Below are 137,751 nucleotides of genomic sequence, written 5' to 3'. Positions count from 1 at the left end.
GAAACACGTTGCGGTGGCAGCTGGGCAGCTGAAGGATCACCTGCAAGGAAATGGTTGGGAAGCTCTCCCAGCTCCCACTGCTGCAGCCTGGGCACGTGTGGCACTCCAGGCTCCGCAGCAACTCACCCACAGCTGCAGCCCAGTGCTGCTGGCACTTGTGGGCCATGGCTCCTGGTGACACTGCTTCAAGGAAAGCTGTGTCACCAGGAAAAAGCCCCCACTGCCCTGGGGCTGCTTCCTGCTTGTTTCCAGTTGGATCCTAGCTCTCGCTGCCCCAAAACTTCCCCCTCTGCTCAGAGACATGCCTGGCCTGGCCTGCTGCCCCACCAGCTGCTAAGAGCCACGCACAGCCCTCTATGGAAGGACAGGAATTGCAGCTCTGAGCAGGAGCTCAAGCCCTCAGGACCAGGGGCAGCTCAGCCCCTCCCTGTTCCCCATGTGAGACAGGGCTCACTCAGGGTCTCTCTGGAAGAGCTGCCCACTCTCCCAGAGCCACTGCCAGCCCTCAGGTAGGGAGCAGGGCCCAGGCAGGCCCAGGGCCATGGCAGAGCCCATGGCGGCAGGAGCTGCCCTGAGCTGGCAGCAGCCCCACACAGGCCCAGGGCCATGGCAGAGCCCACGGTGGCAGGAGCTGCCCTGAGCTGGCAGCAGCCCCACACATCAGCACAGCCCCGCACCTGTCGGCACAGGCGGCTGCTGTGGGACCCCTCCAGGCAGCGCTGGTACAGCTCATAGCAGATCACAGGCTCTGGCAGAGCCTCCAGGAAGATGAGGAGAGCTTCAGCCACGGAGTGATTACTGCCCGCTGGACCGCTGGGAATCAAGGGCCATGCTGAGCACAGAGATCTCCTCCCTCCCCAGATGCTCATCTTGCTGGAGGTCAAGCTAAGCTCTCCTCCTCCACTGTCCCCCATCCATGAAAAAACTCTGCCCACATTTCCCACCCTCTGGCTCACACGAGCTCCCTGCTCCATCAGCCTCTTCTCCAGACCATGCTCCTCATATCCCAGCTTTGGTGCTTGGCACAGCCCTGCAGAAGCTTCCACAGCCCCCTGCTGCTTTGGCCAGCATAGATTCAACTTTCAGAGAGGTTCTGGGGAGACCAAGGGGAGCCCATCCCTGCCAGGTAAAAGTGACAGACAAGCTCTTCCGAGAACTGAGATCCATCACAAAGGATACGGATTGTTTCAGGAATGCTGGTGTCCAAGCAGTCAATGATCTGCTCCAACTCCTCCTGCATGCCTGGAGTCTGGAACAGGTCCTCCTGTCAGAAACAGCACAGGGATGGAGCAAGTCACCTTCCCCACAAAGGCAGAGGCACGTGGTGACTCGCAATGAGTGGTGAATCCCAGGACACCCAGCCAGTGCCTCAGCACAGGAAAAAGCCTTGCCTGGTAAACACCAAACTGGAGCTGACCTCCAGGTGCTTGTGAGGAACCAGGTCACCAGGACAGCTCCAGCAAGGCAAAGGCCCCCTCCCTCACCCTGCCTCTCACCTGGTGGAGGGCATGCTTGAATAGGTGATCCACCAAGAGCCAGATCTCCTTTGGCACCTGCAGTGGCACCTCACTTGCCTCCTCCCTGTCCAGGGAGCCCATCTGCAGGATGGATTTATCCTGGGGAGAAAGCACACAAGGGCTCAGGGAAACCTCAGTCCCTTCTGCCTCAGGCCCTTAATGCCTGGAAGGGGAAGCAGCAGGACCTGGGGTGCTCTAGCCGTGACTCACTTTCACAGCACCAGCCATTGCTCCACAGCTCCTGGCTCCTGTCCCTCCTGCTGCCCCATGGAACAACCTGCCCAGTCTCTCCAGCAGCCCCAGCCCTCTCAGCCGCCAGGAGGGGGCTCTGGCTGCCCACGGTGCCCCAGCCCCAGCCCACAGCCAGCAAAACCTGGGAGCCAGCGAGTGCTTGTGCTGCAGGAGCTGCCACGCTGGGGAGCCCAGCCCTGTGATCCCACTGATCCCCCTGGCCCCAATGATCCCCCCTGGCTCCACTGGTCCCTGGAGCCTTCCCTGGCTCTGGGCTGCTCCAGCCACAGCTGTTCTCAGGGCTCTGGAGTTGTCCTGGCTCCTGAAGTTTCTCCCCTGATCTTCCCAAGGAGAGCTCTCACTGAATACAGTCACCACTGTCACAGTTCCTCTTACTCCTGTGGAGCAGCTGAGGCTCAAACGTCTCCGTCACACCAAGCTTTAACTGGATCCACGTTCTTGGCTTGATTTTACTCTCACTTCATGACCATTCACATTCCTGTGACCTCCAAGGAAAAAGCCATGTCCAGCACTCCCAAAGCACCCAGCAACCAGCAGAAGGAGGAACACAACCCTGCCACCAGCACAGTCCACGAGCCACACAGACAGCACCTCACTGCAGCTGAGGCAGCAGCTGCCACAGCTGTCCCTGCAGCACACAGCCACTGACAGCCAGGGCAGCTTCCCTGCTATGCCCAGGGACACCCTGGGTTGACACGAGCCCTGGTGGCACGGGCAGTAGCCCCACTTGCCACAGCACAGCACCTGACAGCTGGTCTGACCCTGCCAGTTGATGGAGCCATGGCTGCCTCGCTCAGCAGGCACTGGGAAGGTCTTCGGGAAGTAGTGCGTCAGAGAAGAGCATTGCAGAATTCCCCCAAGAGGGAAATGGGGAGAGCTGCAGAGCCTCTCCCAGGGCTGTGGACACCCTTCCCACGCTGAGGCTTTTCTACAGAAACCCCTTGTGCCAGGGCATCACTGGAGCAGCCCTTGGCACGACTGGGAGAGCTGCGGAGACACCCATGCGGGAAATCCCAGGCAGTCAGGGCAGAGAGACGAAAGGGAAGGAGGAGCAGGAGGGGAGGAGAGGGTGGGTGCCTCGGCCGGGCTCCGAGCGCCCTCTCCTGCCGCCTGCCAGGAACAGAGGCACGGCCGCAGTGGAGGAGATGCTCCCAGAAGGAAGCATCGAAATCCCTCTCTGCTCCTCTGCCAGGAGGGAGTTTGTGAACTTCATGCGGTTAAACACCCAAGCTCGATGCCCTCCTGGAGAGGGAACATTCCTTCCCTCTCCTGTTTTTACTCTACCACTGCGCTGATAGCCCAGAGAGGAACAGCTCACTCAGACTGGGTAGCCAGTGCAGAACCAGCTCAAACCAGTTACAAGTGTCAGAGCCAGCGCAGGGACAGCATGAACACCCCCAGCATCTCCCACTGGCTCTCCCAAGGACGTTCTCCTTGCTTGGCTGCAGCACCGAGCAGGGTGCCAAGGGAAGCAGTGATCCCGCTTGGGCACTGTGGCCATCAGAGCCAGCAACCCCAGCTCCACTGCTTGAGGAGGCACAGGAACATTCTCCTCCTGCACAAGGCTCCACAGGGACACAACCAGATGGAAGGAACAAAACACCTGAGTTTCCTACTCCAGCCCTCCTCCCACAGGTCTGAGAGGATGCTGTGGTGAACCCTTCCTTATGGTCAGAGGGCTGCCAATCTTTTTGGGGAACATCCAGCATTGTTGTCAGGATCAGGAGAGTAATTTTTTCCCCTGAATCAAATTTGGTGAGCTTTAACATCTCAGTTGCGCTTGGCCCTGGGGTCACTGTGTGCTTCTCCATGCTCTCATCCAGCCCACAGCTGTACTAAGAAGCTTTGCTGGCAGCCGTGTCCCCTCCATGCTCCCCTCCCCTTCCCTCTGCCACAGAAAACAAGGAAGAAGCTCTCATTCTCTACAAACACACCACTGCAAAGCAGACTGCCACACAGCAATTGCTTGTGTTACCTTTTCTAAGAAGCTGTCTTCTTCCTGAGAGCAGCAGGAAAGAGAGGAGAGGAAAAAGTGTGGTTAAGAGACAGAAAGCACTCTCGGATTAACTCTTGTGATTAGGCAGAAGCCTAATTTGCATTACAAGAACCCACTGAACACCAGGTCCTTCACACATTTTGCTGACATGGCCAAAGTTAAACCTGTGGGAGAGATTTGCCCACCAATTAGCAACAATCCCTCTCACATGATGCACAGCCTGGTCAGGATTTCTGGAAACCCCTCCAAAGGGCTTGGACAGCACTGTTCACTGGCCAGCAGCTGGCCCCTGGGCAGGTGAGACTTGTCTGCCAGAAAGGAGCTCCCTGGTCAGAATCACTGTACCTATGTTATTTCAGCCACCTTCCCTTGTGACCAGGCCAGAGATAAAACATTCCCTGGGCTAAATCTGTGTTTCTGAGAGTGTGGCAGCTGTGGAGCTCACAGGGCCCCTAAGCAGCTTTGGGTACAGTCAGGGAAATGAGGGTCTGTGCTCAAACTCGGCTGCTGCTGCTGCAGCCTAAGAGCATTAGCACAGCACAAAGAGGAGTGTGCCAAGCCCTCAGACAGCACAGCCAAGCCCTCAGCATCCCCAAACAGCCATCCTTGTGCAGGCAGGGCCGGCTGGACACCACCCATGGGGTCTGCAGGAGGGAATGGAAGCAGGCTGTCCATGCTGAGTCCTGGCAGATCAACCTCTCAGGATGGGAACAGCCCCAGCACACCGCCAGGCTGAGCTGGCAGCTCCCATGGCACAGGGACACCAGGAGGGAGCAGCATCTCAGGGTCCCCTGTGGCCTCTGCAGTGCCTGCTTCCCCTGGAGGCTCCCTGAGCTGACAGAGTCACAACAGACCGGCCTCTTCCCAGGAACAGCTTGCTCTGAACACGAGCTGGCACAGTTTCTTCCCCTGGGGCACAGGGGGAGGGACACAGGCACAGGTTTGGGAGGGCACACAGCCACCTGCACGTTTTGTAATGGGTGAATCATCTGCACCTCACCCCCAACCTAAGACTGGCTGCTCACCACTCCCCAGAATCACGAGTGGTTTAGGATGGGAGGGACCTTAAAGCTCATCCTCATTCCACCCTCCTGTCACAGGCAAGGACATCTTCCACCATCCCAGACTGCTCCAAGCCCCTTCCAACCTGGCCTTGCACACCTCCAGGGATAGGGGAGCTCTGAGCAAACTGTGCCAGAGCCTCCCCACCCTCACAGGGAAAAAATTCTCCCTAATTTTGGTTGAGCCTTCAGCACGATCTGCTCCACAAGACTCACGTGGTCCTGACAGGTTTTTCAAGAGGCTTTTTAAAACGCAAAGCAGGATCCCAAGAAAAAACAGGATGAGACACTAATACTGAAATCCCAAAGGAGAGGTGCTCAAGGGATAAGAAAATGTGGAAGCAATAGGAGTGGAAGATGGCAAATCTACAGAGGTGGAAAAGGAGCAGCTTACTGGACAAAAACCCTTCATGTAAGGGTGAGAGTGTGAGGTAGGAGAGGAGAGGAAAGGTATTACATGGCAGAGAGACTCAAACAATGGGGCTGTACTTTCATGTGGACAGAAACAAAGGATTCTCCTGGCTGAACAGGAATGGGGACATGAACTGGCACTCAGGAGCTGCTGCACCTCACTGGAACATGGCCAGGTAAGGTAGTAAAGAGAGATGAATGAAACCAGCCTGGAAATCAGAATTACGCTCCCAAAATGGGACAAGCCCAGAAGCAGCTGAGAGTACCCAAAGGACAAGAGGTGCCTAGGGCACCACTGCACCACCCTCTCTCAGGCACACAAGGAGCTGTGGGAGGAGGAATATTGATGCTGGGGGCTGCCAAAGGCTGGGGGGAGGAACAGTCCCTGCACATAGACAGATTATCTCTCCCTGATGAGCTATCTCTCACCCCAGGCATTATCTCTCACTGTGGTTGGTGTGGGAGGAAATGGCCAGAGAGGCTGTGACATTGCTCATCTGCTGAGCTGTGTCCTTCAGCACCCCACACCCACACCACCACTTTCCTTCAGTCCTCCTGCTCGCTCCTTCCCCTGAGCAGTGGGAATGCATGCAGAAGGAAAAGGTCCTGGGGCACTCATCACACCTTGGATGAGAGGACCTCAATCACTTATCACAATCTCTTGTGACACCAGTGCCACCCAGCTGAGTCTGCCAGCACCAGTAACACCAACAAGAAATGCTGGGATCGCTTCTTTGTCCCATCAAACAATATTTAGAGCCTACTCAGAAAAAAGGGAAGTACAGGCTGTCAAAAGCCATCAGCTGTGGTAGATGGGAAGAATAAAAGAGCACCTCGAGCTCTGTGAAGTCACTCAGCTCAGAGCCAGCACAGAGAAGCTGAGCTGCAGGCATTGCTCCTGCTTTTGGGAGCAATCAGAAGGGAATCAGGCCTCTCTGGGTAAGAAGAGCTGCTCCAGAACTCACCAGGTCTATGAGTTTGGTGACTGGAACTTCTCGGATGGGTCGCTTCATCCGGCACAAGGCCTCGAGCGAGGTGCCAAAGCAGCTGGGCAGGTAGGTGCCACTGATGGTCAGGAAATAGTCCTTGCCTCGGTCCAGGTGCAGGACAAGGATATCCTCAATTTTATCCTCGCCAGAGTTGAGGAGGGTGACCGAGTCCTTGCTGACATACACATCCAGGGAGATCTCTGTGGTCTCATCTGCAACACAGCAGAGCTCTCAAGGACACACAGACACTCTCCAAAAGGGATGACAAGGACAAACACACAAGGCAGGGACAAAGGCCACAACAGAAAAGACAAGACTGATGGCAAGGAAGGTGGGACACAGGAAAGACAGGAAGGACTGAATGGAGATGGGCTGGGGTGTTACAGCAGTACCCTCACCTGGCTCCAGGTAACCTTCACAAGGCTCGGCCCGAAGCCATGGCTTGCAGTAGTGGCTGTCATTGAGCTTTGGGATGAAGGAGAAGTGACAGGTGACCTGCCCATTATTGGTAATCTGAAACTTCTGTTTCTGCAGCTGACGGAACTTCACATTCTCAAACTCGAACTGCAGAGCAAAGAGAAATCAAGAGATATTAGTGGACAGCATACGGCCCATGGCAAGTCCCCCACTGTCTCTGCAGTGGCCCCCCACGGCTGAGAGGAGCCCACCCAATGGAGAATTCCTCACAGAAGTCCTGCCAAGGAGCCAAGACAACACATCCTCACTAACCTTGGTCATAAGATCACTAACTCACATCCTTGGTCATAAGATCAAGGCTAGAGTTCAATTTCCTATAATCCAGTTTATTGAAACAAGTCTTTGAAAGAAGTTCTGGTACTTTGAAGGCTGCTGTGTTTGGGCAGTGACAGTGATCCCAGTTTCATCTCACCTCTCTCCTGCTCAGCTCCAGTGAAGGAAGAAAGTCATTCTCCATCCTGTCCATTATACGAACAATGTCTTCAAACAGCTTCCGATACTTCTGCTCATCCACAACCTTCACCTGTGGGAGACAACAAACACTCAGCAAAGCTCCTGACTGGCTTTCACAGGAACTTCCTTGATCATGAGCAAACTGCAGAAGTGAATTATTTCTCTAAGCACTTGCTTCTGTAGCTGCAAGGCTGAGACAGTACACACACGTGTGCAGTCCCAAGTTGTGTCTGACACTTTACACAGATTTCACCCCTGCAGATGTTACCAGAGTCTGTCTGGCCACTGGTCACACAGCTAGGAGATCACTGGAGACAACCTCTGTGAGACAGCATTGGCACACTGCAGCATTCCTCACAATTTTCCAGAGGGAAAGGAGAAAGGCTTTTCTTTAAATAGACTCAGCCTACTTTACTCAGCCCAGGTGAGGCACACAATGAAGTGCTGTGTCCAGTTCTGGGCTCCCCAGTACAGGAGAGACATGGAGCTCTCATGTAAATGGGACCAAACAACCCACTGTGGTCCTTTCCAACCTGACCCATGCAGTGACCTGAGCCACCCAGGGAGCACGAGGTAGCAAAAGCAGACGTGGAGTGTCCCCATCTGCTGCACTGGAACACCCAAATTGGCTGCCACTCTCCACTGAAGACATTCAGGTGTGACCCAGATGACACAGCACATGTACAGCAGCACTCACCCACTCCAGTGCTGCCAGATGAGCACCCCACAGCAGGCACACCTCAGCTGGGTTCTGTGCTCTTGTAATGCCTTAGCAGAGGTGCCCTGGCTCCACCAGAGCACTGCCTGGAATGCCTGGCAGAGCTGGGATCCTGCCCAGCACACACACAGACCTACCCCAATGCGGAACAGGGCACTGACAGGTTTGTGGTCACTGGTCTTGAGCTCCATGTGACTGCAGTACCGGAGCTGGTTGACATTCCCTCCCCTCCAAAGGATCCGGTCACACCACGCTGGCACACGACACTTCCCACTACAAGGAAGAGCAGGTTACCGGGGAAATCCAGCAATCCTAGCAGGCCATCCAAGCTGTTCCTCTTCCCAACAAGGCAGTTCCCTCCACCCACATCATCACAGCAGTGACGGGGTAAACTCCTATCACTTACCCCAACCTGAATTGTTATTTCTTCTGTTCTCTCTTTCTCTCACAATACAGTAGATAAAATTCCCATCCCTTCCAGCACCAGGAAACAAAACAATCCTCAATCAAGCCCATTTCCACAGCCTGAACCTATGTGTACTGTGACTCAAGCTGCATAACTTTGTTGTGCTGCCAGACCTTTCTGCCCACAGTCCAACCCATCATTTATTGTTTCCACTACAGAAAGTCTGCTCAGTGATTACTATTATGTTGTGAAGCCTGAACCCTGGGTTATCCTTCAGATTAACTACTGTGCTGATTCATAAACATGGCAAGTCAAACTTAATCACTACATGGTTTGAAAGTCCTTCATGAGAGTTTCTCCCTTCGGAGCAGCCCCTGCAGCAGACACAGCCATGTCTGTGGGAGGCACCAAGCAGGAACCACAGCTGCTATCACAGTGCAGCCACCCTGTGGGTATGCAAGTCAGGGCACAGGGTGACTCAGAGAACCTGTTTCCTTAGCTCTTCAATTCCTTTTTTATCCTGCTTGCCTGACCCTGGTAATAGAAAAAGCCCCCACTGCAGAGTCACCTGAGCTCACATTTCACCTGCCTTCATCCAGTGGGATCAGCAGCAAGAGGTTTTTAAGGGATGTGTCTGGTCAATGTATACAGGGGCTGCTTATTGTAGAAAGAGGGAAAGAACAGAAGGCCAAACAGAACACTGACAGGTATTCACAGCTCTAGGAAGCAGGAAATCAAGTTTTGTGAGAAAATGCATTTTATGTCATAGGTAAATATGCCCAGTGGCAGCCAATGTACCTGGAGTCCCAGCGATCTGTTTTAGAGTCATATTTATAGGTGGGGATGAACTTAATATCTCCCTCCATGAAATCTGCAAATGCTTTCTTCTGAGTACGCTGAATATTCAGCTAAAGCAGAAAAAGAAAGCTTTAAAAAGAAAAAAAACCAAACCAAACCCAAGTAACCCTCCCTTGCCACAGCAGTGTCCGAGAGCAGATCTACCGGCAGAGCAACCATGGCCTGCAGCCATTCTGTGGGATTCACAGACACCCCCAAACTGTGTCTCAGACCTCACACCTTCAACACACAAGAGGAATGTTTTCCAAACAGACTGAGTGTAAATGGGCATGGTACTGCTCACCAGAGCACGCAGGCAACATCGAGCAAGAGTTAAGGGAAATCATAATTACTAAATGCTTTCATCAGTTTTCAGGCTTAAGATTGCCATCATTAATCCTTCCCCACCAATCATTCTAGCAAGAGCCTCCAGGATTGCACTTGCCTGACAACTTGACACCACTCTCCTTTGCTCCTTTCCTCTTCTGAAAAATCTCCTGGATGTTTTCCTCACTAAGACTAAGCTACAGCTGTTTCCTGCATGAAGCTCTGCAGTACGGCAAAAATGAGCTAGAGGACAATCAGCCAAATTTACTGTTAACTGTGTCAGAGGTGATATTGCACCACTGCTGTTCATGTTTCCTGGGTGCAACCCTTCACCTAAAAGGCACATGCCACCACCATGTGCTGCAGAGAAGGTGACAGCACACGATTCAGGTCAAACTGGCTAAGCAGATTTGGGCCCCAAATCAATACCTCTTCCACAACACTGAGCACAGCAGCTTTTGTTGCAGTTACAAATGCCTGTGTTCAGCTTGGAGTTTGTATTTAAGAGAGAGCCCCTGCACTGAGACAGAGACAAACACAGTGACTGCCTGAGTCACCCAGTTACCCCAGTACAGACAATTTGGTTTTGTTTAGGGAGATGTGCAAGCAGCACACCTAGAGCTCTGCCAGGGTCCAGGGTCTATGTTTGTGTCCAGACCCTTATTGCAATGTGCCATGGAATTATGTAGGTTGGAAACACCCTCCAAAACCACTGAGTCCAACTGTGCTCAGATTTGTGCTCCAGCCCCTTCCCCAGCTCCACGTCTGCCCGCTCCTCCCCAGCAGAGGCACAGCCTAAACCAAGATGCCCTTGCAGGGATGGGGTGAATGTGAGTGAGCTCACTGACCTGGTCATATGTCAGCAGCTTCTGAAGCTCGTTCTTGCTGATGAGATTCTTCACTTCACTGGCATCCAGCAGACACAGCCTGTAGTTCAGGTCTCCCAGCCAGATAACAACACTGCAAACAAAGATACACATGGAATCATGGAATGGTCTGGTTTGGAAATGAGCTTAAAGCTCATCTTGTTCCACCCCCTGCCATGGGCAGGAACAACTTCCACTATCCCAGGTTGCTCCAAGCCCCGTCGAACCTGGCCTTGAACAATTTCAGGGATGAGGCAGCCACAGCTCTTCTGGGTACCCTGTGCCAGGACCTCACCATCCTCACAGGGAAGAATTTTGGGAGCAGATCAACAGTTAACAGCCCCCCTTTTAACACCATGTTAAAGCTGAGACATGTGGAAGACAAAGAAGAGGCACTAAAGATTGAGTCCCAGAGCAGAAATTTCTAGTGACAGCAGATCCTACAGGACTAAGTCCATCTCCTTGGGATTTCCCCAAAGATTGAAGACTTGGTTTAGTAGGTGATAATGTGTTTGTCCCAGCCTGAAAAAAGCCAGAGAACAGCACTGACTCTCATGAAGCAAAACCACTGTTCACAAAAAATCCAGCTGATATTGAGGCTCCTCTCAGGTTAAGGAGAGGGCAGTGATGCAGCTCATTAAGCAAAGCCAGCCCATCAGCCAGCAGGACAGATGAGGTATCTGGATCTGCAGGGCTATCCCTCATTGACACCCTGCTTTTACCTTTGGTTTTTCACTGCCTTCCCTTCAACCAGAGCAGGCCATTGCTGCATCACTACCAAGTCAATACTGCCTGACACAGAATTAGCAGCAGAATTATGCTCCTGGAGTTTACAACCACCTGGACATTGTTTCCCATCCCAGCCATCAGCCACACCTCAGCAACATCCACTCCCACCCTGCTCCTCTCCAGGCCCACAGCCTTCTTCTATCAGCAGCTAAAGAAACATTCATGGGACTCACTCTTTACTCCATAAAGGTTTAATTTAAAGATTAAAATTTAAACCCCTTGCTAGTACCAAAGCTCTTCCTGTTTCTAGTCAAACCTCAACATTTCCATTAGTGGATTATCAAGGATAATCTAATATCGAAGGTTTTTTCTGTACTAATCCACTCTACATTTTTGGTTCTTAAATGGTTTAAGTATTAATTACAGAAGTACCAACCATTTGTATTCTGTTTAGGCCTGCTGAAAAGGAGGTTATACACAAATGCAAGGAGAGGGACACTGGGGACAGGGTGTACAAGGCACTGCAGCAAGGAGGTGGCTGGTTTGTCTGCAGGAAATGCAGCACACCACAGCCCCTGGGATTTCACATTATTTCATCAAGCCAGAAAACTTATCTGCATGAAACCTCCTGCTGCTGCAGCTCTGCCTTGACTTGGGTTACTCAGCACCACTTCCAAAAGCTCCAACTCACTCATGCTTCATGATGTTGAGCTCAGCCAGGCTGTCTGAGCTGGGGATCAGGAAGCACATCCTGGCACAGATGTCCTTGTAGTCCTGGTTTCGGCGCTCAAAGTCCTCCACGTGGGCAGCCAGGTGGGAGTTGACGACACAGAAGGTGGTGTTGTAGAACATGAACCTGATGGCCACACCACCCTTGTTGCCCTGTAACAGGAAGGACCAGTGGGATTGGAGTAGGTGGCACGCGAGGCACCGGGAGAGGACTGGGATGGCACACGTGAACCAAACCAGGCTGTGCCACTTCTTGAATGGACACAGGGAAGCAACAAGCTGGCCTTGGTGACTCACCATCTTTCCCATGACTCCTGTACCCACAGACTCTGTCACAATCTCCCTGATATTGCTCAGATGATCCTTCTTAGCAAATATGAGCAACATCATCCCAACCAGGCGGATCATTTGCACCTGCAAAAATAAACAGGACCCTGAATTCCCAGGGAGGCAGGGGCAATGCAGAGATGATCTCATCTGCTCTGCTGCTCTGGCTCTCCCTGTTCCTCATGTTCTCTACTCAATCCTTAATTGCAACAACAGATCCCAAAGAGTCTCCTGTCCACAGTAAGGTTCTTGGGTTCCATCTGCACCCCCCAGGTGCTGTCAGTGATGGTGAGCTCACTGCATTTCCTACTCTGGTCACTTCCTAGAGCAGGGTGGGCAGAGAGAAACTCAAGAAATGCCCAGAAAGTTTGTGACTCACGTCTCGGCCCTTGCTGTGCTCTAAGTAGCACAGAGAAGCCCCTGAGTGCTCCAGCCAGGCCCAGAGTTGGGGCTGTGCTGAGGCTGCAGGTGCAGTGGGAGTCAGAGCTCACCTCACCTTACTGTGGGCTCCAGCACGGAGGGGAACACACAGCGATGTTCTCCTGAGGCAGACATACCTGATGCATGGGGGAGTAAAAGGCATCTCTGAGCTACCGACTGACCCATTCTCAGGGAATACTCACTACCTAAAGCCAAGAGCCTCTCTGGATCTGAGGAGGTATCTGCTCCTGCAGTCCACCTAACCTCAGCCCACAGAGGTTAACAATGTGCTCATGTGCCCTGTCCCAGTGGGGACCCCAGTTCTGATCTTTTACATGTACTAAGCCAACACTGCCCAGTCTGACCTTCCTGCACCTCCAAAAGTGTGGTATCACCACTCTGAAACAGTGATAAGGCCTCACCTGCTTGGGGACAGTCTGCATGCTCCCCTCTATGCACAGAAACATGCACGTGTGTTGGGATTAAGGAGTGGAGTGAGGAAAGCTGAGAGCAGAGAATTTGGCTGCAAGGGCCCAGGACTCTGCAGGAGCAGAATTTGCAAGTGACCACAAGCCTTATCTACAGCTTTGACCACATCCCTCTCCTGCAGCCATATCCTGTGCTCTCCCTTTCACTAAGGCGGGAGAAGTTCACCCAAAACTCAAGCGACGCAAAGGGAGGGGAGAGAGCAGGAGCCTTTCTGCAGTTCAGCCCATGACTCCTGGCTCCCCTGGTCTCAGCTCAGCAAGAATCCTATTCCCTGCTCCATTCCCTGTAACACCTGCTCAGAGCAAGCAGGATGGAGTGTGACAGCAAACACAAGGGCTAAGGAAGAAAGGGAAACCCATTCAGGACTGGTCCCTGCAGCAGAAAGGTTTGTCACAGCAGAGATAAAATCAATGTCTTGCTCTAAACCAGCCAGAACAAAGTCCTGCTGCCATAACTGAAGTAATTCTGACTCAAGGCAGCAGCATCTGGAAGGTTTCATAAATCATCCTATTCCTACAGGGAAAAGCTATTAATTTAATTTACCAGCTCAGGACACACCTGGCTTCCATACTGCAGGATGAGAAGATAATATGGGTAGAGAATTTGAGCCTGCTGCTTCCCTGACACCTACTTATTTAATAAAGGTATTGTGGTCTCCACCTTTATAACTTTCTGCTTCAAAGCACACTATTTCCCTACAACTGTGGTGCAGAAACAGACTCTTCAGATTTAACTTGACACATTTGACACACGTGCAGGTACGTACGTGCCCAGTATCACCCTTGGTATCTCCAAGCCTTGCTCCTTGTACAGGGAGGAAAGGGAGAACGATTTTCCTTTTTCCTTCCCATCATGCCAGGTCCATGCCAAGCCCCCATGCCACTGAGCAGAACTCACTTTCTTGTATTTGGCCTTAGGGTGCAGGGACCTCTCCACAGCAGCCAGCCACTCCTGCTCCTTCGTGGAGTCAAGGTAGAAAAAAGCCTCCGTGCTGAGATCCAGCTCTTGGAACCTGGAAAGCCAAGAGCTTAGCACCTCCAGCCCTCCTGCACATCCCCTTTTCCTCCACAACAGCCCTTGGAGGAACAGCTCCTTATGGCCACTTGCTAAATAAAGCAGTAGAATTTCCCCACAATGCCTGTGAGATCCTACCCCAAACCCCCAGCAGTCCTCTCCTGAGAAAGCACTTCAGGCAGAGGACAATGAGTGAGCTCTGCAGATGCCTCCAGGAAAATCTATGATATCATGCTAGCTTTGTTCACCCTGATCTGCTGCCTCATTCAATGGCTTTTTGCCCTCAGATGGCCCCTGTACGACACAGCTCAGCTCTGTGCTGAGCTAAACCCAGTCTAAACCCAGCCCAGCCCTCCTGGATCCCCCCAGCTGCTCACCCAATGCAGTAGAAGTCTGGAGGCTCCGTGTCATACACCAGCCATGGACTCAAGAAGCTGTCAGGAGACTGCCCGTTCACATTCCACGTTCCCACAAAGAACCTACAACACAAAGCTGAGCTGGTAGAAAACACAATGCAAACCACAGCAGCACAACAATGCTCCAGCTGCTCCCTGCATGCGGCAATGACAGCCATGGGGGATCTGAAAGTCACAGAATCACTGAGGCTGGAAAAGCCCTCCAGGGTCATCGAGTCCAAGATGTGCCCAATCCCCACCTTGTCCCCAGCCCAGAGCTCTGAGTGCCACGTGCAGGCATTCCTAGCACACCTCCAAAGATTGGGGGGGAATCCAAAACTCCCTGGGCAGCCCTTCCAATGTCTGACCACCCTTTCCATGGGGAAATTCCTCCCAGTGTCCAACCTGAACCTTTCCTGGTATGGTTTGAGGCCATTTCCTCCTGTACTCTCCCTTGCTCCCTGGGAGCAGAGCCCAACCCACCCCTTCCCACCCTCAGCTGCCCCCTCCTGTCAGGGAATGGTGCAGAGCCAGAAAGTCTCCCCTGAGCCCCCTTTTCTCCAGGCTGAGGCTCCCCTGCTGCCTCAGTTGCTCCTGGAAAATTCTCTGGGGCTTGGCTCTCTCCCAGTGACACTCCTCTTGCAGTAAGACATTCCACCAGCAAATATCTGGCTCTTTTAACACCACGGCACAAGGGCCAACACCATGACACTATGGTGGGATATCTGGCTTCACTCTTCCTACCCACCTGCGCCAGCCTTACCAAGGCTCAAGAGATCTGACACACACACACACACAGAGAAGATGAAAGGAGCAGCTGCCCCATGGACACTCGGTGACTTTTGGGCTGTACCATCCTCACTGGCTACCTGAGCTGCAACCCATCAGCAGCTGCCAGGGTCCAATCCTGGGGGAGAGCCAAGCTCATGGAGAGATCCTGCAGCTCTGTTCTTCCCTCCCAGGTCTCACCTGAAGTTGTGCAGATTGATGTAGGCTTTTTCCCTCTTGGCCAGTACATGTTTGATGAGCCCCTCTCTCTGCCCCGACTGTGTGCTGGGCAGAAACATCTTGCGCATCGTGTTGGTCACCTTGGGCTGGTCTCTGGATGTGCCTTCTCTCTCTCGGTGAAATCTAGGAAGTGCAAGAGCAGCACTAGAAACAGTTCTGCTGTCTAGGAAGAAAAGTGAAAAAGGGAACAGATCTCCTGCTTTACTTACTGCTTACTCTGAGGGATGGGAGGAGGCGGGGGCTCCCGTCGAGATCCTGTTTGGTGGTTTTGCATGTTTCTTTTCTCTTCTAGGCTCATAGTGTTGAAGTCATCCTCAAATCCCAGAGCTCCTGCAATGAAAAATCCAAGAAAAACAACCTGAGAAACAATCTGAAACTCAGATCAAGAAGGAAAAAATGTAATTCCACAGAAAGCAAAAACCAAGATAGCAGGAATACATCACCAGTGCCTAGAAATGGGAGAAAGGGGCACTAACCACAAGTCAAGGCAGGAAGGAGCTTAACATGCACAAACCAAGGGTGAAAATAGCACTCAGGAAGGAATGAACAGACAAGGAAGCAGGGTCAGACCCAGCTCCTACCCTGGGCACCCCAGCACTGCACAGGCCCCAGAGCAAAGCCAACTGTACCTGGAGCCAGACCCGTGAGGCTCTTCTGCACCTGATGCCAGACCGCTGAGTCCTTAGCTTCAGGAAGAGACGCTTTCAGGTGGGCTGGGAAAAAACCCATCCCCATCAGAAACTGCTGCAGAGGATTTCAAAGGCACAGGGGCAGCTCTGCTCACCTTCCTGTATGCTCTGCACCTCTGACAGGAACCCCAGGCAGCGCTCCTCGTCAGGGATCTCGAAGAGCCGCTCCGGCGCCGCGTCGCCCTGGATCCGCACCTTGCAGCCTGCTTCAAACACACTCACTGAGTCAGCCAGGCTGCCTCACAGGCCCTAGGCTACCCAGCCAGCTTCAGCTGCTGTTTGTGATGGAAACCTGCTCCTAAGTTACTCTCTCTGCGCTTCTGAGGTCCCCCCACCCTGCTTGGGGTATCTCCAGCATGTTCTCCTGGCTTTAGAAATCCTCCCTACTTGCAATCTCACAGAGAAGAGCTCTAAAAGCAGAAAGAAAAATTGCAAACATTTCAATCATTTGCATTTTAAACCTTGCCTGTCATGACAACTGAGTGTCTGACAGAGCCAGATGACAACGTCAGAGGGAAAACAATCCCTGTTTGAGCAGAGGACAAACACAGAGCCTGGGGAAGACTGGAAGGCAAAACAAGCACCAGCGGCTGCTCCCTGACAGGACCTTTAGTTACACCACTGTCCTTATGAAACTTACTGTTTGTAGCTATATCAATCAGCAGAGTTTCTTCTGCCTCTAGAAAAGAGAAAAACAGCATCAGTAGAGCTGCAGTAATTGAGGACTCATATAATTACACTGTCTGCTACCAGCCATGAGAGTCCTGACAGGAACAAAGAGCTCTAATTTACATCTGTACATTCCTAACGGCTCTGGCAGAGAGAACTTGGACAGTCACTTCCCAACAATGTCCCAGGGAGATTCCTAGCACACAGTTCTCATACACCTGGATGGTTTTTCTCCATTAGCACAGCTACTTTAGGAAAGACCAACTTGACAAGAACATCAGAGCTTCTCTACAGAGCAAGACCAGGGGCAGAACATCACTGAACTGCATACAAGGGAATGAGCAAATTCAGGGAAAAGGACTTTTACTCCTTACAAGGATTCACCCCGGGGCCACTTGCTGCTATTTAAGTTCTTCCAAGACAAAGCCTGAAGCCTCATCCAACAGGTGGGATGCTGAGAGCATTATGGAAATTTAGATGTTAACATTCAGAAAAAGGCAACAGCTCCCAACTCTTGGAACGGCAGAGAAGCCTGGGAGACAGATACCAGCTGACACCAAATTCCAGGCCCTGAAACCAGGCTCTGCATGTGTTGGCTCTGTGTGATGCCAAGCCCACCACGCACTGGAGCCAGCCAAGCTCCTCACAACTGCATGCTGACATGGAATGACAACCTGCTTGGATGAGGAACAAGGGGATTCCATAAAATGTCAGTTGCTGTTTCACAGCGAAAGGATTCAACCCACTTCGGCTCGGGAGGCAGGTCAGGAAACACCACTAAATTTGGGGTTTGTGTATGAACAGCAAGGGATTCTCAACCTTCCCCCCAGCAGTCGGTACCTTGCACACATTTAAAGCGGCTGTTGATGGGAATATAATCCGGATCAGAGTTTTCTTTCTCCTGGGAGCGAATAACGACCCTGTAGACAGAAGGAAGATTCGTAAAGACTCGGCAGAAACGCCCTGCTCACACATGCACGAACGGGAGCTGTGTGTACAGAGCCACAATGTTTGATTTTTATCGCTAAGGAAGGAAGGGAAAAGGAGGAAAACGGCAGAGAAGCTGAGACCGTGCAGGACGCGGATATCCCGGGGGAGAAGTAAGAGCTGCTGAACTCTCCCTGCCACGGGGCAGGTCCCGCTCCCGCTGCCGGAGGTGCACCGGGAGCCGGGAAGGCACCTCCGGAGCGCCGGTCCCGCGGCTGAGCGGAGCCCGCCGGGGGGCACAGAGGGATCCCAAGAGCCACGACGGCTGCGGCAGGAGAACCGAGCCAGGCCCCGCCAGGCTCGCACTCACCCGTAGCGCCCGGCCCGCCGCTCCAGGCCGAGCACGCACGGCTCCCGCCGCCCGGCCCGCACCTCCGCGCCGGCAACGCTCTGCGCCGCAGTTAAGAAAAGCTCCGGTCAGCCGCCTGCCCGCCCCACCGCTGCCCCCCGCCCGCCCGGCCCCTCGCGCCCGGTGGATACGAGCAGGCCGCAGCCCGCGGCGCGCGCCTCCATGGCAGCGCTCGGTCTCCCGGCGACTCCGCGCGGGGCAAGCGCGGAGCGGCGCCCGCCGCCGCGCCCCCTGCTGGCGGGAGGCCTCCACCGCCCTTGCCCGTGACGCGCACCGCTGTCGCGGCAGCAAACGGCAGAGCACCGGGGATGGGGGGCACTTGCGGATCTGCCGGGTTTCCCCTGGGTGTCCCGCACCTCGCTTCCCACCACGCGGCGGGAAAGACACCGGGCAGGACCGGGACTGATCCCGGTGTCCCCGCAATCCGGGAGGAGGGGCGGACAGCGCTCGATCCCGCCCCTTCGTTCCCGCCTCCGCCTTTGATTGGCTGCGGGGACTACTGATTTACATGTGGCGCGGTGCAGGACGGGAAGGAGCAGGTTCGAAGTGCAGGGCGGCAGCACCGGCACCATGGCCACCCCTGGGCCGGGAGAGGCGGCGGCGGACGAGGAGCGCTACCGGGGGTGAGCGGGGATGGGGCTGAGCGGTACCGGGGGGCTGCGGGCGGGCTGGAGCCGGGGTGCGGTGGCGGGCCGGCACTGCCGGGTGTGCCCGGGCTGGCCGCACGGTGCTCACGGTGATTCCCCCAGGCTCGTGAGCGGCGGAAAGGCGGCGGCGGCCGACGGGGATCTGGAGGAGGCGCTGCGGCTGTTCCGGCTGGCGGCCGCTATCCGCCCCAGCGAGAAGCTGCAGGGCCGCATGCAGCGGGTGCAGGAAGCGCTGGCGGCGGCCGAAGAGCAGCAGCAGCAGGAGGAGGATGAGGGCTTCGTGGACGTGTGCGGCAGCGGCCTGCTGATCTACGGCGAGATGCACGGGAAGCTGTTCCAGCACCAGCGGGAAGGTGTTGCGTTCCTGTACCGCCTGCACCGGGACGGCAAGCCTGGTGGCATCCTGGCAGATGACATGGGCCTGGGCAAGACCATCCAGGTGATTGCCTTCCTCTCGGGTATGTTCGATGCCGAGCTCGTGCAGCACGTCCTGCTCATCATGCCCACCACCCTGGTCAGCAGCTGGCTGGCTGAGTTTGCCCGCTGGACCCCCGGCCTGCGCGTCAAGGAGTTCCATGGCACCAGCAAGACAGAGCGCACCAGGAATCTGGAGAGGGTGCAGAGGAAGAACGGCATCATCATCACGAGCTACCAGATGCTCATTAACAACTGGAAGCAGCTGGCCAGCCGCCACGAGCAGGAGTTTGTCTGGGACTACGTCATTCTCGACGAGGCACACAAGATCAAGTGCCCATCAAACAAGACAACCAAGTGCGTGTACGCAATCCCGGCCCAGCACCGCGTGCTGCTCACGGGCACCCCTGTGCAGAACAACCTGCATGAAATGTGGTCCTTGTTTGACTTTGCCTGCCAAGGCTCCCTCCTGGGAACTGCCAAAACCTTTAAAATGGAATATGAGAATCCTATTACCAGGGCAAGGGAGAAGGATGCGACTCCAGGTGAGAAAGCATTGGGGCTAAAGATATCAGAGAATCTCATGGCAATTATAAAGCCCTATTTCCTCAGAAGGACCAAGGAAGACATCAAAAGCAATCATGCTGATAAAGCGGATACTCCTATTCCTGAGGATCCGAGTGAGAACAGGGCTCCTGTCATGCCATCTCTCACTAGGAAAAATGACTTTGTTGTGTGGGTGTACCTGGCACCAGTGCAGGAAGAAATCTATAGAAACTTTCTCTGCCTGGATCATGTGAAGGAAGTGCTGATGACAACCCGATCGCCTTTGGCCGAGCTGACGGTCCTGAAGAAACTCTGTGACCACCCCAGGCTTCTGTCTGCGAGAGCCTGTATCCAGCTGGGCTTGGAAGAGCAGGAGTGCTCTGAGCAGGATTACAGGATGGAAGCAGGCCTGTTTTCAGGTGTGACCAAAATAGATCATCTCTCTGATGAGACTGTGATCCAGGAGTCTGGGAAGATGCAGTTCCTTGTGGGACTGCTGGAACGGCTGCGAGAAGAGGGACACCGAACGCTGGTGTTCTCCCAGTCGAGGAAGATGCTGGATATCATAGAGCTCGTGCTGTCTCGCCGGCAATTCCAGATCCTGCGCATCGACGGCACGGTGACGCACCTGACGGAGCGAGAGAGGCGCATCAACGCCTTCCAGAGCAACCCTAACTACTCCGTCTTCCTGCTCACCACGCAGGTCGGGGGCGTCGGGATAACCCTGACAGCAGCCAGCCGAGTGGTGATCTTTGATCCCAGCTGGAATCCAGCAACCGATGCTCAGGCTGTGGACAGAGCTTACAGAATTGGGCAGAAAGAGAATGTGGTGATTTACAGGCTGATCACCTGTGGCACTGTGGAAGAGAAGATTTACAGGAGGCAGGTATTCAAGGACTCGCTCATCAGACAGAGCACTGGGGACAAAAAGAACCCATTCCGTTATTTCTCCAAACAGGATCTAAGGGAGCTCTTCACGCTGGAAAATACTCGGACGTCTGCGACTCAGATCCAGCTGCAGTCCCTGCATGCCATGCAAAGGAAGACTGACCTGCAGCTGGATGAGCACCTTGCTTACCTGCATTCCCTGGCAATGTTCGGCATTTCTGACCATGACTTAATCTACACAAGGGAGATGGCTCATGAGGAGCAGGTGGAGAGTGAGGAAGCCCATCAGTACATCCAGAGGAGGGTACAGAAAGCCCACGAGCTGGTCCAGCTGGAGTCCCAGCTCAGAGATCAGAGGATAGAGGGGATCAGAAATTCTTGTGAAGAGAACTGGCAAAGACCATCGGGATCAGTTTCTGGGCCAAAGAAGTTGCCTCCAGGGTTGAATGACAAAAATCACTTTGTTTCACCACCAGTAGCTGATGCACATAAAAAGGACAAAGTTATTGATCTTACAGAGGATGAGGAGGCCCAGGTGCTCGACGTCAGCTCCAAAATGACAACTCTGACTGTTGCTGACTTGGATGAAGAGCAAATGGCACAAGACGTGTCCGGTATGGAGACAGAAGTGCTCAATACCAGCAGGACAGCAGAACAATCTGATATACAAGAATCTGAGCAAAATACTGAATCTAGCATTACACCATCATCCCCTGCACTTGAGAAAGACAGTCAGAGCCTCCAAGAGAAACAGCCTTTGCATGTGCATTCAGACAGCTTGGCCAAGGCAAGGAATGACCTGGCTGGGCATTGTCACAATTCCTCAGAGGCTGGCATAGCTGGACTAGAAGATCCTAGAAGTGATGCAGAATTGTCAGTTCAGGTACTTGACCCTCACCCTGCCCTGGGCACAGAGCAGAACAATGTTCCTGAGCCAGCTTCTGCAGTGCTGAGTTTATCAAATGTTACACCAGAGATCAATGTTGAGCTCTACAAGTCTCATGTGTTGGAAGACAGCTTGGAGGGTACATCTGCTCCTTCTTTCCAGGATCAAGTTGACTTCAATCTGGTTTTGGAAGAGTCTGATGAGGGATGGCGGGATGCCTCAAATAGAGAAGGATCAGTGGAACACCCTGAGAAGGAGAGCTTACAACTCCAGGCAGAAAGCTTGTGTAAATCTCCAGACAAAGAATCTCCGAACAAAACCTTGCCAAGTGAGCCCAGTAGCCATTGCACAGCTGAGGAAGAGCCAAATGCCTCCCTGCAAGGGAGTGAAACAGTGGAGGAAAGCAGTGGTCTCTCTACTTTCACAAGGAAGAAACACTTGAACAGAATTGCTTCACCCAGTGACAGTGAAGGGCAGCCTGAGCAAGTGCCCTCCTCTCCCTTGGACAGCAGTCAGCACAGGCTTCCAGAAGGAGTTAGTGCTTCCACCCCTAAATATGGCACCAGAAGAGCTAAAGCCATCTTTTCTCCCCAGCTAAATAGCAGTGGAAACAGGTCTAGTGCTTCCAGGCGCTCGATCATCAACAGGCTGGTAGATGAGGTGGAGGATATTGTGGAAATCATGGGGACCACTGATAAAGAAGACGATGATGATGGTGATGAGGAGCAAGACGGGCTTGTGGAAGATGAAGCTGAGGAGTGCACTGAGGAATCTGCTGAGCCTGAAGAAGAACCTACTGGGGAAACACTTGAAACAAGTGAGGAGTCCTCCTCTACAGACAGCATGGAGTCTGAGCAGTCCAAGGCAGAGGAGACAGAGTCATCTCAGGAAAGCAGCTCTGAAAAGGGCACTGGGCAGAGCTCGTCTCCTGCTACAGATTATGACACCTTGGTACACAATGGGAAGAAACTTCAGAATGATGGAAAACTCCAGGAGGCCTTGGACTGCTTCCTGCAAGCTCTTGACATCAAAAGTGGAGATCCTGAAGTTATGCTTCTGACTCTGAACTTGTATAGGCAGCTGACCCAGAAGTGACAGGGATGTGGCTCTGTGAAGACAGTCTGGCTGTTCCTCCTTACTGTGTGTTTTCACCACGGCCTGGGATCCCTGAGCCAGCTCAAGGCTGGTACCTGCCATGTGCTCGTGTGACTGAGCAAAGTCAGCACCTCCTGCTTGAGGGAACAGTCCAAACATCCAAGTGTTGGATGCTGGGGAGGGAGCTTCACAGTAGAGTCTGCTTACAAAGGTGAAAATGGTTCACATTCCTGTCTGATTATTCAATTAAAAAAATGGTGTTGTTTGATGTCTAAACCCCTCTCCATGCTGGCAGCCCTGGCTTCACATTTTACCCTCCAGGTTCTGCCACTCCTCCCCTGAGAAGATGGGGACAGTGCAGTCCCATGGCCACTGTACAGCCCAGCCCAGGGGTGCTGTGCTTCCTCCCTCCTGGGTTTCAAATAAGCCAATTTGGGTGTCTGAAAGCCACCCACCATTTGGTGGTGAACATAGGGGGTTTCTGAGCTGGGAGCTCTCACTGCTAGCTCATGGTGAGTTTTTCCTTAACCATCACTCCCAAGCCCTTTTCCTAGGGCTGCTCTCAGTCCTTTCTCTGCCCAATCTGCAGCTGGGAACGCCCTGACACAGGTGTGGAACCTGGTACTTCTCATGTAGTCCCACTTCTCCATGTCCCTCTGGATCCATCCTTGCTTTACCACACAGCTCAGTGTTGTCAGCAAACTGGCTGAGTGCCTCAATCCCACAAACCAGAGCTCAAAAGCTTTGAGTGACTGCCCCTCACCAACACAGCCTGAGTCTGGTGTGCTCCTCACTGGCACTGACTTCTGCCAGTCTTACCTGGTGACAGCACAGCAGCAGGTATGGATGTTTCCTTGTGCCATGTGCCTTCTGCAATAGCACACCTGGCTGAGCTGTGCAGTTTGGGAGAGGAGCTCTTTGTGCTCAGAACCGCAGCTAACACAGATGTAATTCTGCTGGTGCAGTTGTGTCAATGTGCTTTTGCCAAAAGAGAGAACAGAGCTCTGGTAGCCTGGAAACAAGTGGTTTATTAGCCACATTACATGGGACAGTGTCTGCTGTGGGCAGCCTGTCTGCCCTCCATAGCAAGCCATTCATTGGCTTCTCTGAGCGTTCCAACTCAGCAAAACCAACACCCTGAGAAAGACCTCTTGTTCTTTGATGTTTCCTCCTCATCTCTGAGCTCTGTGCATGGTGCTCACCTGTAAATGAAGCTGGTGCCTGTTGCTGGAGCTGTGGCTGGTTTGGGGGCTCTGTGGGCAGGAAGGGGATCATGGCTCTGGGCTGGATTCCTGAGATGGCAGGAACCTTGCTGGGCTGCTTCCCTCGTGCACCCCATGGCACAGGGGAGCACAGGAAGTGGCACACAAACCTTTAGTGTTTTTTTTTCTTATTCAAACCTGAGTTATCTAGTTTATTCCCCCAGCTCTGAGTGGGCAAGGTGGAGCTGTAGGAAGCGATGAGTCAGTGCTCAGGAGAGCTCCTCCTCCCCTCCTGCCCCCAGCTCCCTTCCCTGCCTGGCCTGACCCAGCTCCAGTGTTACCCACCCTGCACTGAAGGGTCTGTCCTCCAGCTCTGGAGCACAACCTGCACCATGGGAGCTGTCTGCACCCTCCTGGGCAGGATGGAGATAGATACTAAGCCCCCTCTAGGGCCCCTTCTATCCCTTACTGCACCATTTCTGTTTGCAGATAAGAACCTCATTCTGCTGACAGACCATTTATCTCCACAGCAGGAGAAGCAAGAGGCTAGCTTGCCAGGCAGCAGAGACTTCAACATCAGTAACAGGCTCTTGTTTCACCCTTCCCAAGGACACTTTACCTCTCTAGGCAGAGCCCTGCTCTGCCAGCACAGTGGCAGGGACAGCCAACCAGCCAGCTGTCTCCAGGCATGTTGCTCCAAGGCCAAGGTGTCTGGGACTTGGGATTCAAGCAGTCAACAAGGTCATCATAGTCATTCACATTTTATTTTCTGCCTTCCACCATGATAATGTGGTATCCAAACTTGGTCTTGACGGGAGGGTCGGTGTACACGGGCTTGTCCATGCTGCTCACAGGCAGGGCAAACGCTGCCTCCTGGAATGGTCCCACCATGGAGCCTCTGGTCATCCAGCCCAGGTCTCCCTGCAGGAAGGCACCGTCACAGTTAAGCTTTGAGACTCAGAGGAGGGGAGGGAGGGTGGGGGATGTGGCTGTGGGACAGGTCCTGCTGGTGAGAGCAGGACCCAGGCTCCTGGCCCTGCTGCCCTGTCCCGGGTGCAGCACGAACTCACTGAAATCACTGATTTCACTCACCCCTTGCCTGGCCTTGTCCTCGCTGTACTGTGCCGCCACCTCGCTAAAGCGCTGCCCGGACTTCAGCTTCTCCATGGCCTCCATGGCCCGGCCGTGCTTCTCGCACAGGATGTGCCGAACCTGCAGGAAGGGCAGCGGGGCTGTGGCGAGCGGGACGGGCCTCCTGGTGCTGGGGCGGAGAGCCCGCGCCCCGCCGCCCTCCGCCGCCCCCCGCGCTCACCTTGACGGCGTTGCCGCCTCCTTTCGGGCCCTGTGCTTTGCCCTCGCTGCTGCCGCTGTCGCCGCCTGTGAACAGAGCATCCTGACACCGGCCCAGTCCCTGACACCGACCGGCTCGGCCCCCACCGTCCCCGGGCCTCCTCCCGGCCGGTCCCGGTGCCGCCCCCGAGCCCCCGTCCGGCCGGTCCCGGTGCCGCCCCCGAGGCCCCGTCCGGCCGGTCCCGGTGCTGCCCCCGAGGCCCCGTCCGGCCGATCCCGGTGCCGCCCAGACCCGCTCACCCTTCCCAGCTTTGCCGCCGCCTTTCCCTTTTGGCGCCATCTTGCCGGCGTCAGGCCCCGCCCCTGCCCCGCCCCGAGGACCCCGGCTGCCCGCGGCGTGCCGGTACGGAGCCACAGGCGGGGTCGAGAGGGGCGGGGTTGCGGCGCGCGGGGCTGTGCGTGCCTGGAGGGAGCTGCAGCCACCCGGCCCACAGGGCTGCGGCATGCACGGCCCTACCCTGAGCCCGCCCAGGGCTGTCCCCAGTCCTCAGAGCTGTCGCCCTCACCATCCCATCTGCCCCAGCATGCCAAGTCCAGGCCCAGTCCACGCCTTCCCTCTTCCAGTCCTCCCCGCGGCCTGTACCCAGCGCCCAGCGTTGTCCCCAGCTCCCCTCAGCCTGGGCTGAGCCCAGCTGTCCCCCCGGGCTCTCCCTGTCATCCACCCCGCCTGTCCCCGGCCCCTCACACCATCCCCGACCCCACCTCCGGCCTGTCCCCAGAGCCCAGCCTGGGCTGTCCCCGACACCTCGCAGTGTCCCTGCGTCCCCCCCCCCGCCCCAGCCAGAGCCATGGGGGCACACGAGCACTGTGAAAGGCTCCAGCTGATGGGGCGGGTTCCCCTGGAGCCACCCAGGGCTGTCAGGGGCTGCCCACCTCTCCAGCTCTGAGTGCATGTGTGAGAGAGTGCATGAGTGTGAGAGAGTATGCATGAATGTGTGTGAGAGTGTGTGCAAGAGTGTGAGTGTGTGTGAGAGTGTATGAGAGTGTGTGTGAGAGTGTGCCCGAGAGTGTGAGAGTGTGCCCGAGTGTGTGAGTGTGTGTGAGAGTGTGTGAGTGTGTGAGTGTGTGCGAGAGTGTGCCTGAGTGTGTGAGAGTGTGTGAGTGTGTGTGAGAGTGTGTGAGTGTGTGTGAGAGTGTGCCTGAGTGTGTGAGTGTGCCCGAGTGTGAGTGTGCCTGAGTGTGCCCGAGTGTGTGAGAGTGTGTGAGAGTGTGCCTGAGTGTGTGAGTGTGCCCGAGTGTGTGAGAGTGTGTGTGTGCCTGAGTTTGTGAGAGTGTGTGAGTGTGTGTGAGAGTGTGCCTGAGTGTCCCTGAGTGTGTGAGAGTGTGTGTGTGCCTGAGTTTGTGAGAGTGTGTGAGTGTGTGTGAGAGTGTGCCTGAGTGTGCCCGAGTGTGAGTGTGCCTGAGTGTGCCCGAGTGTGTGAGAGTGTGTGTGTGCCTGAGTTTGTGAGAGTGTGAGAGTGTGCCTGAGTGTGCCCGAGTGTGTGAGTGTGTGTGAGAGTGTGCCTGAGTGTGTGAGTGTGCCCGAGTGTGAGAGTGTGTGTGTGCCTGAGTTTGTGAGAGTGTGTGAGTGTGTGTGAGAGTGTGCCTGAGTGTGCCTGAGTGTGTGAGAGTGTGCCCGAGTGTGTGAGTGTGCCTGAGTGTGCCCGAGTGTGTGAGAGTGAGTGTGTGAGTGTGCCTGAGTTTGTGAGAGTGTGTGAGTGTGTGTGAGAGTGTGCCTGAGTGTGAGAGTGTGTGTGAGTGTGTCCCTCGGCACCCCAAAGAAGCACAGGCACAGGCGGGCAGCAGGGAGCACTTTACCAAGCTGGCAAGATAAAAAGTACAACATTCCATAGTTGGCACCTTGGCGGCCCCCAGCCCATGTCAGGGCTATTCCCGGGACCCCACTGCCTTCCCGGTAGAACAGCCACAGCCAGAGGGAGCCCAGCGGGGAGCGAGCAGCCAGGGACCGGCACTCAGCCAGGAAGAGCCTCAGGAAGAGCCCCAGGAAGAACATGTTCCTCCAGCCAGGGAAATTAGGATCTCCATCCCATGGCCAATCTCCATCGCACACCTGATCTCCATTCCATGGCCAATCTCTGTCCCACAGTTGGCCTCTGGCCCACTTGGCCATTTTCCCCCCGGCAGCTCCAGGTGCCAGTGGTGCTGGGGGTGTTGCAGGGGGGTCCCTGCCCCATGCTTGCCCCCAGCCCCCTTTGCTGGCTCTGTCCCTGGTTTCCTGAGCAGTCATGTGCAAAATGTACCTGTCCCCAGAGCTTCCCAAGCTGTGCCCTGGCCCCATCCCACACCAGCACCCTGCCACCAGCTGGGGCCAGGGGATGGGGGTGAAATGTGGGCATTCGTTAGAGCTTTTTTTTGTGGGGTTTTTTTTCCTGAGTTTCTCAGCCTGGCTCTTAATTACAGGCTTAAATCTGCAGCCCTGGGAGAGGAAAGGGAGAGATGGGTGAGTACCAGGAGGAAGGAGAGGGGAACCAGCTGGAGCCTCAGTGGGATCAGATCTAGGGTGGGGGGCAAGGATGGGGAAGTGTTTCCTTGGGCTGTGCTCCCCAGGAATGCAGAGCTCCTTGTGGGTCAGAGACCCCCAGAGCAGCCCAGACCCCTTGGAGGAGCAGCTGAAGTGCTTCCATGGTGCCCTGCTGCTGCCAGGACCCACTGCACTACACCCCACCAGCATAGAAGGGCTGGAGTGTGTGGAAATACATCAAGAAATCCAGCAGAAGTTTCCTTAAACACCCTGTTTTCCTTGTCAGCTGCAGCTGGCCCTTCCTGTTTCTCTGGGTGCGTGGCCATGCTGGTGCTTGTAGCTCGTATTCCCTCCCCACAGCACAGCCTCTGTCCCTGGGCCCCCATCTGGAGCCAGGCCAGGAAGAGGCAGCTGGAGCTGAGGGGGACAAATTCTACCCTGAACATGCCAACTCTCCTCCATGGCCCCATGCACATGCCCTGATGGCACATGTGCCACTCAGCCTTGCTCAGCTTCCTGGTGGCCAGTGGGCATGGGTGAGTGGTAGGTAACCCTGGAGGGACCCAGGAGTCAGCAGGGAGGTGGCTCAGGTGATGTCCATCTGGATTCCAGCCACCATCTCAGGAGCATCCCAGGACCTCTGGTGGCCAGGGCAGCAGGAGAAGTCACAGAGTCTGTCGGGGAGATGCAGGAGGCAGAGCTGGGGCCAAGCTTCCTTCCCATGGCACAGCACGCCCAGTTGGCAGCTGGGTGCAGGACCCCTAGCATGGGGGCTGGAGGGGAGTGGGGTGGCTGCCAGACCACTGTGCAGTGAGGCCAGAGGGCTGGCAGTGGAGAAGACCCTGGGGTTTGTTTTTGGACTGAGAGCTGAGGAGCTCCAGAATGCAGCATTTTGGGGGCTTTCAAGGGGTGAGGGTTTGGCTTGAGGTGGTGGTGCTGGCTGCGGACACTGGGTGCCAGTTCCCTGTGTGACAGGGAGGATGCTCAGGGCAATGACAGGGAACCTCCTGTGGGTTTTCGAAAGCAACCGCAGACCCAGCCGAACCCCTGGCGTCTTCCCAAAGTGCATCTGTGTGTCCAGCTGAATTCAACCGGGGACCTCTGCATGGGAAACTCAAGGTACAGTGTCAAAGGGAAGAGAATCAAACATCACCACCACTGTGCATTAGAAAAGCTGTTCAAAGTACCACATGCCAAAGGAACCAGAGAGTCTGAAGCTGTTTGCTGTGGGCATGGGGTGACACTGGCGCTGTGATCCTGTTCTGCTTCCTGGGCAGGTGCCTTCAATCCCAGGAGCTGGCTCAGACAGGGCCAGTTCCAGCCACTTCCCTCGTGGGAAGGGTCCAGAGTCATGAGGGCTTGGGCTCCAGCCACTGCCTTTCTGCCAGCAGCTCTCCAAGTAAGGAACAAAAGCAGAAGAACCCCCCAGCAGGACACAGGGGCTCCCCAGCAGCCAGGACAGCCCTTTGCAGCAGCGCTCCCTCTGCAGCCATCGTCACCCCTCCGCCTGGAGGGGCCCCTGTGTTGTCAGGGCTGGCTTTTGGGGCTGTTTGCACCATCCAGCTCAGGGGCAAACTCTGTGATGACCCTCCGGGCCAGAGGGTTATTGGTCTTGAGCAGTTCAGCAGCAGATGGCCGAGTACCGGGACTGGTTTTGCTGCTCTTCTTCTGGAGCAGGGCTTTAAAATCCTCATTCCTGCTGGAAGACTTCCCACTGCTGCCCACTGCTGCCAGGGACTCGCCAGCTGAGGAGCCTGAAGTCTTTACAGGTGAGTGGGAGGTGGGTCGGCTGCTGAAGGTGTCACCAGGTTCTTTCCATCCTAGGACCTTCCTCTTCGACCTAGGCACCAAAGGGACACAGGTGGGAGCAGTCTGGGGCTGTGGTGAGGTCCCAGAGCAAGGGGCGTGGTAGTGCCCAGCCTGCTCTTCTGGGTAAGGTGACAACATGAGCATGGCAGGTGGTGCTCCTGGCAGGCAGGACTAATCTGGACCCACCCTCCTGGTTGCACTCCGGGCTGCCCAAGGATGAACACTGGCCCCAGTATGGACAATGGACGTGTTGCGGTGGGGGGACACTACACCCAGAGCTGTGACAGTGGTGGCACGCAGTGGGGACAGGTTCTGTCCCCTCCAGTGCATGCCCCAGCCTTACCTGTGGATCACTGTGAAGAGATCCTCTGTGGTGCGGGACATTGTGAACACCTCATCATCCTCCTCCACGATGGACTCGGCTGTCTTGTCACTGGCAAAGCTCTTCTCCTCTGTGCCAGCTTCTGCTGAGCTGCCTGTGGACAGGGAGAAGACAGCAGTGAATCCCTGTGCAGCATGGGGAGCCCCTATCCCTGGGGTGATCCCCTATCCCTGGGGTTATCCCTCCCTAGGAATGAGGAGAGCCTCACCTTGCTCTGAGGTGGGCTCGCTGACAGGCTCACTGGCAGGCGTAGTGCCCACAGCCTCAGGGGATGGCAGATCCTCAGCGTCAGGGTCGCAACAGGTGGGGTCAGTGTCCAGTGTGATGATGGGGCTGGGGGTGGGTGGCAGGTCCCCCACAGGAGCTCCCAGCTGTGCTGGGGCTGGGATGAGCGGCAGGTACAGCACGCTGGGTTTTTTGGGCACTGGTGGCGGCACCTTGGCCTTCCTGCGCTCCCCCTTGGCGCCGCCCCACTCTGGCCGCAGCTCATCCAGGCTGCCCTGCGAGAGCCGCCGGGGCCCCACTGGGATCAGGGACAAGTGGGGGTCCCCCAGATCCCTCCTGAGCTCCCCTCTCCGCAGCACCACGAAGGCATCCTGTGCCAGCCCCTTCTCCTTGGCGGCAGTGCCTGGTGGGGATTTGGGGGACTGGAGACCCTCCTCCCGCAGAACTGGGGGCTTGGGCAGGATGCATGGGGGGCGCCTGGCCAGTGGTGGCTTCTCTGCCACGGGCGGCTTCACTTTCCTCTCTGGGCCTGTGCAGGGGACGTGTGCTGGCTCTTCCGTGTGCTCTGGGCCATCGGCGCTGTCCTCTGGCTCTGAGCGGCTGATGGAGCGGAGGCGGACGGAGCGCAGGTCAGACTGTGTCACCACGGGCATGATGGGTGTGATGGAACTGCTCTTCTGTGCCAGCTTGGTGCCAAAGGTGGAGTCAGAGTGGTGCCGGCTGACCTTCGTCTTCCCCTTCAGGGAGATCTTCAGCCCTGAGAGGTCGAGGTGGGCAGGTGGAGTCAGTGGGAGGTCGAAGGACAGCCTGCCCTTGGGGCTCCTCTCCATGGGGGACGAGGGGGGCAGAGAGGATTTCCTCTCAGGGACCAGCGGCCTCACCCGCACCTGGTGTGGGGAGTGCCCGAGGATGCTGGAGGTGGGCACGGTGGGCGTTGGGGTCTCTGACTGACTGGAATACCCGCTGGATGGGGACATCAGCCCTGTGGGCTTGCCTGGCGAGGAGGTCTTGAGGTCTGCCTCAGCAGAGAGCTGTGAGGGCGTCGTGGCCCTGGAGACTGAAGGGGACACGAGGGACTCAGAGCTGCCCTGTGTCTTGGCACACTCAATGGCCGTGGTCCCTGTGGTGGTGCTTGAGCCAGAGAGGGACTGGTAGAGATCACTGCTGGCCCTCCAGTCCGTGAGGTGCCACTGGTGAGGGGCAGCTGTGCTGTTGGGCTCCCTGCCTGTGCTCCCCTGTGGGTCGGAGTGCACCAGCCGGTGACCCTGCAGCTCCGAGGGGATGCACAGGCTCTTGGGCCGCTGGTCCTTGGGCAGTGCTGCACTGAGCCCCACGTCACCATCCTGCCCCTCTTTGATCAGTGAGACACTGCGAGTGGGTGGTGAGGGCTTCTTCTTGGCTTTCTTCAGGGAGATGCTCTTGGAGCGCTGCCGCCGCTGCCCCTCGGGCACCAGCCCCAGTGAGATGTTGTCGGTGCTGGTGCTGCCCTCGGAGCTGGCGCTGGGGTAGCCCAGGGCATAGTTGGCGCTGCCCCGCCGGGTCTCGGCGTATGCAATGTCCACAGAGCAGAGGGACCCCGAGTCAGTGGGCACCGACAGCGACCGCTCACGGAACCGGCACCCTGCCCGCTCCACCTCCAGCTGTGCCGGCCCTGCTGCTGCCTCTGGCTCCTCTTGGCTTCCCGGCAAGAAATTCCCCTTGGCTCCCTGGGTGCACCCAGAGCTGGGAGGGGAGGCAGGCACTGGGCCAGCGAAGAAGCTGGGCCCGTTGCTGCCCATGTGTTCCTCTGTGGCGATGAAGAAGGAGGTGGAGGCAGCAGGTGAACCTGGGCTGGGTGACGGGATGGAGCCGCCCGGCGAGGTGCAGGTGGATCCCTTGCCCAGGGCAGTGGTGAGGCTAGGGGGGCTCCCATAACCCAGGGGGCTCCATGGCGGGGAAAAAGGGGTGCCCTGTGTCCCATTGCAGGCACTGGCACAAGGGTTGGCTGCCCCATCCATGGCAGCAGGTGGCTGGCAGCAGCGGGCCCCGAGGTCACTGAAGGTCTTCCTCAGTGGGGCCGAGAGAGGTGGACGAGGGCTGATCTCCTGTAGCATCCCCCCGCTTGTGGTCTCAGGCACGAAGCTGCAGGACAGGGACTCAGCGATGGGCGTGTGTGTGCTGGATGTGGGGCCGTTGGCACTGCCTGCAGGAGAGACACAGCCCAGTGAGCACCCTCCTGCCTCACTCGCAGGGACATGGCGCTGCCCCCACGCTGTCCCGTCTTGAGGCTGCACCTCTGCCCAGGCATAAAATGTGGATCTGTTGGCTGGAATGTGCCATGGATAAACCAGCTGCCACGGCAGGAGGCTCTACCCATGGGGAAATGAGTCCCATGGCAACCAAAGTGTTGCCCTGGTGCTGCTCCATGGTGGGGACACAGATGGACTTCAGGAGGAGCCAGGTCAGGTACTGCCAGCTGAGACAGGGAGGGACATGGTGGCTCACAGTGCCACAATGACACCCTCACAGCACAGCCAGGATAGGGAAGGAGCCAGCAGCCCTGCTCTGAACACCCCCAGCAGGCAGGACAGAGCCCCTGAGCCACAGTTGGCTGCTGCTGCCAAGGGTCCAATGCCAGTCTGGAAGCACTCCAGGCACTCTCACATGCACCCTTGGCACTGGCGTGACCGGCTTGCTAGCCCCAGCAAAGGCCTGGTCAGGTGTGTGCCCCACAGCCATGGCACCCTGCCACAGGGTCTGCCCATGGGAAAGATGGGCATGGGGAGCTGTTGGAGCCGAGGCTGGGCAACTCCTGCCTCAGAATCCTGACAAAGGGGCTATCCCTGATGCCATGCCAGCCACAGGCCAGCCCAGTGTCACCTGTGTGCCCAGCACCTCGGGAGGGCACAGAGTCAGTGTGGTGCCTGCATGTCCCCATGGTCAGGGTGTCTCTGGGAGCCCGTCTGTGCCTGGGCTGGCTGCCAGCCCCGGGATGGCTGTGCCACCACCAGGGCAGCTCTGGGGGTGCCAGCCCTGCCCAGACACTGCCTGCGCGGTTCTTGCCGTCACCTTGGTCTCGCAGGGACAGGTTAGGGAATCCAATAATGGTCCGTCTACGCCGCAGGGTGGACTTTGGGTTCATCGCGGTCTCTGTGTTAAACAGGGAGTGACGAGCACTCGCGTGCCTAGCAAAGTGCTGCCCTGTAGCCAAAACAAACAGCCAGGCTGGCAGCTCAGACCCCTCCATCACCCGTGTTCTCTATGTGTCCCCAGCCTAGGATGGTGGCACAGGTGGGAGTGTGGGATGCAGGACGATGGTGTGAGCTGTGTGCGGTGAGCACAGGGGAGATGGAGGCACAGTGGGAGTGCTGCAGATGGAGGTGGGATGGATGGAAGAGACCAGCCCTGCACTGCATGACAGGCACTGGTCTGTGCTGGTGAGGACCCCACAGCACTGTGCTGAGCCAGACTGGGCATGGGTACATGGGGCATGGAGAGGGACCAGTGTGGCCCTGGCACAGATCTCCATGATGGAGGAAAAGGGCAGACAGACACCTCTGCCCTCAGATGGGGGCACCTCACCCAGTCACCAGCCCCAGACTCCGACCTGGGCCAGAGCGTGGCACCTGCGCATGCAAGGACTGGGCAGGACGTGCTGCTGGGAGATGCAGCCCTGAGATGACGAGCAGATGGACAGACAGGGGACACAGGCAAGACAGGCCATATACATAGCATGTGATGAGAGCCCAGGTGACGACAGACCTGGCTGGCTGGGCATTACATCAGGGATGTGAGACCTGCCAGCAGCACGGCCAGCAGAGCAGACGCACAAAGCTGCAGATGACACGAGAGGCAGCTGGGAGTGATGGACACCAGCATGGCCTTGCTGTCCCCGCTCTGCCCCGGTGCCCACCTAACCCACAGGAACACAGCTCACAGCCACAGCCCCCTCCCACCACCCCCCTGCCCCAGATGGCTGCTGGGGCACATCTCTGCCTACACCCCGTGTTCCCCCACTGCGCCATGGGGTGCTGCCCTACCCGAGACATTGATAGGGACAATGTTGGTCTGGATGGAGCTGGGATGATGCCACTGCTTCTCCTCCACGGGGGGCAAGGGGAAGGCCCTGGGCCAGGGGAGCTGCTTGTCTGGGCTGGTGGGGAGGCTCAGGGAGGTGTCAGGAGGCCGAGCACCAAGCACAGTGCTGCTGGTGCTCTCCTCTTCGGCCGCTCGCTGGCTCGAGGGCTGTGGGGAGAAAGGCACGTCAGCCACCAAAGGGACGAGGGTGGAACACAAACAGGGACTTGCTGCCCGCCCTGCCACCCCAGAACTCACCATAAGCACGAACTCAAGGCGCTTGGCAGGTGGGGGTCGAGGTGATGGTTCAGGGGAGGTGTCAGGGGGCAGGTGCCCAGCAGCACGGAAGGTCTGCCCAGTGACCCTGCTCTCAGTGTACTGCTCCTCATACTCCTCTGCAAGAAAAACAGCACCTGGAACCCTGCTCCTGCTGCCAGATCCCAGAGCAGGGGCATGTGGAGGGATGGTGACTGTCCTCTCTGGCTGTCCCCAGCCTAGCTGGCTATCCCTGCTCAGGACAGGCAGCTCAGAACAGGAGGAAGGGAGACCCCAAGGAGGGTCTGGGGGAGCTGGAGAAGTGCAAGGATCCCAGCAGCTGACCCTGTTCTTCCTGGGGCGCACTCAGGGGATGCAGTGGGTCTCGCTGGGAAACAGCCCCACTGGGGAGAGTCAGGAACTCAGTGTGTCCCCATCCTGTAATTGTTGAGCTAATTAATGCTGGTGGCTGTGGACTGGCGGAAAGCAGGGCTGCTCAGGCTTACTTAATGAGATTACAAGCTGGGGGATGGCTGGGCTGCTGATCTCATCTGATGCCTGAGGAACATCTGAGCCAGGGCCGCATGACAGCCTGGGCCAGAGATTGGACAGAAACAAAACCACTGGCCACGTTGATCCAGTTAGGGAGATCAGTGGCAGGTCCCCGGGGCCCTCGTGAGATCTGAGCTGTGGTGGGGCTTGTGGGTGCCCTGGTGGCCTCAGTAGCCCCAGCACGCAATCCTAGTCCCAGCTGCTTTGGCACCTGCAGCAGTGAATTGGGAGCAGAGATCAGTGAGGGGCTGCTGGAGGCTGGGAGCCCCAGGACCCAACTCCTGCAGCCTGGTGAGGTCTAAGGAGTGGCTCAGACCAGTGTGCGAGATGAGCTCACAGATGGCTCACGGTGGTCACCTAGCCTGGGCAGCACCAACCCACCTCCCTCACCCAGCCCACCCCAGCCCCTGTCCTTGCTACCTTGCAGCAAGCTCTGCAGGTTGAGCTGGGCCTCCTGGTGCAGCTGCTCCATGCCCGGTGGGCGCCCAGCAGCCAGGAAGACGTTCACGGGCTGCTGCCATGGCAGCTTGGTGGGGGCAGCTTTCTTGTTCTCGAGGTCCAGGTTAGAGGTGGCTGCAGGAGGGAGAGAGAGGGGTCAGAGGAGGTGGGGGTTGCATTCCCTGCGGGTGCTGCTGTGGAATAACACGGTGCCAGCACAGTGCCCATCCCACCCCAGCTCTCTGGGAATGCCAGGATGTGGCTGTGTCCCACCCTGGCAGACTGCTGCCTGCTGGGACCAGCCCTCATCACTGCCACCACTTTGGGGGCTGGACGCTGTCCCTGAGGGCTGCCAAGAAGGGAGCTGGCTGAAATTAGGGAAGGAAGCCAGCCCTACCACCCGTGCCTAACCGCGCCCGGGTGCAGGAAATGCTGTGGGCTCTGGTGAAGCAATATCCTGGCTGTGGAGGAGCAGAAGTTGCAACTGAAAGGCAGGAGCCAGGGACCTGTCGCTTCCATTCACTGCAGCTTGGGGCTCACATGCCCTGGCATGGACACCCCCGCAATTCTCCAGGGAAGGAAACCTCTGTGAGGGCTGCTCAGACCCTCTGAAACACCCCAGCGGGTGGAAGAGTCCCTGGGAGCAGGATATGGGCTCAGCAGTGAACTGGCCCTGTGGGGAGCTGAGCTCTGCTCCCCCACGAACAAGCTTTGCCATGGGAACCCTGCAGTGCTCTGAGTGGATGTGGGTTTGTACCCAGCATGGATTCCAGGGAGTGCCACCGGTGGCACGCTGCCTCCAAGGGCATCATCCACGCCCTGGCAGGCACAGAGCGGGTCTCTGTGAGCTTTACACAGGGATATGGATAACAGGGCTCATCCTCCTGTGCATGGTCCTTGTCCCCATCCCCACCAGCTGAGACCCTCCGATCACCAGTGTGTGACAAATTCTTCCCCTCTGCCACCTGCAGTGCAGTGCAGTGCAGTGCCTGGCCCCAGGAGCACACCACTGCCCTGCTGCCAGAGCCTGCTCTGTGCCAGGCCCCAGCTGAGGCAGCAGAAGCAATCCCATATCCTGGGACAGGGAATGGTCCCCAAACAGACGTGGCATCCCCAGCACACGCCACATTTCCCTCTGCCCCCAGTGGTCAGGCAGCTGTGGCCCAACTCATCTGCACTGCACCATGAGCATCCCCCTGCTGCTCACGGTGCCCTCCTGCCTCCAGGTGCCCTCCTGCCTACAACACTCGTGTGCCCTCGTGCCCACCCTTCCCCCAGCTGATGGAGCCTGCACAACGCCCAGCAACCCAAAGCAAGGTGCCATGTCCCCAGCCTAGTTACTTTTATAATTTGTTTCCATAACGACGGGCCTTAACACCGGGTTTTTTCCTTTTTTTTTTTCCTCCCTTCTTCCTCCTCTAAATAATTTGACTTGTTTCCATACCAACCAAGTAGTGTTGGGGCGCATGTGTGCATCTGTGTGCCATGCACAGGGCAAGGCTAGGCATCTTCCCAAAAACCTGACCCACAGTGCTAGGGGCAGCGACCCCATCTTCACCTCTGCAGACCCCAGACTTGCTGTTTTTGGCAAGGTGGGGGACCCAGTGCTGCCCTGTCATTTCTGAGAGCACCCCAAGGGTGCACCCCTAATCCTGGCTTGCTGCACCCCCTGCCTGGCTCCCACAGCACCAGCCTTTGGCCTCAGCACAGCTGATGCTCCTCACTTTCTGCCCATACATCCCCCTGCAGCCACCCCCAGCAAGGGCTCAGGCCCATCCTGAGCAGCCCCTGCAGCCCCTGCCACCCTCCCCGAACACAGGACTCACCTCTGCACCTTGGCCCTGCTGCCAAGTCACCCCAGCACCCACCCTGGCACGTGGGCAAACCGCAGCACCACAGCCGGGGCCGCCCTGGGCGTGGCGGAAACACGGCAGCACCCACGCCCAGCACCCTGCCCCGCTGCGGGGACACAAGGGGAACACGCACTGCCGGGGTTCTCCCCCGTGGAGCTCCCCACTTTGCTGCCACGTGCTCCTTTGGGGCTGTGAGTGACACAGTGCAGTCCTCAGCTGCTCTGGGCTGTGGGCAGGCACTGCTGAGCTTCTGGCATTGCCAAGGTGCTGGCATCACCACGGCATGGGCATTGTGGGTTCCATGTCCCCAGTTGGGGACAAGGGCTGGGGGCAAGAATGGATGAGCTGAGCACTCTCCTGGCACCCAGAAGCCCCAAACTTGCACTGCAAGGCCAGCACTGAGCCAGAGTGAGCTTTGTGTCCCTGGGAGCAGCCACGCCAAGGCTGTTGAGGGAGCAGTGGCTGTGAGGGTGTTTTGGGAGCAGCACTCCCAGCCCAGCATGGCATGCAGCTCGTTGATGGGGTGTGAGGAGCCAGCAGTCCGGACTCAGTGCCACTGCCACACTGCTCCCAGGGGACAGGCAGTACCTGGGAGCAGCCTGATGCAGGCCCCGTACAAGGGCAGGTGGTGAGTGCCCAAGGAAGCCCAGCTGCTACCCCCATCTGTGGACACGGGGTGCCCCAGGCAGGTGGAAGTGTCCAGCAGGAGAACACAGCGGCTGGCCGGGATAGCTGAGCTGAGCAATGCCCTTGGCAGTGACCTCCTGCCACGCTTATCAGAGACAGGCTCTGAGCACAAAATACCTCTGAGGGGCTCCCAGGCTCTGGTGAATGCCTGGGGGACATGAAGGGCAGCCTGGGACAGCAGAGCCTGAGACAGCTCCACACTACCAACCCTAACCTTGACCTGAGCCTGGCCAGCCCTGCTGCTGAGGGAAACTGAGGCACAGCTGGAAGGGGGGTGGCTCATCATGCTCTCTGCTGGCACCAGGCCCCCTCCTGGCCCCAGGGATGCAGAGAGGAGCAGGCAGCATCCCCTACTCTGCCTGCCGATGGACATCTGCTCGGGATGTTCCCAGAGTCAGCACCATCAGCTGGATGCAGCGGATGCTGCAGCCTCGGAGTCCTGCTGAGCATGAGCCGGTGCCCAGGCTCAGGGTGTTGTGGCCCTGGCAGGTACACAAGGACTGAGGCTGAATCCCAGGGAAGTTCTCTTGAAGGGGAGCTGAGCTCCCGTCTCTCCTGCAGGAACAGCATCCCTGCAGGATCTGCAGCCCCTCGGTATCTCCTGAGTCACCCCTGGTCCGTGCCAGCATCCCTACTCACCCACAGCCCAGGCACCCCGAATCCACAGCGAGATATTTGACAGAGCCATCGGAGTTGTTTCAATCCAAGCTGAAGCTCCTGTGAGACGATGCCTCTCGCTTGAATTCACCGCCAAACTTTTCCCTCTCAGGCTCACTCCCCACGCGCAGGAGATGCCGCTCGGAGCCTCGGTGCCAGCGTGGAGCAGTGGCAGCAGTGATGTAACGGCGGCAGCAGCAGGCGATGCGCCACCAGCACAGCAGCCATGGCAACGGGGACAGCACGGCGGCTGCCGGAGCACGGGCACGCCGGAGAGCGAGGGCAGCGAACCGAGGCCGGGACCGATCCCAGCAGCACCCCGAGCCCGCGGGCCCGAGCCGTGTGCCGCAGTGCCCGGACCGTGTGCCACCGGCTTCAAGCCACTGTCGCGGCCTGCCCGCGGTGCCGGGCTGCTCGCCGCCGGCTCGGGGACATTGCCGTGCTCTGAGCCGGGCACAGGCTGCTCCACGGCGAGCGGAGAGGAAGTGAGAAGAGCGCACACAGGGAGCTGGCAGCGGCCGCAGAAACACCTCCTGTCCCAAGCTCACCCTCTGCCGAACCGGACCTGCCGGACCAGCTCCCTGCGGGACGCTGAGCCGCTTGCACGGCAGCCCCGGGACCGGATGCCCGCCCAGGTCTGAATGGAATCCTGAAGGGATACCCTACTGACACCGCCAGGCCCGGTGCCACAGGGCAGGGGTGCTCACTGAGCAGACTGCCCCGTGTGCCAGGGATGAGCCCTTGCTGGGAAAGCCAAGAGACTATGCTCTGTCCAAATCTGACCCTCTCCAGGACACCTCCCACTGTCATATGTCTCGTGACACAGCTCCAATCCCCACCTACACAGGTGTCTGACCTGCTGGCGGTTGAGGCCAGAGGGACTGGAAGCCTTTCAGGGGTGCCACACCCAGACCCCAGCCTGGCCAAGCTAGGACCCTGGCACAAGACATCCCCGAGCTCCCCACAGGTGCCCAGCAGGACCACAGGCACTGAGCAACAACAGCCTGAACACACCAGATCTGCCAGGGGTTTTTGGCTCTTCCAAGCTCCCTGTTTAACACGGAATCAGCTGATTTTTGTGCTGATAGGAGATAAGGGTACTGCAGGAGTTGCTGGCGGCAGGGCAGATTTGGCAGCTGTGGGGTCCCTCAGCTCATGGGGAGAAGGCTGGATTATGTGAGGTTTCTAGGAAAACCATGAGCAGCAAACCAGTCAGTGAGGTCCCTGTCCATAGGCAGGACTCAGAGCTGCAGTGTGTGAGGACATTTGATCCCAGCAGCCAGGGAGGGCCCTGGTCAGGGAGTTCTGGCAGGAGGGGACATGTGTGTGCTGCAGGATTTGGCCAGCGAGCCTGGACCAGGAGGAGCCCAGAGTGCCATTCGCCTGTGCTGTGGGGATAGGAACTGCCCATGCCCGTGCTGGCACCAGAGCTTGGCCCAGGACTGCACCAGCCAAGGTGGACTCAGGCTGCTTCCCAACAAGGGGCTCAGATCTACTGCTCCTGGGGCCAGAGCAGCAGCACAGGAGCAGGCACTGGAGCCCCAGAGCCTGGCTGGGCCCAGATTCCTGCACCAAGTCCTCCACCATGAGCAGCAGGACCAGCACCCAGAGCCGTCTCCAGCCCTGCTGTGGCTCCCTGCTAGCCTCCTCATTCTGCAATCCTCGCTCTCCCGTGCTTCCCAGCAAAACTCCAGCCACAAGTCTTTCCTGAAAGCCTCAGCAAGCCTGGCACGGCAACCTGTCAGATCCAGCTGGTCCTGGCAGCCCAACATCGCTCTGTCATGGCCAAGGAACCGCTGGGCACAGAGTGGCCATGGCCAGCTGCCGTGATGTGCCCAGCCTGGCTGGGACTGCTTGGTGGCACATGTAAGCCCAGGCAGTGCTCACCACTCTGCCCAGCGTGGGTTGCCTGTGTCAGAGGCTGCTTCCAGAGGGGTCCTTCCAGGAAAGCACAGCTTCCCCTGTGCCCGGCTGCTTTTACACTCCGGGGCCGGGACAATGTGAGGAAGTCGCCTGAGAGGGGAATGCGGCCAGAGGCCCTGGGACAAAGGGGCCTGAGACCTGAAATCAGCTACAGCAGGAGCGAGAGCAGTGACAACAGTGAGGGTCCTGGGTGTCTGTGATGTTTGTGTCCACCCACTGTCCCACAGTCCCACATTCCTCCCTCCTGCTGCCCACCAGCACGTGGAAGCTGCCAGGACAGCACAGTACCACCAGGACAGGCAGGATCTGTCCCTGCAGGACTGATGAGTGCTCAGTTGCACACGTGGGCTGGGAGCCTCTGTCCTTCTCTTGCTTTGTCAGAGCAAGGACACCCCACTAGGCTGTGGAATGGCAGAAGGATTTAAAAGGGACAGGGACACTCCACAGCTCAGGTCAGCCTGGGAAAGGTGGCACAAGACTGGTACTGCTGGGCAGCACTGACCCCAGGGACTATTGCATGGCATCCAGAGGCTCTGTGCCCAGGAGGTGCCCCCAGCCTGGGGTCTTGCCCTGTAGAGTGAGCAGTGCCTGCAGATCCCACCGCCCCCACTGCCCGCCTCAGCCCTGCCCTGCCTCCTGCCTTACCTGCCCGCTGCCAGGGTGCCAGGAGCCACTCCACCTTGGCCATGGCTCTGAGTGCGGGGGGAGGCCGGTTGCTCCAGCCACCCAGGAGCTCCTGCCTCAAACCAGGCTGAGAGCACTGAGCTTCCCCCGTCCTCGCTGCCTCTAGCTCCAGCGGGGAGAGGAAGCGACCAGGAACTGAGTGTTTGAGTCAGCGCCACAGCCCATTGTCCTGGCCCCGGCCCCTCTTCCTTCCCCGGGGATGGACGGTGCAGGGACTGTGGCTCTGCACAGCCCATCCCACATCCACCCGCCCTCAGAGTCACCCAGGAATGCTCATCTCTCTGCGTGCATCCCTGCTGCAGCACCTGGAGAGGGATGCTACAACTGGGACAGGCAGGAGTCCCTGAGCTAGACAAGATCATGGAACCAAAATATCCTCCAGCTGTGGCTGGAACACCTTCTGAGAGTGAGACACAGCACGTGGGGGCTTGTCATCCCAGCAGAGCATGGCCCTTCCTACATGGGGCAACCACAAGACTCCTCGTGGGGACACCAGCACCTGGAGCCTGTGGCTGTCCCCAGCCCATCTGAGCCACTGCCCACCAGCTCCCCCAGTCCTTACAGGTGACAAAACCAGAGCCCTTCTGAACCCCCTGGCTCTGATCTGGGAGCTGCCAGAGCTCCCAGAGCTTCCTCTCACTCCAGCTCCTTCCAAATCCTGAAGCAAAGGCTCCTCGGGGACTACTTTCCCAGTGCCCCAGCGCTTTGTAAAGTTGAGCTGGCTTCTCCCAGAGGATGGAGGCTCCTGGGAGCCAGAGCTGCAGCACAGCCAGGAATGCTGCCTCAAGCGCAGGCATTATTCAGGAACATCCCACACCAGCAACGACCCACACCCACCACAGGGCTGCTCCTTATGGAGCCTCAGCTCCCTCCCCTTCACAGATAAGCTCCAGCCAGGACCTGCTGCCACCTCTCTGCATGGAAACCTTGTGCAACTGCTCAGGAATGCCCCAGGCACTGAGGTCCCGGCAGCCCTGGGAGTGTCCAAGCATTTACACCCAAGACAGGTTTTGAGTCATGCAGTGTCAAGTCCCACTCCTCCCTGCCCCCAGCAGCCAGGGAGACCAGGACCTGAGGGAGATCTGCTGTACATCTCCAGGCTGGCGGGGAACTGCGACCTGAGGACAGAGATGAACCAGCTCTGGCCAGGGCCTGGCCCCACAACCCCCCTTGGGCCCTTTCCGCAGCTCCAAGACTTCCTTTGACAATCCAGAAGTGTGATCAGTTCTCCCTCTGAGTGGCACCAGCTGGGAGAGGCAGGCAGGGAGCAGAGCAGCATCCGATGCTCTGGGCACTGCTCATCTTCCCTGCCTGCAAATGGGAGCCCAGGGCTCTGTGCTAGGTAGCAGCTGGCACAACACCCCTCATCTCCTACCCTGTGGACACTGCCTCCGGGTGGGGAACGGGCCAGCACCCCATGGTCCCTCTGAGCCCCACAGCCCAACCACTGCCCACTTCCCATGCCACCAGAGAGAGCCAAGGGTGATGTGATGGATACCAAGCATCTCTTACCCCTCTGACCCACAGCTGAGCCTCCCTCCTGGCCCCCTCCTGTGCAACCCAAAGCTCTTGTGCCCCATTTCAGTGCTTTTCACCCACTGCTTCAACAGCGTTTGCAAAATTAGGCAGCATCAGGTTGTGCTGCCACCCTCTCTGCCCACTGATTATTAAGCTGTGACAGTCATTTGGGCTGTGACAAGAAGTCCCCATTCTCCTGCAGTTTCCAAGCAATCTTCCTGAGGTCTCTCCCAGGGCTGGTGGTTCCCTGCTGCTGCCCACAGTGCTGTGTCCCACTCCCAAGACAGCAGGCAGGGAAAGAGCAGCAGGAACCGGGGCCAGCAGAGCCCAGCATGTTGCATCCAGAACTCCAGGGCTCTGGTGGGCCTGGTGCCAGGAGCTGTGCCAGACCCCAGCTCCCAGCTCCTCTGGCGTTCCCAGGAGCTGGGCTGGAAGAGCTGGAGCACTGGGGAGTGTGGCTGAGCTGCCTGGGCCAGCTACATGGGGACAAAAGAGAGACCAGACAGGTCCTGCTTGTCTGACCCTGCTTCATCAGAGGGCACCTGCCCTCAGTGCCCGCTGCCAGCCTCAAGTGAGTCCTCTGTTCCTTCTGCTCCCCCTCAAAGAGCTGCCTGCAGAGCTGCAGGGCTCTCCGCCCCCCCGAGATGGTTTGTGGTACAGGAGCCCCCAGACACCCACCACACTGCGATGTGTGGGAGCAGGAGCTGGGGTGCGGGGGCTGCACAGCAGTGGGCTCCCTTCCCGGGGGGGCCAGATCCGGGATATCAGCTGCAGGGGCTCCCCACTGCCGGGGCTGGCTCCCACACCTTGGGGTGCATCCCTGTCCCCAGGCTGGCTCCCCACTGCCAGGGCAGCAGTTCCATGCCCAGGACTGCCTTCCCTCACCTTGGGGCTGGATTCCCATGCCCAGGGCTGCTTCCCCACTGCATGGGGCTAGCTCCCGGTAATCCGGGGCTGGCTACCTGCAGCTCGGACAGCCAGCACCTGTCCCACATGCTGGGGGACCGCGGTGGCCCCATCGCCAGCCCCATCCCGCGCCATCCCCGTCAGGAGGCCAAGCCTCGGCCGGGGTGACCTCTGCCCGTGTCCTCCAAGCGACCCACCGGGAGCGGGGGAGCGAGGAGCGCCGAGCCACAGCCCGAGCACGCCCGAGCCGCCCCTGCCCGCCGCCGCACCGGGGGTCGCAGGGGTCGCGGGGGCGGCGGCGCTGCGGGGGCGCGGGTTCGGTGCCGCCCCGCCCTCGCCGGTACCTGTTGCCGAGCGCATCCTGCCCCGCCGCTGGCTGCGCGGCCCCTTCCGCTGCGCGTTGCCCATCCTCCGCCGCCGACCGGCCCGGGCTCCGCGCGCCACCGCCCCCGGGCCGCCCCCCGGCCGCCCCCCGCCGGGCCCGCCGCGCCGCGCGGGGAGGAGCCGCGGGGCCGGGCCGGGCCGGGCCGGGCCGCATCGCTCCGCTCCGAGCCCACCCGAGACGCGCCGAGCCGAGCCGAGCCGGGCGGCACCGGCCCCCGCCCCGCCGCCCCCTCGGAGCCGAACGGGCGCCCAATGGCGGCGGCTGCGGGGGCCGGGCGGGCGCGGCGCGGGGCTCGGGAATACCGGGGTGATGGGGATGGGCTGCGGGGTTTGGGGCTCGGAAATACCGGGGTGATGGGGTTGGGCTGCGGGGTTTGGGGCTCGGGAATACCGGGGTGATGGGGGTGGCGGTAGCAGGGCTAGACACCCCCCGAAGAGATGGGGATGTGGGGTGTCAGGGTGATCGTGGGGCGGGGCCGGGGCCAGGCACCCTCACACCGCTGGTGTGGGGATCCCAGGGCTGCACAGCCCCCAGGGGGAGGGATGATGGGATTGGCTTGGGGGCCCTCGGGCTGGGCAGCCCCTGGGGAGTTGTTTGATTTAGGGATAAGTGGAGGGGGTCCTGGCGCTGCACAGCCCCTGGGGTGGTGGGGATGAGGTGGTGCCAGGGATGGGCACCCCTGAGGCAATGGGGCTGCACCTGAGGTCCTGGGGCTGGGCACACCGGGGGTGTCGGGGCTGGATGGGGAGTCAAGGGCTTGGGGACCTCTGACAGAGCAGCTGGAGGCATGCACAGAGGGAAACAGAAGGCATGGGAAGAGCTTTGGGGCTGGGTTCAGCCAGGAACCCCGTGTGAGAGCTGCAGGACATTGCAAGAGCCAGGCCTGGGGGTGATGTCATCTCAGGTAGGAGAAACAGGGTCGTCTCTGTGTGCCAGTGCCTCCAAGGTCCCCATTCCTGTCACTGAGTGTCCCGGGCAGTGCCATGACTGCACAAAGCTCAGCTGCATGCAGGGGCCTCCAGGAGTCCAAGGATCAGCTACTGCCCTTGGGTTCCTTCCCCTGGCCCAAACCTCATCATATCCCTCTCACGGGGAAAAAACCCCATCCCAGAGTGGAGAAGCCTGTCCAGCATGCCAAGACCTCCCACGTGCACAGCACTTCACCTCTGGGAGCCAAGAGGGGTTGGGATGGCTCAGCCCAGTCGCTGTGTCCCAGGATGGAGCATCCCTGACACATCGGATCTCGGCATCCATTGTAGCAACAGAAAGGACCAGAAAGCGCTGGGAGGTTGTTATGGAAACAGCCACAAATTGGATCAGTACTTGGTGCAGGGAGCAGTTTGTGTGACTGATGTGGGAGCAGGTGGGTGTGACAGGCACAGCGGTGTGGGGGGCCCGTGGTGGCACCCCGCTGCCCAGGCTGTGTCCCTGTTCTGGGCTGGACTGTGGCAGTACCTCAGCTCACAGGGACCCAGGCATGGGGTCCCACCCCCCTCACGCAGCCTCTGCACTCCCCAGGGAGGTGAAGGATGGGCGAGTTGGGGGTGGTTGGCAGAAATTCCACCCAGAAAATACTTTCAGCTGCTTCCCCAAACCCCGGCTGAGCCCAGCACATGGTGTCGGGGGGGCAGCGGCCCCTGCGCAAACAGCCCCACTGTTGGTCGTGGGGCTGCGATCCGACAGCGTGGGCACTGCTCTGCTCCCTGGCCTGGAGAGCCACGCACGGTTCCCATCACTGCGAGCCACTCATCACCCTTGTGCGGGGCAGCCCCGGACCCCGCATCCTCCTCGAGCCCCGTGGGCACTCATGGCTGCCGGCGCTGTCCTGGCCACACGGCTCCTGGGAGCCCAGACAGCCCCGCGTGGCTCGTCCGGGACACCGGCACACTATGCTGGGCCAAGGGGCAGGAGGGTGCCTGTGGCCGAGCGGGGACGTGCCGGTGCCACGGCCCCGTCCGGCCCGAGCGCGGGAGCGGCTCCGCTCCGCGTTCCTCTTCTGGCACAGAACCCAGCTATGAAGAAGACATAAACATTTGCTAAGTGGCCGAGCTGGTTCTTTTCGGGCCAAGAGGCCATATTAGAGCTCACATCATCAAGGCAGATGAGCTCACTGGAGAACAACGACTTGGGGCCGGGCCAGGGCTGGGGAGCGGGGCCAGGGCTCCCAGCCCCGAGCTGGCACCATGACCAGTCGCTCCTGGGGCAGTCCCGGATCCCGAGAGGGGCCATGTCCCGGCAGAGCCACCGGCAAGGCAGAGCTGCGACACCGAGCCCCACAACACTTTCTGGTGCCCCGCTGAAGGTGACCCCCAAGCTGCCCCCCGAGGCCTGGCAGGGATCTGCGTGCAGGGCTGGAGCTGACATGACACCTTCGTGCCACCCCCAGTTCCCTCCAGGCTCCACATTCCTGGGATTCCTTCCGAGCACCGAACATCTTTCCTTGCTCTGTGCGCTGGTAACTGCGCCGGGGCCTGATCGTCCTGCGCAAAGAGGGCACCCCGCTGCCGGGGTGCCAGGGTTGCAGGATGCGGCCACCTGGTCTGTTCCAGCCCGGCAGTGTGAGAATTCTCAGAGAGTGTGTGTGGGGTCAGGCAGAGGGGACAGGAGTGCCCCAGCCCTGATCACCCCACAACCTGCGCCCACATCCCCGGAGGTTCCTGTGAATGCCCCCCAAACAGCAGTGCCAGACAGCAGCGCGGAGCCGGGCTCCCACCATGTGCCGCGCCACCACCACTATACCTGTCATTTACCAGCCACACGTGGGGTGCGAGGGGTGGCACTGGCACCTCCCCCAGGTGACACCGGATCCCCCAGCCCCTCTCAGGGCACCTTCCTCCCGCTGGGGTCTCTGGGGAGGCTCCCTGTCCCAGCCTGGGAGGGTGAGGAGGAAGAAGAGGGACACATCTAGTCCCTGGGCTGGGCACGGGCACTTCCGGGGAGCAGAGGGCACCGCGCCCGTCCCGGGGCTCTCCCACCGCCGCTGTGTCCTGCGAGCCCTGTCGGTGCCTTGGCGCGCACAGGAGCCGAGCCGAGCCGTGCCAGCCCTGGAGCTGCTGCTGCCGGCACCCAGCTGCGGTGACAGCCACATGTCGCGCACCCACCCCTCCCTGCCCTCGTCCTGCCAGGCCCTCCCGGGGCGGGGCAGGAGTCCCACCGGCAGTAAAGGACAAAACTCTCACTTACCCAGCTCTGCCTCCTCCTCTCTTCCCCGCGGCCCCAAGGCCAGGGGGCAGCTGCCCCACAGCTCAGTGGGTGCCCCGAGCCCCCGTGGCCAAGGAGGGACTGGCGGCTGCCCTGGCCGGGAGCGGGAGGCGGCCACAGCGCCAGCTCTGGCAGCCGCTTGGTCGCACTAACTCGAACCAGGTTTCTGGAGAAAGGCTGGATGGAAACGCTTCTCCCACTCCAGCCCAGGCCCTTCTTAAAGACATAGCTACACATCCCTGCTGCGGGTGCTGAAATCGTAGCGTCTGAGCGGGAACAGAGCATCCTGCCAGCTGGCGACTTTCGGCGGGTCTGCGAGCCACAGCAAGGGATGCAATGGGTGGCTCCCCTGGAGAGATGGTGGCATCCAGCACCTCTGCTCAACTGTGCCAGCCTGCGTGGGTGCTGTGGGCAGCTGCCAGCTGACCCTCCTGCAATTCACAGGGATCAGGCAGCCAGGTGAAGGTTTCCTGGGGCTTGCAGGGAGGTGGCTGTCCCCACCCCCCTGCCCTTGGCTGGGGTCCCAGTGCGGCAGGAAGGAGCTGGTCCCACACAGGCAGCCCCTTGCAGGTGGCCTCGGCAGCCCATGCTCAGCCAGGACCACCCGGGAGCCGCTGGCTGCAGCTGTGGGGATGGGAACACCCTGGGAATGGCCAGAACCTTCTCCTGCTCAGGACCAGAGGGCACCCCGTGCTGGGCATGCAGTGGGGGATCTGCTCTCTCTGCTCACGGGACACAGCTCCGTGAGAGGCTCTGGGGATGGCAGTGACTGGATGGTGATGGCCGAGCCCTGTCCAGTGAAGACGTGCTGGCATTGGGCAGCCATGGCCACAGCAGCCAGCTGGGAGGGATGGAAAAGCACAGGAGTGAAATCCTGACACAGGGGAGGTGATCTCAGGGCTGACCCCACAGTAATGGAGACTTCCTCCCATTTCCACAGAGCACAGACCAAGCACAAGACGAGTCAGGAGTGTCCTTCCAGGAGCACTGACAGCACAGATCCTGCATCCTCAGCATGCCGGGACAGCCCATGTCTGCAACAGACACACGTGTGCGCACCCAGACATATGCAGAATCATACACGTTGTCACACTCACACATGTACAGAGTCACACACACGTGCCAGGGGGGGTTTGGCCTGCTGTCTCTGTCCTCCTGCCTGGCTCTGAGGACACTGAGTCAGGGTCCCAGCACTCAGCGGGGCCATGCTGCTCCACATGGGTGCAGCTGCCCATTCAGGATGCCAGGAAGGGAGGAAATGGTTGCTCACAGCCACTGTCTGGGGATTCCCTTGTTCTCTGGTCTTCTTTGATCTGCTGCCATTTATTAACTTCTACAGTAATGATCCTCTCCTGATCCCTGCACTGCCCACCACACTCAGCCTCCGCATGCCACGCAGCTCCATGCTGGCTCCTGAGGCTGTGCCCGGCTGCCAGGCACTGTGCTGTGCCAGGCTGGCAGCAGGGTCAGGCTCCAGCAGACACACAGGGGATGGTCACCCTGTGCTCCCCCAGAGCCATATGCCTGCCACTGCCCGAGGTACCAGCCTGATTCCCTGCCAAACATCCCAGTGCCAAGGTGGGTGGGCAGGGGAGAGCAGGAGGAGGATGGCAGAGCCTGCTGGCACGGCTGAGGAGCAGATTCTCCTTGCCAGGATTCTTGGCCTGTTGGGTACTGTGCCAGCTCTGGATCAATGCAGGCTCTGTGCTGTCAGCTGGTGGCTCCCGTGCATGCACAGGGACTGGCGTGTGGCCGGCCCTGTGCCAGCACCTGCAGGGCAATGGGCACGGCCAGCGGGCACGGCACTGGGCATCCGGGCAGCACAGACCAGCCTGGGAGCTGGATACACGTCCCCAAGGGACTGCTGGGCTCCAAAGCAGCCAGGTGGGTCCGTAGTGAGTTGCTGTGTCCCTCCCCAAGGGTCCCCTGCTCTCCAGAGCAGGGTGCCTTGCTGCATGGCTATCCTGCACAGGAGCCACCCTGCCCTCCCAGCTCTGCCTCCCTGGGGCACCACAGAGCTCTTGCAGCTGGAGAAGCGGCTGCCAAGGAACGGTCCATGCTTGCTTCCTCACGGAGGTGAGTGCATCCCACACACTGCTCTAGGATGATGCAAACTCCAAGGAAACACATAATTGAAGCCCATCCATGTTCCTGGCCCATATTCCCAGCCAAAGGGGGCTGTCAGTGCTGCCTAAGAGGAACCAGGAACACTGGTACTCATGGAGTTCCTTCCAAGGCTCTGCAGGGATGGGCCTAGGCAGGAGGATCCAGGAACACCAGGGTGTGTGAGGCTGTGAGGGGACAGCGGTAGCTGCACATCCTTGTGCTTGCATGCACTTCTTACAGGTCGTGGGGGTCCCAAGGACCTGCTCTCCCCAGGGACTTACTGCACCTGAGGGTCACAGCCCAGCTTCTGAGCAAGGGCTACCAGCTCAGCTCTCATGTGAATCCTTCCAAAACACCACCCAGGGGTGAAAACACCTTTTTTGGAACGAGCGTTTGGAATCATCCAAGCAGGAATCTCAGCCCTGACAGAACCCCAGCAGGGTGGGAGGGAGGTTGCAGCAGTGAGCTGGAGATGCCATCCCCAACATCAGCTCTCAGGATGTCCCACATGGCCCCCCAGCATGGCCAATCTGTGCAGGAACCCCACACCCACAGGCAGGGGACCCGTGACCACGGAGGCTGGGAAAGCCCAGACGGGGCTGTCCTTGCCTTGCAGGAATGTCAGCAGTGTGGGGAGCAGCGTTGGGGTGTCCTGGCCCTCAGGCTGCCTGCAGCACGCATTTCCAGGGAGGGAGTGGCCATCAGTGCGGAGGATCGCTTCCAGCCAGAGTGGGGCCGCTGGGAGCCGGGTGTTATCCATCCATCCCTGCTCCTCTGGCTGAGCCGTCAGACGGTTCCTGTTAAGGGGGGGGGTGTGGTTCCTCTCCCCCTTGTCCGGCAGCCAAGCCAGGATCCAGCCTTGGTCACCATCCCAACTCTCACCCACACCTGCAGCCGGGGAGATGTGCTCACCCCTCCGACATTGCCATCACCACCACGGCTCGGGGAAATCAGGCACAGAAAATGTTTGGAGGTCTGGGAAGGCTTTGGGAGCTGCTCTGCCCTCAGAGGAGGCTGCAGTGGGTTTTGGCTAGGATGAGCAGTGCTGGGCTCCTGAGGGGGCCCCCACAAGCCCCTTTGGCACTGCTGTGAGGCTTGGGCACTTCTGTGGGGCAAGTAGCCCTCACCTCACACTGGCCACAGCCTGTCCTGGTGGCTAAGAAGTCTCCATTTCACAGTGCCATTTCACAGTGGTGGTTGTGGCCATGGGAAGAGAGCACCAGGCTGAGCTGAGACCATGTCCCACTCCAAATTAACCCTTCTTGTGCCCTGAATTTGGGACATCTCCTTCCCATGGCACTGCAGTGAGAGCCCTGCACAATTCCTCGCACTTTGTTCCAGCTTGAAGGGCGCTGACCCCATGGACAGGGCTCTGTGACAATGACAGCTGTGGGGTCAGAGCAGTGGGGCTCAGGAAGGTTCACATGGGTGAGCCTTTGTGTGCTGCTGCCAGCACAGCCTGGGGTTCCTTCCAGAGAAATGTCCTGCAGCTCTTCAGGGACCTTGTACAGCCCCATCCTCTGCTCCACTGAGATTTATTTCTGGAGCTGAAGGGTCCTGAGGAGCAGACTGAGCCACACTGGCATGTGCAGGGGTGCCGGTGGGGCAGGGGCCTGGTCCGTGCTCTGCTCTGGCTGCAGTGGTACCCCGTGCCCAGCCCTGGAGTCCTTGGCTGGCTGCACCAAGGGATGAAGGATGAGGGATGCTCCCAGCTCCCTTGTTCCCTGTTCCCAGCTCCCAGCTCCCAGCTCCAGTGACAGCTGTGCACCCCGCCACTCCCATCTCTGCTGGTGAATAAGCCCTTGGCTGCCGTCCCCTGCTGGAAGCAGCCATGCTGCCTCGTCCAACAAGTGTTTCCCCAGCCTTTGCTGTATGATTTCCTCATCTGGAAGGAGCACTGCTCCACTGGCATCTCCCCTTCCTGAGGAGGCTGAGGCAGCTCCCTCAGCTCACAGTCTCTGCAAACACCCATGGACACATCCTGCTGCTCAGTGCTGACCTGAACTCCCCAGCCACGGGAGGAGGAGAACCACAGCTGTCAAATCTTTCTAAACCTGTCTGGTAGGAACCAAAACCAGGCAAAGGCTTGTGACGCAGCTGAGGGTGCCCAAATCCGGGAGCTGGCACAAGGACCATGCTTGGGAAGGGCAAACCCCCACAGGCCATGGGAGCTGGAGTCAGGTCACCTGTGAGGGCTGAACAGACACCCCCATGCCCTACCTGCACTGCAGCTGGCCTTTGGTCACACCTGGAACATTTCTGCTTCCTGAGAACTGTCTGGTCCCCGTCTTGTGGCCTCAGAGGAGCTGGAGGATGGAACTAATCCCACCCAGGGTGGCGCTGGGTCTACAACAAGGATGTGCTGTGGCTGGTGCTGAGCAGGTGTTGTCTCCAGCCCTGCCCAGGAGGCACCTGCTGGATCTCTAGCCTGACCCATCCCTGGCTGGACCATGCCAAGCTGGCCAGACAGGCTGTGACATGTCACCTGGACTCATGCTGGCTGAGCAGAGGCTGTGCCAGGGCACGACTGCTCCTGCATAAGCTCCCCCTGGAGCACCTTCCATGGGCTTCCATTCGATTTTAAGTGGGGAAATGGGATTTTTGCCATTGGATCCTCTTCAAGAAATGAAAACGGAGGAGAAAACAAACCCCAACCCCAGTGTGGGACATTGTTTATTGTTTGCTCCTCACTCCTGGGTCCCTGCTGTGCTGCAGCTCAGTAGGAAGTGTCCTCTCAACCGTGGGCAGCCACCACTGTCCCACAGCTCCAGGGGCTCACAAGGAGCTCCCATCTCACCAAGACATGATCTGGTCCCCCACCACGGGCTGATGCTGGAGCTCTCAGCAGAGCAGACTGCTGCTGAAGGATCAGAATTTTGTGCTTTACCCAGGTAAATTCAGTCACTGGGAGCTCTGGCATTCCACGAGTTTCTGGGAGATGGATGTGGAGCAGCTGGGTGGGTGAATGGGCTGTGCTCCCTTAGGATGCAGGGGGAAATGAACCTCGGAAGCCCCTGTGCCACTGAGCAGCAAGGAAGGTAAGCTTGGCTCTGTTCACACTGCCCCAGCCCTTCCCACGAGATAAATCACAGCATTTTCATCACCACACACCTCTAACCCTATCTCCGAGCCATCCCAGCACATCCACATCCGTGCATATTCACTGCTCTAATGAGGAACTGTACACTGGAGGACAATTTGCTGCTGTCTCACACACACCTGCAGCTACCTGTGCATGGAATCAGCTGAAAACACAGCGGGGGCTACACGGAGGCACGCTCCACCGGCCCATAGCAGCTGCAGGGGTCGCCCGAAAACCCCCGAAAATCCCACAAAAAATCCCACAAAAAATCCCCCACAGCATCACTCTGCCGATCTCTGCCCCCTACGCCATCTCTTCCACGGCGTCCTGCACTGTCCCCCCACAATAACCCCCTGCCACCTCGGTGGCACACAGACAGTGCTCCTGTGGCCACCTGGAGCAGTCCCAGGCGCTGGCCAGACACGGGCACTGAGGCACCATCTGGTACCGGCACGGGTAGCTCCTCCTCCAGCAGAGGCTCCAGCACGTTCAGCACTGCTGCTGCCAGCTTCGGCATACGCTGGTGCCGTGCCCGGGTCAGCTTGGGTGACGATGGAACCTCGTTGTCCCCTCATTGTCCCTGCTCGATGCGCGGGACAGGGGGAGCCGCTTCTCAGTCTGGTGTCGGGTCCGCAGCGCTGTCAGGAACGGAGCAGCCCCAGGCTCAGGCTGGGTGCTCCGCTCGCTCCCGGCATTCAGGACACAGGCTGGGAGGATCTGGCGGTCATTTCCCATGGCTCCAGGCAGATGGAGCAGCAAGGGAGCTCTTGCGAGGGGATTTGCCGAGAGCAGAGGCACACGCTCTGCCGAGGGCCTGGGAAACGCGCGGCGATCGCGGGGAACGCGCTGGAGCAGCCCTGCCCTCCCCGCCCTGCAAAGCTTCTAAAATAAACTTCTATAAACAACTCCAAAAAGAGCTCATTTTAAGATCCCCCGAAACGACGCTGCCTGTTCCTGACCGAGCACAGCAGCCTGTGCCAGACCGAAATATTTGGAATGGGAAGTGGAAGAAGTCCAAGGGAACCCAAACCCCGCTGGCTGCCAGGACGAGCTGACAGGATGCCCCAGATACCCAACACCCGAGTGAAAACTGCCCCACGCGGGACAGCACAGCCCCCTCGGTCCCCTGCCCCAGGGTGAGGCGAACGAAGCACCTGAGGCAGGGACAGAGTGTGAGTGGCCAGGAGCAGCCCTGACAGCCCGGTGTCCCCACAGCCCCTCGTAACTGCATACACAGTGTGAGGGGTGCTTGGCTGGCAGCCTGGAAAATGCCCACTGTGAGCAGGGAAAGGAAGCACGGGCGGAGGGAAAGGGTGCAGGGCTGTCCTGGCCTCGCCCCAGCGCCCTGGCCACCACCAGCATCACCCGGTGCGGCGCCCTGGCCACTGCCACTACGGGCCTTGGTGAGGCATTGCCCCCCATGCCCCGCTCAACCTTCGTTGCTAACGGAGCGGGGGTGATGAGCCCCGAAAGTCGGAGCCGGTGCGGGCCACCCGCCCGGGGAGGGGACAGAGGGTGACAACGTCGGAGGAGCAGCAGCGCAGCGCCCCGGCACTGGGGCAGGGAGTGGAGCCCTAGGGAGCGGGAGGCGGCCCCGGCAGTGGCTCTGGGGCCCGCAGGTGTCCCCGTCCCCCCGTGGCTGTCTGTCTGTCTATCCCCCCGTGTCTGTCTGTCTGTCCCCCTGTGTCTGTCTGTCCCCCCGTGACTGGCTGTCCCCCCGTGTCTGTCTGTCCCCTTACCTGCGGCGGCGCGGAGCGGGCGGCCCCGCAGCAACGACTGCAGGCGGGCGGCGCGGCGGTGCAGGCGGGCGGCGCGGCGGGCCAGAGCCCGCAGGTGGCCCTCGATGTCCCCCAGGAGAGCCACCGAGTGGCCGCAGAGCTCCGCCAGCTGCCGCAGCAGGGCGAAGGCCGCCAGGCTGCAAGTGTCCCGCAGGTCGGTGAGCGGCCCCGCCGGCCGGACGCGCACCGCCACGCTCCGCCGGTAGAACGGCATGGGGCGGCTCGGCTCGGCGCTGATAGGCTCGGCGCGGATAGGCTCTGGTTGCCCCGCTCCTGTTGCCCCCCGGCCCGGTTCGGTTCAGCCCAGGCAGGCTCTGTTACCCCCGTCGAGCCCCGCGGCTGCGAGGGCTGTGGTCCGGCCGCAGTGCCGGGGCTCGGAGCCGGGCTGTGGGAGGAGGAGGAGGAGGAGGAAGGGGAGGGAGGGGCGGCCCCGCTCGGGGATGCTCGGGCCGGCGGCGGGGCACGGAGGCAGGAGCTGCGGGGACGCTGCGGGCTGGCTGCCGGCGCTGCTCGGGCCGGGGCACGGGGAACCCTGCCGGTGCCGGCTGTGTCCTCCCGGTGCCGTGCCCAGGGACACGGGCACCGCAGCCGGTGCCGGCTGTTCCCTCCCGGTGCCGTGCTCGGGGGCACGGGCACCCTCCGGTACCGGCAATTCCCCGCTGCGTTCCCGTTCCCGAGGGCACGGGCCCCTCCAGCTCTGTCTCCAGTTGCAGCCGTCCCTGCTGTGCTGGCACCAGGGCCCGTGGGGCCTCCCCGGGCTCCAGGATTTCGGTGGCCCCCGAGCAGGGCATCCCCAGCAGCCCCCGCAGCCCAGGCCGTTAATCCCTCATTTCTCCCCCATTTCCCGTGCTGTTCCTGCTCCAGCAGCTGCTGCCTCCCCGTCTTCCCCGCTCCAGCTCCCGCTAAAGCCGATATTTGGGTGGCCCCGGGCTGGCATTAGGGAGCAGTGGGGATGTCCTGGCTGCCCAGCCCCGGGAGATCCAGGATCCTGGCAGCAGCGAGGGCAGCAGCAAAAGCTGAGAGAAGAGTGGGACAGAGCAGAACTAGAATTACTACTGGGAATATCCTGTGATACCGTTTCTCCCTGCATGGCAAACCTTGCTGGACTCCTGAGCTATTCCTGCTCTGCTTGGGTTTGTGTAAATGTTTGTGCATCCAAACCCAGCTCCATGGGGCTGCTACCACTGAGAACTATCTCTTTCCCTTTCCCCTTCCCCCTTTCAGCTTTGTGGGGTGCCCTGCTCTCTGTGCAGGGAGCTGGACCACGTCTCCCGCAGGAGTTTTGGAGCTCTCCCAGGCGGTCACTCCCTGGGCTGTAGTGGTCGGAGGTGGAACTGAGGCAGAAGGAGCTGGGGAGTGCTGGTCCCTTGGCTCTGTGCCCAGCACAGATGGGGAAACTGAGGCACAGTGACACACCCCGCTAGGACGTGGGGAGGGTGAAGTCAGCCCGCTTCTCTCGGCTTGTGCAGCCACAGTCATGAATCATAGTCGGGGTGACGGAAGCATCTGGAGCCCATCAGGGCTCTGCTCACGCCCCGTTCCCAGCCCTGAGCTCTCCTCCTGACAGCCCAGAAGGAGCACACGGACAGCGCTCCTGTTTCTCTGGTTTCTTCAACACAGATCTGTGTGTCCTGAAATTCAAATATGAAGTCTAAACTGTCCTCCCCAGCAGCCACAGCACCCACTTGGGCACCGTCCTGCTGGTCAGGGCAAGGGCAAGCAACCCTGCTGAAGTGGAAATTTATTCATTTTTTTGTCCATTCTTCAGGTGGTTTTCCCTTGCTCTGCCTCATGATGCAGGTCTGTAGTGGCAGCAGTGCCCAGGTCTCGAGGCTGGCTTAGCGAGGAGGATTTTAAGCCAGGTAAGAGCCAAGGGCTTTTCCTTTTGCTTTCTGTGTGGCTTTGCCTCGTTTCCAAACCTTTTTCTGTAGCTGGAGAGGTGTGAACACCTTGCCATTGAGTGTGAGCCGAGATCCGGACTCAGGAGCCAAGGGATTCATAAAACCATCACGCAGTGCCACAACCAATAAATGACAAAAATCTGGTCGCTTAGCAACTTAAACTGGCTTTTTTTTTTTTTTTTTCCCCTAAATGGATTGTGTTTTCTCGGGGTCTTCTGTCAAATATTTAACGTGAGAAAATTACAAGGGCCCTTTCCATGTGGAGTGAAGCGCACCATGAGGTCACCGCATCGTTCTGGGGATCAACACTGGGGCTGGCCAGTCTGCGAGGGCTGGGCACGAGGAGCCACGGCCGGGATGGCCCCAGGGAGAAATCCCCGGAGGAGCAGTGCCACAGCATTGTTTTTTCTCTCGGCGGGGTCGGAGCCCTGGGCGTGGGCAGGGCCGGGGGCTGCTCGGGGATGCATTTGCGGTGCCGGGTGTGTGGAGCCCGGGCGGGGAGCGGCGGGCTCGGCATCCCGTGGGAAGCAGCCGGGGCAGGAGCCAGGCCAGCTCTGCAAACACTGATCACAACCAGATGTCCCCGGCACTGCCTTCCCTGCTCTGCTCCGCCCCGAACCGGGGGACACAGCGTGCCCGGAGGGGACACTTCGGGGGACTCTGGGGGCTCTGGCTCAGTCGCACTGGGAAGAGGGGTCAGGGGATGGTGGTGCCCAGACCCTGCAGGGGTCAGCAGGTCCTGACCTGCTCCCCAGTTTGTCCGGGGGACTCCCCCGCCTATGCCTTGTGTTTTCTCTCTCAACATCTGGTGATGGAGTGCGAATCATCGGCTCTCCAACAACTCCTGTCCCGTGTTGCATCCCTGGGTGCTGCTAAATCCAGAGCAGCGTCACTGGTTGGACCAGCCCCAAGGAGCTCGGTGTCCAACAGCCAAATAAATTCTCTGGTTTGCAGAACTGCTTCTCGCTGCTCCAGGAGCTCCGGCGCCAGGGCAGCGCGCAGCCGGAGCCCCGAGCCGTGCAGGTAGCCAAGCGTGGCTCCTCATGGCCAACTTTGCTGGGAGCTACTCCTGCTGCCTCTCACCGCCCAGCGGGTGCTGCTGGGCTGCTGGAGCTGCCCGTGCCCAGCGCCGGGACCCAGCCGCCTCCCGGTACCCACTGGAGGGTGCTCTCTGCCAAGGTTTGCGCCGTGGATGCTTCTCAGCAGCTCGAGGTGAGGAAAAAAACAAGGGAGCGGCTGGAGCTGGATCTGTGAGAGACAGCAGCGGCCCCTCCTGGGCACCAGGCAGGACCCCCACAAGCCCCAGGACCAGCTCCAGCCCTCCAGCCCTCACCCCCACGTGTTGGTTTTCCCAGCCAGGCTCTGCCGTGGGACAGTGGCTGCTCCTGTGCCCCAGCCCTGGGCAAACCCCTCCAGCCCCCTGCTACGGCCGTGCCCCTTCCGTGGCCTCAGAGCTCTGCCTTGGAACCCGGAGCCTCCTGGGCCACCCTTGGTGTGACTCTGGCGAGTTCCTTTCCTGCTCCAAAGCCTGTCAGCTGCTGCAGTCCCCCTGCTCTACCCCAGCCTTCCCAGTGGTGCCAGGCAGATCCAGCACGGACATCCAGGGCTCTGCTCACACACGATCTCCTGGCCCAGGACACTGGGACAGGACAGGGAACAGCCCCTGGATCAAGATTTTCTCCCCCACAATTCACTTTATTTCCCAAGCTACACACAGATTTTTCAGAAATATCCCCAGGCAGGCACATGGATCCAGCTCCCACCACCTCCCAGTCCCTGATAAAGATTAATTGGCACAGCCAATACCCCGAGGGTGTCTCTGCAGCCAGGTCTGGTCACTGATGCCATTTGCTACCAAAACGTGCTGCAGCATCCCCTGTGCTTGGCTCACACATAGTGCTAATCATTACAGCAGCTCCTTTTCCCTCCCAGTTCACCCCCTCCCACCCTGGCAGTCCCCCAGTGTAGTCCAGGGGCTGGGCTTTGTGCTCCTGAAATGCAGGTGCTGAATAACTTGTTCATTTGAGGGAATGTTCAGCTACAAACTCGTCCTCCAGCTCCCTTGGCTGTTTGGAGATGCAATGGGAATTTGGGTTCAATTAACTTCCCTCTGTGTCATCTGTGGGCTGGGCTGCACTGTCCAGCCCTTCATCCTTTCCAGATTGCTGTGGAAAATATTAGTGTGCACAGTGGTGAGATCCACGGTGAAAGTGTTCATGAAAAAATGAATATCAAGCCTCTCAGTTTTCTGTTCATGTAATTTTTTCCATACAGACACCGCTCCCCTGGCTCTTACCTGCCTGCAGTCCTGCAGTCCCCTGGCCACCCCAACCATCCACAGCTCCTGCTGGGAGCAGGAGCAGGACCTGGGATGTTTTGGAGACACTGACAATTTTCCATCACGGAATCCATGTCATCCCATCTGTGCTCCATTAGCCTATTTTTAATCACAATTTGAAGGCATTTTCCAGGAACAAACACAGACTCGCTGGCCTGTGACTCCTTCAAACCCTGGTGATGTTTTGGTTCCAGGTGTGTGGGTTGCTGCCAGGTAGAGCAGAGGCTGCAGCAGCAGGATGAATGTTCATGGAATCATGGGTTTGGGTTGGAAGGAGCATTAAAGGCCATCTCAATTCCATAGGGCCCTGGGGGGGATGGTCAGTACATTAAAATAAATAGTGTTGCTTTTTGGTATCACAACAGATATTTCTAGAACAGAAATTGGTATCCAGCACCAACACAGAACATGGAAGGAAGGGTTTGCGTCCATGCTCAGCCCTGGGTGGCTCTGGTGAGCTCCTGTGTGAGGATGTTCCTGTCACCTCCCCTGGTGTCCCTGCACGGTGCCTGGCAGTGCTGGGCACAGCTCTGGGCCCTCTCCTCTGGGTGTCACTGTGCCATCGCTGCCGAGCTGCCGAGCAGCGCTGCCTGCCAGCGGATTTGGCTCAGCAGAGGGAAGGAAAATATTCCTCATGGCCTGACACACTGCCAGCACTGCTGACAACCAGGAGTCTGCATTTGGGTGCTGCTGCCCCTTGGCCTGTTCTTTTCCAGTTTGCTAAAACCCGGGACCTCGCTCTGGTTCTTTTCTCTGCCTCTGCTCAGGCTCCTCCTGGGCGGCTGCTGGGGCTCCGAGGGGCTGTGGGAACTCCCGGAAGTGCAGAGCTGGTGGAAGCAGGCACGGAGGAGAGGACCTGCCACGGGTACATGTTTATTTATGATGCCCTTTCATCCCTGCTCTGACGCATTCAGCTGTTCTGAGCCTCCCACACCTCCAAAAGTCACTTGTTCCAGTTTCTCTTCAGGTGAAACTCCACTTTTGGGCTAAAAAGCTCTTTTTGGAGGAAGAACTCATCCAGCAAACCCACCTCAAACTTCTCACTGCTCAGGGCCCTTCTTCCTGCCTCAAGACACAACCACCCAACCCCAAAATGCTGGGGGTGCAGGCAGCCTGTGCCCACTCATTTGAGCCCAAAGCCTGTCCCAGGCTGGGTGGGAAGGGCAGGAGCTGTTCCCACCGAGCCCAGGGCAGAGCAGCAGCTCCGGTGGGGATGGAGAGGGAGCAGGGCCATGGCAGGGAATGGGCGGAGCTGTGATTTTTTTCTGTCGGGAAATCAATAAATCAGCGAGTCTGGCACTTTTCTGGCATCTCACCCCACTCAGACATCCAGGCAGTGAAGGGAGCTGGGGGATCTGTGGTGCAACTGGAGTCAGAATCCAGAAAATACCTAAAAATAGCAAGCAGATGATCCCTGACCTCATTAGTCATCTCCTCCCCAGAAGTACAGACGAGAGCAGCCTGGACTGCAGCTGAGCCTTGCTCGTTCCCCGAGGGAGCTCTGCCGAGCAGTCGGATGTGCCGGCAGCAGCCCAGCAGTGCCATTCCATCCCTGGTGGCGAACGTGGGGTGGGATGTGGGGTGGAAACGCCTCTGTTTCCTTTTACAAACAAATCCACCCGAGACAAAAGTTGAATTTTTAATTTCTCCTTTTATCTCGCAGCAGTTCTGACGTTTATGTCCCAGCATTTCCGGCCATTTCAAACTCAGCGCTCCAGCTGCAAACAACCAGAAGAGGCATTCGATGCTGTAACTTGTGACGCTTTCATTCCCCGTCCCCTGTTAGCATGAGCTGGGCACCGTTTCAGAATTAGCAATGGTAATTGGTACCTGAGCCCAGGATAACTGCTCCTGGGCTGGCTCCTGTCAGCGCCGGTGACAGCTCTGTCACTCACCGGGTGATTTATGCAGGCTCGGGGCTCTCAGGGATGCTTTTTGGTGCTCCCGTTGCAAACTGCTTTCATTGTTTCCTCGCTGCCTCTCATGCTCGTTCACGAGTTGCTGCTCATGGTTATCACGGTTTATTTGTCAGAGCATGGCAAGGTGAGCGCTGCGCTTGTCACACAGACACGGCGGTGGGACACCCCGGACCTGTGCATGGATTCAGCGCGGGGACCGTGCCCCATCGCCCGCAGGGAGCGGAGCTGTGCCCTGGGGCTCACCTGGCATCGCTGCAGGACCCGCAGCCAGCCCGGGGTGTGCGCTGTGCCAGCAGAACTGCCCCGGCCCTGCGGGGCTGGAACCAGGAGCTGCTGCAGGGGAGGGTGGGGAGCTGCGGAGCTTTGCCCGAGGGATGGCTGCTCCCCACGGAGAAGGCTCCTGTTCCAAGCACAGCCCGGTGCTGGGGTCGCCTCGCAGGCACCTGTGGCCACGGTGCGTCCCAGCTCCATCGGGACATGGGGAGGAGCCCGAGATGGCTCTGCAAGCAGCAGGAGGCACAGGGAGAGCATTCACCAGTGTTTGCATACAGCCAAAATCGAAATAAAAGGCCCTTTGTCCTCCTTCTCATTAGTGTGTGTCTCCCCACGCGGGGGAGGTAATTACCCATCTCTGCCCGCTGTTGTGTGCTCTCCACGCTGCCTCGGGTGCGTGCCCCAACGCCTTGTGTGCAGAGTCAATTGATGCTTCTCACTCCTCATCCCTGAAAGGGCTCTGTGTTCCCTGGGCTCCATGCGCTTGGGCTTTGTCTGCCTTTGTTTTGCTTTTTGTTTCCCTACTTGGTGCCCAGTTAATAAATCAAATAGGCTCAATTTTGCCTTTAGGGCGGGAATATTTCCCACATGGGAGAAGCAGCTCGGGCTCTCCAGGCTGTGCCTGTGCTCCCGTGCAGGGATGCTCACAGTGCAGAGCCAGTGCGGGAGCTCTGCACTCCCAGCTCCAGGATGCCACCCATGGCATGTGGCCACCTCTTCAGGAAAAGTAGATTCGAGGCTGTGAAAGTGAAATCTCTGTTGTCTCCCACCAGATGTTTCCTAAGGGAGTCCAAATTCCCGTGGCCCAAAGAGAAGGAGGTGATGTTCTGAAGCAGCATCTCATGGTGGCTGAGGAAGGAATGACCATGTCCGTGCCAGGTTTTAGTTCAGGGGGCAAATTGTGTGCTCAGCTCCTGGGCAGGGTCTGAACTGTGTGTCCCACCCCACAGGGTGTCCCTGGGTGGGATGGGATGGGATGTCCCTGAGTGGGAAGGGATGTCCCCGGATGGGATGGGATGTCCCCAGATAGGATGGGACGTCCCTGGATGGGATGGGATGTCCCTGGGTGGGATGAGATGTCTCTGGGTGGGATGGGATGTCCCTGTGTGGGATGAGATGTCCCTGGATGGGATGGGATGTCTCTGGGTGGGATGGGATGTCCCTGGATGGGATGGGATGTCCCTGGATAGGATGGGATGTCTCTGGGTGGGATGGGATGTCCCTGGATGGGATGGGATGTCTCTGGGTGGAATGGGATGTCCCTGAGGGAGAAGGGATGCCCTGAGAGAGATGGCATTCCTGCATGTTGTTTTGACAGCCCTGGTGGTTTCCCATTTACCCTTGAGCACTTAAAACCCATCTCCTGCCTCCTGGAAATGATTCATTGGGAAGATGTTGTTGAATTAAGACTATTCATGTCCCTCCTGAAAATCGGGCTGGCAATAAAGTTATATAATAGTGTTTATGCTGATACTAAATTAATTACCTGCCGTTTTCATGCCTGTTAATGATTTTTTTTGTGAGGCTCTTCGTTGTTGTAATGGGGGACCAGTGGGTGATGGACCTCCCTTCTTTATGAGTGCAATTAAAAAGGCAGCAATCAGGGCATTTATGCAGAAACAACAGCCAGGATCCAAACCTTAGGTGGGGTGTGTGATCCACACTGTTTGTTAAATGTCACAGTCACAGTTCTGGGCTCCTGCCTGGGTTTACATCAGATTGTTGGAGTGAAATGTGATCTTTGATAGATCCTTGAGGGTTTTCCTCATAATGTCTTGGTTTCTCCTGTCTAAAGGGACTGATTTTAGGCTGGTATTTCACAGCTGAGATGTGAGGTGAGGTTTATTGTAAATAGGGGCTGTTCCCACTGGAGCTGGGGACATGCAGGACATTGTGTAGGATCTCTAAAGCCAGGTGAGGAGCAGCTGCACCCTGAGGAGGGGATGAGAGTCCCTGAGCTGAGCTCAGCCCCGCTCCAGGTGGGGCAGGAAGCACGGAAGTTGGTGTGGCATGGAGGGGTACATTCCACAGAATCAGGGAAAATCAGGGAAAATCAGGGAAAATCAGGGAAAACCGCTCCTCCCTCAGAGCTCATCAAGTGCAGCTGTTCGCCAAGGCCACCATAACCCACGTCCCTAAGTGTCACATCCACACACCCTAAGTGTGTTGAGGGCTGTCCCTTGGCTCTGTGCCTTCTGGGCCAGCTCTCAGTAGGGTGTGTGGGGCTGCTCTGAACCTCCTGTTCTCCTGGAGCCTCTGCAGAGCTCCCTGCGCTCACACACAGCTCTGTCCAGCTTCAAACAAAAGATCAGAACAGGCTTCAGAAGAACTTGGCACATTGGCTCTGAAAAAGGAAATGGGTCCTCACAGAACTAAAGTTTCTGACTCTGTTATAACCACTTCTTAATATTCTAAAAATATTTTAAGGCATTTTCTGAACTTACACTGGGGAGTTGCTTTGGGAGGGGCTCTGTCATTGAGACCAACAGAGATCTGTGACTTCTTCTGGGGACAGGCTTGTGTTTGTGAGTTACAGCCTTTGGGAAGTGTCACCTGTCTCTAGTTCCAGCAGAAGATGTAACCCTTCCCCTCACAGCCCTACTGTGAGGAGCAAAGCCAGGGAGCATCAGCACTTGTCACACAGCCCAGGATTGTCACTCCTGTCACTTCACCTGCCTTTCTGCCATCGCCAACCACAGTTGTCCCTGATTTGTGTCCAGTGGTGTTTCAGCACTGCAGCAGGGCCAGGGCAGGGATGGAGCAGGGACAATGTGCCACTGCAGCAGGGGCCACGCCGTGGGGGCTCCCTGCATTTCCAGCCACCACTCACACAGGCAGGGAACAAACACCCCTGTGTCTGATGGGTGTTAAATATTCTCCAAGCCATGAGGCCCTGGTGTGCATCAGCACATGGCAGAGCTGCCTCAGCGCTGGCCACCGAGAGGGGATTCATTAATAAGACATTTTTATGTATGAAAGACATTGTGATCCCTGTGGCTGGCAGCAGTCTGGTGTTCTATAATTCTGGAAGGAATAGAAGGATCTGCTCGTTGGCACACTGCCCTGAAATGTTTATCAGCAAACATTTGTCCTTGTTTTCTTAAATAAAAAAATTGCATATTGCGTGTTGGAGTAACAGACTGCTGGAAAGGGGCCCTCTGGAAGGGAGTGGGCAGTGGAATCTCTGGCTGCAGAGATGCACTTCTCTACCTTTGATCAGAAATATGCACTGGTTTGGGGGAGAGCAGGGCTGGGAAGAGGAGAGGGGGATGGAGGAGGTTGGTAGCAGAGCCATCAGGAGCACTGAGAAGCAGAAATTGAGATGCTGGGGTGTGGAAGCACCAGGAGCCACTGGGGATGGCAATTAGGAATGTTCCTCCTAAAGGCAGGCTTGGGCTGGGCCCAGACCCAGAGGCAAAGCCAGAGCACATTACAGATGTGATCAGAAGGAGCCTTTGCTGCAGTAATGGGAGGGTGGCACCGAGGGTCAGCATCACACAGGGATTCCTCCTCCAGAGGGCAAATGGTGCAGGAAGATGCCCCAAACCAAAGGGCAAACTGTGGGCAGTGATGGCATCTGGGCACTAAGGGAGCAAATGTGGCAGAAAATTCCCCCAGTACATGTTTGACTTCTGAAATGTGTGAGAGGTGCTGCCCTGGGCTGCAGGAGCTGTGGGAGCAGCAGCACAGGCTCCCCCAGGATGGGGCCCCTGGGGTCACCTGCATGAGACCCTCCTCCATTCCCAGCTCCTTTGGGTGACAGCACTCCCCAAGTCCTCGCACTGCTGCCTGCAGGGAGAAAATTCTGTCAAACTGGAGGCGGGTTCAGCTCAGCTCAGCCTCTGTGGGCTTGGGGTGCAGCACAGGAAAGTTTCTTTAGATCCCTTCCTGAATGCCTGTATCCCCTTTAAATCACTGATGTCACATTGTGGGTCAGGAGGAGGAGTGATTCATGTCAGCACAGGGCTGGTACAGTAAGGCACAGGGGGATGGAGCAGCAGATGCTCCTCACAGAACCCTGCCCAGCACAGGGCCTAGGGAGGATGCACTTTAGCCATGGCCTGAATGGAGAACCAGCACTGGAGCCCAGCTTTGGAGGAATCCTGGGGAGACCAGCAGCTCCTGTCCCCAGCTGGTGGCAACTGGGCACCCTCTGCCTGCACCAATGCTGCCGCAGACACATCCCTGTCCTCTGCACCCAGGACATGCTGCCTCTCCAGGTCCATGTGCAAGGATTTCTATTCCCTTGCTTCCCCCTTGGAGGCAAGTGGAGTGGAGGCAAATTAGATCATGTGGAGCTAAATTGAGCATTAACTGTTCTCCCTTCAGAACTGCATCTGCAGCCTCTCCTGGGAAATCAAAACTATTTCAAAATGTGACTGGGATCACATCCTTCCCTTCCAGTGCTGGAGAGCTCTGGGCTTTCCTGAGGGGGCTCTGAGAGAAAGCTCCTGGTGAGAAGCAGGGTTTTGGGGACGGGCGAGGACAGAGATTGGCTGGGAAGGGGCTGGAGTGTCTCGAGCAGCTGCCCCTGCCCAGCTCTGCTCCCTCATCTCCCAGTGCTGCTGTGCCTTTGCTGCCTTCTGCACCCCAGCAGCTCCGGCTGGTGGGATCAGTCCCTGCAGTCTCTCTCACAACTCTCCCACTGCTGCTGCAGGGCTGGAAAAGCTGCTCAGAGTCTGGGCTGAGAGCGCCAAAGACTTTCCCAGCCCTGTGGAACTTTGTGTGGATTTTGTGCTGGGCCCCATCCCTGCCCTGCAGAAACCCCTGGCAGCAGGAGCAGCATGGGGCTTCCTGAGTGCTGGGGAGCCCGATCCTGGCTCTGGGCACTCCTGTCCTACAGTAACATCTGTGACTGGAGTGACCGAAGTGACTGGAGCTGCTCCCCACCAGCTGTGGCCAGCAGCTGTTTTCCATCACTGCCCTCCATATTTATACAGGTCAGCAGCCCCATGGTGAGCCACAGCCCATGGAGTAGTGAAGGACATTCTTCCTTGCTCTGAAGGCTCCTGAACCAGGGCTGGTGCAGCTCCTACCCCTCCTGGAGGAACCCAGCCCACCTGGCCAAGACCAAGCATTCTGGGACCGGGATTTCCTGGGCACAGCTTGGGTGTGATGATGGAAAGGTGCAGGAACTTCTTCCTGGCACCTCATGGCTGCTGTGGCACAAGGTGAGAAGTTCTGTCTGTAGGGAATGGTGCCTGCAGGAACAGCAGGGTAAAAGCTGGGAAAAGCTGAGAGCAGGGAATGGCTCCAGTGGTGAGGCTGGGCTGGGTAGCAGGAAGCCTCTGGCTACGCATACCAGAGTCACTCCGTGGGCTCCTTCCTCCTTCCCACTCTTTTCCCAAGCTGCCCTTTCCAAAAAGGCTTGTCCTCACAGGCTGGTTCCATGGATGCATTCCAGGTGAGTTAATGAGGCTGAGAGGTGCTCGTGGCTGCCTCACATCAGTGAAATGGTGCTTCCAGTGCGGGAGCAATGAAAAACTCAGCGGGAGAACCACAGCTTGGGCTGGGCTGTTCTGTGCATCCATCCTGCTCTCAGGGCCAGGGCACGGCAGCAGGAGGGAGCCAAAGCTTTGATTTGCAGGGTGAGAGCTGCATAGAGTCCTGCTGAGAGTGGCAGGGCAGAATCTGGAGCCACAGCGGTGCTGCCAGAGGAAAGCAGTGTGGGATGGAGGCTTTGCTTGTGCCTGGGGTAAGCAGCTGAGCTAGGCTGTGTATCTCAGCAAAGCCCACGTGCTCAGGGCTGCAGAACCCTAGCCAGCCCCCCAGGAACTCTGACTGACCCCTGGAAAATCCTTATATATATATATATATATATATATGTATATGTGTGTGTGTATGAAAAACCCTCCTGCTCTCACCAGCTCTTCACCAGCAAACCTCTCCAGCCAAAACTAGAGACCCTGAGTGCTGCACAGAGGAGGAGAAAATCCTAAGGGAGTGGTCTGGTGTCTCAAGGAACAGCTGACACCCTCTGGAATCAGAGTGAGTCTCTTCCTCGGGCTCCTGACCCTCCCTGCCCTGTGGCTGCTGGTCCCAAGCCGCAGCTGCTGCCGGCAGCAGCTCCCGGAGCTCCTCGTGCACATTTTATGGGATTTGAGGAGTTGCAAGTGGCCTGATAAGGTTTGGAAGGGACCCTAAGGACTTCTAGTTCCAACCCCCTGCCATGGGTGGGGGTGCTGAGAAGCCTGGGGGGTTTTCCTGGGATGCCTGCTGTAAATACCCTGGGGATATTGCAGAGCACACGGGGCCTCTGCAAAAACACCCACATTCCCTAAAATAGTTTCCCAGCCAAAGCTGAGATGGTATTTAATGAGCCTGGAGTTTGGGTGAGGCTGGTTTAAGCAGATCCTTGGGTTTTCTCAGCTACCCAGGGCTCTGAATGAGCAAGATTCCGAGTTCCTGCCAGGAACAAATGTGTGTTTGCACAGATGGGAGGGTTACCTGGTTCTCCCCATCTGAGATGGGTTATTTACCATAAACATGTTTGCACTGGAGCTGTGAAATGAAATGTGCTGATTGAAATCCTGGGAGCAGCTGTTGTCTCGGCATCCCCCAGGAAAGTGTCACTGCCAGCTTTTCTTCCCTTGGAAGTGACACTGCAGATCAGCCCAGGGAATGAGTGCTGTGCTGAGGAGGGGTTTCTGTCATGCTGCCAGGGGAATAGCAGATTCCTGTTTGATGCATTAAGCAGCATGTAAAAATTTAATCAAAACTGCATTTATTATACATGATAGTGGGGAAAAAAAAGTGGTAAGGGCTTCTACTCTTCAGTAACTGCTTTAAAATTCCTCAAGAGGAGAGGGAAAGTGCTTCAGCTTAGTAGAAAAGCTTGAAAATAAGAGTGTTGCCATTAGTATTGTTGAGGTGACCCAAAAAGTGTTGGGAGCAAATAATAAATTAAAAAATAAAAATAAATGAAGTTCAGTGCCTGAGCCAGCGGTCAGAGCAGCCCAAGGGCTGTGATGGGCTGGGGTCTCCATACCCTGCGTGTGCCATGGGCTGGAGCTGCCACTGGAGCAGGAGAGCCTCAGGCTCTGCAATTTGTCCGTGCTGGGGGCAGGGGCACAGCCCGTGGGTGTGACTCTGTCTGGGACTTGTGCTCCTCCAGGAAGGGCAGAGGTGTCCCCAGGGGTGGGCAGGTCTCCAGCCTGGCTCAGGGTGGTCTCAGGTGATCTCAGGTGGGTGATGGGGCTGCTGCTCCTGCTCATAACCCCCGGCTGCTTCCCCAGCAGACAAAAACTCTCGTCCCCCTGGCTGGCAGCCCATGGCTTTGGCTGCTGCTCTGTTTGAGCAGAGGTTTGGTGAATTAGTGCCTGGGCAAACAACACACACGTAGGAAGGTAAATAACTCTTATTTCCAAGGTTACAGCTGAGAGGAGGCACAACAACATCCTTCATTGATGGAAGGGAAAACCAAGAAGGAAGAGGCTCTTGGACTAACTCAGAGCAGAGTGCAGGGAGCCAGAGCCAGGGGAGGGTGAATGGAAATCTGGGAGGATTCCTCAGTGCCATTCCCTGGGAAAAGCCAATATCACAACATGCATTTATAACATTCCCCACGCTGGGTGTATCCCACTCTCCTTTTCTCCCTGGAGCTGGGGGCACCCAGTGCCCAAGGAGGGAGGGCTCGTGCCCAGCCCATCCAGCCCCTGAGGAGCGGAACCCCATGGGGATTGGGAAATCCCCGGGGGTTTTTCCATCCTGGGAAAAGCCTCCTGGGCTTGTCTCCATTTGCTGGGACAGCAGGAGCATCCAGCTCCTGCATCCTACAGGAGTCTCCAGCTTCCTGCAGGGATTTTAGGCAGCAGGGCAATGTGGACTCACTTCTGGCGGCTGCTGCTCTGTCACCCTGAGCGGCTGAGAAAATGTGGGCAGGTTTTCATGGAAAAAGCCTCCAGTGCAGATTGAAATTCCTCATGGAGCACCAGCATGAGCCTCACGGTGTGCAGCAGCAGGGCCAAGGCTGAGAGCTGAGCTGAGCTTGTCTGAGCAAGGCTTAAACAGCTGGGGGGGGTCAGGAGGGCTCAGTCTGGGGGGGTCGGGGTCCTGCCCTGCACCTCAACAACAGCAGTATCACATCCCCTTCGTGGGATGGGAAAGTGTCCCCTCCCCTGAAATGACCCCTTTGAGTCCCTCCTCTGCCCTGGGCCAGTGAGCAAAGCCAGGGCTGGCAGGGCTGAGAAATCAGATAAAGCAGGAAAACAAAACTTTTCGTTTTTCCCCAGCAGTTAAAGAAAAGAAAAAAAAAAAAAAAAAAGAAGAAAGAAATGAAAGGAGAAAAGCTGGTGAGAGGAAAATTAATCTGGAAATCAGGTCTCTAGGAGTCACAGGGAAATTGTTTTCAGAGAGAAAATGATTGCAAAATACTGCATGAATAGGATTTTACCCTGTCAGACAAAAAGTGCAGCTGAGGGAAGGCCGGGCTGGTGGCAGTGGTAATTGGTTCTGACTGTAATTTAAACAAGGCAGGAGCTGCTGGAGCAGGGCCTAGCAAAGACAAAATTCTCCTGCTTGTCAGAAGAGTTGGGTGGCCTATTGCTGGAAAACAACTTTGTAACTTTCCAAATTGATGCTCTTAAATGCAATGTGGGGTTTATTTTTTTCAGATTAAAATAAAACTAACACCATCCCAATGAAAGAGATCAGTAAGAAAATGGTAATACTTTTATCTTTGAGAAAATAAAAATTAAAGAGTGGTTTTAATTATTTTCTTGCTTTAATACTGGGCTGACAAATAAATTTTTTGCCCTGATCTGGTGTGTGTTTGTGGGGGTTAAGGGGTTGGTTGTGCTGGCTGCAGAGTCTGGGAGCTCTTTTAGTACCGAGGGGAGAAAATGTTCAAATATGTGTCTAGAACATGACGAGGGGTTAGAAGGTTATTTGGCTCTGGCTGTGTTGTTGGGTTTTCATTGGAAAATCAATAATAATCCTGTCCCCATGTGCCAGTCAGTCTCTGCAGATCCAGGGGGATGAGCTGGTCACTCAGCTCCTCTAGACCTAAACCCTGGGAAGGCTTGGGGAAAACAGAAAAGTCATTTCAGGCCAACATGATAAAATATTTTTTTTTTTTCTGCCAAGAGTCCCTGCCAAGGGATCCCTGTCCCCAGCACATCCCTTTCACCCATCCCTGGAGCTGGGGCCTGCTGTGCCCAAGCACAGCCCCTGAGCAGCCCCAAACCTGCCAGCAGCACCAGAGCTCTCCTTTCAGCCCCTGGGACACTCCCAGGGCTTTGGGAATCCGTGGCTGTGTCTGTGGTGGCAGCCCCCAGCCTGGGAATACAAGAGAGAAAATGTTTATTTAATAGCAACTGTTGCCATGAAGGATGGAAATTCTGAGTGAATGTCCCAGAACTTCGTCACTGCTGTGGGTTTTACTGAGGGAAGTTTCAGCCATGGGTCACATGCAAGAGCTGTCCCCTGGGGGTTCCTGGGCAGCAGCACTCCCTATTTATGCTGTTTGGTTTAATCTGATGTCCCAGCACAATTCCATCAGAAGGAGCCAGAGCTGTTAAACCCATCCAAGCCACACTTCCCAAAACAGCCCCTGGATTTCCTTTCTCTCTCTGTGCTATTTATATTCCTTGTGCTTACAGAGAGAACTCAGCTCCAGTGCTGCCTTTTCTGCAAGTAAATAAACCCTCAGTTCTACTTTATTATTCCTTTTTTTCCCCCAGTAGATCTGAAATGAACATTCAGGCAAGAGCAGCAGGGTGCAGGGGCTGTGGGCTGGGGCTGCAGGGGTGAACTCCCCTCTTTACAAAGGGATTAAGCAGAGCTGTGTCTCAGCCAGGCTGTCCCCCCCAGGCTGGCCCCTCTCCACACCACAGCCACATCTCTGTCCTGGGCAGACCCCTGGATTCAACTTCACCTCCCTTTTTTCATTTAAAATCCAGCTGCCTGCAGAAAGCTGCTGAGTGGATAAATGGCTTGAAATGGTTGATGCAGAAACTGGGTCTTGGCACTTCCAGGAGGAGGAGTTTCCATGTCTTTTCATTTTACAAGTGCTTGGAAATGAGTTAAAAGATCAGCTGAAATGGAATGGAAATTGTTTGAAGTTCTTTAAATATGTGTATATGGATACACACACAGGGGGAAAAAGGGAGAAAGGGGGAATTCTGGTTTCAACTGTTTTCTTTTTGCCCTAGGTATTTTAATTTTATTTCAACTTCTCATCAGGATTTGTAAAAAAGACTCTTACTTCTTATTTTTAATTTTCTTGAAAATGTTTCTAGGATTAGGATCCAGCAGCCTGGGGAATAGGGAAAGGAGACCAGCACAAAACCTTGCTATGTCCTGGCAGGGAGGCGAAGTGCCTGTGCTAGGAGTTAGGGAAGAAAGGAAAACCTTGGTGCAACATTTGTCTGTACTGAAGGGTCACACAGCACCCAAACCACAGGGTTACATGAGCTGTGACTGTGTGCCTTGTGCAATTATCACCATCAGGGAGGTGTTTCCCAGCACAGGGCTGAGGAATTCCAGTGCTGATGCGATTTCCTTCCTCTCTTTCCTCAAGCCATTAATCTGGGCAGACTTTTATCATCCCCTCGCTGCCTTCCTGTGCACACAAGATGAGAAATGATCCAGGGCCACTCTGGGTTGTTGTGCTGTGATTTACTGCTCAGCTCTGGGGCTGGGCTGGGCTCTCCCTCCCTGGGCAGGGAGCCACCACCCAACACTGTCTGGGGACTGCAAGGGGACTTCATTATTTTTTCCAGATAGCAATTTCTGCTTGATTTTCAAGACTTGGTTCAACAAAAGCATCTTTGGAAGTGGTGGCAGATCCAGAACCAGAAGCACTGAGCTTGGGACACTGTGCAGGAACAAAGGCTCCTGCTCATCTTCCCCATGGCTCCTCTGGGTACCAACACTCTGGTTTTTATCCTGTGTTGTGCCTCACATGGCTCATGGCTCCCTGTGCTGGGGGAGCTGGGGGGATGGCACGGGGATGATGTGGGGATAATGCTAAAGGTGCGAAAGTGCACTATTCCTCCCCCACCCCCAAAACCCCACTGTGGTGGTTTGTATCTGTTTAAATCACACTTCATCCCTGGCAGCCAGCACAGCGTGCTGCAGCCTCATAGAGGCTTTGGGAATGGGGAAGGATAACAGCACAAAGAGGACATTTCCCTGGATCCTCTATTTGTGTAATTCTGTTCTATTTGCCAGCCCAATGCTGTGCTGAGCTATTTTATCATCATCTGTTTTCTGCCACAAAATTCCATTTGAATTCCCAGCCCCGATGCTGTGGGTGTCCTGGACATCCCCCAAGCTGTCAGTGCCTCTCCATGGCACAGGGCTGGCCTGTGCTCACCCTCCCTGCTTTGAGGGAGGCAATCAGTGGCTGATCACACATTCCAAATGCCTCGTTCCCGTTCTGGGTTCATTTCCCAGCACAGGAATGTTCCCTCTCCAGCATGGATCCTGCATACCAAACACGCTGCAGAGCCTCTGACGTTTTCAGTTCAAGGTCTTTCCTCCAATAGCCTCGGGTTTATCTCCCTAAAATCACCCCAAAGATCTCGCTGATGGCTCGGGAGGAGTGAGGCATGTGCTCATGTGCTCGGTGCTGTCATTGTGGGTGTGGGTCGGTGCTGGGTGTGACGAGGGAGTGACACCCCTCTGTACCATCAGCCCTGGTGCACTGGGGGATCAAAGAGACCATTAATTAATGCAATCTAAACCCAGATTTCCTGGAGTGGGGCTGGTTAATGGTGTGTCATGCTGCAGCAGCCTGGAGCTGTGAATCAGCCTGGCAGTGCCGTGGCCAGGGCTGCCAGCACTGGGCTTTGAATCACATCTGCTCGAGGTCTCCAGCAGACTGGAAAGGCTTAATTCCCCGGGTTCAATAAATAATGTGTCTGCTTTAAACACAGACAGTAATTCATGGCCTCTGCGTAACAGCAGCTCAAAGATCTTAATTTAAAGGTCTTTATGAGGATGATGCTCTCATGTGCTGCGGATGGTTATGGAGTCTCTCATTTTCAAATTATCGGGTAGAACTGAGCCCTGTTTTAATCTGGCCATTAATTAGAGGCAGTAATTGTTGCCCAGTGTCTCTCGGGCGCTCTAAGGCGAACAGGAGCAGTCATTGTGTGTGTGGGCAGACAGGAGCTGGCAGCACTCCGCTCTAATTGGGACCCAGCCCTGGGGAGGATGGGGCTGAGCAGAGTCCAAGGCTCCAGCCTGCCTGGTCCATTGCTCTGGGGTGATCAATTCACAGCCTGGTCCATCCCTCTGGGGTGATCAATTCACAGCCTGGTCCATCTCTGGGGTGATCAATTCACAGCCTGGTCCATCCCTCTGGGGTGGTCAATTCACAGCCTGGTCCATTGCTCTGGGGTGATCAATTCACAGCCTGGTCCATCCCTAATGTGATCAATTCACAGCCTGGTCCATCCCTCTGGGGTGATCAATTCACAACCTGGTCCATTGCTCTGGGGTGATCAATTCACAGCCTGGTCCATCCCTAATGTGATCAATTCACAGCCTGGTCCATCCCTCTGGGGTGATCAATTCACAGCCTGGTCCTTCTCTGGGGTGATCAATTCCCAGCCTGGTCCATCCCTCTGGGGTGATCAATTCACAGCCTGGTCCATCCCTAATGTGATCAATTCACAGCCTGGTCCATCCCTAATGTGATCAATTCACAGCCTGGTCCTTCTCTGGGGTGATCAATTCCCAGCCTGGTCCATTGCTCTGGGGTGATCAATTCACAGCCTGGTCCATCCCTCTGGGGTGATCGATTCACAGCCTGGTCCATTGCTCTGGGGTGATTTCCATGGGCACCTCTGGGGGGGATGGGAGGCAGCTGATGGGGACCCTTTTCTGGGATTTGGGGCTGCAGCTGCTGAATGGAACAGTCTGGGCAGAGAGCAGCATTGCTGCCAGCATTTGCACCCCAAAAGTGTCTGAAAGTGAAACGGGGTCATTTCCCTGCAGAGGGGAGTGGTCAGTGATCCATCACCGCCTGGGGATGGATCCTGTGGATGTGGGACATGGACAGTGCTGGACTTGGCACTGTTGGGACTGATGTCTCACAGGACTTTTTTCCATCAAAATGATTCCATGTTCCTGTGTGCTGCAGCCTTGCAGGGGGAGAAGCGGGCCTGGAATTCAGGATAATCTCCACATGCTGAAAAAATAGCCCAAAATCAATGATAGAAAATTCAATAATAACAAGTGCAAAGCACTGCACTTAGGCAGGAGGAAAAATAAATCATGCAAGAAGATGAAAGGAGGAATAATTGGCTCTACTGTGGATTCTCTATTTATTTATTTATTTACTGCCCATTTTTTATAAAAGCAGTTTCCTAGGGCTGGGGCAGCAGGGCCAGAGACAGGTTTGCACATTTGTGGGGAGCCCAGAGGGGGTGCAGGGGGGCTGAGACATTCCCTGGGTGTCCCTCCTCGTGCCAGCACCTTGACCCAGCAGTAGGCTCTGCCCTCCCTCACATGAGAGATTTCACAGCCTGTCTGTGGCTACAGGCAGCCCCACCCTTCAGAGAAAGCTGGAGTGTTTGGGATGAAATGATGCCCAGGCTGAGAGGGACCCTGGCATGACCTCAATGGATCCCTGGCAGGACTGAGCCAGCCTGAGCTGCAGCCCCACATCATCCCTCAGCAGGAGGGACTGCAGGATAGCTTTAGTGGCTGTTTGAAGAGTCATGGAACACTTGGGGCTATTTAATTGAAAGTAACTGTGCAAAGCCCAGAATTAATTCTTATTAAATATCTGCAGTGACATTTTCTTAAGTGGAAATTAAACAGGGATTAAGGTGAAGCCTCCTAAGACTCTCCCTGTTGTGACCAGGAATATTTTAAGGCACCAGAGTCTGTTAAATTTGGAGAAATGAGCTGATCTGGATGCACTCATGTTTTCCCCTCTCTCTGCGGCTGCTCAGGCAAGCAGGGGCAGCCGCAAGTTGAACCAGAGCAAATGGAATCATGGAATGGTTTGAGTTGGAAGGGACCTTAAAAAAAATCCAGTTCCAACCGTGAACAGGGACAGGAACAACTTCCACTGTCCCAGGCTGCTCCAAGCTCCAATGTCCAACCTGGTCCTGGACACTTGCAGGGATCCAGGGGCAGCCACAGCTGCTCTGTGCCAAGGGGAAGCCCCACGTGAGCTGTGGTGTCTTTGAGAAAGGAAAAAGAGCAGACAAAGAGAAGGCTAGGGACAAGGGAGGGCTGACAAGAGCGGCCAGCAGGGAGGGAGTATCAGGAAAGGGGCCCCTGTCCCTGTCTGGGCTGAGCCCTGGCCACTGCAGCAGCAGCCACGTGGATCACACTGTCCCCCCATGAGAAGCATGACCTGCTGAGAAGATAAAGATCTGGCTGGACATGGGGGCAGGAGAGCTCCTGTGGGAATGATGGGGACAGAAAGCTGAGTTTTTATGATGATTGGGTTCCCCACAGAGGCTGTGAGACATCGAGCCCGGGGCTGGGAGGAGGAGCTGCTGCCACCAGCTCAGCTCAGGCTCCAGGTCCGGCCATCTCCTCATCCAATGTGCTATTCAATTAATTAAATATTCTCTCTTCCAGATTGCTGGCTGAGGGTGACACACGCTTAATGAACAGCTGCAGGTCCCTAATCACATTGGCAATTAGGAATGTAATTAGAGCACTTGCAAGTGGTTTTCATGCTGATAAAACATGACAGAATGGAGCGTTTTCACTCACTGTCAGCTGCCAGACAATCTGTTACCCATCTAATGGCAATTTAATTACAAATTCCTCCACTACCCTCGTTTCCGGTCGCTCGGGTCCGTGGATAATTGGGCAGCTCTGGGGCTCTGCTGGGGCAGCACTGGCCTGGAGCAGAGGATTCCTGCAGAGGAGGGCCAGGAGTGGATCCCTCCCAGCTGAGGAAATGGTTCCAGCTGTGTCAGGAGGGTTGGAATGGACATCAGGGAAAGGTTCTGCCCCCAGAGGGTGGCCAGGCTCCCCAGGGAACGGGCGCGGCCCCACAGAGCTCCAGGAGCGTTCAGACACTGCTCCAGGGCTGCCCAGGGTGGGATTTGGGGGTGTCTGTGCAGGGACATGGGCTGGACTTGGTCCTGATGGCTTCCTTCCAGCTCAGGAGATTCCCTGATTCTAAGAGGGCTGAGGGGAATGTAGGTTAAATCCAGGAGCAGATACAGACACAGGCACACAGGAAGGGTTGTGCAGGTGGCACAGGGGCAGATCCCAGCTCCCATGGAACTAGGCACGTTAGGATTGGTTTGCATCACCCTGACTGATCCAGGGGAAATCCCACCTTGGGAACGCAGGTGTTTTGTGGGTGACATCTGAGGTGGCTGTGCCATCAGAGGTGAATGGCTATCCCTTTAACCAGCCCCAAACTGCTCCAGGCTGGCAGGGAGCAGAGGGACCATCCCCACCTGGCCACTTCCCCCCATGCCCACCTTCCCAGGCCATCCCAGGGGCTGAGGCCATTCCATGCTGGCCACCTCGGGCTCTGTGGTGGGCACGGGGCTGGGAGGTGCCTGAGGCTGCCTGAGGCAGTGTGGCTGTGCAGGGGACAGGGCTCAGGCTCCATTGTGGCACGAGGATGCTCAGTGGGCTCAGAGGATGCTGCTGAGCATTTGTGCAGGGAGTGAAATAAAATAACACTGTAATTTTGTCATCAGCAGCACTTCTCTCCATCCTCCAGGTGCTGTGTGGATGTTAAGAGAGTGTTTAATTCATTTTCAGGTGGAGCAGGATGAAAAACCCGTTTTACAAATGAAGACACCACTCAGGGTGACACTGGGAACGGAACAGAGGGATTTTAATGGCAAATGAAGGGCAAAGGTCTGCCAAATGATGGACATGTGTTTTGGTACATGGAAGCTTGGGTCCCAGGTATCCATTAAACCATCAAAGCAGCTGAAGGTGGTGATGGCTGCTCATCATCATCAGTAACCAAATTCATGGCTCTGATGGACCTTGAGCAAACTGCAGGTAATTCTCTCATTGTTCTGGTGTTTTGCTTCCTTGAATTATGGAATGGGTTGGGTTGGAAGGGACCTTAAAAATTGCCCAGTTCCACCCAGTTCATCCCAGTCTGCCCTGCAGCCACCTCCAAGCATCTCCCATGTGGCTGCCCTGGCAGCTCAGCACCGGCCCCATCACCCAGGGAATTCCTGCCAGGCTGTGGGGCAGAGACACCTGAGCCTGGGCAGGGGGAGGAGGATGATGATGATGAGGATGATTATGAGGATGGAGTTTCTGCCAAGGCCAAGCACAGATCCAGGCTCCACCCCAGCATCCTGAGCAAAGGCAGCCAGCCCAGACAGCTCCTGTCAGCCAGGAGCTGCAAGGAGCATTTTCACACAGCCAGCTCTGCACAGAGTCCCAGTGCTGGATGCCAGCTTGCTCCTGTGTGAATAAACAGGGACAAACCCAAGTCAGGGCAGGAGAGCAAGGCCCATGTGGGGAGAAGGCACCTGGCTCAAAGCAGTGGGAAATGGGGCGGGGGGCTGAGGCTGAGGGGATTTTTGAGGCTCAGGGTAGCTGTGGAGGGCTGTGTGTGCCTCGGGGAGCAGAAGGACCCATGGGAGCCCCCCCTGTGCCCCTTCCCCGGGCAGGGTTGGCACCCCCTGCTCTCTGAGGGCTGATGGGAGTCTGCTGCAGCTCTGGATGTCTCAGAATCCCCCTGCCCCCCCAGCCTCATTTCCTGGCTGGTGTTTACTTCTCAAACTCCTGGGAGTGCTTGGCTCTCGCATCCTGCACTGACCCAGTTCCTGCTGTTGCCATGGAGAGCTGGACCCAGTTCCACGAGCAGTCCCTGTGCTCTCCTGACTGGCTCCAGAGCAGGGAGGATGCAGTGGGGAGCCTGGGTGGGATGTGCTCACCCTGGATGGGATGTGCCCAGGAGAGGGGCCATCTGGGATCTGCAAGGGCTGATGAAGGGCTGGAGTCTCCTGCTGCCTGCTCCAGGTGGGTCAGGACAGTTCCTGCAACTCAGGATGGGTTCCTGGAGCTCAGGAGGCTCCCCCTGCAGCCATTTTTAGTCTGAGACACGAGCACTGATGTCCTCACCACCTCCTTCCCTCCCTTCCCTTCACACATCTTAAACCCCAGAATTCTTCAGTAAAGGCTCCTGGTTTCCTTCCAGGTGTTGTCCATCACTCCATAGCCAGACCAGGAATATTACATGAGGCTCAGTCTAATGATCAAGAACATTCAGTTTTAGGAGCTGATTCTTCAGATGAGGATTTAAAATCTCAAGTTCCATGAAGTATTAATTCAGGCCAGCTCAGACTCAAGCTCATTTGCCCTGCACAGTCTATGAGCAGCTCAGGGTGTCATTCTATTTTCATTCATTTATTTAACTATTGGGGTGTTTTTTCCAGCCTGGAGTGAAATCACCAGTTAAAGGGATTTTCATTCCTGGATGGGAGAGCTGTAGTGTGTATTCCCAGTGAGGATTACCCCACCCCAGTGCAAGGATTGCTGCTGCTCTTCCCTCTCTTCCCTCTCTTCCCTCTCTTCCCTCTCTTCCCTCTCTTCCCTCTCTTCCCTCTCTTCCCTCTCTTCCCTCTCTTCCCTCTCTTCCCTCTCTTCCCTCTCTTCCCTCTCTTCCCTCTCTTCCCTCTCTTCCCTCTCTTCCCTCTCTTCCCTCTCTTCCCTCTCTTCCCTCTCTTCCCTCTCTTCCCTCTCTTCCCTCTCTTCCCTCTGCAGCCTCCCAGAGCAGGGGGCAGCTCCAGGGTCCTCAGGTTTTTCAGCTTTCTCAAGGGAGGCATTTCTTAAATTTTCTATTTCATGAACTACTGAAGAAATGAAAAGAAGCCAACACCAACCTTCCCCTCAGCCCCCCAAACCTGCCATTAGCCTTCCCAAGTCCATGCCACATGCTTTTTTTTTCCCCTCCTGGCTGTCTTGAGGAATCCATTTCTGGATTGATTTTCGGTATTTGTGACACTGCAACTCTTGTGTTTGAGGCGCATTCCTGGAAAGCAGCAGCAAAGCTCATTCCATCAACTCAGAGCAGCCTTTCCCTTTCCCTGAGCTGAGCTGCCATGTGAGTGATGGTTTTAAATTGGTTTTCACAACGAGGGATGCTGTTCCCTAGAAACCCAGGCTGACAGGGAAAGGCACCAGATAAAAGCAGGAAGGGAAAGGGGAGAGCTCCTTCCTGCGCTCATGCTGGCACTGGCTGTGCTGGGAAAGAGGTGACCAGGGATGAATCCCGGGCTCCAGGGGCTGTGCCAGATGAATCCTGGGCTCCAGAGGCTGCGCCAGCGATCCCTGGGTCACCCCAGCCCTGGCAGGGCTGCAGCAGCTGCCTGTGCCCTGTGCTGCCTGCAGGAACCAGCACCAGTCCCATGCTGCGGATGGAGCTTTGGCCACAGCCAGGGGACACGGAGGTGACATTTCCTCCCTGGCTCCATGCAGTCCAGGCTGATCCTTTGCCATCTGCTCTGCCCTTGCCCCTCACGCCTGTCCTTGGGCTGGCACCGAGCGGGCTCTGAGCCCAGCCAGCCTGGCAGCCCCAGCAGGATGAGCTCCAGCTCTGCTGTCCCAGAGCTTTCATCCCTTCGGCCCTTCCCTGGACTGTGCTTTGTCCTCTGATGGGTTTCAGGCTGGGATAAGGAAGCACACCTATGGAAAGCCTCGAAGAGAACACTCCTCCCTTCCAGGACTCATTTCCCTACCTAACACCGGCCCTTCCACAGACAGTGGTGCAATCTCCGGAGCTTCCTCTCTCTCCGTGGGGTGGAGGGAGGAGGGATAGGGCGGCTGTGATTCTCCAGATGAGGCTCTGCTGTTCCAGTGCCCATTTGTGGCCATTTGGGGAATGTTTCTCATTTGGAAGGTTTAATTTTTCAGTTTAAAAGAAAAGAAAAGGTTTCTGTGTTGTGTCAATCCCATGGATTGGGGAGCAGCTCCTCTCCCACGGTGAAAGGAGAGGATCTGTGTCCCCTGGCACCGGTTTGTGCTCCCATTGTGTCCTTGCTGCTCTCTGGGCGCTCCCTGGGGCAGGTTTGGTGCCAGAGCTCTTGGGTCTCTCCTGCCCCGGGGCTGCTCCCCAGGGCTGGGGCACCTCGGGCTTCTGGGACCTGTGTCAGGACCTGTTTGACCAGAGGCCAGAGCTCAGGAGGCACCTGCAGATCCCCACACAAGTGTGCCAGATCCCACACGCTTGTCCCAGGACACACAGCAAAGCAGGCTGGAGCAGTGATGGGGTGGAAAAAGGGAACAGGGTTGGGGGGTCTGGGGCTGCCCTTCCAGTCTGGAGCAGGGAATACAATGTCTGGGACTGGGGGCTGTGAGCCCTGGGCACTGCAGCTCCCCACTCCTCGCTGTGGGGCTCTGGGCAGTGGGGTCCTGGTGGCAGAACCAGGAACACCAGCCCCAGCCCATCACGTGCCACTGCCACCCACAGCAAGGGCAGAGCCCTGGCCAGTGAAACACCACAGGTTTGTTCCCAGTGGAAGCAGCAGCTCATCCTCCAGGCAGGTTCCAGGTGCTGGGGATTAATCTTTAACAGGAAAAAGCCTGGAGCAAAGGCATAAAGCAGGAAATATTTAATTCCACAGTGTTGGTTCGTATCGTATGTTTTCCACTTAATAAATATTTCAGGCACTTGTGCTCCAGAAATGGGCTCTGTCTTCTGCATGTCTCTGTGCTTGGGTTCTCCACATAAGGCTGCCCCAATGCCCCTTGTCCAGGGGTTCCAGCCCAGTGGTTCCAGCACAGGGCATGCCCCCTGCCCCGGAGGACCCCAGGGATGTGGGGCTGGGAGGGACCCCAATTCCCTCCCTGGCTGCCAGTCCCTATGCAGGGGGGGCTGTCACACACTCAGCTCCATCCCCACCCTCTCCAAGGCACTGGGGGGACACGGCTGGCACTCAGAGGTGTCCAGAATCCCTGTGCCCACCCAGCACTGGGAGAGGCTGGCACATGCAGTGTCCTGGAGTGTGGCACATCATGCAGGGGCTGGCAGCAGGGTGCTCAGTATTTTTGTGTACAGATGGTTTGGATGGAGCTTTAGCACCCCCTGTGCCTGGGCACCCACAGGCTTCAGGCTGGGCTGAGCACAAGGGTGGTCCCACAAGTCCCCTCTGCTCCTGTGGATGCATGCCCACATGCTCTGCCAGGTTTGGGGACACTGTAGTGGCCAGCAACAAGATCCCAGGGCTGTCCCTGCCCTATAGCCTCCCCCACACACAGACAAACCCAGTAACATATATATATTATATTATTTTTATATATATATATAATTTTATATATATACACATTAACAAAGAAGTTGCAAAAAAAACCAACAAAAAGGGAGAAACCCAACAGGAAGAAGAGCCCTCCCCCCAGAAGCAGGAATGTTACAGTGGGAGGAGAGGCTGAGGAGAGCCAGGAGTCCACACATCCCAAACTTGTTCTGGTGTCAGCAGGAGCAGAGGAGCAGCAGCAGCACCCTGAGCCCCCTCCTGTCCCAGGATGGGGCTGCTGCTCCCCAAACCATGGTGCCAATGGGATGGGCTCTGCTTTCAGTACCACAAGAGGACAATGTGGGTGGCTGGGAAGGGTCCCCAGCCCCTGCTTGGGGTGTGGGGCTCCCCCAGCCCTGCCTGGCCAGGTATGAGACGTGTGGGGGCCGGGGGTCTCACAATTAGTGCAATTTCATCAGGTGCAAACGTCACGTTAAGGGCTTGTGGTCTGTGAGCTGAGGATGCCAAGGGCTCCCTGAGCCCATCCCAGCACTGCCAGGGCCAACACCACCTGCAGGGCCTGGCATCTCTCCTGGCATCCCTGCAGGGTGGCACAGCCCCTTCCGCCACGAGCCCTTCCCGTGAAACACATCCAGCTGAGAGCAATGGAACCCCCAAGGGAAATGGGGCCATGTGCCAGGCTGGGGGATGGCAGTGCCCTGCTGCCCCTCCCTGAGCTCCTGCACCTGGGAGCTGGGAGCAGCTGCTCCTGTACTCAGGAGGGGGCAGGAGGAGGGGTGCATCCATGGGGAAGGGTGCATCCGTTCCTGGATCACAGGGAACCCCTCCAGCTGGGCAGGACCAGCAGCAGCAGCCTCTTCCCTGAGGTGCTGCCACCTCCCTTTCCCAAAACCTACAGCCCAGGTACATGGAGAGCTGTCATGCTGGGCTCTTTTGTACCCTCTCCTCCTGGGCAAAGCTGTCCCCCACCAGGCTCACCAGCATCATCCCCTGGCCAGGTCACTGGAAGGGGTCACCAGATGAATTCTGAGCTGGCTCCAGGTGAGTTCAAGCTGTCTGTGCCACAGCCCCATGGGCTGAGCCCCCAGAGCCCTGTCCAAGGCAGAGGACATGTCCTGTCACTCCCAGAGCCTGGGCTTTAGAACCACAGAACAGGCTGAGTTGGAAGCGGCCCATCAGGATCACCCAGTCCAGCTCCTGGCCCTGCACAGACATCCCAACAATTCCACCCTGTGTTTGGGAGCTTTGTTCAAAGCCCCTTGGGCTCTGGCAGCCTTGGGGCCATGACCATTCCCTGGAGAGCCTGGGCAGTGCCCAGCACCCCTGAGGGAAAACCCTTTTCCTGACATCACCCTAACCCTCCCCTGACTCCTGCCTTTCCTCAGTCCTGTCACTGGTCCCAGGAATGAAGAGATGGGTGCCTGCCCCTCCACTCCCCCTGGCAGGAGCTGAAGATGACAAAGGGGCCTCCCCTCTCTTCTTCTCCAGCTGAACAAACCAAGTGACCTCAGCCACTCCTCACAAGACCCCTCCTGACCCTTCTCCACCCCCAGAGCCCTTCTTTGCTCACTCTTCAATAGCTTCATGCCTTTTTTATACTGAGGTGTGTAGAACTACCCTCAGGGTTCAAAGAGAGGCTGCTTGAGCCTAGAGCACAGCATGACAATGCCCTCCCTGATGCCCCCAGAGCAGGGATTTCCCTCCTGGCTGACAGCTCCACCTGGATCCTGGATGGACCAGGACCCGCAGGCCCTCCCACAGCTGCTCCACACGCCATGCCCACAATCAAGGCTGCCCCATCCCAGGCACAGAACCCAGCACTTTCCCTTGTTAAACTCCTCATGACTGGTGATTCCCCATCTGTCTGATTTGTCTGGGTCACCCTAGAGGTCCCTCCGCTCTTGAGGTTGGCAGCTCCTCCCAGCTCAGTGCTGTCAGCAAAGTGACTCAGTGTTCCTTCCAGTCATTAACAATGCAGATTATTAATGAAGATGTACAAGGGCACAGGGCTGAGGATGGATCCCTGCAGAACCCCACCAGCGACCAGTGCCAGCCTGATGTCACCCTCTGTGCCTGATCCTGAGCCAGCTGCTCACCCACCCCACGATGTGTTTATGTCCAGAAGGACCCTAGAAGAGACACGATCAAAAGCTGCTGAAGTCCAAAAAGATTGCATCTCCTGGCAGCAAGCACCAGCTGCCCTGGGCCACCATAATGCCTGAAATCCTTGCCCCCACAATGTCACAGCCACTCACATGCCCACTGGCCCCCAACTGGTGACAACAGGGCTGTGTGCCAGCCCAGCTCTTCCTGGCTTTTCAAATCTGGAGACTGGAGCTTGGCCAGGGGATGATGCTTGTGGTTACTGGGAATACTGGTGACACCCAAGAGCTCCCCGTAACCAGGACTCTGAGCTCTGGGACAGGCTTAGTCCTTGGCCACAGAGCAAACAGGATGGCTCCACACTCACACCACCACAGAGTCACGGAACAGCTTGGGCTGGAAGGGATCTTCGAAATGCACCCAGTCCCATCCCCTGGCATGATGGAGAACAAACCAGAAGTCAAGATTTGGGGTCATAAACTGAGATTTTGGGTCACAGAGCATAGAGGTGGTCTTTGAGCAGGACTCTACTGCAGGCTTAGAGTAGGAAGATGAGATTTTGCTGCTGGGACACCAGACAGGAATGGTGGAGGCCTGTGACCAGCAGGCACTGCTTGCCAGACCCCACATCAGGAAGGAACCATACCTCTGTGCCAGGGCCCAGGCTCCTCAGGGATGCAGCCCTCCCTGGTTAAGGAGGAGATGGTGAGCTGAGGGTCCATGGCTCTCCCCTGCAGAACCCTGAAGATGTAACAGGAGCCTGCCATGTGCAGCACAGACACGCACTGGAAACACCCTCAGTGCCATTCTCACTGCCACAGACACCACGGGACCACCAGCCACCACACAACCACTGCCCACCAAGACCAGGGCTCCGAGCCTCATTCACCCCACCAGGGAAAGCACCGAGCCTCAGCCACAGGGCAAGTCCTCCCTGGAAGTGCTGCTCAGTGCCCTGGAAGCGCGGCTCAGTGCCCTGGGCTCAGTGCCCTGGGCTGTGCTGCTCATTGCTGCTCAGTGCCCTGGGTCCCCACTGGGCTCCAGAGCCCAGCCCCCCTGTCCCAACCTGTGCCTCATGGCAGACACCAGCCATTCCCTGTCCACCACAGCACCTCAGCCACCCTGAACCCCGCCCTGGTCTATCTAGCCCCCAGGGGAAGGCAGAACCATCCAGGTGACAATCTTCTTGGGGAGAGATGGAGCCACCATGTAAGAGCAGCTCCAGGCACTCCTGCTCACTCTGGAGCTCACCAGCAGCAGTTCATTTCTAGCTGTGGTCGAGGTTTCTCCACATTCCCACTAAGGAGATGGAGCTGGGTGTGGGCAGTGCTCGATTGCTCGGGTGCCACGGTGGCTCCTTGGCATGGCTACCAGTGGGCAGCTCTGGCCACCTGCACCCCAGGGCACGGGCAGGCTGGCAGCCCAGTGCCATGCTGTCACCCCTGGGGCAGGCTGGCAGCCCAGTGCCAGGCTGTCACCCCTGGGGCAGCCCAGTGCCACTAGTGACAGGCTTTCATCCCTGACACGTACGGGGACTCCTGAGGCCGGCAGTTACACTCCTGCTGCTCAGGGTAATCGATGAAATCTGGGGCAGGCAGCCCCGAGAGGATCATCAGGGATTTGTTCCAGATGGTGAAGGTGGGGCACACTGGCAGGATGAAGGACACCTCGAAGGTGTGCAGGTGCAGGGAGTTGGCCGGGTCATAGAAGGAGAGCGCGTTGTTGTCGTAGTCCAGGAGCACACCGAGGCGCTTCATCTGCGGGTGCACCTCCACCAGCATCTCCTTGTTGTTGTGCCGCACCACAAAGTTGTTGTTGCAACGGGAGAAGACCCACGAGGAGGAGTTCTTGCCGATCCACTCGTTCTTGGGGGCTGACTTGTAGGCCACGCCGATGGCGTACCTGCGGGAGAGGAGAAGCTCAGCCTTGGCACAGCAGCGAGCCCAGCCCTGCTGGCTGGGGCAGCTTTCAGAGCCCCCCTGTGTGAGAGGGCACAGGGTGGGCCTGCCCTGCCAGGGGTGCCTCACCAGGTGGAGGATCCCAGCACCACCTCCCAGTAGTGGCAGCCGCTGTCGATGAAGACGTTGCCGGCCGCGCCATAGCAGCCAGTGCCGCTGAACCGCTCCGGCGTGTGGCTCTTCTTCAAGGAGCTCTCGTCCTTCTCCATCTGCAGCCCATCATTGGAGATCTTCAGCTTCTTGTGGGCCATCTTGGGGTCCAGCTTGAATGGCTGGCCTGTGGGGAGGACACACAGGGTTAGGATTTGGGTTATTGGACCACAATGCAGGAAAGGGGCTTCTCCACATCCCCCGTTCTCAGCTCTGCAGATTTCATGGTGGTTTGCTGGGGTGTTCTCCTCAAAACCACACCAGATCTGGGTGACGTACTAGAGCTCCAACCAACCTCCTTGTCTGTCAGTGATTTCCCTCTGGAAGTACCCAGACTATCCCTGGATTTGCAAACAAAACCCCAAAGAACCAAACTGAGTTCAGGTGGGTTTTGCTGCTGTGTTTCCACCTGAGATGCAGTGAAGTGCACACAGGCACTGGAGGATGGGGATCCACCTGCCTCAAGACAAAGCAAATGACAGCTGCAGAGAGCACCCCAAGTCCTGCCAACACCTTCACCCTCACTGTTTGGTATCCAGCTCGGGGCTGTGTTCTCCTGCAAGCTCCCATTTTGGCTACAGACACAGAGACCCAGCAAGGAGAAACTCTGACACCACCACAGCAGTGCGGTCCTGGGCTAGGGACCCCAGAACAGCCAGGAAACCCTGCACACAGACACACAAGGAGAACCCCAGGGCAGTTGGGAACTTCTGCAAAGAGCGGAACATCAGCGACAATGGCAGCTGCAGAGCAGAGCTCATCTGTGCTCTGTTACCTGGTAGCTCGTGCTGATTTTCCTCAGAGCCCAATTTGCTGAATAATTGAATTGAGAAGCCTGAAAGTAAAGCTGCAAATTGGGAGTGACCTGCCCCCTCCTTCTTCTGGCTGCTCCGATCTTTCTGCTGTATTTTTTCCTGGCAGTAATGCAAAGAGACAAGCTATGAGGAAGTGAGGTATGAAAATACTTGGCTCCATCAGGAGAGAGACACTCACAGCTCTGTTTCTGAAGGTGACCCCTTACTAAGGTCAGTGTGAAGAACTGGAGCCCAGCCCTTGTCGCTGGTTTGTGCTGGCATGTCCTGGAGCCAGGGCTGGAGCTGCTTGAGGCAGTGTGTGCAATGGGCTGGGAGGGTATTCCAGAGAACACACCATGCACCTCCTACCATCAACCCCCTTCCCAAAATATCACCCTAGCACTGAGAAAAAACACAGACTTACAGAAGCCATGATGGTCCCCACCTCAATCCCCCAGCATAGGAGCTGCCGCAAGAGGAAGGGGGGCTCTGACTGCAACCCTCCCTCCTTGCTCCTCCACCACCAGCAGCCTCTGAGCCTCCCAGTCACTGCCCTCCAGCCCCCAGCCCTGCCCTACAGAGAGCAGAGGGTTCTCATCATTAACATTTCCTCTCCTCATTAATATTTCCTCTCCTCATTCATGTATATCTCCTGGGCTGGCCACTCAGATTTCCTTTATCCCACAAATTCAGCTTGCTGGGATATTCCTGATAGCTTTTAGCTGCTCATCCCTGCAGGAGGCTCAGGAGCTGTGGGGAAGCAGCGCCAGCTGACACAGCCCTGGGCATCACTCAGCTGGATCAGCCCTCCCCTCCCTGCAGAGAGGAAATCCTGTCTGGCACTGGGGGTGTGAGAGCAAGGAGGAAGCACCAGGAACATCGTCAAGGTCACTGGAATGCAGGGATGGAGCCAGGCTGAGGAGGTGGGTGCTGGAGCTGCAACCCCACCCTGCAGGACCCCAGACACCCACCCACCTCCCCTGGGCCTCACAGGGCTCCTGCACCCAGCACAGTGCCAGGGGCTCAGCAGCATCATCAAGTCAAAGGAAAGCCATAAATCCATCCAAATCTGTGGATCTTTTCACAGATTCCCTTATGGGAAGGTTCTGCAGGGGATCGTCATGCTCCCTAAAAACACCTGCATTAGCAGGGTTCAGTCAGTAACAGTGATCTGGCAGCCCTGCCCAGGCAGCAGACCCACTCCTGACATCTCACGTGAGATGTGCATGGAACCATCCTGGAGCACACTGGGGTCTTGCAAGGAGATGCAGAAATCAGGAAAAGCCAGAATTGTGAGGGAAAATAGGGCCAGGATGTAGTGGTCAAGGAAAGGGCTGTAAAATCCATTCCCCTGCACATAATTTATGGCCAGAGCTGGGCCTGTCCCTGCATTCCAGCACTTCCAGCAACTTTTGGACACTTGTTCCTAAATAAGTCGTGCTCAGGCCCAGCCTCAGCAGAGGATGGTGTCTCTGTCACTGAACCAAACCTGTTCTGCCAAGCCGCTCTGGTCAGGAATGCAGATTTAGTGCCAGCACTGAGCAATGATTTCCTGTGCTGTGGAAATTGCTGTCCTGACACTGACCTGGAGATGCAGAGATCTCTCTAGACTTCCCTTCAGGAACAGAACACGCTGTGCAATGCGCTAATGGCCCTTTCTGTGCTGAGCTGCTACACTCCCACCAAGGTTACAGCAGTGGGAAAGCGTGGGTGTGATATCCTCTGGAAAAGGAGAAACTCTGGTCCCAAATACCAGCAGGAGGAAAAGCCACTGGGGGCAGTGGGACTGCAGCACCACTGGACACCCAAAGGAGCCCTTGCCCCCTGAGGCTGGCCACAGAAGGAAATAAATCAATATCTATTATATCCATATATATGGCTAAATCCTCCTTTGAGAAATTCAGAAGCTTCCACAAACACAGCTGGCACAGGAACACCAAAATGGTGGCAGACAGGATGTGCCCATCAGTGCCACATGAGTGGGAAGTGAGGAACAAGCCCCTGTGGAAGGGGCTTTAGCACACACAAACCCACAACCACATACAACCTGTGCAGTGTCTCAGGTGGGGCTGCTCCAGGTGTCAAACACAAACCACAAACCCCAGAACTCTGTCTGTGCCAGGGCAGCTCCAAGAGTTCAGCTTCTCCTAAACACATTTAACCTTCCTTGGCATCCCCAGGGCACTGGGAAGAAAAACTTCTGCTTTGTGTGTGGCTGCAAAGCCCCATTCACCACCATGGAGACACTTTCCAACCTTAACGCTCTCCAAATCACAGCTCTCTGCAAGCTAAGCCACACACAAGAACCCAGCTGCCCTGTGACCCCTTGCATCAGCTCCAAAAAGCCAAGGATGTAAAGGCACAGAAGAATGGACTTTGAGACCCCAGGGATGGGGGCTGACAGGAGCCCCTGGCACCACGTGGGGGATCAGGAGCCCATCCCTGAGGCAGGGAAGGACCCAGGGGCGATGAGCACTCCATTTAACCACAGGTGTGTCCATCCCCCTGCCAGCACTCCCCCCAGTTCCCAGGCCACTCTTCCCCTGGCACCTACTGTTGGTTTTGAGGCGGGCGGGCTCGCTGTTGCGGCTGCCGGCCTGGTTGATGGCCTTCACCAGGAAGATGTAGCGGGTGCCACTCTGCAGCCCGTGCACCGTGTAGTGGTTCTGCTTGATGTTGGGCACGATCATCCAGCTGTCCATGGAGTTGTAGAGACCTGCAGAGCAGGAGAGGGGCAGAGATTGATCCCCAGGGAAGGACAGAACACAAAGCCCCTGTGCAGAGCTCTTGGCTATGTGTCCCTTGGAAGGATTTATAGCCCTGCCTGCAGAGTGGCTGCAGGGAAACTTCCAGAGGTGATAAATCCCAGCAACACAGAATCTTCTCCATTATCACACAAAGGCAATGTTGGCAAGGCAGGGCTACGGCTGCAGTGCTGGCACCTTGGGATGGGGAAAGGGAGCAGAGAAAGGGAAATTCAGCCAGCAGCACCTTCATCGTAGCAGATGGCAGAGGGAGGTGTTGGTGCAGAGGCCACCATCATCCCACCATCATCCCATTATCCTTCCACCATCATCCCACCATCCTTCCACCACCACCCAACTGTCACAGCCTGCCTCCTCCTGCTCCAGGGCCCCAGTTTGCAATTCCAGCAGCAGAAAGGGATTATTTCCACCCAAATCCATGTGCTTGCAACTGAATCTTGCTACTGCCCAGTCCTCAGTGCTCCAGGGTAGGAAATAACAATCCATGGCTAAGGAAGGCTGATGCTTGGCCCCTTGAAAGGACTGGTCTGCAGAGGGATGCAAAGAAAATGAGCTCCCAGTGAAGGGATCCAGATGCTTGGAAATCATTCAGGAGGCTGAACTCTTTCTGGGAATGGGAAGGAATGAAGAATCCAAGACCACGGAGGTGCCAAGCTGGATGCTGCATTGATTTGCAATGTCTGAGCTACAGGGCCTGGCATGTGTGGAAATGTGTGCCACCTCAGGTGGGGTGGCACAGGAAAGGGGAAAAGCCTTGCACAGTGCCACTGAAGCTGTTCCTGGCACCTGCATAACTGGGATGAGGATCACCTGCAGCTGGCATGAGCACCTGAGCTGGAACTGGGGACAAGGATGCTATGGGGCTCAAGAGAAACCAGGGCAGCTATCACAGCACAGGGCAGGGCTTTGAGCCAAAAGGGATAAGGAAGGAGTAGCTGGAGGCTTCCTAGATCTGCTGAGAGGTGAGGAGTGCATTGTGAATTTGGGGTGACTGGAGGTGGGGTTCATCATGTGCAGGGCTGGGGGGTAGGAGCTGGGAATGCTCCACACCCCTTTCACAACAGCTTCCAGTTCATTTACCTTCAGGGCTGCCTCAGCTGCAGGACAACGGCAGGTTGCAGTCCCTGTCACCCTGAATTTGGTTTGGGACACACATAGGAATGGCTGAGGGGCACAGAGCAGTGTGATGTGAAGTAGAAAATAAAACAGATGTGATCCTGATTGCAGCCTGCACACAGAGCTGCTCTGGCTGGAGCACATAGCTCCCAGCCCAGCCTGGCCATGTCACCCCTGCAGGAGGGACCAGCTGGGGAAGCTCCAGCAGGAAGAACGAGGTGGCTGAGTGGTGACAACAAGGACTTGACCTTCCAAGTAGGTTTCTTCAGCAAAACAGCCTCAAGGAGCTTGGCCTTGAAGACCAAACTCCTCACTGCCATCCTGGCCAAAGCTTAAAAAAACCCCCTTTTATTGCAGCACTCATCATCCATAAAAATGTCCGGCTCTTGCCAAACTCTTGACTTTGATGGAAGCATGAAGGGGATGGGTTCCACAGGCCAACTGCACACCTTGGAAAGGTATTCCCTCTCCTGGTCAGGCTCCAAGCTCCTGTTCCAGTGTCTCCTCACACGAGTTCTGCCAGTCCCATCATCCAAACTGTGCTATTCCAAGGGACAGTAAGTTATTCATTTTCTTCTCAGGGATTTAACTGAAGTTTTCTGCACTCCTCCTTCCAAAGGAAACGCATCAGCTTGTCTTCCAAAACAGGGTCAAAGGCTGGGTTGGGAAGGTGAGATCCAGCTTAGAAAGTCACAGGGAACTTTCTCTGCCAGCTTCCTGCACATTTCAGAGTGCACTGAGCAGCCTTCCGGAGCTGTGACACTGCCAAGGTCCTGCCAGCATGACAGACTGATGGCTCTGAGACAGACTGACAGTGCTGAGGCAGACTGACAAACCCCCACTCTGAGGCACCTGGTCAGCACTGCTCACAGCAGCAAGTGCTGCTAGGAAAACCAGCAATAAAACTTCCTCACAAGTCACAGAGCACCAGAGGTTCTGTCCTCAGTCCTCAAATCAATCCCGTCCCTGTGAGACAAATCTGTGGCAGTGTACGAAAACAAGGAGGTATGGCAGCAGTTTTTATGACAAATTACCTGGAAATGTGGCTGCTCCAGAGGGTTTATAAGCCACATGATTATCACCCACAGAGCAGCCAGTGTTGCTCTGGGTGTGATCCCAGGTACAGTAGCTGGGAGATGAGCAGAGCCTCCAATACTCCCTATGCTTCCCCAAGTTGGGGCTGGTGACACCAAGTGCAGACCAGAGAACCTGAGGGATGGCCCCCAGCACAGCGAGGGCTCCACTGCTCCAATCCACCAGTCCTTGGCACATCCTTTGCTGCTGTTTCCTGCACAAACACCCAGCCTTTAAACCCACTGAACCTGAGACCCTTTCCTTTACAGAATCCCAGAAAGGTTTGGGTTGGAAGGGACCTCAAAGCTGATCCAGTGCCATGGGCAGGGACACCTCCCACTGTCCCAGGCTGCTTTGGACACTTCCAGGGATGGAGCAGCCTCAGGATGTCTGGGCAATATGGAATTCCCTGCTGAAGGAGTGAGACTTACTGATGAAGTTGGCCTGGCCAGTGAAGATGGTGTACTGGAGCTCGTAGGAGCTGACGCTGAACTCGTCCTCGGAGATCCAGTGCACGGTGATGGTGTCATGGGAGGCTGTGCACAGCTCCTCCCTCACTGATGGTGGGTTGGGTGCTGGGGGAGGGCACAGAACACACCTGGGTCAATCGGGGCTTTCCTTCCTCAAAAACCCACAGCTTTTCTGCTCATATGACCACTGTGATGCGCTTGTGGCAGGAGTAGAGTCTCTCAGCACTAAAAACTCCCTCATTTCATCTGTCATTGAGTTTCCCACATCCTGAGGTCAGAGCACAGGGTTTTCACTGCTGCTCCATCAGTGATGCCCCCACCCTGAAACAGGCTGAGAACCCACTTCCAAATCCACCTGCACTGCTTGCGGAATAAGTGTTTCATCCCACAACTGATCTGGACACGCTTGTGCTAATCTTTCACTGGAAGCTGATCTGAGCCATGATGATCAAATCGGATTTGAGTGAGTAGGATGTCCGTGCCTCCCTGGAGCTCTCACCCCGCCAGGGCTCCAGCACAGGCTGGCCCAGCAGCTGCTGCTGCTCCAGAGCCCCTAGGGCAGTGATCAGCCTGTGCTGTGGCATCAGGGCAGCACCGAGGGGCCACTGAGGTCCTGCCCAGCAGGGTTCATAATTCAGGACCAAGTGACCCAGAAAAAGGGCAGGGAAAGGGAAATGCTAAAGCACAGAGTGCCTTGGAACAGTAATTTCACGAATACAAGCCGCACTGAGTATAAGCCGCATCGCCGGATGTTGGCAAACATTTTGTTCTTTGTCCATAAATAAGCCGCACCTGAGTATAAGCCGCTCTGTCGTTCGCAGGGAGGACCCGCGTGCAAACAAAGTTGCCAAATAGTAACAGAATCGCAGCATGGCGGGGTTTACTGGCTCGGCTCGGGCCATGAGGGCTCAGGGCTGCCAACAGGGCTGGGCAGCCCAGCTCGGCGCTGCCGCTCAGTGGCGGGGGGGCACAGAGCCCGCCGGCACCTGCGGCGGTGGGAGGCGGGGATGGAGCCCCCCCACTCCTGTGGCGGCGGCACACGGGGACGGGAGCCCCCCGGGCTGCAGGGTCAAGCAGGAGAGAGCCCCTGCTTCCCCTGTGCAGCGGGGCCAGCAGGAGGGAGCTGCCCCGCCTTCCCCACCCCCGGTGCTGCCTGCACGAGCAGCTCCACCCGCTGCGCAACAGAGTAACCAATTTGTAACAACCGCGTAAACGCCGGGTTTTACTGGCAGGTGCTCGACTTTAAAGTTTGCACTCCCGGGGTTGAAAATGTCAGAAAATTATTCACATATTGGCCGCTCCTGAGTATTAGCCGCATTTCTGGTGTGGGAGCAAAATTTTGGTCAAAACGGTGCGGCTTGTATTCGTGAAATTACTGTAATTGGTTAATACATCATTCCTCCTCTGTAATCCCTATGGATCCTTACATAATCCTTATCCCTCTTGCATCCTCATGGGCATCAGCCTCCCCCACCAGGTCATGGAGACCAGAATTTTTAAGCTTTCTGGACTTTTCCATGGGTCCTCCAGGAACAGCAAGGTAAAGCAGGAGGATGGCGACATGTCATGTCCTGGGGACAGCCCAGGCCCTGCTCTGCCACAGCTGACCTGGTGCCTGTTACTGGTTGAGCCCTAAAATAAGTGCCAGCCCCTGGTGGAGCACAGGGCAGGGGGCTGAGGGGAGACACCTGAGCACTCACCTGTCAGATAATCCAGCCCCTCCAGCAGCTTCTTCTCTCTGGAAAAATCTAAAGCAAAGTTTTCAAAGGCATCATTAAAATTGATATCTGGTATCAGGACTTGAGAGGATGCAGTTGCCATGGCGACCCTGGAAGGAAAGAAGGAACCATCAGAACAGATCAGGGTGCACGAGGGAGGCCCAGGGATGGGGGCCTCATTGTGCCTCACCTGCTGTCAGAAAAGCAGCCTGGACCCACAGACCACTGCTCCCACCTGCACCCACAGACCCCTGCTCCCACCTGCACCCACAGACCACAGCCCCCACCCAGGAGAGGGCCCTGGGCTGGGGACAGCCCCCTGAGACTGGGGGGCTCCATCCCTGGGGTTCACATCTTTGACTGGCCCTGAACTCCCCTTGGATTGGCATTTTCACAACTGTCCTACCCAAAGGAAGGGGGATGGCTTCCACGCTATCATTAGGACCTGCCATGCAGCACCTGTCCTGCGAGGGATGGGGACCTGCCCGGGGTTTATCTGAGGATAAACTCAGATTTAGCACAGTGGGACCTGCAGGGACAGTGGGGATCTCTGGGGAGGGGACTTGGGTCATCCCTGAGCAGGGACTTCAGGCAGGGGCCAGCTGCAGCAGCAGTGCCCCAGCCCAGCCCACCTCTCAGCCACGTTCCTGGCAGTCTGCAGGAAGCGAGCGTGGTCGTTCTCCTTGAGGATGTGCTCGGCCTGGTTGATGAGCACCGTGGAGCGCTCCAGGCACTGCCGGCAGTTGGCGACCTGCTGGGCCAGCTTGCGCAGCTTCATCACCTGGGGGGACACGGGGGCTGAGGAGGGGCACAGGGGGAACCCCCTCCTGATCCAGGAGCAGTGACACATTACAGGAATGTCCCCACGGCTCTGGGGAGGGAGCACAGCAAAGCACTTCCCATGTTCAATTTTGCTGGGAGGGGGAAAGCCCCAGGGCACAGCCTGGGCTGCTCTGAGGGTGCCCTGTGTGATGGACACTGGAGATGGAGCTTCTGCTGACCCTCTGACATTTGTCATTCCTTTCAACCATGACCATCTTGGGTGCTCCCTTCCCCTTTGGGGTGGGATGCTACACAGAGAAAGCACTGGGAAGTACTGGAGGAAAGGCCAAAACACTCCCACAGAGATGAGGGTGAGAAGCAGTTCCCCTCCAGTTGTGCTGCAATGCAGAGTGTACAGCCTCTGCTCTCTCTGCAGCACTGGACTGTGGCCCTTCAATATTAATTCCACATTATTCTATTAGAACCTCAGCAGTGAAGAGCCCTGAGGAAGCTGTCTGGAGTGATCCAAGCCTCTGCACCAACTTGTCACGCTAACCAGCACCCTGTTCCTCCTCCAGTGCCAGCCAGCACACGCTCTGTCCTTAGTACAGGAGCCCTAGGGCAGTAGGGGCAGACACCAGATTTGGGGTGGCAGTGACAGACACCTGGATTTGGGGTGGCACAGAGGGCAGCACCAGGGGACACCCCGAGTCTGGACAGGGAGAGGCACCAGTGCTGCCCACAGCAAGCCCTGGAGCTGGCACAGGAGGGACAAAGAGCTGGCACCCCTCACCTTGGTCTCCTTGATCTTGACAGCGATGACCTGCTTGCGCTGGCGGATGATCTCCATCAGCTCATCACACTCCTCCATCAGCTTGGCCTCGTGCATGGCTGTGTTCACCTGGTGAGCAACAGCAGCACAGGGGTTGGGAGGGACACAGATCACAGGATTTAGGAAGGACACACAGCACACAGGTTTTAGGAACTCATTCAAGGCTGTGCTCACAGTGGTGCACATACAGAGTCGCAAGCAGAGGTCCCAGTCCTCTGCCTCCAGGGATCCCAGTATCCCTGGTAGGATGGACAGGACAGGGCAGGACAGGGGAGATGCACTTCATGGAAGAGGAATTGAGCCCTAGCACTTCATTAAAGCACACTACAGGACAGAAATCAGTTTTCCTAATTTTATACTCCCAAATCCCTCTGAAATGAGGCAGCCTTCAGTGAACCACATTTTTGCTACAGGATCTTTTTTTAAACCTGGCCAGCAGATTATGCAACACTGGAGTGGGAGACAGCTGATGGTCTGCAAAGAGAGCTCCACTGAGGAAAAACAGCGGAAAATCTTCCCAATCTGCTGCATGTGGCAGGGGACAGGGAACAGCCCTGGGGCTTGGAGCCTGCAGCAAGCAGCTGTGGCAGGGATGCTGTGGCAGGGATGACGTGGCAAGGATGCTGTGGCAGAGCATGGAGGGGGTACTGCAGAGCAGCACTGCTCCACTGGCAAATCCTTGGCTCAAGAACACCTGAGCACTGGCAAAACCACTCTAGGGAGGAACCAACTCCTAGGTAAATGCTGATTTGGGTCTGAAGACTCAGCAGGTGCTGTGGCTGCAGGAGAGCAGGGCAGCTTTTAGTTGTCACAATGGAGAGAAAAAATCTGTCACTCACCTAAGTGCTGGGGGAAAATGTGCTAGGGACAACAGTCCTGGATTAAACTCAGCTCTGGGAAAAGCCTGTCCTGCACCTCGTAGGGATGAGAAACAGCATCTCAGCCCACAGCCTGAGTCACACACAGTAAACCTCCTCCTGTGTGCCCGAGCAGCTCAGAGATGGAGTACAGGACCCCTCCCACCTCCACAGTCCTCACAGGATTTTGGCTGTGCAGCAGTGCCGTGGGGACAGCAGGAGCTTACCTGAGGCTGCTGTGACACAGACCCCACATCCCACACATGCAGCTTCTGCTCGCCCCACAGGGGGGACACTGGGCTGCCACCACCCCTGTTTTACAAACTCAGCTTCTCTGCTCTCCTTGCTCCACATTTCGGCCACAGGATTTGGCCATGTCAGCCTCTCAGGGCAGCCCCCCATGCACCAGAGTCACTCTGAGGGGCAGGACAGGCCCTTGAGGACACTGGCATTGCCCTTCCCCAGGGTGAACCCCTGTCCATCAAGGTGCTGGTGGCTCTGGACATGCCAGGAGATTGACACTGAATGTGTCTCTGAATGTGTCTGAGGGGCAGAGTGCATGAGGATTGCATGTGCCTGCCTGTGTGCCATGTCCACAAATAGCTCAAAAGCAAAATTCCCTGAATCAGATCGATGGGGGGCACAGATATTTTCTGCTTCCCAGTTTACTGTGCTCTCTGCAAAGGTGCCTCCGAGGGCCTGGCTGTGCATTCAGCAGAGCTGAGAAATGTTACTGAAGCTGTTATTTTAAGCAAAGAGTCCGACAAAGATGAAAACTCACAAACTGTGTGAGAAATGACAGCTTAGCGGTCTCAGACTTCGAGGATTACACAGATATACCAACTATCTCTCAATTTATCCTACATCACGTCATTAGACATTGGAGCTGGATTCAAAGGAAGGGGTTTGGAAGGACATCCAGCCACATCCTTGCTCCATCCCTGGTGGGTTCTCAGAGCCAAAGCATGGCCCAGCAGAGCAGCAAGGGCTGGTGACTGCCACCAGAGCTCTGCAAGGGCATCCTGGCTCCTTCCCTCTCTGCCAAACATCCCTGTGCTGTGTTCCCAGACTCAGTGCAAGCCCAGAGCCCTGGGGAAGAGGAAGCCCAGGAGAGACAGCTCCAACAAAGCCTTTCCTGCTGCAGAGTGATGCACAGGCAGAGGGAAGCAGGACAACACCAGTGACACAGAAGGCCAGCACTGCTGCACAGCCAAGTGGGATTTTTCTTTTTCCTGCTCCTTATTTTGGCTGGAAGCTCAGAGCATCTCAGCCCCCTCCTCCTCCTCTCTGCACACTGTGGCAGTGGCTGCCAGCTACTGGCACTCACAAAAAGGCTGCTGCCATCAGTGCCTCTTGCCAGATCATTGGGACAGCACAGAGGGAGTGGAGAACAAAGCACTGCTGCTGCTTGCAGGAACTGCAGGGCCTGAAGCACCTCCAGAGCCCCAGAGCTGCTCTGACATGCAGGTGTGAAGGACGAGCTGCAGCAACCTGAGGAGATGCATCATGGATGCTTTGCTGTGGGCAAATGGCTCTAGCACAGGAGCCCTTGTTCTGCTGCAGCATCCCTGCATCCCCTTGCAGCACCCCTGCATCCTGCTGCAGCACCCCTGCATTCCACTGCAGCACCCCTGCATCCTGCTGCAGCACTCCTGCATTCTACTGCAGCACCCCTACAACACACTGCAGCACCCCTACAACACACTGCAACACCCCTGCATCCTGGTGCAGCACCCCTGCAACCCACTGCAGCATCCCTGCATCCTGCCACAGCATTCCACCTCAGCATCCCTCATCTCACTCACACCATCCTGAGGCAACAGCCACACATCCCACTGCAGCACCCATACATCCCCCCCAGCCCTCCTGCACCCTGCTGGGCCCATGGGGTGGCTTGTGGGGTACAAGGCAGGCACAAGGCCCGGGGTGCTGAGGGTGCAGGGAACAACTGCTGAGTTCTGGCACTGGCAGCTCCCCCTGAACCCAGGTTGGGATCCCAGCAGCAGCCTGGGGTTTGTCCTGTGGGAAACTGCTGGTTTGAGGAATGGCTGCATGCCTGGTGTCACCCAGCTGAGAGCTCTCTGCAGCCTCAGTGTGGCCCAGCTGAGAGCTCTCTGCAGGCTCAGTGCCACCCAGCTGAGCCCTGTTCTAGCTCAGTGTCACCTGTCAGGCCCTGTTCCAGGCTCAGTGCCACCCAGCTGAGCCCTGTTCCAGCTCAGTGTCACCTGTCAGGCCCTGTTCCAGGCTCAGTGTCACCTGGCTGAGCCCTGTTCCAGCTCAGTGTCACCTGTCAGGCCCTGTTCCAGGCTCAGTGTCACCTGGCTGAGCCCTGTTCCAGCACAGTGTCACCTGTCAGGCCCTGTTCCAGGCTCAGTGTCACCTGGCTGAGCCCTGTTCCAGCGCAGTGTCACCTGTCAGGCCCTGTTCCAGGCTCTGTCACCTGGCTGGGCCCTGTTTCTATGCTCCATTCCACTCCTCCACCAGCCCAGCTGCTGTTCCAGCACAGAGAAGGGCCAGGTCCCCCCGCCTGGAGCCAGCCCAGCAGCCCATGGCCCTTCTCAGTGCCTCCCAACCCTAACAACTCCTTCAGCCCCCTGGGAACCATCCCTGTGTCCTTCCCTGCCCGGAGCACCCCTCACACTCATCCCACAAAAGCTCAGGAAAGGCCTCTGGGGTGAGCCCTGCATTCATTGCCCCCTGGAGCTGGGAGCTGGCCCAGCACCCCCAGCCCCTCCTGGCCCTCACGCACCTCCACCTGCTGGCAGATCTGGATCAGCTTGGCCATCTGGTTCTCCAGTTCGCTGTTGCGTTTAACCAGGTTGGTGAGATTTGTCTCCAGGGTTTGCTGCAGGCCCAGAAATGGGAGAAAGAGGAAAAATAGAGAGATTAGCAAAGCTGGAGTGTCTCCAGTCCCCTGTGACAGAGACCCTGTGCCACCCAGCACACTGCCTGAGTGACACTGGAGCAATTTGGGGCTGCTCACTGCGCAGGGATGCCCTGGCCTGCCTTGGTGCCCACAGGCTGTTCTGGGAGAAGGAGGGGATCCCCATTTGAGGGGATTCCTGCCTCAGTTTGTGGGTGTTGCCAATGTCAGGGACACAGCACTGCCAGTCCCACATGTCTGACAGGAATCCTTCAGAACAAAGCACTCCCTACCTGTTGCAGCACTTGTCAGGAAATGATGCCCCATTAATATTTTAAGCTCCAGGGCTGGAAGAGGGTCCCTGAGGTGGTTCATTCATCTGCAGGTAGGAAGTGCAGTCTGAGGCTTTCATCTGACTCCAGCAGCCCCATAAACATGGCCCCTCTCTGCACAGATGGGTAACTGGGGGCTACTGAGCCAGGAAAACTTGAATCACAGGCACAGGCAGAGCACTCATTCCTGAAAAACCACTGCTTCCTAAAAATACTCCCAGCTCATTTGCAGCCCTGAAAATTGCTGGCCAAGGGCGAGTAAGGCAGAAGGCAGGAGCAGGCTGGAGAAATGGAATAAAACCCAGGGAGCCTTGGCTGTGCCAGAAGGGTTTGCAGAGTGGGGCTGTACAGATAATGGAAAAGGCAGCTGCTCCCACCCCCCCTCTCCTCACAGCCCAATATTATAAACATCATTTTACTCCAGCAACGAGCATTTCACTTGCTAATTGCCTCCCTCATCACCAGCATGGCTGCGCCGAGGTTGCAGCTTTGAACTCTCACCAATCTGCTTTAATCTCCTGGGTGTGATGGAGGGCTGGGGTGCAGCTTTGAAGCACACGTGCCCACACCCCACCCGTGCCCACACCGCATCTGCAGCACCCACAAACACACACAAATCCTGTCCCCAGCCCCAGCCCCTCCTCACACACCCTCTCTGCCAATGCTGAGGTGTTGCTCTGGTGTCAGCCATGGTTCCTCTGCTGCCCCCCTGCCCTCAGGGCACCCCCAGACCCTGCCCACCCCTCTGCACCCCAGCAAAACACACATGGAATGTTTCCATCTGTCTGACGTGCTGAAACAAATAAAATGGGCTTGAAGCCTGCATCACACCAGCTGGTTATTTTGTAGGTGTATATAAATTACAGGAATTACAGGGGTTGGGTTTTAATTGCTTTATAAAATGCCTGTCATTCCCCCAAACCTCCACCTTCTGTCCTGAAATACAAATAGGTGATTTCTCTACAACTGGGGAGACAAGGGAGAAAAAGTGATAAAAAGGCCTTGAGCAGGAGTCACTGGTGCTCTGTGGGGAGAAGGGCCTGGGTCACCAGGGCTGAATCTCTCCCATCCCATGTCAAGGACCCACAGGATCAAACCCTGCCAGGGAACAGATGCCAAATAAATCCATTTCCACCCAGGCAGAGGAGAGCAAGCACCCAGCACTGACCTGCAAGTACCAATGCTCGTGTTTGTTCACAACGGGAACAATGGGCAACAACCTGATTTTCCTTTTCCTCCAAACACCAAACAAGCAGTTGAACTAAGGATGAATTTCTCTGTTTGAATAAGGCACCAGGGTTGCAGGCTCAAGACAACCTCAGGAACTATAAATACGTGGTGTCCTCCTGTTCCTGGAACAGCCTCTGAGCCCCAGAAGGTGCCAAAGAACAGCTCCCCACACCTCACACACACTTGGGGCTGGGGGGATCCCAGGGGTTTGGGAAAGCCTCAGATCTCCAGCATGAACCTGTGGGTGTGAGATGGCAGGACCTGGAGAGCTCTGGAGCTGGGAAAGCCCTAGGGAAGGAATGCAGGAGTGAGAGACTCAGCCTCGCATGATGGCATAGAGGGTGTCCTTTGGCTCTGCCTTACCCCAGACAGGTTTCTGCATTCATCTTCATGGGAAGGCAGCCAAAACTGGAGAGTGATAGTTCCAGTGATTTACTCACGGCTTTTCTCATTGCCCCTGCTCATCTATAATCACTTTCAATAACAGAGGTGGATCTCTGCCCTGATCCTCCTGCACACCACAAACACAAATCACGTGTGCATCCACAACCCCTCGCACAGGCACACAGGCACCAAGTCAAACCCACCCCAAAACACTCCCTGCATGCCAAATCAACAGAGAACCAGTTCCTAGAAGCCACCAGTATGCACCAGCCTCATCTGGACAGGGCAGGGGATGAGCACCTGCAGCAGCCATCTGGGATCCCTGCCAGGGTGTACAGCCAAGCCCTTGGGGCTCAGGATGTGCTGCTAGGTCCCAGCCTTGTCAGGATTCCTGCTGGCTGTCCTCTGGCTTGTCCTGGAGCAGCACAGGGAAGTCAGGACATGGCCCAGGGCATCAGGAGACTGCCATGGAGCTCCTGAGGGAGCTGCTCCTTTTCTAAAACCACAACATTGTTGGTAGCACGAGGCAGCTGTGATTGCACTGGAGCCCCAAGGTGGGAACCTCCACCATGTCCCTGTTCCTGGGCAGACACTGCTCTGCACTGAGCTCCTGCCCCAGGCACCCATGGTGGGGGTGATGAAACTTATGTGCTTTGTCTCAGGAGTGCTGGGGCAGCTTTCTGGGGAAGCAGCAGCTGGGCAGGGTGACCTGCAGGCAGCTCCCACCAGGGCCATCCCAGCCCCATCTACTCTGAGGGGCTTTTGGAGCAGGACAGTGACAGTGGCCTTGGAACAGCCTCCTCTGCCTCTGCACTGCCAAACTAAAATCACAGAAGTTTGGAAGGGACTGTAAAGCTCATCTCATCCACCCCCTGCCACGGCAGGGACACTTTGCATGTCCCAGGCTGCTCCAAGCCCTGTCCAACCTGGCCTTGGCCACTTACACTGACAGCACTGCAGACCAGGCTCCTCTCAGTGGCCACAGCAGGTCCAGAGCCCAGCACTGCTCCCATCCCAGCTGCCATGGCTGCACAGAGGGATGAACGTGGCACTGCCCACTGCCAGCTCTGCCAGCTGCATATTCAGGGGTTTCAAACTGCAACAGGGGAAATTCAGGTTAGGGATCAGGAAGGAATTGCTCCCTGGTAGGGTGGGCAGGCCATGGCAGGGTGCCCAGAGCAGCTGTGTCTGCCCCTGGATCCCTGGCAGTGTCCCAGGCCAGGCAGGCATTGGGGTTGGAGCAGCCTGGGACAGTGGGAGGTGTCCCTGCCCAGGAAAAGGGGTAGAACAAGATGAGCTTAAGGTCTCCTTTAACCCAAACCATTCTGCAATTTCGCAATTCTATGTTTAGAATCAATTCCCAGCACCAAGGAAAAAAAAACAAAAAAAAAAACCCAAAAAAACTTTGGGGGAAAATATGCACAGCCAGTCAGCTCCTGGGCTTTGCTCAGAGAATGTCCCCAGACAACAGGACAAGCGACAGAGACAGGACTGAGCTGCCATGTGTGACATTTATGCATTTTAAGACGCTTTGGAGCAAAACAGACTGAGCAAGAGCCGAGACCTCTGCCAGCATTCAGGGCTGCTGTGGCTCCACTGGCAGAGTTGACCTAGAAATCAGCTCTACATGGCACAGGGGGCTCTGGGGGCTCTGCTGGGGCTCACTCGACCAGGGGGTGTGGTGACATCCCCATGTCCCCTGAGCAGGGTGAGCAATAAAACAGCAGCTTCAAATCCATTCATCAGCTTTAACCCCTGATGATCTATCAGGTTTAAACCCTGCCTGGCTCCTTCTGGCTGGGGCAGGCAGGCAGGTGGGATCCATGCTCCTGCACACAGCATCCCAGGCTGCATCAGCACTTACTGTGTCTTGTGTCTCCTTGGAATTTAAATTGAGAAGAGAAAAACTAAAGCAGAAACCTCGAGTAAACAGGGAGACCTGAGTGTGGGATTTGCAGCCTGCACATGCTGCTGCTGGATCAGCACATCTTGCATTTGTGTCCTGTGGGCTCCTCTGCAGCATCTCCTCTTGGTCTGAGCCACCAGCATCGCCCAAACCTGCCTGGTTTTGGGAGCAAACCTGGTGCTAAAAGCACACTCAGCCTGACGTCTGAGCACCAATTGTCAAACATAACCCTGGCACTGCTGGCTCTGAAGCCAAAGTGAACAAAATCCTTTCAAAAATATAAAATACAGGTAATGCTTCATTCCATAAATATGTATAATCCTCTTGGAGTTCACTGGTAGGAAGGCAATGCATCTCTTGAAGGAGTTCTGTGAATACCTGGCAGGCAAAGAACATCATCAACGTTTTGGGGAGGGGAGGGGAGGGGAGGGGAGGGGAGGGGAGGGGAGGGGAGGGGAGGGGAGGGGAGGGGAGGGGAGGGGAGGGGAGGGGAGGGGAGGGGAGGGGAGGGGAGGAGAGGAGAGGAGAGGAGAGGAGAGGAGAGGAGAGGAGAGGAGAGGAGAGGAGAGGAGAGGAGAGGAGAGGAGAGGAGAGGAGAGGAGAGGAGAGGAGAGGAGAGGAGAGGAGAGGAGAGGAGAGGAGAGGAGAGGAGAGGAGAGGAGAGGAGAGGAGAGGAGAGGAGAGGAGAGGAGAGGAGAGGAGAGGAGAGGAGAGGAGAGGAGAGGAGAGGAGAGGAGAGGAGAGGAGAGGAGAGGAGAGGAGAGGAGAGGAGAGGAGAGGAGAGGAGAGGAGAGGAGAGGAGAGGAGAGGAGAGGAGAGGAGAGGAGAGGAGAGGAGAGGAGAGGAGAGGAGAGGAGAGGAGAGGAGAGGAGAGGAGAGGAGAGGAGAGGAGAGGAGAGGAGAGGAGAGGAGAGGAGAGGAGAGGAGAGGACCATCTCCAGTGTCCAGGGTTGTTGTAAGGGCACTCCAATCATGTTAGCTGCTCTTGCTGCAGGTCTGGCTGGGAAGAGCCCCATGGAATCCTCCCAGGGAGTGTGAGAATGTAGAGATGGAATTTCCAGGGAAAAAGCCTGACACTGATGTGAGGCACAAAGGTGTGTCTGAACAGGAGATGCAGTGCCACCAACAATTACTAAAGGCACAGGAGCACAAACTACCTGAAAGAGTATCAACAAACACGTTTTGCCCCTCGCCCTCTGAGGCTCTGTGTGATTCACAGCCAGCAGAGTTTGATTAGGAAAGGCCCTGTGGGGTGTGACGTGTCTCAGGAGTCCAGAACCATCCCAAGGCATGGCTGGGCTGCCACAGCCTCCCACAGCCCTTCCAACACTGACAGCATCTCAGGGCACAAACACCCATCCCAGGCTGCTAAAGAAAATCTGGGATTTGGCAAGTCATTTATGCAAATTCCAATCCACACTTAATAAACAGCCGAGTGTCTGTGGCAGAAATGAAGAGATGCAATTCAAAGGGAATGCACTGAGCAGGGAGTTCAGTGCTGGGGAGAAACTCATGGAAGATTCATATGTTCCCAAAGAACATCTGGTTCCATTCAACATCAAAAAAGCTACTTTGTGATTTTCACCAGATAACGGGTTTATCAAAGATTTCCTAATCACTTCATTCAATTCCTATCTCACCTCCCAAACCAAATTAGCAAAATTCAAGCAAAAGGTAAGGCAGAATGCTGAAGAAGGTGCCTGTTCCCCACCTCCTCACTATCTGGGCTGCACATCAGGATTGAGATCTGGCTGCTCCCAAACAGAACGGGAAGCACAAAAAGTGGCTGCAAAGCAGAATTCACACCAGGAAGAAATGGTCTGAATTACAAATACAAAATTAGCTGGGGAGTGAAGCTAAAGCTCCTGCATTGTAAATTATGGTAGGAAATAGGGAATTCTGCAGAGATCAGGCAGACCCAGCAGCAGAGGTCAGTGACAAGTGACAGGGTGACAGCAAGCCTGACTTGTGCTGTGAGCATGACACAGGATCCAGTTTTACTGAGCCAAAACACTGCAGAACACGGTTTTAATCTAAAATATTAATTGGCAATAAATGCATAAATGATGCCCGCAAATGGCTCAGGTTCCAGCCTGTTTGTCCCAGTCTCAGGCTGGTCTGGTGCCTCACCCTCCTCATGCTCCTACTGCCCCTGTCAGCCCCTCTCTGCTCCCTGCCCTGGCACTTCCAGCTCCTGGCCCCAGGGCTGTGACACCCATCTGGAAGATGTGACAGCCATCTCAGGGCTGTGACACCCATCCCCACAGCGTGACACCCAGCTCGGGGCTGTGACACCATCTCGGGGCTGTGACAGCCATCTGGAAGATGTGACAGCCACGCCACTCCGGGGTGCATCCCAGCAGCAGAAACTGACCTGGGCACTCAGAAGCACCAGAACCTGTGCCAGGGAGCCCCTCCATGCCAGCATGGCACAGACAGGTGAGCACTGCCAAGACTCCTGAATATCCCCAATTCCTCAGCCTTCCTTTGCCCAGGCTTGTCCCCACACTCCCACCAGGGGCTGTGCTGGACAGGGGCTCTGAGCTGGCTGCCAGTCCCTGAGAACAGCACAGAGCCCATGCTCAGGACCTTCCCTCTGCCAGCATCCCCTGAAAATTCATCTTGCAACTCCCAGAATCAAACAAGCTGATCAAATGCTCCAGCAGCTGGCTTTAATTCCCTGCTGATCCCACTCCTGCACACACTCGGAGTTTCTCCTTCCTTCCCCCAGCCCTGCAGCAGCAGCTGGAGGAGCTGGAGCCGTGGGACAGTGAATGGGGCAGAGCAGCAGCAGCAGGAGAGTGTCAGGTCTCACTCACACACACCTGTCCCTGCTGGAGGATCCCCCTACATTCCAAACCTTCTCCAGGCAAAAGGAGCTCCTGCAGATGCCAGAGCAAAGATCTACCGCTTTATTTTGGAGGGCAATCCTTCCAAGGATTCCCTCCCTCCTGAGGGAGGGTGTGATGGGCAGGAGAGCCCCACAACAGAGAGGATTCCCAAAGAAACATCCCTGGGAAAGCCGTACCACTTGGTGGCATCGCTCTCAAAAGCTTGGGCACGTGGGGACAGTTTGCTAATGAGGATTGCAGCGATTAGAGAATGAAATTATCTTGTGCAGCGCACAACAAACAATGCTAATGGTGGGGTAATGTCAGGCAGAATCACAGTGCATTGGAACACCACTGATAGCACATGTTAAGCAGACATGTAATTACCACTGTGGCGCCTCGATAATATTAATAATGCTGCTAATTACACTGATATAAATAGCAAGATTAATTGTCACAAAACATCAGTGTCAGGGTTGAAAGGCAGCTGCAAACCTTGCACTTTCACCAGCACTTGGGCACTGGGGCTGTCAGAGAGAGCACCTGGCACCGATGGCACTCAGAGATTCCTGCTGGCACCTGGCAGCACCCAGAGGCTCCTGGTCACACTTGGTGGCACCCAGAGGATCCTGGTCACACCTGGTGGCACCTGGCAGCAGTTGACCCCAGTGCAGGGAGCTGGCAGGAGGCAGCAGCAGCAGGATGGCACAGCCAGCACTGAGCACAAAGCTCTCCCTATCCCAAAGGGACGTGAGCAGCCCAAGGACAGCCAGGACAATCCTGGCCATGTCCCCACACAGCCCTGGCAGCCTGATTTGCTCTGCATTGACAAGGGAACAGCCTGGCTCAAGGACACAACCTGCTACTTTCCCCTGATGCCTTGGAGACAGAGGAGAGCGGCTCTGGGAACCACTGATGAAAATGTTCTTGAATTAGGGACTTGCCATGTTCCTGTCCAAGGGAGCAAGAGAGCCCGCCAGGATGGTTTAGTAACCCACATCCCCCTACTGGTAGGGCAGATCAGGAGGAAATGGGGACAACTGGAGAGCTCCCCTCTCACCCAGAGATGTCTCCTGCAGTGAGGCTGGCATGGAGCAGCTCAAGGCATGGGCTGGAGGGTGACACCACAACCAGGGTCTCCCTTCCTCCCCTCCCCCGGCAGAACAACAAATCTGGATGGAAAAAGTGGAAGAAGTGGCAGAACGGATGGGTCCCTTCCATCTCAGGATATTCTGTGATCCTATGAAGTGTGAAGCCTGTGGAGACTGCTGCTGCACAAAATAAATAAATAACCTCCTCCCAAAGCCCTGTTTCCTGTGGGATGTGCCTGCACTGAACCAATCCTTCCACCTTCCCACACAGCATGTGAGAGCTGTGGGGACATGTTCACCCCCACGAGGACAGGGGGGCACATTCACCCCCATATTCAGCAGGGCCATCCCACATTTCCTGGGGAACCTGCCCTGAGCCACAGCAGGGCAGTGGGAGCTGTTTGGTTGGGGGCTCCAGGCTCCCTGCCCACACCTGGGAGCAGATCTGTGGTGCCCAGGCTAGCAGGGCACGGTGGGGCACAGCCCTGGGCTCCCACAGCTGCCTGCCACGGGGCTGGCTCTGGCTGAGGTGTGCTCGTGGAAAGGCACAGTGAGACTGTTAAAACCAGCCTGCAGATGCTGAGATAGAGCACTCAGTACAAACTGAGCCTGGGGGGGAATGCACCAACGCTGGAGAAGGCTTTAACCCCTTGTGCATACGCAAGCAGAGAGTCCCAGTCCTTCTGCCTTTATCCCTTTGCTCTTCTGCTTCTAGAAGAGTAAACAAAATGCCTAAACCTACCAAAAAGTCACCGAAACCACCACCAAGCAATGGCACAAACAGCATTTCCAGAGTTTCTCCTGTGGCCAGAGCGTGGGGACTTCTTTTGCCCCTGCAGAGCATGGGGTGCTGGAGGGGACTTGGCAGAAATGCGGAGGGCCACTGCCCTTCCAAAGCCTTTTATTCCAGGGTCCCACCAGCCTGGGTGGCTCTGTGGCTGCCACAGTGCAAATCCTGGCCCAGCCAAGCCTGGGCACTTCTCCCTGCACAGCCAGAGTGACTCTGATGGGCTGAGCCCCCCAGCCCAGGGCTTTTTCTGCCCATCTCAACTCTCTCCTGTGTGCCCCAGCACGCCACCAGTGCCAGCTTATCCAGCATATCTTGGGCACAGCCCCATGGATTACTCACAATCCAATGTTTTACGGCAACAGGCACGAGGGAAGATGCCTGGACAGGTTTTCCCTCCTGGAGCCAAGGGCCCTGCCTGCTGTGGCTGCCCTGGGGCTGGGCACAGCCACTGCTGCTGGCAGGTGCCCCAAGGTGCCCAAAGGCAGCAGGGCTGGGCAGGGCAGAGCCCAGCCCTGCCTCCAGCCAGCCCTGCTGCCCTCCTCATGCTCCAAAACCACCACCAGGAGCACCCCAGGAGCTCCCTGCCTGTGCCATGCTGCTCCCACCTCCCTGCAGCCCACCTTCAGGAATGAGACCAGGAACCCACCCAGCCCAAGGCAGGCTTCTCCAGAAGTTACATCTGGGAGGCGCGGAGGGGAAGGAGCCTTTGTGCAGAGCACAGAGTAAGTGGTCCTGCCAAAACCTGCTCCAGCTGCTTCAAACTTGGCTAAAGCTGCACCCAGGGAAGTGCAGAGCTCCCACCAGCCCTCGCTCACTGTTCCAGAAAAAAACCATCCATTTCTGATACAAGGAGAAACTTCCTTCTCTCCTGGGCACTGGGAAGGAAACAGATCTGTTCTGTGACACAGCCAGAAAGGAGAGCCTGAAGCATCGTGGGCAGGACCCCAGGGTCCCTCAGGGGGCTGCCAAGGGGCAGGGTCACTGTCACCCCCTCCTCACACATGCAGACCATGCACAAGGCTTGGACGAAAGCTCCCAGCTGTTTCTCTGGGAGAACCCAAGAGCACCCAGCTGATTCCCTGGCAGAACCCAAGAGCACCCAGCTGTTTCCCTGGCAGAGCCCGGCTCAGGCTGGAGCCTCCATCACTGTGCAGCAGCAGGACAAGGGCTCTCCAGGGGCAAGCAGCAGCCCCTGAGCCCCCTGCCAGACCCTGCCCACCCCTGCTGCCCAGTGCACCCATTCCATCCATCTGGGATGGATTCCATTCCATCCCAGTGAGTCAGAGCCCCAGGGAGTCATGAGGCTGCCTGGAAAATCCCAGAACATAAACAAACACCTTGTGGGTTTGCTTTGGTGGTTTTTTCCCCAAGCCTTTGGAGTGGATTTGAGTCAACGTTTGAGCTTCTCTCCAAAGTCTCAGCATAGCACACATACCAGCCCCGGGATGCTTGATTTGACACGAAAGCTGAGGCTCACATCCCCTCTCCTCCCAGGGGAGGGGCTTCCCAAAGGCCTCAGACAGCTGGGATGGTGCTAGAAGCAGAGGCACCCTTCAGCCCAGGGTGGATGGATCAGCATCACAGCACAGGGAGTGCAGAGCACACCCCAGCCCGTGGGGTCTGGGACTGACTGCGAGCCCCAATGGGCAGGGACAGAGAGCCCAGGAACCCCAAAGCTCCCTGGAGCAGCTCCCAAAGCTCAGCACTGGAGCAACACCTCAGGAGGACTCATGTGGAAGGGACAACAGGAATTCCCACATCCAGGAAAATCACAGGCTCACCTCTTGGTACCCTTGGCCACCCCAGCAGGAGCTCAGCTGCATCAGCCAGGACACCTGGGTCATTCTCTGCAGCAGAGGCTGAGTTATTACAATGAGAGGCTGACACAGGAATCCTGCAGGAATCCTGCTCCCTGCCTGCTCCTGGCCCCATCCTGCTCCAGCAGCCCCTTTCCTGCTCATCCACCGATCTCAAAGACTCTTTCAGCTCTGAGCAGTGTCAATAACCCTCTCACACTGATCCTCCTGGCAGACCCCAACCCTGAGGGTCACTCACTGAACCTTGATCTAATCTGCTTTTCTTCCCTTTCTCCCCCCCATCAGTCCCCTCATCCTTCTTTAGAGGCTCTCTTTGCCAATGGGAACGTTTTGTTCCCTCTGACACCACAGATTTATGTGCTGGCAGGGCTGCACAGCTTCCACGAGAGGCCTCAGCCTGGCTCTGAACAGCCCCATTAGAATTTAATTTCTATTTCTTGATGGTGGTGTTTTACAAGAGTTAAAAAGAAGCTTTTGAACACTAAATCATACTGGAGGTGTGTGGGATCCCCTCACTTCCCCAAGGTCACACAAAGCTCAGCCATGGGCAGTTGAAGGATGAACTCCCTGGCTGGGCATGACTTGGATGTAAATGATCCCAAACTGTCACGTTGATTACTCCCCATTCTCCTGGATTCTCCTGCTCTCACTGTGGCATTCCCAGCAGGGAATGGGGCTCAGTGCCAGGGTTGCCCCCCTGCCCTGTTCACTCCCAGTTGGGATGGAAGGATGGGAACCCCCCAGTCTGGGGGTGCTGGGGCTGGAACAGCCCCTCCTGCCCCCCTGGAACAGCCCCTTCTGCCCTCAGTGGGATTGGGATGGCTCCCGCCACACCAAGGGCTTTGTCCACGCTGCACAATCAGAACCACAGAACAGTTTAGGAGGACATGGGGTAGTGATGAACAAGGTGATGGCTGGTCTGGATGACCTTAAAGGTCTTTTCCAACCTGGACAAGGCCATGATTGAGTGTCCCAAACCCCACCCTCAGAGCTTTGACCCAAGTGCTCACCCCACACCCCAGGAGTCACCCAGGCACTGCATTAATTAACCCTGAGGAGAATATAAAATAACTCAGCATCAGTCTGAGGCACAGCCCCCATCTGGCATGGCCTACCAGAACCAAACAGAACAGAAATAAAGCAAGAGAGAATAAAAAAAAAACAAATTAAAAAAAAAGGGGAGAAAAAAAAGGGAAGAAAAAAAGCAGGAAGAAAATCGATTAAACTTCAGAGTTCAGGGAGTGACATGTTTAATTGCTAATGTGGCTTTGGGATTATTCTTTTTTAAGGGTTTTTTACCAGCCCAGCTGGTGTCATTCTCTAATACCCAGCAAGCAGCAAACAGATTGTGGGAGATGAGTAAATAAATAAATAAATAAATAAATAAATAAATAAATAAATAAATAAATGCAGATCAAAGGAGTGAAAAAAACCCCAACCCTTCTCATAATTATTTTCCCCTTCTGTTTCCCAACTGGTCCTGAACATATTTCCTGCTGGGACTGACAAGGAACACTGTGAAATTCAGAATCACAGCTTTAAGAACCGAGTGGCACCAGATGAAACAGAAATGCTGGGCTTGAACAAGGGATGATGAAGAGGAAGGGGCTGAGCAGATTCAGTCCTGGGCAGGGGGAAGGGCTCCCTGATGGGGATGGAGCCCTCGGCCTCCCTGGACCTGCCCCAGGCCTGAACTTTAATACAGATTTTTTTCCAGTGGCCACATTATCACTGTGTGGGAAGGAGAACAAGAAATTTCCCTCTCATTCCGTCAGGAAAAATAGATAAAAATGAGCTCAAGACAGTAATTTCTCTTCTTCCAGGATGTAACTACCACATTACACTGGCGAGCTGGAGGAGGAGGAGGAACAACACAGGAGGAACCCGAAACTGCAGGTCCTGGCAGCACTTGCCACCCCCAAAACCATGGGCAGAGCCATGGCGATGTGCTGCAGGGCGGGCTTCCCCCAGGGGCCCAAGGAGAGTCCAAACACAGAGAAAACCAAGCAATAAAGAACCAGAAAACCAAGCAATAAAGAACCAGCACTTTGTCTGCAGAGGGAGCATCAGCCAAACATGAACACCAGGTTCCTGTTCCAGCCCTTCCCTGGGCCCCAGCACTGGCACCCCTGCATCAGCCAGCCCAGCAGGGCCTGGGCACCTCGCAGGGGAGGGAGAGGCAATTCCCTGGGGACATGAGAGGCAATTCCCCGGGGACATGAGAGGCAATTCCCCGGGGACACGAGAGGCAATTCTCAAGGGAAATGAGAGGGAATTCCCAGGGGACATGAGAGGGAATTTCCAGGGGACATGAGAGGGAATTCCCAAGGGGACATGAGAGGTAACTCCCAGGGGACATGAGAGGCAATTCCTAGGGGACATGAGAGGGAAGTCCCAAAGGAAATGAGAGGGAATTCCTAGGGGACATGAGAGGCAATTCCCAGGGGACATGAGAGGCAATTGCCAAGGGGACATGAGAGGCAACTCCTAGGGGACATGAGAGGGAAGTCCCAAAGGAAATGAGAGGGAATTCCCAGGGGACATGAGAGGCAATTCCCAGGGGACATGAGAGGCAATTGCCAAGGGAAATGCTCTTCACCACTGCACCCTCCCCTTCAGCCCTGCCACTGCAGGACAATCCCTCCTGGTCCCTGTGCTACTGCCTGACAGTGTCTGGAGGTGAAGGCAATGAAAGCCACCCCACGTGTCTCACCTGCACCCCTGCAATGCACAAATAACTGAATATAAACAGCAATAACCTGCTCTGTCCTGGCCTGGCACATTCCAAGCAGAATCAGTAGTTCATGTTGCAAACAGCATTCCTAAAACACATTCCTAAACCCCCCTGCTCCAGTTGCTCTCTCCCCAACACCCTCTCCAAGCATCCTTCCACCTTCCTGCTGGCTCTGACTGCCAGAAGTCTCTGCTAACAAAGCCACTACTGCTGGAAGCACATGTGGCTGGAGAGAAATTTAGACTCCCCTGCCTTTAACCTAGTGATTAGTCTCCTAAAACATCAACATTCTTGACTCCACCATGGGCTCACAGCTTCCCAAGACCCTAGCTCAGCCTCCTGCCTGCAGATGTCATCAGGGAATAGCCAGCTTTCAACTTCTGCACCCAATAAACCCACAGTCCTCCATAAGCGTTAATAAAAAATGGTTCCACACACCAGTTATCCCAAAAACACTGTTCTGAGCAGCATGGAAACACTCAGGGCGAGTTATTTTGAGAAGAAACTTCATAAACACACTTGAGAAGGAGGTTTGGGTTTTGTCATGCTGCAGTTCAGCTCCATTAGCCCTGAAGCACTTGGAAAGCTCCCCCTGTCCATAGAGCTGGGAGAGCTTCAAGCAGGACACGGCTCCTTCCTGGGGAGGCCACAGAAGGGGCTGGGTTTTTTCATGTTTTCCATTATAGGCTGGGCTTTTATGGATCACTCCACCACCACCAGCAGGCTCCAGCCAGGACACAAAGCTGCAGCAAGTACTATCCATCAGCTCTCGTTTCCCATCCTTCAGCTTCCAATCATCATCATCACAAAAATAAACAAACAAAGCCTAAGAGCTCATGCTGAAATACAACCCCTGTTTTCTTTTGGATACCGGATGTCTGGCTCCCAAAAGCCCTGTGGAGAAACGGGGAGAAATCTGGATTTATGGTTTTGGCTCATCCCACACCACATACACCTTTTTGCAAGTTATTTGCTGAGCTTACCCCATAAACCAGAGATGCCCACAAGAGCACAAAGGGGTTCAGCTGGCTCACAAGTATTTGGTTGCATAGTGATGACTTTGAACACTGAAATGCCCAAATCCCAGACCTTCACAAGCAGATGTGAACACCTGGAGAAGCTGCAGTGCTCAGAGGGCTCCAAGAGGGCCATGCTCAGAGGCCATGGCAGGATGCACATTTATCCAACAGCTTTCTCAGGAGGAAAAGGTGGTTCCTGCTGGGACATCCCACCCCACTCCTGGCCACCATGGCTGCTCATAGCCCTGGCCATGGGGCAGGAGCTGTCCTGCCCTCAGCTGCCCAGGGCTCTCCATCCTGGAGTACATTTGGTGAAGCCCCACATGCACAGAGCTGATGGGGTCAGAGCCAAGGGTGATGCTGGGTACCCCAGCCAGGAGCACTGCTGGGCAAAACACTCTCCCAAACCCACCAAAGGAAGGGAAAGCAACAGGCAGGAGCAGAAAATGCCTAATCCATGCCACACACACTGAGACGACTGAAACGTCCCTGCTCCTCATACTGAGACTGCTCCACACAGCAGAGCCAAGGACACTGATCCATGCCCCAAGGGCCTGGCTGCACAACCACTGTGATGAACCAATCCTGCAGCACCTAGGGCAGGACACCCTGTGAGGACAGGGCTCTCCAGCTGCTCCAGATGTGCCCTCCTAGGGATCACCCAGCCAAGGGCTTCCAAACAACACCAGAGGTGCAAGAACTCATTCATCTGGAAGCCAGCTCAGGAGATTTTGGGGACACACCTCCGCTTTCCTCACCACAGACCTACCTGTTTGTTGATAAAGATCAAACCCAGGTGGGCTGATCTGTGCTGCTCACAGGATCCTCTGGGGTGGAAAAGACCTTGGGGGTCAAGTGCAAGGTCGCAGCTCCCACGGGGAGCAGTCTGCCAGCTCTAGAGGACGTGCCCAGCCCCACAGTAGCCAACAGGACCCTGCCAGCAAGGGGATGGCTTCCCTGAGACCCTGACAGCACAGAGAGGAGCTTGGACACTCTGCAGGACCTAAAGTAGGTAAGGAACCCCCACTCCTCCTTCCCAAGGTCCAGATCCATCCCCACTCCTGACACAGGACGATTTATCAGCAAGTGTGCTGCCACTGCATATTGATTTCTACAGAAAGGCACATCCAACTGCTTCAAGTGGATATTCAAAATTGTTTTTTTTTAAAAAAAACACATCAGCTATCAAGGTAAAATCACTTAATTACACCTGTCAGGTGTTTCAGACTAATGTGATAATAATAGCAATATTCGTATCACAGAGCAAGGTTTGGAGCCTGCTGAGAAATTCATCTGACACTCAACTGCACGTAGCCGAAGTTCCAAATTACTCAAGAGCCCCTGAATGTTGCTGAACCCATTTTCCAGGGAGGCACAGGCCAGGAATCACTGAGCAGAGCCTGAGGAGAACCAGCATCCCCTCAGAGCTCAGCCAGCAGCATCAGCTGAGCCCTGCTCATTCCCACTCCTGAATATTCATTGTGCCCAAATGCAATATATCCTGAATATTAAACAACAGCTACTCAGAGCACGAATATCAATCCTCAGCAGAGCTGCTGGTTGTTTTGGGAACAGGGGAATGCCAGGGAGAGGGACAGCACTGCTCCTCCTCCATCTCTCACCCTGCATGGACTGCAAGGGTGCAGGAGCTGCAAGGACGCCCCCCACGCCAGGCAGGCACAGCCCACTCCACCCAGCCCTGCATCCCAGTGCTGCTGCTCAGCCTTCAGCTAGGGCTATGCCCTCCAAAACTGCTCCAAAAACCCAAATAAAAGAGAAAATGCAGCAGCTGTGAGCTCTGCAGAAATGCAGCCATTGATGCGGAGGGATGGAGACTCACACCCTCCACAGCCCCTGAGTGCAGGAGGGTCACCTGTAAGGGAGGGACAGACAGACAGGTCTGCACACAGGTAATGACAAACACAGGCACAGGATCCAAGCTGACTCCTCATTTAACAAGAACCTCATATGCAAACCATCCTCCTCCCTGCAGAGAGCCTGGACTCCAGCTCTGGGCTGCCATCTCCCAGGACACAAAGGCTGGGGATGGATCCTCCAGCCCCATCCCAAACACTGGGATTTTCACAGTTCTATGCTTTCATTTTCCAGTTCAAGCTGATCTTGAGATAGCAACATTGAAATCATCTTGGATGTGAATGTAGGTTTGGAAAAAGTGAGAGATTAATCAAAGCAGTTTTGCAGCTCTGCTGTCTCAATGTCCATAATAGCTTAGTTATTAATGAGGAAAACAAGGAAAACCCTCCCTAAAAAGAGGATTTCTAGGAAGCAAAGAAAATTATCAAAGATCCCAGTGCTCAATGCTGGCTCCTGGCCCCTGTGCCCTCCAAACAATCAATATTTAAGCAGGGATGAGGATGCACCTCTGGGTGTTCAGTGCCAGCTGAGGGACACGATGGGGATGAGAGCCCTGGGGTGGGGACCCTGGTGTGTGGTACAGTCCTCTGCTCAGGGAGGTCACTAGATACCAAACTAGCCCTGAGATAACACCAAAAACACCCAGAGCTGGGGAGGAGCTCATGGCTGAGCTGGGGGTCCCCAAAGTAGCACAGATGAGGGGATACGTGTCCCCTCCTGGGGTCCCCACAGCAGCACGGGGCTCCAACCTCCACCACCAACCCAGAGTGAGCCCTGGCTGGGGCTGCATCCCCTCTCTCCCCTCCTGGGAACAAAGCAGTTCTGACAGCACCCAAGCTGGCTCCTGCAGGGAACAGCCCTCATCTGCTGTGTGGGAGTCTCAGCAGTCACAACTGCAGCCCTTGTCCTCAGCTGACTCCTCCTGGTGTGAAGAAATGGAGGCATACACAGCAGAATTGCTCAGAGCCCATGGCAGTGCAGGAAATCATAAACCAGCAGAGCCTGGCTCACCCTGCACTGCTGGGACTCAATTCCAGGTGAGCAAATCACACGTGGGAGTGTGACTGAAGGTCCTCCTCAATTGTCTACCCCAGCACTCTCCTAAAAGCCTTGCAATCACTACCAGCATTCTGCATACTGCCAGCACAGGCTTTGTTAATTGTGGTGTCCCTCCCACAGCCCCACGGGAGGCAGTGCTGCTCTGACAGGTAACAGAGGATGGGATTCCACCTGGCTCGTGGCTCTCTCTTCAGCAGAGAGGATGTAAATGGTACAAAATACCACTCTTCCTTCTGCATATTTCCTGCCTGTCAATCTACAGCAGACTCAGCACCAGCAAAGGAAAAGCCTCCTCAGAGCTGGCCCTTCTCTGGCTCCTCAAAGGCAGAGAGCTCACAGAACAGCCACTGACAGCAGCCAGTAATTAATGCAAAATCCTTTCCTCAAATGCTCCTTCCAGCAGCAGCTGTGGATGGATGGAGGAGCTGGCTGGAGCTCTGCACCCAGAGCTGCTCTTGCTGTGTCCCAGTGTAACCCTAACCCTGCCAGGACCCAGGCACTGCACAGAGGATGCTAATTACAAGTTTCAAGCAATCTAAATTTATAATTGGCTGAGATTTCACTCAGCAGATAAAGCACTGCTGTCCTGGGCACTCGCTGTATCTAGATCAGGCCATTAGGTTTGCTCTTAATCTACACACAGTTTTAATTTCATCTTTAATGTCGACTTCTAGCTGGCAAGCTGAGCCAGCAGACGACTTTTGTCACTGGCTGTGCTCACCACCTGTACCCCTGCCAAGCCCACAGAGAGGGAAAAGGAGCAGGGACAGCCCCATGTGCCCAGGCTGCTCCCAGCCCTGCTCCCACAGCAGCAGTGTCAGCTCTGCCTGCAGGACTGGGGACCACAGAGCCACAGAACGGCACCTGCACCTGGAAACCCTGGGCATGAACCTGTCCAGGGAAAAAACAGAATGTCAGCACATCCATCCCTGTCATCCCAGCTGCAGAAACTCCTGGGCAGGGTCCAGCACTGCCCCATCCTGCCTGGGGTCCCTGCTTAAACCCAGAACACTCCTCACACTGGAATCAGCATTTACGGCATAAACAAATGGAGATGCACAAAATAAACCCATCACATGCATTAAAGGGATTAAAGATGGTTCCAAAAACATCTGGAGGTGTGTAATACAGTGTGCATGGATCAGTGCAGGGCATCCACAGGGAAGTCAGGCTGCTGGCACACACTGGAGGCTTCAGATGTGAAACCAGCTCGGAAGAAAGGGGAGCAGTGGGAGGAGGTTTCTCATTTACACACACCAGTCCAGTTTCAGGGACTCAGCTCTTCTAAAGAGACGAAAAAAGCTCCCCATCAAAGATTTCTGTGGAAAGTACAGCCCTTCTGACAACAGGAAGTTACTCACTTCAAAAACCCAATTTTCCATCAAAAACATCTAACTTGAAAGGCGTTCCCAGCTCACTCAAGATGCGGGATCAAAGCCAGGGATTAAGTGCATCGGCTCATTGCTGGTTGCCTGAGAGCACTGTGGGGCTCTGGGAGCAGCCCCCAAGCTCACCAGTGACGTCCTGAGGAGGGGACAGAGGGGCAGAACCCTGCCCTGGGCACAGGATGTGGGGCAGGCCCATGGCAGGAGCAGCTGCTCCTCTGGAACCCACAGACTGCCAGGCAGCAGCACCCTGGCAGCACATGTTTAAGGATTTCAAGCATTTCAGGTACTGGCAAGGATTTTCATCACTTCCAGGCAGCACAAGGTGGTCGGAGCTGAGACCGAGGCCACGGAAGGAGATGGCACAAGATGCCAAAACAAACACAGGCTCTGCTGGGAAAGCCTGGCATCAATTCTGAACAGCTTCTGCAGTGGAGGCAGAGTGTCAGGAAAAGAGACACCCAAAAGCAGCCCCACAGTGTGCAGCTAGAGGCAGGGATGTGCTGGAGGAGGAACCAGAAGCAGGACTCACACTGGGCTGTAGTCACCCTCACCCTGCTCCTCCTGCAGCTCCAGCCCTGCAGAGCCTCAGGAGCTGGGCAGGACCAAGCACAGGAAAAATGCATTTCAGCACAGGAGAGCTTCCCTCAACGTCCAGAACCACCTCAGACTCTTATTGAAAAGGGAAAAGAAGTGTTCTGGCAACCTGCTAGGCTTCCTCAGATGGATCTGCCTGGCTGGCACAGGCTGGATCAGGGAGGAATATTCCAGAGTTTTCATTTCTCTGCCCAGGTTTTATTGAATGCAAACATACATGGTCATTGCTCTCGAAGGTTTCCAATTTGCTAATTGAGACATTTCCTCATGGAAAAAGAATGTTCTGGACCACGGACAGGGCTGCTGGCGCAGCTCTGCACACCAGGGAAGCTTAGGTGAGGATGATGAGATGGGAGCTGGGCAGGCAAAGCCAGCCACCCCAGGCCCCATCTGGCTGCACTAACCCAAAGGCAAACCTGGTGGCTGAAATAGAAGGAACAAACACCCAGAACCTCTCCTCTCATCCCCTCCCATCCCATCCCTCATGCCATCAGGGGTGTTCAGTCACAGCACTGGGCAGCTCACAGCAGGTCCAGGAGGGTTTGGAGAAGGGAGGTGGGAAACCAGCCCAGGAAACTGGACATCTAGGAAGATTTCTTTCCAGGCACCAGCTTGTTTAAAAACAAGGAGGAAAAAAATAATCTGGTGCGCACAAAAATACCCAAGTGTTCTGCGCTTTTGCTGGCGCCCTGAAGTGTTCCTTCTGCCCTCAGAATACATGACAGCAGAGAGAGTGGTTTTGTTCTAAACATGAAGAGGTCAAAGATCCCAGAAAAGCACTTTGGGGCAGAATGAGCCTGGAACATGAAGGGAGAAAGGCCAGAGGAAGCAGCAGCTGAGAAGGGCGTGAGCAGGGTTCTAATGGGAACATGAGTGCTGCCACAGCCATGGCCTCAGCAGCATGACCTCAGCTGGGACCTGCTGCAGGTTCTTTTCATTTAAAAAAGGAATTAGACATGTTTGCAGGCTCATTCAGAATGCACAGGGGGCAGAGAGGGATTTCAAACTTCACATGGGTCAAACACCATCCATACCACATTCCCTGCAGCCTCAGTTCCCAGGTCAGGACTGAGTGTTCTGCAGGGATCCTCCGTCCCTCTGTCTGTGGGAACAAAGGACATTGGACAACTAAATCAATATGATTATGCAGAAGTTAGATTTAGTTTTAAATTTTAAGACCACTGTCTACATGATCACGCATTTTTTGGTTGGTGTTTTTATACTGTCTAAGTGTCTCACAGGAGCCTCATAGGTGTGATGATTGGTCGCTGTCTAGAACTTTATCCTTTACTTTTATTTTGGTATTTTGTTTTTTAGTTTCTTTCTTTTCTAACTTAGCACAACTTATGTTTCAGTAGCCTTGAAGAGCTCTAACAAGTCAGATAGGTTTCAAAAAAACACTCAAAACCAGCTTATCTAGTGCACTTGTTATAAACATTGGTCTAAACTAAGAAATATGCAGAAAAACAGCTAAATGCAGTTTTCTGGTGCATTCTATACAAATTATGGCTTGAATACATCATGTTTAGACACATGGATCCATCTGTGGCTCAGACACACCATGTTCAGACACATGGATCCATCTATGGCTCACATACATCATGTTTAGACACATGGATCCATCTATGCTCACATACATCATGTTCAGACACATGGATCCATCTGCCCTTACCTTGAGCTTCTCGAAGCGGTCGCTGAGCGAGGCCACTTGGTGGTCCCGGTGGCGGCCCACAAGCTTGCATAAGGCACAGATGAGCTGGTCGTCGGTCACACAGTACATGTTCACCTTCTCGTTGTCGTGCTCCAGGCACGCCAGCCCGCGGAAGTGCGCGTCAGGCACGGGCTCCACAAGGCGGTGGCTGGTGAAGGGTTTCTTGTTGGGGTGGGTGGCGCGCAGGCAGCGGTCGCAGTAGGACACCTCGCAGGTGATGCAGGTCTTGACGGCATCACGGGGGGGGTCCTGCTCACAGAACTGGCAGGGGATGCGCTCAGAGCCCGACATGGCGGGGCCGCGGCCGAGGGGCCGCTCGCGCCGGCTCTCACTCGGGGAGTTGGGGCCGCTCAGCGACGCCTTCTGGAAGCGGTCAATGATGTTCTGCAGGGTCACATTCCTCTTGAGCCCCTCCAGGCCTCGGTGGTTGAGGGAGATGACATAGCGGCACGTGGGGCACTGGAAGGCGGGGATGGGCTCGATGGAGTCGCCGGACGAGCAGCTGGACACCAGGACGCGGTGGGCACAGCTGAAGCACAGGCTGTGGGCACAGGGCAGCAGCAGGGGGTCCTCAAATAACTCCAGACAGATTGGGCAGGTCAATTCTGACTCCAGTGTTTCCATCTTTAGTGAACACAATTCTGATGCAGCATCAAAAAGCAGGGAAGGTGGTCAGGAACCTGCAGGGAGGGCAGAGCAGAGATGTGAGAACACAGTTGCACTACTGGGCTGCTCCCCTGCTCCTGCAGCTAGGGGTCAGACATGTCACCCCCAACACCCTGACACCCTCTGCACTCTGACACTCTCACCTCCAGCCCCTCAGGCTGGAGCTGTCCCAGCCCATATGGAGCAGTGCCTGGACAGGCAGCGGGGACAGGAGCCACATGGAGGGGACAGCAGAGGAGCAGGAGCTCCTCTGACAGCTTCCAGCCCAGCCAGGGCAGGACCTGGACCATAAGGCTGGAGACAAAACCAGAGAAAAACACATGATTTCATGTTTGTGTTGGTATGTGCTGCCAAGAGCAGGTGGGGCCGTGCTGGGTCCCATGCAGCAGGGCACAGAAAAAGCCCTGAACATCCCCTCCAGCAGCTCCAGGCCTGCTTCTGCTGAAGGGGAAAAAGCAAGTCAAGTTGTGGAAACTCTGAGCAGAGCAGCTCAGGAGCTCTTAACATCCCAACCCTCTCCCTGCTTTTCCTGGCCATCGCTTTTTGGAGCAGGGTGGGGAGGGCAGAGCAGTGAAATTACGGTCGGCAGAGTTCCACTGCTGGCTGTCCTCTGCTGCACTCCACAGCAGCCAGGGACGCCTAAATCAACTCCAGCTGCAGGCAAACAACACAAGCTGTATTTTTAGCTCCCTTCCCTTGCACGAGGCTGGAAAACAGCTCCCAGCAGGCGACTCAACCTGCTGCTCCCAGCTCAGGTTTGCAGAGCACCAGGAGCTGCACCCCAGTGCTGCCAGCCTCTGCCAGCATCTCAGCACGTGCCCAGCAGCCAGGCAGGAACACAGAACCACATCCAGGCTCTCCTCCCTCGTGTACAGTGCACAGGTGGTACCTGCTAGTGTCCTCAGCCACAGCAAGGCAGGCTCTGGGTGATGCCCTCAGGAACACCCTGATGGGGTGCACAGGCTCCTACTTGGGGAGAAGAGGAAAACATTCCCTGTGAGGGTGGGCAGGGCCTGGCAGAGACTACCCAGAGAAGCTGGGGCTGCCCCTGGATCCCTGGAAGTGTCCAAGGCCAGGCTGGACAGGGTTTGGAGCAGCCTGGGGCATGGAAGGTATTCCTGCCATGGCAGGGGATTGGAACTGGATCAGCTTTAAGGTCCTTCCAACCCAAACCAGCCTGGAATTCTATAAAAAAGGCTGTAACCAAAGTGTAGGGGGATGACCCAGCAGCAGGGGAGGGTCTGGCTGCTGCCAGCCCCTGCAGACGGCAAACTGCACAGGTGCCACCCTGTGTGTGGGAACTGCCCACCCCCACCCCACTGAACTCATAATTTCCATCACCCCAACCCCACTGCACCATCTCCTCTCCATTGTCTGAAATGGGATTTGCAAGTGCCTGGAGGAAACCCTGAGCTCTCCCTGCACCAGCTCAAGGGGTTTAGAAAATAAATCCATTGGGTATTTGGATACGTTCATGCTGCAGCAGCTCTTGTTGGCCAAATGCAGCCTTGCACGCGCACACACACACACACACACACATTTAAAATTATTCTTCTTTTCCCCAAGAGAGACATGGAGCAGCTGCTGGATCCAAACAGCAGAGGAGCATGAGGGCTCCCAGCAGCTCCCTCTGCACAGCCCAGGGAGGGTTTCTGGAGCCCTGGAGCTTCTGCAGCCATGGGAAAGCAGCAGGAGGAAGCTCCTGGCATCGTGCCTGGCTCCCCAGGCTCCCCATGCTGCAGGGCTGGCAGGATGAGGAGTTCCACTGCACCCCTAGTGCTCCAGGGACCTACCTCTGGCACTTGGGCTGGCAAAGCTCCCACCCTGGTCCCTCTCTGTGCCAGACACAGGGGCTGCCTGGTCCTATGAGCCCCACAGCCCTTGCACTAGCCCAGCTGGGGGGACACAGCACCTCCTGCCTCCCCACATCATCCATGGACTCTCTCCAGCCATCAAACACAAAGATTAAAAAAAGCAAGGACAAGAACAGGATTTGTTTCATAGCCTGACTGGGAAAAGAAATTTAAAACTCAGGATTGGTGTGAGGGGCTCCCCAGCTGTCCCCTGGAGCAACATCCCACATTCCCACAAGCTCCCACATCCAACAATGCAAAACGTCTGAACAGCCTCTGGTTTATTACTGAGGGACATTTGTACATTAACCTTGTTTTCCTTGCTGGGACAACATCTTTTACCTGTGACAGACCCAGGAGGAGCCTCAGGCTGGGACAGCAGCCCCTCGGAGGGAGGGGATGCTCTAAGATGCTGCACCTGGCAAAGCAGCCCTGCTGCCATCAGAGCCTTTCATGCCTCTCACTTTGATGTTCTCTTTGATGTCCAGGACTGACACAGCACAAGGAATAGCTGATTAGATTAAAATCTGCTTTCTTTAGAGTCATTAACTCCCTAAATACAAAAGTTATAAAATACTAACACTGTCTACAGACAGCCCCGTGTCACTCATGCCCTGGGGCCAGTGGCCCTGTCCATGCTGGTCTGTAATAACAATGACAGCAGCAGCAGGTCAGCAGCACATGACACCCAACCAAACATTCTTCTGTGCTGATCTGAGCTTTGCCCAAAACCGAGGGAAAAGAGAGGATGAGGGGGGAAAAATCGATGACTAACAACCCAGAAGAGGCAGGGAAGGGCAGCAGAGCCCAGGGAGGGCAGAGCTGAGAGTGATGCAGGGCCAGGGCCAGGTCCTCTGGGACACACTGATCACTGCTTTCACTTCCAGCCCTTCCAAATCCTGTGTACCAGCCTGGAGCATGGGGACGGTGCGAGGTGAGTTACACCAAGGGTATTTTCCACACCAACTGTGATTATTTATTTCCTCTCCCTCTTTTTATCCCTCTTTTTTTTTTCCTTTCCCCTCCTCCCCAAAAAAGCTCCAGTGGAGACTGCCCAGGCCCTTCCAAGAATGAGGCTTTAGAAGAGCTATGCTGCTCCACCCGTGCACTAACAAAAAAAGTAATAAAATATGGCAACCCTTTCCTTAATTGGCTCAGTGACAGCAGGATACAGAATCTGGGCAGCAGTTGTCTCTGTGCTTTTTGTTGTCCTCGGGAAAATGAGTTCAGAAGGGGCTTGGTGTGGAGGGAGGACAGAACAGCCTGTGCAGTGCAGCAGCCACATCTCGTTCACCTAACTCCTGAGGAGCCAGCGCAGCCCCCACGCTGCAGGGACCCATTCTGCAACTCCAGGGGGACAGGTCCCCCCTCTCAGCTCTGCCTTCCCAACCAACACCCCTGAACCTGCCCCTGGATGGGCCTGTCCAGGACAAACGGGGTCCTGGAGGGAGCACAGCCCCAGCTGTGCCACCATCATCGTCATCATCAGCTTCTGACCCAAGGAGGGCACCTCAGGGACAGGGGAGGCTCCCCCAGCCAATTCACATCCACCCTTACCTATTTTTTCTATTTTTTTTCCCATCAGCTGTGCATATTTAACACCAAATGTGAAGCTCAAAGCTGCAGCCAGCACAGAGCACCCCCTTGGCCACATCATTGCCTCCACTCCTCCCTCCCAGCACACCTGAACACTTCAAACACAATTTGGCCTTTCCTCCCACTGCAATAACTCCACAAATTTGTCTGAGGCTTTCTGAAAATTCCAGTGATCCCTCTCCCAGCTGCCCACCCCAACCACTTTATTGCCATGCCAGAAAAAGAACACTGTCTGCTGCAGTTCAACTGGAATCCCCCATAAAAGCCAGTGCTGCTGTCCTTAATCCATCAAACTGAAACAGCATTTCCATACCAGCTTTAATTATTTTCCCAGCCAATTTGCTTGGTGCTAAAGCAAGGCTGCTCCACAAAATTTCCACTGCTCTCCCTGCATCTCTGAAATTAAGGGCAGAGCCAGGAGGCTGCATTCCTTTCAGTGAGACCCCCTGTGTGCTGGCAGCTCAGCTACCTCATTCTTAAACCCTCCAGAGGAGTCACCAGAGCCCAGCAGGCACGGGCCATTTGTGCTCCTTAACTCCTCCACTTGCACAGCACTTCATTCCCTCTGGGAATTTCACCTCACACTGCCTTCACCGATGGGACGAGACCATTCTGCTCCATCACAAAATCCCCTCACTCCTGAATGTCTCCTGTCACCTCCAAGGTTGGGAAGGGCTGTCCTGGGGTTCCTGCACGGGAAAAGGATGTTCCAGCTAAAGCCTCCAAGGTCTGCATCTCACTCACCTCCCTGATGTCAGAAAGGCAAGCACCAAACAAAGACCCTTCGTTTGTTTGATATCCTGGTACAAGGGAAGGTTTTGCCTCTTTCCTACAAGCAGTGCCCAGGAGAGTGACAGCCCCTGGAGTGTTCCCACAGGACCTCAGCTCAGCACTGCACACCAAGGGCTCCAGGGGATGTGGTGTTTGGAGCCCCTGAGCTGCAGGGTGGATCAGGAAGGCATTCCCTGCAGCTTGCTCCGGCAGCCATGGGGGGGATTCTGACATGGTGGGGGGGAATTTGTGCCATGTGGATTCCCCATCAACTGAAGGGGTTTGGATCCTCTGGGACATGATGGGCAATTCCCACTGGTACCACGTGGGAACCTCCCCCTGCCATCTCCCACCGTGGCCTGAGGGCAGACAGGATACAGAAGGCTCAGGGCACTCTCCAGCCCCTCTGCATGGCAGGTCCCTGGAGCACAGCACAGCTAGAGTAATTTCACGATTGCACATCCGGGTGTCAGCAACTGTCTTGGGTTACAACAGAGTGTGATAAAAGGTATCTATTCTATCACCATCTGTTGAGGGTGGGGGCAGTGATCCTTATCTCCGTGGGAGATATTCTGCAAATGGGCCATCCATTGGAACCAGCTGGGGCAGTGTTCTTTATCTTTTCACAACCCATCCTTCCTCCAGTGAGTCATTTTCTGCTAATGGCCATTGAGTCCCACTGTGTGACTGATAAAATTACTGCATCCCATTGGGAGTTGCTCCAGCCAGGGGGAAGAGCCCAACATTTCTTACCAAGATAAAAACAGAGGTTTTGGGACACTAAGGGAGCCCCTTTCTCCACTGGACTCTAGAGGGAAACTGGATTTCTCCACATCACCACTGGACCTCTGGAGGGAAACTGCACCTTCTGCAGGAGCACTGCTCCAACTGAATCACATCTGTCACTGCAGGAGGATGCAGCCACCATTGAATGGGGCTGCTGCCAACACCCTGCCTGACAGGGTGTCAGGTTGTACCCTGACTTTGTCAGGGTTTGGAGTTTGTTTCTTTGTAGTACTGTATTTCTATTTTAATTTCCCTAGTAAAGAACTGTTATTCCTAATTCCCATATCTTTGCCTGAGAGCCCCTTGATTTCAAAATTATAATAATTTGGAGGGAGGGGATTTACATTCTCCATTTCAAAGAGAAGCTCCTGCCTTTCTCAGCAGACACCTGTCCTCCAAACTAAAACAGCAACTTTTTGTTCTTTGTCCATATATAAGCTGCACCTGATTATAGGCCGCAATTCTGGGTTCAGACCAAAATTTAAGTCAAAATGGTGCGGCTTATAACTGTGAAATTACTGTACTTCCAGTTCCTGGGAAGGACAGCAGCTCCCAAGGTCCCCAGCACTTCCCTCTCTAATCCATGAAACCTGGGCTGCAGCAGCCAGCCACAGGCTCTGTCAGGTCACAGCCCACGGCAACCCTCCTCCCCACACACTGCATATGTATGTCTGTCTGTCCATCCGTCCATCCATCCCACAGTTACTGTCTCTGTGCCAGCAGCTGCCCCCACAGCTCAGAGGCTAAAGCTGGGGGTCACAGTGACAGTGAGGGCTGCCAGGGGGCCATGGCACTGCCAGGGATAGCTGCAGGCATTCCTGTGGTGTAGCAGGAGCAGACCCAGCTTCCCCAAGCCATGGCAGATGTGTGCCCCCCTTCCAGGCTGGCCCTTGAGAAAAGCAGCTGGGGACTGAGCATGCCACCAAACTGGCACATCCAGCACTCACACAGCCCTGCCAGCCCCCTGCAAATCGTCCCTCCCTTCCTGCCACAGGGTTCCAGGTGTCACCAGCCCCCCCTTACCTGTCCTGCAGCTCGGTGCTCTCCTGCCCCCTGCTCTGCCAGCCTCTCCAGCTGACGTTGCACGAGCAGAACCAGCCCTCATGTCTGCGCCAGCAGCTCCTGAGGACAGCTCTGCTCCCAGATGGCTCCTGCCAGACCACACGCGGCAGCAGCCTTCTATGTGAGCCTTCCTCCAGGCACACCCTGTGGCTCTGCATCCTTCCCCTCTTCCTCAGCCAGCGCCTGCACTGCAGCCCCATCCCCAGCACAGCCACCAGCCCCTGGCCCAGCCAGCACCAGGAAGGGCAGGGCTGATGGCAGCTGGTGCTCTGGAATGACCTTTGGGCCCCAGAGCGGGCCATGGCTCCTATCCCCCAGCTGGACACTGCAGAGATCATCCAGCTCTGCACAGAGACAGATCTGTGTGCTGAGGAGGAGCGAGCTGCAAGGAAAACCCCTTGGTCTCTCCAGAGGCTGCAGCAGCAGCAGCCAGCCCCTGTGCAGTTCCTGTGCTCACAGCCCCAGTGCTGTACTGGGGGTACATCCTTCAGGCTCTGCACCCCAGTTATTCCCACCCAGGCATCCCCACCGTGATACCCCCCCAACCTGCTTTGGGCATCACCCTTTGCCCACCTGGGCCACGCTGCGAAGGGAGAAAACTGAACGGGGTCAAGGGAGCACAAAGGGCTCCGGAGGGGATGGGAGCTGCTGTCTCTGTCCCATCCCTGGAGGCTCAGGGTGCCATCAGGAGTGTCCTGATGGAGCTCAAATATGTGTCCCGATGGAGCACAAGTGCTCCAGCACCACACCAGCCCCCAGCCCTCGGGGACACACTGCCCATGCCATGGCTCCAGCCCCATTGTGCAGCAAGGTGCAGAGCCTGGCCTCATGCTGGCAGTGCTGTGGAGGCAGCCCTCAGCCCTGTCCTTTTCACTGTCCCGACCCAGCGCCTTCTCCAGTCTCCACGGGACACTTCCCACAGACCCCAGCGAGCTGGGAAATGCAAGGACCATTGTGCTGCTCTATGCAAGGTTAAATTTATCTGTACAGCTTCTTGGGCTGCATTCCTGGGAGGCTGGAAGGATAAACAAGACTTCCTGCAGGAACTGGAGACAATGGGGGGATAATTAGTGCTAATGCCAGTGCAGAAACAAAAGCAGGTAGCAGATATTTTGGACTTTTACGAACTCCTCCCCCCCTCCAGTGCTCAGAAAGGGACATTCAGACTGGTGTAACTGGGTGTAACTGGGCTCCGGGGCCAGCTCTAAGACATTAGTGATTTAAAAGGAGGGAAGCTGCTGCTGCCAAGGGTTCAGCCTGGGGCTTCACCATTCCAGAGTTCACCATTCCAGGCTTCACCATTCCAGGGCTTCACCATCCCAGAGGCTTCACCATTCCAGGGGTTCCAGGCACACGAGGACAAGTCTTGGGGACACGTTTGTCCCAGAGCCAGCCCAGCTCGGGGCTGTGAGGCCCATTCACAGAGGGTCCCAGCAGAGGAGGTTCGGAGATGGAGCTCGCACTGTGCCCCAGCACAGCTCAGCCTAGCTCAGCCCATCACAGCCCGGCCCAACCCAACCCAGCAAAACCCAGCCCAGCACTGCTCCATATCAGCCTCGAGCACACCCAGGGAGAGCTCCCAGACTGCTGCAGGACGGGACCCTGTGTCCCAAAGGGATCCCTTGTCCCAAAGGGATCCCTTGTCCCAAAGGGACCCCGTGTCCCACCGGGACGGGACCCCCCTGCCTCTTTCCGCAGCCAGCCAGAGATCTACTCTCCCTGCAGTTTCCTCCTCTTCATCCCACAGAAAGTACAACTAGGGTTGTTTTCAAACCACATCAATTTTTAATCCTTTCTCCCACCCCAGTCCCTTGGGAGTGCTCCGTACAGCAGCCAGATTTCCCAGTGCCCCTCCGGGTGCTGCAGAACGACAGAGAGACCCTGGACACTTTTCCAGGTCATTTAAAGCCTTTCATAACAAAAAGCTCCCGCGCCCCGAGGTGACTCAAAGCCATTAGCATCTCTTTGGGGAGGCCTCTCCGCTGCTGCACAGGAACACTTTTGCCCATCATCTTAAAATAAAGTACATCTATGAACAAAACAGCACCAATTCCCCCGGCTCAGACTCCCCCTGCAATATCTCCTGCCCAGAGGCTGGGTCTCCGGAGAGAGGAGGAGGCTCCAGCATACAGAAGGGCAGGAATGGCAGAGCCACTGGCAGTCCCCATGTCCCTGCTCTGCTCTGAATTTACCCACAGCGGTGTCCTTCACACTTTCTGAAGCACATCAAAGGATGCTCCACCAGCAGTGCCTCCCTGCATCCTCCGGGACCAGCCCCAAGCTCACTCTCCAGGCACCCAGGAGGGCTTTCTTGAGCCAAGGGCACCAGTACCGCCTCTGCAGGACATGGATTCCCACGGCTCATGCCAGGATGGGGACTGATTAACTGTTGAAGGCAGCCCGGAGCTCACAGAGCCAGGGAGAACCGTGCAGCTCACCCCATCACCCCACAGATCAGCCTGGGACATTCACCCCATGGATCAGCCTGGGGCAGTGCACCAGGAACAGCCCTGAACCCAGCCCAGCACACGAAACCAAGTTCCACCATCCCCTGGAGGATTTGGACCGGGCTGGCTGCCTCCCTCACCCCACTCTGGCCAGCTGGGCTCCACCACACTGACTCTCTCCAAAGCTCTCCTCCCTGCTCCGAGGGGCAGCCAAGGTAATTTTGGCGGCGTGCAGGAGCTGTGGATGCGCCTGCCATCCTTCCCAGCTCTGCTCAGCTGCAGCTCAGGAAATGAAGCAGGTAACTACAAAGGTAATTTCCTCCTGCCATCCCTGCTCCCTCCCTGTGGGCTGCCGGAGGGAGGCAGAGGCACAGACAGTACCTGCTCTCACACACAGATAAGTTCTTTAATGATCTGAAAAGAACCCAAAACGTTCCGAATTTTGCATTTGTCACGATCACAGAGGATTCCAGAGCCTCCCTAGGGGTTTGACACACCAAGAGCACCTGACACTCCTGAAGCTGCAGCTCCACAGACAGGCAAAGCTCACACTCTGAGGAATGACAAATTCCTGAGGTGCTGGAGGGAGCAACAGTGCTGCAGGGTCACTCCAGGACTGACCACAACAGTGGCCAGAGGCATGAGAAGGTACTGACAGGAGCAAGAGAGTTTAAAAAAATCCCATCTTTAGAAAACGAATAGTGTTATGTGTATAGATATGTATTCAGTCTGACAGGCCCATGGGGTCCCTCATCCAAATGCTGGAACACTTAGCAGCACCACAGGCAGCAGTGCCACCATCACAGTGTCATGCTGGGACTGCATGGCATCAGCAGCACGGCAGTGTGGGTGGCAGACTGAGCCTGAGCAACCAGCCAAACCCAACCTAAACCCCAGCCTAAACCCCAGGCTGCTCCTTAGAGAAGTGTTGAGCCAGATCACCCCGAGCTCAAAGGCTGGTGCTACTGCCCCAGCCCTGCTCTGGGTTATTGAGCATCCCTGAGACTCCCCTTCCCTGCCCCACTGCATTCAGTCCCCTTACACAGCCAGGCTTGTGGGGTTCTTTGAGGATCATCCACACAATGCATTTAAGCTGCTCCGTGTCTCTCTGAAAAACAAAGCTGATTTACTCCTCAGTATCACTGTTGTGCTGTCAAGGGATGCCGTGGGGTGCCCCTTGGAGTGCTGATGTGTTCCCACCTCCCCTGTGCTCCCAGAACTCCACTCCAGCCAGCCCTCTGCCTCCTGCCTGAGCGTAATTCTTCCCCTTCAGCCAACCAACTCAAAATTGGGTTTGTGTATTAAAGCAAAATTTAATTTCTAGGCCATTACCCCAACGTGATCTACTTCCTGCATCTGCAAAATGAGAAATAGAGAGGCTGAGCAATTAATTTCCCTCTTAGACAGGAATCTCAGTTACAAACAACAACACTGACATTCTGCAGAGGCATGGAGCCCTTTCATTTTGGAATCCCACAGAAAGTGAGGGGACCCCAATGCAGTGGGCACACAGACCTGCAGTGTGTGTTCATGCATGGATGCAGCAGAGTCCCTTGGATCTGCCCTCAGAGCCTCAGTGATGCATCAAGTTCCCATTCATTTCTCACACTGGCTTTTCACAAGCCTGTGGGTTTTCCCTCTCCCCCTCTAGCAGAGTTGCCAGAGTGAGATCTATAAAATACAGTTTTGAGACCTGAGAGCTTGCAGCACCCAACTGCAACATTTGTAAAAAAAAAATACCAGAAAAATCAAAAAACTCCAAGTCCTCCAAACAAACAAAAGCTCCACACAACTCTCCCTCCCCTCTCTCCCACTTCCCTTCAGTCACTCTACTCTTTTGAGAGTAAAGAACCCAGAAGCAGTTTCAGCCACTCAGTGTCAGCAGCATCCCCATTCATCCCCAGGCTGCTCTGGCTAAGATTCCATCCCAGCCGGATCCCACCCGCACCCTTTTCCTGTCCAGGGGCAGAAATCCCACGGGAAATGCCCAAAAGGAAGCAAACCAGATGGCACCACCCAGACCTGGCAGCAGTGCTGGGCTCCTCCCTGGGACCTCCCAGCTCCAACAACAGCTTCCACCAGAACCACAAGGAGCCTTTCCCACTTGGATTTCAAAGACTCCCGCGCTTCAGCTGAGTCCAAAATGCTCCAGGGCAGCCCTGGCTGAGGTTGGAGCAGACACAGAACACACCTGGGCTTTGCCACTCACCTGGGCAATGGGGACCCCAGTGTCCCCTCCCCAGTGCTGGCTCTGGGAGCAGCCACTGGTGCGGCACCAGGGCACATTTGAGACAGCCCACAGGCCCTGTGAGCAGACACACACAGAATAAAGGGACATCATACAGGGGAGGGAAATGGGGACAGGGACATTATGTTTAGGTTGGACACCAGGACATGCTTTTTCACCCAGCAGGTGACTTAACACTGGGACAGGCCCCCCAGGGAAGTGGGGTAACAGGAGCACTGAAACACAGGAACTCCACCAGCAGAGATGTCCCCTGCCCTTCTGGCACCCAGGGCACTTCGGGGCTGCTGGCTGGGGGAGCAAGCCAAGCCCACATGTGACATGTGGACAGTGAGCTGAGTGGAGGCTGGCTGGCACCACAGAACTGAGACTGCATGAAAAGGAGATAAAGAGTCCAGCCTGACCCCTCCATCAGCATCCCAGGTTTTTGTCACCCAGCCCCATTCCCACACTGGAGGACCTGTCCTCAGGGCCAGCTACCCACTCCTGTTCTTGCTGTGTTGAGGGGCATTAGTGGGGGCTGCCCTCCCCACAGCAGTGAGCTGGGAGCCCCACAAAACAAGACAAGGGTGCCCCCAGGTTGGCCCCAGGACAGGGATGGATTGCCAGCGAGCACAATTGGCTGTTTCCTGAGAAAGTGCAGCACATCCAAAGGCACAAAAAGCGCAATTCTGCCACTGGCCACGCTCCCTGGGCCAGGGGCTGGACAAAGACAGGGGAAGGGTAGACGCTGAACCACATCCCGCCCTGCTGGCAGTGCCCCATCACTGGCACCCCAAAAGCCGGGGTTGCAGCGTGCCAGGCTCTGCCCCAGGTCCTGCCAAGGCTGGCACAGCCACAGCTCTGGGCTCAGCCCCTCCCTGCCACGGATGGAGCAGCTCTGGGGTCGCTGGCACCGAGGTCCAGCCCGATGTCTGCAGTGTGGAGGGACACACACAGGCGCCAGGATCCCAGGGGTGATTGAGCCCCCACCCTGGCACAGCACAAGGCTCCTTTCAGAGCCACACAGACATACCATTCTCCTGCTGGTGACCTCCCAGCCCCGGCATTTTTGGAAGCCAGGCTCTGCAGCAGCTGAGGCCGGTCAGCAGCACCCCACGAGTGTGAGAGGCTGCCAGGGCTGCCCCCACAGACAGACACTCACTGGGCTGCAACACACACTCCATTTCCAGGTAAACAAGACTGAAAACAACAGCACAGGCTCCAGCCTCCTCCGGGCTTTGTCCCTCTGCAGGACAGAGCTCAGGGGAGCAGCCACACACCTTCTCACCCCCACCAGCCTCAGAGGCGCTCCAGGGGCTAAGGGGGTTTGTTACAGGAATTGTTTGTCATCGGCAGCAGCAACTCCTTCCAGAGGAACAAATAATCACACTGCTCACCAGCCTCGTTTAATGAAGCAGCTGTGCAGCCTGCAGAGACAGCTCCAGCATCTCTGATGGGACAGCCTCGGTCCCTCAGTGAGCAGCCTTGGGGATGCACCAACCCCCCCAAAGCCAGGGACTGACCCAAGGGCTAAAAGGTTCAAAGCCCCCTCCCCAGTACAGACACCCCAACCAACAGCTCAGAAACCTGCAGAGAGCCCAGGGGAGTCACTGCAAGGGTTTGGAAACATCTATCCATCCCCAGAGGGGATGGAGCAGGGGACAACATAATCCTGGCTTTAACATTGAGTCATTTGTGAATCTGCACAGTCCCAGGCTGATCCCATCCCTCACAAACACACATACACCCCCTGAGCCATGCCTTACCTCGGAGACCAGCACAGCTCAGCCCGTGCACGCTTTGCAAGGCAGGGATTTATCACCCACTGCAGCTCCATTTCTTTTGCAAAGCAGCATTTCCAGAGCAGGCAGGACGTGGGCTGTGCACAGGCACGGCCTCCCAGCCGCCATGCAAGGCTGTGCAGGGCACAGCCCCAGCTCGGATGGCAGCACAGGCACACCCCGGGCTCTGTAGCCACCTGCCTGAGCCCAGACAGCCGCTGCTGTCCTTGGCACCAGCTCATCCTTCCTCCTTGCACTGCTATCGCACTTACTGTGTTTTCCCAGGAGCATCCTCAGGGAACATCCCCTCGGTGCAAGAGCATTCCAGCACTGCTGCTCGGGCCAGCCTCCCTCCTGCCCTCCCTCCGTGCTGTGGCCAGCTTTACTAGCCCTTGGTCAGGGGTACAAGCCAAGCACGGAGCCTCGAGCGTGCTCCTGGACGGTGAAACACAGCAGCAAGCCCAGCCCAGAGCCCATGGCAGCCACGGGAGCCCTGAGGAGCCCCTCCAGCCCAGCCCGAGGGTCACTGTCCGCTGCGGCCGGGGGCACGGCAGGAAGGCCACCGCTGGCCACATCGGAAGGGTCCAGGAGCAGCTCGAGCCCGCTCTGAAGCCCCGCTGACAGCCCCACAGCTCGGTGGCACCTCCCGGATTTGCCAGACACTGCCCGCCGATGCCCGCCTGCAGCCCGGGAGCCAACAGCGCCCTGCGCTCGCCAGGCACCGCTGGCAGCTCCCACCCGGCTGCGGCAGCTCCTCCGGCAGAGCCGGTCTCCTTGAAGCCGCCTTCGACAACAAAAGCGGAGCCGAAACCTCCGGGCTGGCTGGGGAGACCTGGGCGACTGCCAGGAAGGGCAGGAGCCATTAACGCCGGCGTGTCCGGACTTGAGGCAATGACGGAGCAGGCAGAGCTATCTGCCCGCTCCACAAACTCCGCACTCCGCTGGCCACCGCGGCCTCACCGCGCTCCAGCTCCGCCAGCTGCGCACACAGGGGCAATAAACCTGCGGGCGCGATGTTTTTTGAGGCAAATCACGAAAATAAAGCGCGAGAACGAGGTGTCAGACGGGCACGTTTCCCAGCAGCTCCACGGATCCTCGGCGCAAGCAAACGCACTCCGCTGCCAGCCCGGCAGGGACCCCTAAAGCGAGGGCAGCACCCCGGAATGTGCCGGTGCCCGGGGGCAGCGCTGCAACCCCCACGCGTGGCCGTGTCCCTCCTCTGCCGCTCCCGAAGCGCTGGTCACGGAGCTACCATTAATTCCCATTAACTCCCATGGCCCTGGAGTTCACCGATTCCACCGCGCCGGGGAAGGGGTGCGGGGGGCCCAGGAGCACCGGAGCAGCACCAGCCCCGCACCGGCTCTGCGGCACCGCGAACCCAACCCGGCACCGCGAACCGCCGGGAGCGGCAGGATACGGGGAGGATACGGCACTCCGCCCTGCCAAACCCGGGACGAGGGGATGAGGAGCGGGTCGCAGGATCCCCAAAGCCGCGAGCGGGGAGCCGGGAGTTCGCACCCGCTCCGCTCCGCCGCTCCCAGCACGGCTGCCGCCGAACCGAGGCACCGGGAAGGCCGTGGGCAGCCCCGGGCGCGGACAGGCCACCCGGTGTCCCCGCCAAGCGGCGGGAGGTGCCGGAGCGGGCTGGCAGACGCGCTCGGCGGCCGGGAGCGGGGGGAGCCGGTAGCGGCCCCGGGAAGGGCGGCAGCCCCCCGCCCCGGCACTTGCTGCAAACCCGCGGGAAGGGCCGCGCCGGGACCGGTTCGGTGCTTCCTCCCTTCCGCCCCGGTACCCACCGGTGGGCCGCGGCACTCCCTCCCGGACTGCCGCCTCCCGCCCCACTGCCGGTGCGCACCCGCGGGAGCCCCCCCGGCCCGGCCCGGCCCGGCCCGGTGCCCCGCCCGCCCCGCTCTCGCTGCCGGTGCCGGTACGTACCGGCGGCCCGCGGGAGCCTCCCCGCCGCTGCCCGGGCATCTTGGAGGCGCGGGCACACGGCGGCGGCGGCGCGCGCGGGGCGGGCGGGGCGGGGCGGGGCCGCGGGCGAGCACCGGGCCCGCCCCTCGGCCCTGGCCCCGCCCCGCCGCAGGTGAGGGACCGGGACAGCGGGACCGGGGACAGCGGGAACGGGGACAGTGTGTCTGTGTGTGTCCTATGGGACCTGGGACAGCGGGACAGGGGACAGCGGGACTGGGGACAGCGGGACCGGGGACAGCGGGATTGGGGACAGCGGGATTGGGGACAGGGTGTGTGTGTGTGTCCTATGGGACTGAGGACAGCGTGTGTGTGTATCCTATGGGATCGGGGACCCAGTGTGTGTGCCATGGGATCGGTGAAACTCTGTTCCTATGGGAGAGAGGCAGTGTGTGTCCCTATCAGATGTGGGGAACTGTGTGTCCATGAGTTCATGGTGACTTGGTACCTTGACAGCGGGTCTTTCAACGCATTAATTTTTTTCAAAGTGAAAATGAATTAAATGGGGTTTTCACCACCCGGTTCAGCATCACAAAGGGACATCCCAGTGCTCTCCATATAGTAAACCAGCTCTGGGTGAGGTTGGATTTTTACATGCAAAGTGCACATGTATGTGTATCCACAGCAATAACATCAAAGGGAAACATGGGAGGGGGAACCCAGAACTATAATTTATTCCTTGGTAATCTGGGGACATGTGGCACAGGTTATTTATATTTGAAGGCTGCTCAGAGTGTAAAATGAGCCGTCTTTTAAAAATAAACATGAGGAAAAATCCATCCAGGCTCCTGGTGAAGGTGAGGCTGGGCAAGCTGTGGGCAGGTGCCAGGAGCCAGGACCAGCAGGAGCCTCCTGTGTGCCCCAGTGCCACCATCACTGCACACACAGACACACTGTGCTGGTCCAGGGGGACACTGAGCACACAGCCGTGTCCTACTGTGCCTCTCCAGTGACACAGGACAGATCCTGAACAGCCCAGGCTGCCACCACCACCATGGCTGGCCTGGTTCTCACCTGCCTCAGAGGGATCACAAATTCTTGCTGTCAGCAAGGTCTGACAACAGGGGAGTTAACATGCACCATGCTGTTTGCATTAAACCCCACCTCTGGTTTTCTAGCAACCAAATCACAGAATCTAGAACTGTTCTGGGACTAGTCTTTGTCTCTGTATCTGTGCAGAGCACTGTGAGCTGAATGAACAGCCAGAGAAGAGCCTCATCCTCTGATCCTTGGACAGGTAGGAAATTAAAGCCACTTTTTCCAAATTCAGAGCCACCAGTAGCCCACAGCAGGTAGCCAGGGCTGGGTACAGGCTCTGGTTCACAGCAGCAGCAGAGATGTGCAGTCCCCAGACATGGCACAGGAGGCTGCAGGGAGCTGAGACCAGTGACAATGTGCTGGAGGTCACAGCAAAGTCCCACCACCAAGGGTCTCTGGATGACAACCTGAGTGCCCAGCACTCACTGCAGTGCTGGACTGACAGCTCAGCCCTGACTTCCCACAGCAGCCAGGGACAAAGCCCAGATGGTGGCACTGAGCAGTGCTGGCCAGCTCCATCGTGTGCCCATGTCTCTCTAGCTCCCAGCTCAGTGCCAGTCTCACCACAAGGATGAGGATGTTATTTATAAATTATTTATAAGTTATTTATAGGGCCAGGGAGCACACGAGCCTGGGATGAGCAGGGGCAGGGGGCACAGGGGCCTGGAGCAGCTGTGGGGTGACACAGCACAGATCAGTCCCAGTGTCCCCTCTGCACGCTGGGACCCAGCTCGTGGGGCTGGAGCTGCTGTGGGGTGCCCCAGAGATCAGCCCTGTGCCTCCTGGATCTGCGGGATCCCTGGCACTGCCGAGCCCAGGGGCTGTGGTGGATGTGCACAGCTGTGGCTCGAACTGCTGAACAGACCCAATGCCAAGGCCCACAGTGGGCTGGGGCCCACCAGACCATGGCTCAGAGACACAGGATATTGGAGTCCCTGAGGCAGTTTTCCTCATGGATCGCTGCAGATGCCAGCCTCCCTCCAGGCCTGGTGGGTGCTGGATTAGCTGGGATCCTGCATTAATTGACAGAGGTGTCAGAGGTGACCTTGGGCAAATATTTACAATTACTGTGGTGTTGTGTCCGTGCATGCACTCCAAACACAGAAGGGGTAGGGTTCACGTGGCACTTTAATGAACTGCAGGGCAGCAGGAGGGCAGAGCTCCTCACCTGATGTTCTGAGCAGTCCAGGGTGGGGACATCATCTGCCCACAAAGGCCTGTTGGCGTTGGAGTGGCAAGTGCTCAGCAGCCCTTCTGGGACATGTGTGTGTTGAATAGGGACCATCTGGGTTTCTGCATCACACGGCTGTGAGCTGCTGCTTGGACTCAGGGAATTGCAATTTTCCTGCCCAAGGCTGCTCTGCACTCACATCCACATTGCACAGGCAGGAACGGAAGCACTCGAGTTGTGCAGCATGCCTGGGATGCCGGCTGAATAAATAACACGAGGTCATAAAGCAGGATTCTCCCTCGAAAATTTCTTCTTGTAATGGAAAGCACGGAGGAAAAAAATCCTTTTAAGTTCTGCATCCCTCTTCCCACTCGTTCTGAAGAGCAGGCAGCATGGAGATGAGCAGGGCTGGATGGATGAATTCCCCCACAAGAATTTCTTCCCGATTCTCCTCTACATTTTGATGATTTTGTTTCTTCAGCTCCCATTAGCACCTCCTTTATTCCCAGTTGTTCCCCAAAGGCATTCTGCTGTCGCAGGGAGCGGTAGAACAGGGATGGCAGTGGATGCTGGGCACCACCTCTTGTTGAGGCCGGGAATTTCAGAGCCTGGCTCTAGCTCCTGCTCTCTCCCGTGGCGAGGGAGGTGGAGTTCTCCTCTGTCCCGGAATTTACTCTGCTGGATAAGAGCACTGCCTTCTCCTCACACAGGGCTCAGTGGCAGTGTCCTGCCCTGGGTTCAAGCCCCTGGTCTGCCCAGAGCAGCCAAGCCCCAGCAGCCACACGAACCCAGAGGGCTGATTTCTGAAGAGGAAAGTCTGTTTTCCCAAGTCCATCTGCATTTCCCAAGTCCTTTTCTGCATTCAAACCAACCCTGGATGCTCTCCCAGTCCAGCCCAGCTGTTCCAGAAGGGTCACAGGATTTGTGTGACCCTGTTCGGGACCAATCCCCTGCTCTGCCTCCCCTCCCCAGGACCCTCAGGAGGGAAAGGAGGCAGCTCTGACAGGTGAGAATTACCCAGTCAGGTTTTGGGCCATCTCCTGCACATCCTTGTGCTGCCAATGCCATTTGCACTCCCCCATGCCAGAGCTCAGCAGATCTGCTCGCAAAGTCCTGTTGTGCCAAGGAAAAGGCTCCTGAGTCCCTCGGGTCAGCCATGGAGAGGGATGAAAAGCTGCTGTGCTTTTCCCTGACATCCTTGGGCTGTGGGTCCCTGCTGTCACATATTCATGTTGGAAAAATATGCATGATTTTCCACTGTGCTAGAGTGTTTCCCATGAACTTGATTTCAGGCTGCTCAATGAAGCATCCAAGGGGAACATTGGCTCTCAAAGCACAAAGATTTCTAAAATGTTTTTGTGACCATTTCTCCTTCCTCTGACAAACTTCCGAAGCTGCATTTGAGAACATCCCCTTGTACAGACACTTCCCTGTGATGGCACAAAGGGACAGTGAGGTTACACCACAC

The 137,751-nt window shown here is 56.5% G+C and overlaps 6 protein-coding genes and 1 long non-coding RNA gene across 12 annotated transcripts in view; 3 read left to right on the top strand and 4 right to left on the bottom strand.

Moving 5' to 3' along the window:
• The window catches only part of OCRL (OCRL inositol polyphosphate-5-phosphatase), a 19,667-nt gene extending 1,513 nt beyond the window's left edge, over window positions 1-18,154 (bottom strand). The window contains exons 1-22 of one of the 2 annotated variants that reach the window (XM_033072262.2): window positions 18,077-18,154; window positions 17,620-17,699; window positions 16,751-16,789; window positions 16,206-16,316; window positions 16,051-16,134; window positions 15,631-15,751; window positions 15,383-15,544; window positions 14,396-14,497; window positions 13,902-14,016; window positions 12,066-12,182; window positions 11,731-11,921; window positions 10,293-10,404; window positions 9,079-9,188; window positions 8,012-8,147; window positions 7,116-7,226; window positions 6,625-6,790; window positions 6,203-6,438; window positions 3,745-3,768; window positions 1,497-1,616; window positions 1,180-1,264; window positions 678-805; window positions 1-40 (exon numbers count right to left, since the gene is read on the bottom strand). The exon at window positions 1-40 is cut by the window's left edge and continues 72 nt beyond it. In XM_033072262.2, coding sequence (XP_032928153.1) covers window positions 1-40; window positions 678-805; window positions 1,180-1,264; window positions 1,497-1,616; window positions 3,745-3,768; window positions 6,203-6,438; window positions 6,625-6,790; window positions 7,116-7,226; window positions 8,012-8,147; window positions 9,079-9,188; window positions 10,293-10,404; window positions 11,731-11,921; window positions 12,066-12,182; window positions 13,902-14,016; window positions 14,396-14,497; window positions 15,383-15,544; window positions 15,631-15,719 — 2,044 coding nt within the window. In that variant the 5' untranslated portion in view covers window positions 15,720-15,751; window positions 16,051-16,134; window positions 16,206-16,316; ... (1 more) ...; window positions 17,620-17,699; window positions 18,077-18,154. The remainder of the gene's footprint in view (window positions 41-677; window positions 806-1,179; window positions 1,265-1,496; window positions 1,617-3,744; window positions 3,769-6,202; window positions 6,439-6,624; window positions 6,791-7,115; window positions 7,227-8,011; window positions 8,148-9,078; window positions 9,189-10,292; window positions 10,405-11,730; window positions 11,922-12,065; window positions 12,183-13,901; window positions 14,017-14,395; window positions 14,498-15,382; window positions 15,545-15,630; window positions 15,752-16,050; window positions 16,135-16,205; window positions 16,317-16,750; window positions 16,790-17,619; window positions 17,700-18,076) is intronic. The other variant, XM_033072263.2, reaches the window with a different exon arrangement.
• A 793-nt stretch (window positions 18,155-18,947) lies between these two features.
• ERCC6L (ERCC excision repair 6 like, spindle assembly checkpoint helicase) lies at window positions 18,948-22,770 on the top strand. Its single transcript, XM_033072053.2, has one exon. It carries the CDS (start codon window positions 18,974-18,976, stop codon window positions 22,589-22,591), a length of 3,618 nt encoding a protein of 1,205 aa, XP_032927944.1. The 5' UTR covers window positions 18,948-18,973; the 3' UTR covers window positions 22,592-22,770.
• Window positions 22,771-24,538: 1,768 nt separating this feature from the next.
• Window positions 24,539-25,603, bottom strand: PIN4 (peptidylprolyl cis/trans isomerase, NIMA-interacting 4). The gene is made up of 4 exons (XM_033072352.2): window positions 25,384-25,603; window positions 25,106-25,170; window positions 24,886-25,005; window positions 24,539-24,714 (listed from the first exon to the last, which is right to left on the bottom strand). The coding sequence occupies exons 1-4, from the start codon at window positions 25,586-25,588 to the stop codon at window positions 24,556-24,558; spliced, it is 549 nt and encodes a 182-aa protein (XP_032928243.2). The 5' UTR covers window positions 25,589-25,603; the 3' UTR covers window positions 24,539-24,555.
• A 1,315-nt stretch (window positions 25,604-26,918) lies between these two features.
• NHSL2 (NHS like 2) lies at window positions 26,919-43,972 on the bottom strand. Of its 3 annotated transcripts, none has more exons than XM_033072270.2 (8): window positions 43,894-43,972; window positions 35,304-35,456; window positions 34,335-34,471; window positions 34,040-34,244; window positions 33,069-33,200; window positions 30,004-32,202; window positions 29,757-29,889; window positions 26,919-29,444 (listed from the first exon to the last, which is right to left on the bottom strand). In XM_033072270.2, the coding sequence occupies exons 1-8, from the start codon at window positions 43,955-43,957 to the stop codon at window positions 29,132-29,134; spliced, it is 3,336 nt and encodes a 1,111-aa protein (XP_032928161.1). In that variant the 5' UTR covers window positions 43,958-43,972; the 3' UTR covers window positions 26,919-29,131. The 3 variants fall into 3 exon arrangements, with proteins under 3 accessions (XP_032928161.1, XP_032928162.1, XP_032928163.1); XM_033072271.2 differs by lacking the exon at window positions 43,894-43,972 and adding an exon at window positions 38,501-38,665; XM_033072272.2 differs by lacking the exon at window positions 33,069-33,200.
• A 342-nt stretch (window positions 43,973-44,314) lies between these two features.
• Window positions 44,315-47,093, top strand: LOC117002817. The gene is made up of 2 exons (XM_033072273.1): window positions 44,315-44,838; window positions 45,046-47,093. Exon 2 carries the CDS (start codon window positions 45,066-45,068, stop codon window positions 45,972-45,974), a length of 909 nt encoding a protein of 302 aa, XP_032928164.1. The 5' UTR covers window positions 44,315-44,838; window positions 45,046-45,065; the 3' UTR covers window positions 45,975-47,093.
• Window positions 47,094-56,970: 9,877 nt separating this feature from the next.
• Window positions 56,971-61,568, top strand: LOC117002720. The gene is made up of 3 exons (XR_004419354.1): window positions 56,971-59,205; window positions 60,004-60,159; window positions 61,306-61,568. It is a non-coding gene; the product is annotated as an uncharacterized LOC117002720 (long non-coding RNA).
• A 19,164-nt stretch (window positions 61,569-80,732) lies between these two features.
• On the bottom strand, window positions 80,733-134,114 carry MID2 (midline 2). Of its 3 annotated transcripts, none has more exons than XM_033072323.1 (10): window positions 134,039-134,114; window positions 118,876-119,594; window positions 98,040-98,135; window positions 94,395-94,502; window positions 93,472-93,620; window positions 92,822-92,949; window positions 91,083-91,226; window positions 88,251-88,412; window positions 84,822-85,029; window positions 80,733-84,696 (listed from the first exon to the last, which is right to left on the bottom strand). In XM_033072323.1, the coding sequence occupies exons 2-10, from the start codon at window positions 119,536-119,538 to the stop codon at window positions 84,294-84,296; spliced, it is 2,061 nt and encodes a 686-aa protein (XP_032928214.1). In that variant the 5' UTR covers window positions 119,539-119,594; window positions 134,039-134,114; the 3' UTR covers window positions 80,733-84,293. The 3 variants fall into 3 exon arrangements, with proteins under 3 accessions (XP_032928214.1, XP_032928215.1, XP_032928216.1); XM_033072324.2 differs by lacking the exon at window positions 134,039-134,114 and adding an exon at window positions 132,376-132,468; XM_033072325.2 differs by lacking the exon at window positions 134,039-134,114 and adding an exon at window positions 132,089-132,326.
• Window positions 134,115-137,751: the final 3,637 nt, after the last annotated feature.

Source organism: Catharus ustulatus, chromosome 14 (genome assembly GCF_009819885.2).
Source record: "Catharus ustulatus isolate bCatUst1 chromosome 14, bCatUst1.pri.v2, whole genome shotgun sequence".
Taxonomy (NCBI): domain Eukaryota; kingdom Metazoa; phylum Chordata; class Aves; order Passeriformes; family Turdidae; genus Catharus; species Catharus ustulatus.
Note: the sequence above shows the minus strand (reverse complement) of the source record. Positions and strands in the feature narration are given on the sequence as shown.

Coding starts and splice junctions, on each gene's coding strand:
- ERCC6L (XM_033072053.2), top strand. CDS start 18,974: ATGCAGCGGGTGCAGGAAGCGCTGGCGGCGGCCGAAGAGCAGCAGCAG.
- NHSL2 (XM_033072270.2), bottom strand. CDS start 43,957: ATGGGCAACGCGCAGCGGAAGGGGCCGCGCAGCCAGCGGCGGGGCAGG. Junction 33,201..34,039: donor TGTCCCTATCAATGTCTCGG/GTAGGGCAGCAC, acceptor TTTTGGCTACAG/GGCAGCACTTTGCTAGGCAC. Junction 32,203..33,068: donor CCTGTCCCTGCGAGACCAAG/GTGACGGCAAGA, acceptor TCTCTCCTGCAG/GCAGTGCCAACGGCCCCACA.
- MID2 (XM_033072323.1), bottom strand. CDS start 119,538: ATGGAAACACTGGAGTCAGAATTGACCTGCCCAATCTGTCTGGAGTTA. Junction 91,227..92,821: donor GGGGCTGGATTATCTGACAG/GTGAGTGCTCAG, acceptor GCCCTCCCCCAG/CACCCAACCCACCATCAGTG. Junction 88,413..91,082: donor TGGCCAGGCCAACTTCATCA/GTAAGTCTCACT, acceptor CCTGCTCTGCAG/GTCTCTACAACTCCATGGAC.
- LOC117002817 (XM_033072273.1), top strand. CDS start 45,066: ATGCCAAGACCTCCCACGTGCACAGCACTTCACCTCTGGGAGCCAAGA.
- PIN4 (XM_033072352.2), bottom strand. CDS start 25,588: ATGCCGCAGCCCTGTGGGCCGGGTGGCTGCAGCTCCCTCCAGGCACGC. Junction 25,171..25,383: donor CGGCGGCAAAGCTGGGAAGG/GTGAGCGGGTCT, acceptor CTCTGTTCACAG/GCGGCGACAGCGGCAGCAGC. Junction 25,006..25,105: donor GAGGCGGCAACGCCGTCAAG/GTGAGCGCGGGG, acceptor CCCTTCCTGCAG/GTTCGGCACATCCTGTGCGA.